The sequence below is a fragment of the Mesoplodon bidens genome (genome assembly GCF_964165515.1).
Source record: "Mesoplodon bidens genome assembly, chromosome: 13".
Classification (NCBI taxonomy): domain Eukaryota; kingdom Metazoa; phylum Chordata; class Mammalia; order Artiodactyla; family Ziphiidae; genus Mesoplodon; species Mesoplodon bidens.
Genome location: NC_138169.1, coordinates 74047773 through 74191951, shown reverse-complemented (window position 1 = coordinate 74191951; position 144179 = coordinate 74047773). Strand labels below are relative to the sequence as shown.

Here is a 144179-nt window from a genome sequence, read left to right as displayed (position 1 = left end):
ACTCGGCCACGTGGGTTCAAGTCCCAGTCTGGGTTTTGGCCAAGACTCGAACCTGGCCAAAACCCACAGTATTCCAACTGAGATCACACACCTGGTTTTAGGACCTGGTTAAGAGCAGGGGTGGCAATATTCACCCTATATGCACTTGGGAGTGACCCAGGGGGTGCATCTGAAGCCTTGGCTTGGCCATTCTATGGCTTTGTGACCTTGGAAAAGTCACTTAACCATCCAAAAACTCAGTTTCACAATCTGCATAACACTTAGAGCCTCACTCGGCCCCATTCATTCGCAAAGTAGGTTTAGAAAAAAACAGCAAACCGGGCTTCCCTGGTGGCGCAATGGTTAAGAATCCGCCTGCCAATGCAGGGGACACGGGTTCGAGCCCTGGTCCGGGAAGATCCCACATGCCGCGGAGCAACTAAGCCCGAGTGCCACAAGTACTGAGCCTGCGTGCCTAGAGCCCATGCTCTGCAACAAGAGAAGCCACCGCCGTGAGAAGCCCGCGCACCGCAACGAAGAGGAGCCCCCGCTCCCTGCAACTAGAGAAAGGCCACGTGCAGCAATGAAGACCCAACACAGCCAAAAATAAAATAAAACAAAAAATAAATTAATTAAACAAAAAAACAGCAAACCATTTTGGCCTCTGCACCGAAGGCACCCAGTGCATGACTTTAGAGTTTTTCCCTTAGATCTATATAGACAGGATTGCAGGGGTACAGTGAGAAAAATACATGCGGAAACCTCGTGACCTGTATTGTTCATCCCCTTCTCTGTGTTCCCACTCCCCTCTCCCAGGCTCTGCAAACACGCGCCAGTGCCTCATTAAAGGCTGAACACCGTCCCATTAGGTCCAAATGCATGGAAACATATTCATGATTATTCAAATGATTCCCTCGTAAGATCATCAGCGCCACCTTCATAAATATTCATTTCTCTGTGCTAATCACGATGTCATCTCACAAGAGGGTGTGCCTCTGTAATCCTCTTCCCTTTTGCCCTCTTCTCCACCCTCTTTTTGTCTGACAGTCTTTTCTCTACTCCTAAACCTCCTAAGGTCTTCCTAGGTCTTCACTATCTCATTCAAGGTAAAGATATTTCTAGTTCTGATTTAAAGCTATCTTTATTTATCTCTGTCTGAAGATTATTCTACCAGGTTATCCTTTTTCTATAAAGTATGTCTGACCAAGTCCCAACAGCTCTAGATTCTCAGGCATAGATACATGGGCAAAGTTAGGAAATCAGCATGAATTAAGCAAGGTGGAGCATGTGAAAGATCCCTTTAAGACTGAGGAGTCTGTGGAAGTTAATCCTTTAAATGAAGCCCCCAAGGAGCTTGTTTCCGGTCACTAGGACTTGGCACAGTGGCAGGGAAGAGAATTCACACAAAGAAAGGCATATCCGTACATAAGCCCACAGGGTGGGTCCCATCACAGCCCTTTTTGGGTAGTACCCAGAATAGGGCCCAGTATAGTCTATTTGTGCATTTGATGGTAAGGAAATGTCTACGTTATTTATATCCTTTGATGGAAAAAGACACAAGAGAAGAGGACTCTTTATAGTTAAGGATTTTGGAAATTCTAGAATGGAAATAGAAATAACAAAATTAAAGGGAAGAAAAAAAAGGATAAGAGCCGGTAACACAACCTCTAGGCCCAGAGGTTGTTAAATGTGTAAGTATTCTATATTGTATGCTACTCTGTTATAGGGAAATCTCTCTGTTGTCTCTAGCTTTACATGAGAACCATTTTACATTTCAAGCCTCTTAGGCTATAGGGAACACCCACTGTTGCTTATGCTTTAAATAAGAAACATTTTTCTTTTCAAATGAGAAGCAAATTGCTCCTAAATACAAAAAATGTACAGGATGAAAATGAATTGAAAATAGTTTCCAAAGCAATACTTTCAGTAATTTCATTTGTCTTCTTAAAGACATGAAAATAAGATAGCTTGTTAAAGAAAGCCTTCTGTTTCTGGAAAGGGAAACACAAAGAACACTACCACAGTAGAAAAAGGATGCTTGGTGACAAAAACCATTATCAATTTTTCATGGTTGATTTATTAGTGGTTTCAGGGAGATAAATAATATTACTTTCTAATCCAAAGAGGTCTCACACCTGAGATTTGCAACATCATTTCTAAATTCAACATAGCTTTCTCTTCCTAGGATTTGTCATAAAGACTGGGAGTCCCCAGTTTGATTTAATGAGATTTACACAAAGGGAGTTGTCAGTAACCACAGAAACAGGGCAGGGTTTTCCTAGTGATTGTGCTTGAATTGTATTCCAGAATGAAAAGAGCCTTTTTAATTATAGGGTTTTGGGGGCGAGGGGAGCAGGGTGTGGGAGAATGGGAGGGGCTCGGGGGAGAAATGGATGTAGTTTTTCACGGTGGCAGACTGAAAAGTCTTTTATCTATTTAAAAGGATAGCAGGTGGCCTCCACTAACAAGTCTTAACCCCAGGACCTGACTTAACCCTGGAGAAAATATTTTTCATTTTCAACCCCATGTGTTTGTTTCACTTCTTTACACTATTGTTTTTATTATTGAAGTATAGTTGATTTACAATATTGTGTTCGTTTCAGGTGTACAGCAAAGTTCCATATATTTTTTCTCTTTTTTTTTTCATTATTTTCCATTATAGGTTATTACAAGATATTGAATATAGTTCCCTGTGCTATACAGTAAATCCTTGTTGATTATCTATTTTGCATGTGGTAGTGTGTATCTGTTAATCCCATACTCCTAATTTATTCCTCCCAGCCTCTTCACTTCTTTAAATTGCAAGCTCTTCAGATAGAGCTTAGCAGGCCTTGTGGAGTGGAGGAAAGTTCAGCTTAAGACAGTTCAGAAGGTTTCAGATACTTCTGCATAGCAGACTTCCCGGAGGTCTCAACTTAATTCTGGGGGCAGCCAGGTCCAGAATCAGCAGCTCCCGGGCAATGTGACCTGAGGGGCTCTGAAGCCTGAGACTGGGCCTTCCAGTTTAACAGAGGGGAGCTTGGAATTTTGACAGTGTTAGGTCATTCCAGCCCATCTGCATTTGTCTAGTTCAATTTCTCATCTCAAGCCTGAATTCATTCTAGCAAGTGGAACTATTCTAGCAAGGATCACCATTTAGTTAATAAATGTGCGGCACAGGATTAAATCCCAACACAAAAGGTTAGGGCCCAGAAGCCCTCTCCACATGTGAGTCATGCTTGGAGGTCCAGGTCAGCTCAGCATCCCCTTGGGTTCCTGTCTTCTCAGGATCCACCCCTCCTCTGCCATTCTTTTTATTTTTTTAATTAGGTTTATGGAGGTATAATTTATATACAGTTTAACTCTGGAAACATATGGAGTAGAATTTCAGTGGATTAGCAAAATAGAAGTTTATTTCTCACTCTCATTGCAGCCTGTGCTGGTCAGATGGCTCTCCCAGCACTGACTGTGGGATTCTGGCTGTTCCCAGCTTGTGGTTCTGCCATCTTGACAAAAAAAGATACCCAAATGGTGAATAAGCACATGAAAAAGTCCTCACCACCATGAGTCATCAGGGAAATGCAAATTAAAATCACAATAAGAGGGCTTCCCTGGTGGCGCAGTGGTTGAGAGTCCACCTGCCAATGCAGGGGACACGGGTTTGTGCCCCAGTCCAGGAGGATCCCACATGCCACGGAGCAGCTGGGCCCGTGAGCCATGGCCGCTGAGCCTGCGCGTCCGGAGCCTGTGCTCCGCAACGGGAGAGGCCACAGCAGTGAGAGGCTCGCGTGCTGCAAAAAAAAAAAAAAAGAAGGAAATGTGGATGATGGGGGCCTAACCAAAGGAGAAGAGAGATGGAGGTTTGGTCTAGGATGGGAGCAGCGAAAAGAAATGGGCTGATTCCAGTAACAACTTCAAACAGGTCTTGGGAAGGGAAAAAATTTAGCTGTCCCACGTTTCCATCCATCTTCCTAGGGGAGGTGCTGTTGATGTCTCACCCATAACCCTCAGCACCTCAGAGGTCACCTACAGGTTTGAGAGAGAGTTCCCTCTACACACAGAGGGCTTCTTGCCTCAAGCACCTGTGTCTTCCTTCCTGAGGGCCTTCCTGGGCAGTAGACGTGTGCTCGGCCAGCATGCACACAGTTGGAAATGCTGGGGAATTAGAGCCCCCAGGAGCAACCTTGAGTCAACACCTGCTGGAGCTGGTGGATAAATACCCCAGCTTCCTTTCCTTTCAGTGGGACAATTCTGAGTGTCCGCTACCATCTCTCAGAGGGTACCCAACAGAATCAAACTCCAGTTGCCTAGAGGGATGACCCATTCATTCACACGCGCTGTGTGCTTCATTGCTTTCCCTGTCTCGCTTCCCTGTTGGCTCACAGGACTTCTTGGAATCACCTTCCAAAGAGACCACTAGCACCTGGGAGAACCCGTAACTAAGACACTTTCCAATAAGTCACCCAAATAAATATAAACCTAAACAACTTTAATACTTGCCACGCAAAGAGAGCTCAAAATGAGCTTTCCCTTACCCTCTCATCCTATACAGAGATTCTGGAGTTGCCAGTGTTAGGATCTGGTAAAAGCTTGCACAGCGAGGGGATGGGAGGTTGAGAGAGAAGGAGGAGGCAAAGATGATATCTAGGTTTTGGATTTGCAAGTTGGAAGGAAAGCGGTATCTTCCACTGAGCATGGAAGGTTCAGTCCAGGGTCAAGATCATGAGTGGGCTATAGTGCTTGGAGAGCCTAACACCGTGCCCTTCCTCCATCACTGAATGTTTGCTGCTTGGTTAAGCTATAGCCAGGACTGGCTATATAATTTGTGGGACCCAAAGCAAGATGAAAATGCAGGACCTTGTTCAGAAGGGATTAAGAATTTCAAGATGGCAACTGTAGAGCATCAAACCAAGCATGGGACCCTCTGAGTGCTGGGACCCTATGCAATTAACTGCCCAGGTCACACACTAGTGGAGCTAGGGCTCTGGGCAGACAACAAGGGAGAGGATAAAGTCTGGTTCTCACAAAGCTTATAAGCTGTGGTGGTCAGAGAGACGTAAACGGGTGGTTATAAAAATTATCCTTATCTTTAAGAGCTCCATGCTCAAATATTTGCAGAGGGAATGATGTGATATCTGGGCTTTGCTTTAAAATAATCCTGGGGGAAGGGGGAAGTGGGTGGAGGGTATTTTCAAAGCACAATTGCTATGAGTTAATAATTGTTGAGGCTGATGATGGCTACTTGGGGTTCAATATAACATTCTTTGTAGCTTGGTACATGTCTAATATTTTCTATAATTCAAAAAAAATTTTAAGAAAAAACAAGTAGTAACAATACCATATGAAAAATGCTGTTATAGCAGCTGGAATTTGGAGATTATTTACATACCATATCCGGTTCAGCCTTGTTCCAGATCAAAAGTATTTTTGGAATTTATATATTCCAATTTGGAATTTGTATGTTTATATGTACAGTGTCAAAAAAAAGCAGAACGAGCTTTTTCTCCAGCTCTTTTGGGGTATAATTAACATATACTACTGCGTAAGCTGAAGGTTGTACAATGTGATGATTGGATACCTGTATACTTCGCAGTGATTACCACAAAAAGTTTAGATAATAGCTCCATCACCTCACATAGTTACTACCGTTTTGCTGTGGTGGAGTGGTGGTGAGAACATTTAAGATTTAACTTTCTGGGACTTCCCTGGTGGTCCACTGGGTAAGACTCCACGCTCCCAATGCAGGGTGCCCGGGTTCGATCCCTGGTCGGGGAACTAGATCCCACATGCCGCAGAGCAACTAAGAGCCCGCATGCCACAACTAAAAGATCCTGCTTGCCACAACTGAGACCCGGTGCAGCCAAAATAAATAAATAAAATATTTTAAAAAAAAGATGGAACTTTCTGAGCAGCTTTCGAGTATACAGCACGATACTGTTAACCATAGTCACAATGCTGTACATTAGGTCCTCAGAACTCACTCATCTAATCATTGGAGGTTGGTCCCCTTTGACCAACCTCTCCCCACCTACTGCCCTCATACCATCCCCCCTAAAACCACAGTCCACTCTTGTTTTTATGACTTCAACTTTTTTAGTTTCCACAGATGAGTGAGATCTAGAATGGATTTCTAAAAGAGACATTTCATTTCTGTTCTCTCTGGTATGAAACAACCCCCAAACTCAGTGGCTTAAAATAACAATTTATTACTCCTTCTGATTCTGTGGGTCACCTGGACAGTTCTGCTGGTTGTGCCTGGCTCCCTCACACAGCTGTTGGATCAGCAGGGGCTGGACCATCTATGATGGCCCCTGGGCTGGCCTGGCTGGAATGGCTGAGGGGGGACCAGGCCCCTCTCTCCATGTGATCTTTCATCTCAGGTTTCTTCACAGCACTGGGGGCGGTGGGGGGGAGACTCAGGGTTCTAAGAGGGCAAGAGCCAGAGCTGCCAGGCTCAGAAGTCACACAATGTTACTTCCAGTGCATTCTATTGGTTAAAGCAAGTTATAAGGCTCCATCTCTTGATAGGGTGGCCTGCAGAGGTCTTGTAGCTGTGTTTAGTCTACATGTTTGGATAATGACATTGACATTATAAAACACTAGTTGCCTGCCCAGGCCTAAAATTACTGGTGAGACTGTGGGGAAGTCACCCCAGCTCAGATGGGGCTGTCCTGAGGTTGCTGACCTGCCATTGCAGCCCAGAAGGTCATTCCAGAAAGACCCATGATGGATGCATGGTAGCAAATTTTCACAATGTCTGGTTTGCTTTTTTCCTCAATGATTACTACAGACTGAATGTTTGTGTCCCTCCAAAATTCATATGTTGAAGCCTAACTCCCAGTGTGATAGTGTTTGGGGGTGGGGCCTTTGGGAGGTGATTAGGTCACGCGAGTGGAACCCTCCCGAATGAGATTAGTGCCCTTAGAAGAAGAGACCCCAGAGAGATTATCACCCTCTCTCTGCCACGTGAGGACACAAGGAGAAGGCAGCTGTCTTCAAGCCAGGTAGAGGGCTCTCACCAGGCACCGAGTCTGCTGGCACCTTGATCCTGGGCTTCTAGGCTCCAGATCTGTGGCTGTTTAAGCCACCGGTTCTACAGTGTTTGTTACAGCAACCCAGGTTAAGACAATGATCATTTTAATTGACTTTGAAGAACAAGTCTATTGTTTGGATGCTTCTGTGTTTAGACTCTTGGAAAAAACAAGGCTTACTATGGTTAGTGAGGCTGAGGTGTAGGGTCTCTATAAGGATCAGGGGGGTGGGGAATAAGCCTGGAGGAAGATTGTAGTGCCTCATTTTGTTGGGGACTCTCTCCCCTTCCCCTTGTGGTTCTAATGGGGACTGCTTCTCAAGGTACCTTGGATGCCTGGTCTGCCTGGATTTCTCCAATAACTGCTAAGGGGAGAGAGTCCCTTTCAGTCTGTGGTGGAGGCGGGGGTGGTTAGTCGGGGTGGGGCAGTGATTAGCTGGGAAATGGGACCCAGAGCTCTGGTGCCCACAGCTGAGGCCTCTGCTTCTCCCAATATGTAGACATTCAGCTCTGAACCAGTTTACATGAATAGCCCATAGACACCCCACCCCCATTTAAGTGCTCAGAACAAGGGTCCTCTAAACTGAAGAAACTGGAGTCCAGCCTGCAGGCTTCATTAGCACACAGTTTAAGTGCAAAGTTAATATCTTTATTTAATGTACTGTCCCTGAACTCCTTTCTCTCTCTGTCTCTTGCTAGCAGGAATTGCTATTGGGGACGTCTTTTTCCTGGGGAGCCATCCACCACTGTTGACTGGTTCATGCCAGGAAGGGCTCTCTTTACAGGGTCCTCACCCATGCTGGGCCAGAGAGAGGGGTGCTACAGAGACATCAAAGCCAGCCCCTGAGCGCAGTGCCAGTGGAGATTTATTGAGGGTTTTTTAAGGGGCCAGACGCTCTGCTAAGCACTGGTCCTTCAAAACTAATTGAAAATCCTGGAGGGATTCAAATCCACCAGAGGGAATGAACAGTGGCTACAATCCTCTCTACTCTAAAGGCGTTCAGAATTCTCTCCCCTTAATAAAGATGAACATCACATGGTTTGGTGATGGTTTACCTGGGATGTTCCCTGATTTAGCACTGAAAATTCCACATCCTGGGTAACCCCTCAGTCCCAGGCAAATGGGGACAGTTGGGCACCCTACCCTAGAGAGCTGCCTACGCCAATGACAGCTTGATTCAGAGATCCAGGAATAAAATGGAACTAGGAGGCTTCCTGCCGAGCTCAACTGATGCTTCCCATGGAAAAACGTTTCTTCAGTACTTGAGTTTATTTTTAGAGCCTTATGGCCACAAGGGTAAGTAAGTCTTTGCTCAGAATTGAGTTCCCCTCCTCCCTGAGACTCCAAAGAGATCTGAGGGGGCAGTGGGTGAAACTGACTTGTCTCCTCCAGCTGTTTCCAGGGCTCACATCCATGAGGTCCTCCCCTGGGGCAGAGCCAGGTCTTGTGGGGCCTGGAGCTTAAACCATTTGCAGACCTCCTCTAGGAAAAGAATAGATAGAGCTATGGGAACATGTCACTAGGGTCCCTCTCAGGTTCCGGAAGGGTCCAGACAATCAAAGGCACTGAAGCTTAAGCTTCAACACCTTCATAGTAAATCCTCTCTTCTTCCCCAGGCTTTTTTTTTTTTTTTTTTTTTTGGATTTAAAAAAATTGAGGTCAAATGTACATGACATAAAATTAATCTTTTTTTTTTTTTTTTTTGGCAGTACACGGGCCTCTCACTGTTGTGGCCTCTCCCGTTGCGGAGCACAGGCTCCGGACGCGCAGGCTCAGCGCCCACGGCTCACGGGCCTAGCCGCTCCGCGGCATGTGGGATCCTCCCGGACCGGGGCACGAACCCGTGTCCCCTACATCGGCAGGCGGACTCTCAACCACTGCGCCACCAGGGAAGCCCAAAGTTAACCGTTTTAAAGCATACAATTCAGTGGCATTTAGTGCATTTGCGATGTTGTGCAACCACCAGGTTTATCAAGTTCCAAGATATTTTTATCACGCCAGAGGAATACCCTGTACCCATTAAGCAGTTGCTCCCCGTCTCCCACTCCCTCTGGTCCCTGGCAACCACCATTCTGCTTTCTGTCTCTGTGGACTAACATATTCTGGACACTAAACATAAATGGAATCACGTAATACATACCCTTTCACGTCTGGCTTCTTTCACTTAGTATACCTTTTCAAGTTTCATCCATACTGTAACATGTATCAGTACTTCATTCCTTTTTATGGGCAAATTATATTCCGTTGTATGGATATACCACGATTTGTTTATCCAGTCAACAGTGGATGGACATTTGGGGCATTTGGACCTTCCTTTTGGCTACTGTGAATAATGCCTCTGTGAACATTCATGCGCCAGTATTTGTTTGAGTCCCTTTTTTCAATTCTTTTGGGTATTTATGAGGAGTGGAATTGCTGAGTCATATGATAATTCTATGTTTAACTTTTTAAGGAGATGCCACAGTGTTTTCCACAATGGCTACACTATTTTATATTCCCACCAGAAAAGTGTGAGGGCTACAATTTCTTCATATCCTCACCAACACTTATTTATTTTCCATTAAAAAAAATTATAGTTATCCTAGTGGGTATAAAGTGATGTCTGACTGTGGTTTCCCTCATGCTTTTTTTTGCTTTCCATTCAGTTTGACATTTTTCTGACTTTCAGTAACATCCTGAATACAACCATTTATGTAAAAACCTTTTTTTCCCTGATGAATAATAGTCAATAACAAAGAATTTGGGCTTCCCTGACGGTGCAGTGGTTAAGAATCCTCCTGCCAATGCAGGGGACACGGGTTCGAGCCCTGGTCCGGGAAGATCCCACATGCCACGGAGCAACTAAGCCCACGCGCCACAACTACAGAGCCTGTGCTCTGTAACAAGAGAAGCCACTGCAATGAGAAGCCCGCGCACCGCAACGAAGAGTAGCCCCTGCTCTCCACAACTAGAGAAAGCCTGCACGCAGCAACAAAGACCCAATGCAGCCAAACTTAAATTTTAAAAAACTTTAATTAAAACAGTAATAACAGAGCGTTAACTTGGGTCCATGTCTACTCAGAGCAGTGCTATCAGCCTCCAAACATCTAAATGATAGGATATGAACTTGGGCTGATGGAAGGTCTGTCTTCTCAGGGGTAAACTAGGAGCTGGGAATTGTGGACACTGTGAGGATGTGGACTGGACTGCTGGAAAGATCCTGAACTGGAAGTTGACATGCTTGGGCCTCCATCTTCTCTCTGACACTGAGAGAATTATTTAGTCCCTGTTTGCTAAGGTTGCCAAAATACCACTGACTGGGTGGCTTAAACAACAGAAATGAATTTTCTCTCAGTTCTGGAGGCTGGAAGTCTAAGATCAAGGTGTTGGCAGGTTTGGTTTCTCCTGAGGCCTCTCTCCTTAGCTTGCAGGTGGTCACCTTCTCTCTGTGCCTTCACATGGCCTGTCGTCTGTGTGCATGCATTCCTGGTATCTCCTACTCTTCTTGTAAGGACACCAGTCATAATGGTTGTGTCCCACCCATATGACCTTATTTAGCCTTAGTTATCTCTTTGAAGTTCCTGTCTCTAAATACAGTCACATTGAGAGTTAGGGCTTCAACATATGAATTTATGGGGGACACAATTCAGACCCTCTGAACTTTGATCTTATCATTATTGCAAAGAGAATTGAAATCAACTTGAGAAATCTATAGGAAACTAAAAAGTAATGTCTCAGCCCTCTACCATGCCATTAATTGGATCGGGTGAGTAAGACCAGATGGTGAGATATGACAAAAAAGCTGTGACCTCAGGGCCAGGAGAGGATGGCTTTCTGCTTAGAGTTCACCACCAAAGTCCTTTTATTTCACTGGCCCAGGAGTTTATTATGAGGATCAAAAAAGAAAATACAGCGGACTTCTCTGGTGGTCCAGTGGGTAAGACTCAGCGCTTCCAATGCAGGGGGACAAGGTTTGATTCCTGGTTGGGGAACTAGATCCCATATGCATGCCGCAAATAAGAGTCTGCATGCTGAAACTAAAAAAAGAAACAAAATTTATTTTGGCACAGCCAAAATAAATAAATAAACAAATAAGAAAATACATTTGAAAATGGTTTCAATTATAAAGCACTAAAAGAAGCAAGCCATTATTTTTACTCTATTTCTTGTTCATAGGATGCAATCTCAGCTCAGCTATATAGTTATCAATTTTGGCACTAAACTCCACCTCCTTGAGCGCTTCACTTAGAGCCTTTGCCACTGAATTAGTAATGATTTGGCCTAGCAGTGAGTGACAGAAAACCCCAATAACAGTTGCTTAACAAGATACACCAATTGAAGAAGTAAGCAATCTGCTCCAAGAAGTCTTCAGGGACCAACCGTTATGTCCAACACGGTGGCACTAGCATTCCAAACACCAGGATGCAAGAAGGGATGATAAAGAAGAAAGAAGAAAAGGATTGTGAGTCAACACAACCTCTGCATCCGTCCATCCCATTGGCCAGAACTTCGTCACATGGCCACACTGGGCAGCAAGGGAGGTCAGCAAATGTAATCTTTTTTTTTTTTTTTTTTTTTTTTTTTGCGGTACACAGGCCTCTCACTGTTGTGGCCTCTCCCGTTGCGGAGCACAGGCTCCAGACGCGCAGGCTCAGCAGCCATGGCTCACGGGCCCAGCCACTCCGTGGCATGTGGGATCTTCCCGGACTGGGGCACGAACCCACGTTCCCTGCATCGGCAGGCAGACTCTCAACCACTGCGCCACCAGGGAAGCCCAGCAAATGTAATCTTTACTTTTTTTTTTTTTGTGGGTGGTCATGTCCTTTGATAAAATTTTTATTACTAGGAAAGATGAGAAAAGCAGATATCACAGAAAACTAGGAGTCTCTGTCTTATAATGTGCTCCTCCAATTCTCTGGACTTCAGCAGTTACATAAATCAATCAAAAAGAAGCTGTTAAATAAGCCAAGACATGTAGTAGGTAACACTTTGGTGGGTGTAGTTTTGTATTAAAACACTGATTTTAATACCTTGCTTCAGAATCCACAGGCTCTGAGGTGAGCTGAAACAGATAAACTATGAAAATAGTACTATGACACCATAAAAAAAAAAAGAGTTTTGGAAGGCATTGATTCAGTTCTGCAGGAAGCCTCCTAAATCAATTCCTCCCTGAATCAAGTCAGGGTGCTAGTGTTTTAAAATTTGTGCCTGTTTCTCCAAAAAAGATATGCAGATTGCCAACAAACACATGAAAAGATGCTCAACATCACTAATCACTAGAGAAATGCAAATCAAAACCACAACGAGGTATCACCTCACACCAGTCAGAATGGGCATCATCAGAAAATCTACAAACAACAAATGCTGGAGAGGGTGTGGAGAAAAGAGAACCCTCTTGCACTGTTGGTGGGAATGTAAATTGATACAGCCACTATGGAGAACAGTATGGAGGTTCCTTAAAAAACGAAAAATAGAACCACCATATGACCCAGCAATCCCACTACTGGGCATATACCCTGAGAAAACCATAATTCAAAAAGACACATCACCCCAATGTTCACTGCAGCACTATTTACAATAGCCAGGTCATGGAAGCAACCTAAGTGTCCATCCACAGATGAATGGATAAAGAAGATGTGGCACATACATACAATGGAATATTACTCGCCATAAAAAAGAAACGAAACTGAGTTATTTGTAATGAGGTGGATGGACCTAGAGTCTGTCATACAGAGTGAAGTAAGTCAGAAAGAGAAAGACAAATACCGTATGCTAACACATATATATGGAATCTAAAAAAAAAAAAAAAGGTTCTGAAGAACCTAGGGGCAGGACAGGAATAAAGACGCAGACGTAGAGAATGGACTTGAGGATACAGGGAGGGGGAAGGGTAAGCTGTGACAAAGTAAGAGAGTGCCATGGACATATATACACTAGCAAATGTAAAATAGCTAGCTAGTGGGAAGCAGCTGCATAGTACAGGGAGATCAGCTCAGTGGTTTGTGACCACCTAGAGGGGTGGGATAGGGAGGGTGGGAAGGAGATGCAAGAGGGAGGGAATATGGGGATATATGTATACATATAGCTGATTCACTTTGTTATAAAGCAGAAACTAACACACCATTGTAAAGCAATTATACTCCAATAAAGATGTTAATTTTTTTTAAAATAAATAAAATAAAAACTAAAATTTGTGCCTGCAGAATTTTAATTTATGGAGGTAACTGATTGATCACAGGGAGAGGCCAATGCCATTGAAAGAAGATTTTTATTACTTACATTTCCTAAGAGAAGAGGGCATGCCATGCCATGTAAGGCCACAGGGGAAGCACCAGATTTTGGTCAGAAGAAGCAGAAAGCTGAGGCCAGTGTCTTCATGGTGTTTTCTGTGGAAAAGGCATGGCAGGGCAGAGTATACAGCTTTGGAATGGCTACTCTGAATAATTCCAGGGGGCTTTGGGCTATAAAGGAGGTTTTTAGTTGCCTGGTACCTGGCCCTGGGATGACTTAGGGGATATATTGACTTGATGTATGAGAGTTAGATAAAGAGGTCACTGGGGTTATGGACTTGAGATTGTTCGGTTTGCACATGAAAAGTGCTCTCCTAAGTAGGTTGTTACTATCTTTAGGACTTAGCTTGCCCTGGTAAGGGCAGTCTCTCCCTGAATCTCTAAGGCCCCTCCAAGATGTCAAAACATCATAAGATACAAAAAAAAATTAAAAACATGATTAACACAGAGCTAGAACAGATAGAATTTCCATCACCAGCAATAGTGCTTCGCCATCAAGCAACAAAGATTAGGGGCTGCTCTGTCTGCAACAGTGATTTGCAAGATTTCTCCCAGTCAGGAGACAACATCATATGACTTTAAGGGAGCAGCTGCTGGAGTCAGGCCCACGTTTAGTTCTGCTTGTAGCCATGTGACTCGGAGAATTTGAAACACGGTCTCTAAAGCTCAATCACTTTATGTACAGAATGAGTAGACTAATATCTACACAGAGCTGTAGTCAGAATCAAGTGAGATCATGTGTATGAAGTCTTAGCTCAGTATCTGGTTGATAGTAAGTGGCCAATGTTCCTTAGCTGTGTTCAAAGAGAAACTGAGGCATATTAAAAATGTTAAGAGTTTATTTGAGCAAAAATTGCTTCAAATAGGGCAATGCCAAGTTGGAAGTGGTTAGGAGGACTCTACGGACAGGAGCTTGGGGAGACTTTTATAGAGAAAAGGTGGAAGCAAAGCAAGGAAATGATTGATTGGCTACAGCTTAAAGCCAAGTTGGCTGTTTGTAACTTTAGTTTGTCGTCCTTAGATTTCAGTTTCGTAACCTTGAGGCATTTACAGGCTTAGCTTTTGGTTTGCTGACATAGGCTGCCCTGGCCTTAGAGCCACCTCTGCCTAATGGGCTTTTTGTTAAAGTACACAGTTGTTATTGTTGACATTATTATTAGCAACAGTTTGTTTACACTATAATCTAGAAGTACATGAAAAAATAAGTTGTTTCAGCACGGACTCTGTGGTAGCCACTATTTTAGGCCCCCGAAATATCTAAGTGACCAAGCAGGTTCCTGCTGGCCTGGAGTTCACATTCTAGTGGGGGACAGACAATAAACACGTGGATGAGTAAAATGCAGGCAGGACATAGGAGAAGGGTCATGGGAAAAGCTCTTATTTTCTCGCTGTGTGACAGGCACTGTGCTAAAGTCTTTCCATTCGTTATCCTGTTTAACCCCCAGAACAACCCTATGAGGCATGTTATTATATCCCCATTTTATAGATGAGGAAACCGAGAAATTATGGTGCCAGTAAAGGCAGAAACAAGACTCTAACTTCTTCGTGGGTATGTTGTGCTGCCTGCCTTTTTTAAAAAAAGATATTTATTTATTTTATTTATTTATTTGGTTGAGCTGGGTCTTAGTAGTGGCATGCGGGCTCCTTAGTTGTGGCATGCGAACTCTACTCTTAGCTGAGGCATGCATGTGGGATCTAGTTCCCTGACCAGGGGCTGAATCCAGGCCCCCTGCATTGGGCGTGCAGAGACTTTAACCACTGTGCCACCAGGGAAGTCCCTGCCTGCCTTTTTTCTGTTGTGTTTTTTGTGTTTTGTTTGTTTGTTTGTTTTTGTGGGGGTTTTTGTTTGTTTGTTTGTTTTTGCTGTTATTTTAAAATACAGCCTCCGGCTGATAGGAGTAAAATCATATAAATCAAGGAATCTTTAAAACACAGCTCTTTGTAGTAATTTAGTGTGCTCACTCTCTTAAACAAAGAATATTCCTGAAAGATCACTGTATCTAAATTAAGCCTATTCTGGGAAAACTACTTCATCAGCTTCTGTGTCCATGAAGTGAAAAGCGCTGAGTCAGCCTACGCTAATGACGGGTTTAATCAGAGGTCTGTTTAGTTTATATTTCTCCTGAGCTGAGGTTCTTTGGCAGAGGACTTGGGAAATCTCATACCTCACGGGATGGGAACTTCTAAGCTAGGAGCTGGCAAATATAAAGAATCATAACTAACCACTGAGAATTTACGAGAATACATCCAGAGACTTGCATAAAGCTACAAATGTGCATACCTCCACTCCAGCAAAACATTTCCCCATAAAATGTAATTATGCATTGGATGGTGTGCCATTTAACAACATGGTGGACGAGGCCATGCCACGTGTAATCTGATCCTTCACTGAATTTTACTTTATTGCTTAACCCAAATTCCCCCCTACCTTTTATTTTTCACTAAGAATCATTACTTTCTTAAACATCCCCAGTTTCTCTTCACTTCCAGGACAAGCACTTGGCTTTTTTTTTTTTTTTTCTTTTTCAGGGCTATGAGCGTTTAATCTCTGTACATGAGAGATGGCACATCCAATTACAAGTGGGAGCTACCAATACTGACTGAGCCCTAGAGGCTGGGAGGCTCCTTTACCAGCCACAGACGCACACACCCACCCTCACTCAGCAAGGTTCAATCAAATCTGTGACTCAGCAAAGTCAGGGAGAACTACATGACGTTTACATTTGAGCCACCAATGAAAAGTTGACACTATTAATGCCACAGTGCTGAGGACACATAAGTTAATCATCTTTTGCTGCGTAAGAAATGACTCAAAATGTAGTAGCTTAAAACAAAACCAAAGTCATTTATTATCTCTCTTGGTTTCTGTGGGTTAGGAACTCACACAGGGCACAGCAGGGATAATCTCTGTTCCACAATGTCTGGGTCTCAGCTGGAAGACTTGAAAGTCTGCGGGCTTATATCATCTTTTGGCTTGTTTGCTCCCATGTCTGGGAGTTCACCATGATGCTTGGCTGGGGGGCGAGGGTTGTTGGTCAGAACATCCACACATGGTCTCTCCACGTAGCCTGGGCTTCCTCACAAAATGGTGGTTGGGTTCTAAGGGCAAGCATTGTATGTGTGGGTGTATGTGTGTGTGTGTGTGTGTGTGTGTGAGAGAGAGAGAGAGAGAGAGAGAGAGAGAGAGAGCGAGAGCGCCATGGTGGATGCTGTAACTTTCTACTACCTGGGCTCCAAAGTCACATAGCAACACTTCTGCTGTGCTCCATTGATAGGGCAGTTACCACCAGATACAACAGATGGGGGAACCTGTTTCCTCTCAGTGGAAGGGTTGTCTGTCCATTGTAGAAAGAGCATGTGACATAGGATAAATATGTAGGTCTTTGGAAAATATAATCTGCCACAGATGGAACTCGACAAATGCTAATTGGGAATTCCCTGGCAGTCCAGTGGTTAGGACTCGGCACTTTCACTGCCATGGCCTGGGTTCAATTCCTGGTGGGGGAACTAAGATCCTGCAAGCCTCATGGCACAGCCAAAACAAACAAAACAAACAAAAATACTTATTGAGTAAATACCCTCTCTCAAAGAAGTTGCAATCTGATGAAATAAAACAGAATCATAGAACACCTTTGCTAAATTGCACCTAAGATCAGGGGTTGTATGATTCTTAGTTGTTCTTTGTATATCACCAGTGGTATCCAGAGGTAGTCTAGATAGGTCATGGGACTTTTTTTGACACATAATAAGCATTTGTATCCCCTGGATACTGTGCTTGGGCAAGTAGGCTTAGTTTCAAGCCCCAGCTCGATTTCTCACTACTTGTGTGATCTTGGACAAGTTAGCTAATCTCGCCAGACTCATGTTTCTTCAAAAAATGAGGTGATTGACCCAGTCAAGAAAAATTATCCAAAAACTTTGAAGTAAGGTAAAAGGATGACTGCATGTCCTTTCAAAATCATATGGGAGCATTGACTAGCCCAAGGCCCACCCAAAGTTTGTTTAATTCCCTAGGAGATGTACTTTTGTTTTTCTTTCTATTTACTCATGACTAAGACCCAGATTCCCTGAATTTACATGTTACCTTGTAGATTTCCAAGACTAGTGAAGATAACTCCAAAGGTTATAGTTTTATGGACTTATACGACAGTAACCAGTTTTGTCTGCAATTTATAAAACTTATTAAACTTATTTTAGGATGCCTTTCCTATCACTACACAGACCTCCGTTCATTTAATTCTTTTGAATCAGCTTTACCATCCTCCTGGCACCCTCATTTGTTACATAAATAATTGACAAGCATTCATTCTATATTTGTCTGAGAGTCAGGTTTTTAACTCTTTGAAAATTATTCTTTGATAGCCCGAAGTTCTAGGCACCATAGAAAAAAAAGTAACAGTGTCATCACAGTTCACTAGAGAAAGAGATCTGAAGAGGTTCAGGAAGACTTTCTAGAAAATGCTTTTTATAGGAAGACTTTCAAGAAAAGACCTTGATAGATGTGGATAGTTATAGAACAGAGGGAGGGCCTCTGCACAGAAGAAGGGCCAAATAAGTGGGGAGTCAACTGAACAAACCAGAAAGCCACAGTCTGGAGAGGGTAAGAAAATAAAAATTTGAAGCTAACCACATGAAAGGCTATTGATAACTCAGTACTTCACCCACTGTAAATTATGAAGATGGAAACCAGCCGTTGTTACAGGTTTAAATTGTATTCATTTTTGTTTGGCTTTTCTTTTTGTTTTGCTTTTTCAGTGTGAAGGAGGCAGAAATATGGTTGCTTCAGTGTACAGTTGTCTTGTTTTGTCTGCACAAGCCTGCCTGGGTGGCCTTTCATGGGGTTAGTTTAGAAAGGAAATGATATAGTGCTCTTGGTCATAAAGTTTTAATTTTTTTCCCTGGGCTCTGCAGAGCAATCCAGTAACTAAAGCCCTTGACAATGCAGGGGGTTCGGCTTACCAGCTAGATTTGCAACATATGTAAAAAAGAAGTTATTTGCTGGCATTGAAATTTGTCTTTAGAACTCATGAATTTCTTTATTCTGTAAATTAAAGAATGATTAAGTGCAACAGTTGGAACCAGCCAAACTAATCCATCGCAGAAAGCCATGGAAAAGGGAGCATGTTTAGAAATAGTCTATAATATCACCTCCTTTTTTACCCTTGTTACTTGTGCTGTTGACATCTCTACTCTCAGACACTGCTTTTTTCTTTCTTCAAATTGTAGTAAGCTATACATAACATAACATTGACTATTTTAACCATTTTGAAGCTGTACACAGTCAGTGACAGTAAGTACATTCACACCATTGTATAACTATCACCGCCCTCTATCTCCAAAACTCTTCGCACCTTGCAAAACTGAAACTCTGTACCCATTAAACAACTCCCCATTCCCCCTCCTCCTAGAGCCTGGCAACCATCATTCTACTTTCTGTCTCTATGAATGACTACTTTAGGTACTTCATGTAAGTGGAATTGTACAACATTTGTCCTTTTGTGACTGACTTATTTCATTTAGTATAATTTCCTCAAGGTTCATCCAGGTTCTGGCATGTGTCAGAATTTCCTTCCTTTTAAAGGCTTTTTTATTGTATGCATATAGCACACTGTGTTTATCCATTCATCCATCCATGGATGCTTTGAGTTGCTTCCAGCTTTTTAGCAATTGTGAATACTGTTGCTGTGAATATTGGCGCACTGATAGGGCACACAGCTTTTTAACCACCCACTTTTTAAAAAATGATAGGCATTGTCCAGGAGACTGAAACATGTCCAATACCCCCTCAGTCTCATGAGGGGCTTTTTGGAAAACCTTTTGTCCAGTCCTAAGTCTAATCAGCCTTCTACCTATTTTCATGAAGAGCGAAGTCATAAACTGTGATAGCATCTCAATGTAGCCTTTCTGTTTACCCCAGATCAAATATTCATGGGCATCAATTACTGGGTTTTTGGTGGGAGATACTGAAGTCCTTCTGGCATATTTCCTAACTACCCACACCCTTTTCTGGGATCAGACCCAGCTGTGCCTGACCACAGGAGGGGGACAGGTGATGAAGCCAAACCAATCAGGTTATTTTGCCTGGGAATTTGAAAAAACTATCTGACGATAAGATCTTCAACAGAAGCTCATTATGAGCCTCTGCCACTATGCTTCCAGATCTGTCCTGGTTCCTGCTTTCACTGCTGTGAGCTGCCCAGCATCATTCAAATAACCCCCTCCTTTTTGCCTTATGAGTTCCTGGGCCAATTTCTATTGCTTTCCATCAGAGAACCTCAACTGATAAACTATTCAAAGGCTGATGCTTGAATTTCTTCGAGAAATACAGGAATACCATAAAACTCATTTGACAGGAAAATGACCTCTTTTATTGTGGTCCATTTCTCTCAGCAGGTCCTGAGAGCTACTTTTAAAACACGTCATAACAGAAAGAAAATCTGTCTCCAGGACTTCCCTGGTGGCACAGTGGTTAAGAATCCGCCTGCCAATGCAGGGGACATGGGTTCGAGCCCTGGTCCGGGAAGATCCCACATGCCGTGGAACAACAAAGCCCATGCACCACAACTACTGAGCCTGTGCACTAGAGCCCGTGAGCCACAACTACTGGCCCACGTGTCACAACTACTGAAACCCGTGCGCCTAGAGCCCCTGCTCTGCAAAAAGAGAAGACACCGCAATGAGAAGCCCGCGCACCACAAGGAAGAGTAGCCCCTGCCCGCGCAACTAGAGAAAGCCCACACGCAGCAACGAAGACCCAGCACAGCCCAAAATAAATAAATTAGATAAATAAATTTATTTAAAAAAAAAAGAAAATCTGTCTCTGTTTCCCTCTGTATCTCCATGTCTCTGTCTTTGTCTCTGACTCTCTCTGTGTTTGTCTGTCTGTCTTTCTCTCTCAGAGGGGGAGGAGGAGAAAGGAGGAGTAAAGAAGGAAGCAGAAGAGATGAACATTACAGAGCAGGAACTTCAATCGTATAAAAATGTGGAAACTTCCAGAATGGTGTCTGTTTCTTGCTCTTGGAATGCACACCTTTGTCCGAGAAGAGACTGTTTCTAATTCAGTGCTTGATTTACTGCCTGCAGCTTCTGGCATAGCCTCAAAGTAAAGATTCCCTTCGGTTGGAAAGTTAGTCCCATCAGGGTGAGAACAATTGTGTCTGCATTTTCCATTATTCGCTTTTGTGTTTTCTTATATGACAGAATTCCTCCTGAGTCAGAAATTCTCCAAGTGCTCGAAAGACTCCTCTCATTTGAGCTGTAGCTCTGTCTGCGGGCTCTTTCTTCTAAAGAACCGCTTCTGGATGCTCTTCTACAAAGCGTTTTAAAATGTGGCATTGGTCTCTTTTTTTCTGAACCACATCAAAGAACACATATTGTTTCCTTTCTGAGAACAGAACTCTTTAATGCCAAGAAAGAACGAGAGACGGAGCGGCCAACCATCCCTATCAGAAAAGATCCTGGTTACCCTAACTGTGACAAAGGAGCTCTTCTCCAGTTCCTAGTCACTTTTGGAAATGTAAGCCCAAGCACGGTAATTATGTCCTGGCATATATGTCTTTAAAATGCAATCACACTTTTCCACTTTAAACACTCTTTGTGAACCGGAATTAAAAATTAATCCTCACAGGGCAGTGTGGTAACACCTATCAAGTATTCAGCATGAAATATTTAGCAAAATCACAAAGATTCTTGTTCTTTGATTCAGAAATGTCACTTGTAGGACTTTATACTACATATGTCTATATATAATATATAGTTTATGTGTGTGCATATGTGCAAACTGACAGGTATAAAAGGTCATTTGTTGCAGCACTATTTTTTTTTTTTTTGTATTTAACATGGCAGCATTTCTGGGTAGCACTGTTTTAAGAACAAAATATTGGAACCTACCTGAGGCTCAAATATGGCCTTCATGTTCCATCTATCCGGTGGAAAATTATGCAGCTGTTTTTTTTTTTGCGGTACGCTGGCCTCTCCCATTGCGGAGCACAGGCCCCGGACGCGCAGGCTCAGCGGCCATGGCTCACGGGCCCAGCCGCTCCACGGCATGTGGGATCTTCCCGGACCGGGGCACGAACCCGTGTCCCCTGTATGGGCAGGCGGACTCCCAACCACTGCGCCACCAGGGAAGCTCCTATGCAGCTGTTTTTTAAAAAGGGCATTTTCATACATTGGTATGGAAGGACCTTTGAAGACATATTGTTAGGTAAAAAAAAAAAAATCAGGCTTCAGAGCAAAGCATATGCAATGCTTCTTGACTCTGGATGCACAATGGAATCACCTGAGGAATGTTTTAAGTGCTGATGGCTGGGTCTCCCCCTCCACCCCAGAGTCTGATTTACGTGTTCTGGAAGGTTCACCCGAATAATTCCACTGTATAGCCAAGGTGAAGAGAAGCTGATCTATAATATGCTTCCATTTGCTTGAAGAAAAAGAAAAAAAAAATATGGATTTGCTTTTATAAGCTAAAACTATCTCTAGAAGGATACCCAAGAAAGTAGTGTTCATGGCTACACCAAGGGGGGGAACTGGGTATAACTTTTCATCTGTATACTTTTCAACCATTTGGATTTCTTTTTTTTAAAAATAACTATTTATTTATTTATTTATGGCTGCGTTGGGTCTTTGTTGCTGTGCACGGGCTTTCTCTTGTTGCAGCAAGCAGGGGCTACTCTTCGTTGCGGTGGCTTCTCTTGTTGCAGAGCAGGGGCTCTAGGTGCGCGGGCTTCAGTAGTTGTGGCACGTGGGCTCAGTAGCTGTGGCTCACGGGCTCTAGCGCGCAGGCTTAGTAGTTTTGGCGCACAGGCTTAGTTGCTCCATGGCATGTGGGATCTTCCCAGACCAGGGCTTGAACCCTTGTCCCCTGCATTGGCAGGTGGATTCTTAACCACTGCACCACCAGGGAAGCCCACAATGCTCCTCCTCTTAAGGAGCTGAGTCAGGCTGGGGAGAAAGAAATTTTAACCAATCATAACCATAATTCAAAGTGATGAGGGCTCCAACAGAGATATGCACAGCATATTTTGCTTTGTTAAATATTTGCAATTCTCCAGCACCTGATGAAGACATAAAAGTAGGAAAATTCATGGATAGGGATTTTTCAAGTTTACTGACACCACGTGTTTTCCTACTCAGGACAAGTACCAAGGGGGTTGGTATGTATGGGAGGGGGCATGCCCATCATAGGCAAGGAGCATGGGTTTTATTTCTGCCTCAGAATATCTCCCCAATTCATCAATTGGCCTCTCAGTGCTGACAGGATCTCCATGTTCATAAGTATGAATTAGATTCAGTTTATCACTGACTCCAACACAATTTCCTCTTCTCTCCTTTTTTTCTGGTAAGTCCAAATTCAGATGATTACTCTGTAATGCATTCTCAACAATTCATTTCTATTTAGCTACCAGTTACTGAGTGTCTTTTTATTTGAGGCCCTGTGCTGGACACTGGGGAAGGAAACTAAATAGGACATTGTCTTGTAGCAGGAGAGACGGGCAGTTAAGCACAATTCAATGCGCTGCATACGACACTCTAATTGTTCATTCTGACCACGCCCTCCTTCTGAGCAAACAGGCAGCTCTTAATGCAGGGGTCATCCAAGGTACCAACAAACACGTCAGATGTCCTGAGGAGGGAGTGATTACTTTAGGGTAGAGAAGGAGTTTGGGGTAGAGGTTAGCGTGGGATCAACCAAGGTGGTATTTGAATTTGGATTGAGGAGTGTGCAATTTCATAAAGACATGCTACAAAGAGTGAAACATATTCGTGAGAACTCGAAAGTATGCCTGTACAGGGAGTCTTGGAGTCATGGTAAATGACTACTGAATATCATGTAAGGGTTTGGGGGACAGAGAGTTGGAGATGAGGTAAGCTGGAAAAATAGGTTGGGACCAGATTGTGAGGTACATTTGGATGGATTCTATTGCAGTGAGGAGTCATCAATGCTTCGTAGGCTTCAGACGACATTATGGATACACTCTTCCCTCGGTATGGGGGTGGGGGGGGTACCAGGACCGGCGGCAGATACTCAGATCCGCGGAGGCTCAAGTCCTGCCGTCGGCCTTCCTTCCATATCCTCAGTTCGTATTCACGGTTCCAATCCGCAGATTCAACCAACCGCGGATGTACTAGGTTTACAGTCCCAGGTTGGTTGAATCTGCGGACATCGAACCTGTGGCTACAGAGTGCCGACTGTATGTTATTGGTTTTTTTTTTTTTTTTTTTGCGGTACGCTGGCCTCTCCCATTGCGGAGCACAGGCTCCGGACGCGCAGGCTCAGCGGCCATGGCTCACGGGCCCAGCCGCTCCATGGCATGTGGGATCTTCCCGGACCGGGGCACGAACCCGTGTCCCCTGCATCGGTAGGCGGACTCTCAACCACTGCGCCCCCAGGGAAGCCCGCGACTGTATGTTTTTGAAAGAAAAGTCTAGTCCCAGTAAGAAGGAAGGCATGTAGTTTGTAGCTATGAGGTACAGGAGGCAAGATTAAAGGCTGGACAACCCGATGAGCTATTGTAGCAGTTTTGAGGGCCTGGCCTGGAGTTTCGTAAATGGGAAGAGATCAAGATAATCAACTGGACCTCGGACAACTGTGAGGGACCAGTGTTCACTTTTGTGGCGTTGTGATGACCGACCACAAAGACGACGGAGCTGGGGAGCACTGCAGAAGTAAGCTTGAAGGGGGAAAGTCATTATTTTGGTTTTGATGGTGTTGAGTCTGAAATGTTTGTGAAACACCCAGGAGAGGGCTGTTAAGTATATGAGCGTACAGAGCGGCATGGAAGACCCCCTCTGTATAAGGAGACTGGTAACTCTTACATTGCACCTAATTGGAACGCACTTGCTTCTCTGCTTTCTCCGCTCACAGTAGATTTCAAAAATAAAACAACAAATTTGAAAGGAAATGCCTATCTGATGGAAGCAGGAAACTAGGGAGGAGACAGAGGAAAACTGGAAAAACAGACAAAAGCAATAGACAGCCAAGTAGGTGACTACATTTAGTAACTTACTGAACCAATTTGGGGCTGGTAACTTTAGAGGTCTGGCTGCACTTCATTCGAGCAGATGATGTCGACCTGAGCTCAGGAGATGTTTAGGTTATGACTGGTATGCTCTGTTTAAGAAAACAGGGCTGTGTGTCAATATGTTGGAGAAAGTTTCCATTAAAAACAAATATGGGGCTTCCCTGGTGGCGCAGTGGTTGAGAATCTGCCTGCTAATGCAGGGGACATGGGTTCGAGCCCTGGTCTGGGAGGATCCCACATGCCACAGAGCAACTAGGCCCGTGAGCCACAACTACTGAGCCTGCGCGTCTGGAGCCTGTGCTCTGCAACAAGAGAGGCCGCGATAGTGAGAGGCCCACGCACCGCGATGAAGAGTGGCCCCCGCTTGCCACAACTAGAGAAAGCCCTCGCACAGAAACGAAGACCCAACACAGCAAAAGTAAATAAATTAATTAATAAACTCCTACCCCCAACATCTTCAACAAAACAAAACAAAATAAAACAAATATGTTCAAGGTTTGGCACTTAAAGGGATAGAGCAAAAATTTTTTAAATTAATTATTTTATTGCAGTAAGTAAAATATAACATTTACCACTTTTACCGTTTTAAGTGTACAATTCAGTGGCATTAGGTACATTCACAGTGCTGAATTACCATCACCACTGTTTCCAGAACTTTTTCATCATCCCAAAGAAAAACTTTGTACCTATTAAACAATTACTTTCCATTTCCTCTCTCCCAATCCCCATTTTGTTTTCTGTGTCTATGAACTAGACTCCTCTAGATAGCTCATATAAATGGAATCATACAATATTTGTCTTTTTTGTGATTGGCTTATTCACTTAGCATAATGTCCTCAAGCTTCATCCATGTCATAGAATGTGTCAGAATTTCCTTCCTGAATTATAACTCTTTCTCTTTCTCTCTCTCTCTCTATATATATAGGATATATAATATACATAATAATCCTATATAAATATATATATATCACATCGATGGACACTTGGGTCGCTTCCACTTTTTTGGCTATTGTGAACGGTGCTGGTATGAACATTGGTGCACACATATCTGAGTCTCTGCTTTCAGTTCTTTTGGATATGTAACCAGAAGTGAGATCGCTGGATATATGATAATTCTATTTTTAATTTTTTGCAGAATTGCCATACTGGCTAAAATAATCCCTTTGATCTTTTTCTGTACTGATCCCCATCCTTCAAGGTCCTCACTGAGTTCTGTCTATTCCAGGAGGTCCTCAATGGTCTCCTCCACTCCTTCTACTTGTATATTTTGTGCCACACAATTTGGTATCTGACTAAATACTCCCCTGTGTTATCTGGTCTTGCTCCCCCTGTGTTTTTTTTTTTTTTTTTTTTTTTTGGTACGTGGGCTTCTCACTGTTGTGGACTCTCCTGTTGCGGAGCACGGGCTCCAGACGTGCAGGCTCAGCGGCCATGGCTCACGGGTCCAACCTCTCTGCGGCATATGGGATCTTCCCGGACCGGGGCACGAACCCGTGTCCCCTGCATCGGCAGGCGGATTCTCAACCAGTGCGCCACCAGGGAAGCCCTCCCCCCGTGTTAATTGTATATTCCAGTTTAGATAGTAAAGTCCCCATTTTCAATCATGTCGTGTTCAGAACTGTCCTCCTTCCCCATTGCATGTAGCCCAGAGAAGAAGATATGGTAAATACTCAGGAAAAACCACTGACTGATTGCTTGAAGTACCTTTAGAAGGAAGCACAATACCATAAATCTTCATCTCTCATATTTTAGGGGATTTGCTGGACAGCAAAGCTGTTTTGGAAGAGAACCCAGGAGAAGCTCCCACACGAACTGGGAGGTATCAATGGCAGGGGCTGAGACAAACAGATTGGGGTTGGGTTGACATTGGCATTGCGTATTAATGAAACAAAGCTTGTTGCCTAGTAGTGTGGCTTTGTGGCCTTGGACAAATCATTAAGTTCTCTGAGTCTTAGTTGCCCATCAGCAAAATGAGGTGGACATAGTATTACTTGATAAACCTTGATGAAGCTGGTCTGGACAATGTCCAAAGTAGGAAAACGCTGGTCGCCTGACCTTCTGCACAGATTCCCCTTTCTCTCTCTGTTTTCTGGGTTGAAGTGGTAGTCATGGGTTTTAGTGTTTCTTCTCTTGCCTGCTTGCTCCCTGGGAGTGTGTCTGAGAGCAGTGTTGGTGTTTTAAAAAGTGTAGCCTTTGTTGTTATTCAGGGGTGATGAGACCAAACGATGGGCAGACGACTGCCATAGACGTGAGAGTTCAGCACTCCACTTCCCTCAGAGCAGAAGGCACGTGACGCCATGCAGGGCCACACAGGGAAGCACCAGGGTTGCTCAGGAGGGACAAGGAGCGAGGCGCAAGCATGGCCGAGAGCCTTTACTGTGGTTTTCCTGGGAAGGGATGGTGGATGCAGGGTAAGCAGGACAGGCAGCTTCTGGCCTAGCTGATCTGAACAATTTCCATGGGTTCTGTAATACAGGGGTTGTCTCTGGTCTTTTGGTACCCGACCCTGGGAGGATTAGGGCAGAGGAATATCGCCTCCTGGAGGGTAAGAGCTACTTGGAGCAGGTGCTTTGATGTATAGGCTCTGGGTTGGTTAGTTTGCATACGAAAGGACCCCTCCCAGTTGAGTAGTTTGCTGTCTCTAAGTAGTGGCTAGCCCTGGGAGGGGCCATCTTTGCCCAGTCAGCAAAGCCTCAGATGCTAGAGCATCAAGAATACAGAAATTAGGGCTTCCCTGGTGGCGCAGTGGTTAAGAATCCTCCTGCCGGGGCTTCCCTGGTGGTGCAGTGGTTGAGAGTCCGCCTGCTGATGCAGGGGACACAGGTTCGTGCCCCGGTCCGGGAAGATCCCACATGCCGCAGAGCGGCTAGGGCCGTGAGCCATGGCCGCTGAGCCTGCGCGTCCGGAGGCTGTGCTCCACAACGGGAGAGGCCACAACAGGGAGAGGCCTGCGTAGCGCAAAAAAAAAAAAAAAAAAGAATCCTCCTGCCAATGCAGGGGACACGAGTTTGAGCCCTGGTCCGGGAAGATCCCACATGCCGCAGAGCAACTAAGCCCGTGCGCCACAACTGCTGAGCCCCCGTGCTGCAACTACTGAAGCCCATGCGCCTAGAGTCCAAGCTCTGCAACAAGAGAAGCCACTGCAATGAAAAGCCTGCACACCACAATGAAGAGTAGCCCCTGCTCTCCACAACTAGAGAAAGCCTGCGCGCAGCAACGAAGACCCAATGCAGCCAAAAATTAAAAAAAAAAAAAAAGAATACAGAAAATTAGAAAATATACTACATTTGGTGTGTGAGGAATGCAGACTGGCTCTCAAATACAGAGGTCATGATTCCTATGCTCCCAGGACCCTTGGCCCAAACCTGCCCCTATGGCTAAGGAACCACTCAATCTACTGGCCTGAGAATAATAGTCATTAGAAAAATAGCCTTTCTCTCCCCCAAATCCCCAAGGATTCTGACTTTCCTAGCCCCTATCAGCTGTCTTCTCTAAGCTCCCTTTACACAGAAAGGTTTTAAAGTCTTAAAGATAAATATCTCTGAGCGGTTAAGAAAATGACCTCAATGGGAAGAAGTGAAATCCTCCCTGGAAAATTTCACGGCGGGAGCAGGATGGCTCTTTTCCAAAGAGGAAACCCGAAAAAAAATGAACAAGAATACTCATAAACATCATACTATTTTCAAATGAGGGTTGCGACTCAGCTGTAAGACTTCACTGAAGTCTAATCTTGAAAAAAGACTTTGAAATAATAAACCTCGCTCCAAATTAGGAACGCCTGCAAATGTAGTAATTTCTACCTAAGAGGCTTTGTGTCCAAACATGTCATTTGAGAGCCCAGGCAGACAAAGGAGAATGGCCTTGGAAACAAGGCCGCCATTCAGCCCAGCAGCCCCAGGGCATTGGATTTCCTCCCTGGGCTCCATAACATTTTCAGCCACATTAGGCACCAGCTTCAAACCTGGTGGGAAGCAAATTTAAGTGTCTCTTTTAGTGAAAAACAATGAGAATGCTGTATTTCACAAAAGAAAGGAATCCTATCACTCTGGGATTGGCAGATCTGGACTCCTAACAATTAAATTTGACAGTAGCTTGGACTCCTAGATGTTGAATTTTAAAGCCGCCTTTGGGCTGGCAAAACTTACCCCAAGGGGGAAATACCCCAGATCCTCTACTGAGCACAGGTTCTTCAACAACCTAGGGGAAAACGTTTATCCTGTTCATATTTATCTTTGTATTTCTAAGGATACGTGAACAAATGAAGGATCCTATAACCAGAAGGCAGCCTTGTGGTACTGATACTAAGGAATAATAGGAGATTAGAAAAGCATAGGTGACTCAAATTCACCAGTGTATTCTTTCGCTCACTCCTGCATTCAAGTAACAGGTATATGCTGAATGCTACCGGGTGCCAGGCGCCTGAGGTACAGAATTAGACCTGTGGTGAGCAATAGAAATAGTGGCATCTGGGGTGGAGAGTGGGAGACTCTCAAGCCTGCAGGTGGAGGAGAAAAAGGACTTTCAGGAGCTGCAGAAGAGACGAGAAGGGAGGGAGGGAGCCATGGGCACAGATTAAAGAACACAACGGGTAAAAGGATATCAGATCAGGGGGCAGTGAGATTTCTGGTCACAAAAAGAAAAGATTGAGAAACTAAGGGTTGAGGGGAATTCCCTGGTGGTCCAGTGGTTAGGACTCTGCGCTTTCACTGCCGAGGGCACGGGTTCGATTCCTAGTCGGGGAACTAAAATCCTGCAAGCCGTGCAGCATGGCCAAAATAAAACAAACAAACAAAGGGTTGAGAAGTGAATGGAAAAGTTTTACTGTCAAGCAAGGACCCCAATCCAGCCCAGGTCTAAGCTCTAGGGGATGAGGTTTGGGGAGGAGAAATAAGCATCTTTTAAAGCTGAAAGATCATGAACCGTCTTGGTCTCAGTTTAGGAGAGCAAAGTCTCTGAGTGTGGCTGATGAGCTTGTCAGTTGTATAAGCCCTAGACTTGCTAGAAGTGATCAGCTGTGGGTGTTGGGGACATTCAGTTCCCTCTGCCGTGTATGTGAGGTGCCCAAATTGGGATCATGCTGCCCAGTTAGGTCTACATAGTTGTCAGCAGGTCAGGAGGCCAGGTCAGCATTTGTCATGCTTAGGATGGGGGCAGAAACTGCATGGGTGGAGATCCTACCTCCAACAGTTCTTTCTCTTTTCTGTATTCTGAGACCCTTGTGGTAGGAGGAATCATAAAATGCCCCCTTCCCCCTGCCCCCCACCAAGATTTCCTGTCCTAATCCCAGGGTCTGGGAATATGATGCAACACCATGCCCTAATTGTGTTACATTACATGGCAAAAAGGGAGTTTGCAAATGTCATTAAGGTTACTAATCAGTTGACTTAGAGTTAACACGGAGATTATCTGGGTGGGCCTGAGTCACATTAGCCCACTGAAAGCAGAGAGTTTTATCTGGCTGAGAGCAAGAGGGGAAGTCAGAGAGACTGACAGTGTAAGAAGGAGTTGATGCACTTTGCTAGCTTGAAGATGGAGGGGGTCCCATGCAAGGACCAAAGAGCAGCCTCTAGGAGCAATTAGTGACCCCTAACTGACAGCCAACAAGGTAACAGGCACTTTAGTCTTACAGCTGCAAGGAGCTGAGTTTTGCCAACAATCTGAATGAACTTGGAAGTGACTTCTTCCCCAGAGCCCAGGAGAGCTGACATCTTGTTATCAGCCTTGTGATAACCCAGAGCAGAGAACTCAGTTGAGCCTATCCTACAGAACTGTGAGTTAATATATAGGTGCTGTTCTAAGTGGCTACGTGTGTGGCATTTGTTACACAGCAATGGAAACTAGTACAGCCTTGTCAGTGCTGGACGTAGGGCTGCATGATATAGAGACACTGTCGCTGCCTTCAGAACCTTTCATCTTGTGGGGACAACAAATGCGGGCTGGTGCAGAGAAATGCAGGATTAAATTGGGGCATGGAAAAATCACTGAAAAATCACTACTGAGATGTTCCGAGAAGAGAGGGGGCTATGGGCTGTGATGATGAGGCATGGGATCAGGGGTGAGGTGGGTGGCTCCAGCTATAACATAAACCCCAACATTTAGGTGGTCCTGGGGCCCCAAAGGTGCTCTGGGAAGGGATGGCTACGCATATGGGAGCAATTTCCCTCTCTTTTTTTGCTGTCAAAATCAATGGGAAAAGAATCAAGAAGTGAGAATTTAGTTAAGGAAAGGATATAAGGACAAAAATGCCACTTGTTGCTAAAAATAAATGGGTTATCCCCTACAGTGTTTATCACAGATACTATTAATAGACTGTCTCTATTTGCTGTAAAGGATGATGCTACTATCCAATTATCCAAAATTCTGTTTCTTTTCCGCAGTACTTTATAAAAAGTTAGTACATTAAAATAAAAGGAATGTTCAGGAACCCAGGGGAGATTAAGCTGTCAGCCAGCTGAGGCAGATCCTCTCTTGGGGAGAGATTAATTCCTCCTCTTTTAATCTCTGCAGGCTCTTCCCCAGGACCCCATTGGATGAGGATGTCAGTGAAGAAAATGCACCTCCTGCAGATTTCTCCCTCTCTGAAGGGTGGGAGGTAGGCGGTGGTGTGGGCAGTGGCAGATGGGAGGGGGAAGGGAAACAATGCTTATTAATGCGTGGCCTGAGAGGCCCCCAGAAACAACACTCTCCGAGGGGGTCATTTGCATCCTTCCAATTAGAGTCTCCAAAGACCTTGCTACATGAATGGAAAAACATCCATTGGCTTTTGCCTTGCAATGTTGCCACATTGACAGCCTGCCTTTTTTTTTTTTTTTTTTTTTTGGCCATGCCATGTGGCTTATGGGATTTTAGCTCCCTGACCACAGATTGAACCCTGCCCCTCGGTGGTGAGTGCACGGAGTCCTAATCACCTAACAGTTTCCCTTGCCATGACTATGTATCTCCTTCAGATTCATTGAACGTTTCCCCTTTTCCTTCCCAGCCGAAGAGGTGAAGGATAGGAGACTCAGACCACGGAGAAATAATCCAGTGACAGAAAATATTTACGACTGCACAAATCCATTTCTTGGCTTTCATTCACTTGAGTATTGCTATGGGCTGAATGTTTGTGTCCCCCACCCCCAGATTCATACGTTGAAATCCTAACCCCCAAGATGATGGTGTCAGGACGTGGGGCTTTGGGATGACGAGGTCATGAAGGTGCAGCCCTCGCAAGTAGGCTTCTGTGGTGGCGCAGTGGTTGAGAGTCTGCCTGCCGATGCAGGGGATGCGGGTTCGTGCCCCGGTCCGGGAAGATCCCCGCTGAGCCTGCGCGTCCAGAGCCTGTGCTCCTCAACAGGAGAGGCCACAACATTGAGAGGCCCACATACCACAAAAAAATACTAGAGGAGACCTGAAATCGCTTCCTTGTCCCTTCTGCCATGTGAGGACACAGCGAAAAGATGACTATCTGTGACACTGAATCTTCTGGGGCCTTGTTCTTTGACTTTCCAGCCTCCAGAACTGTGAAAAATAAATGTCTGTTGTTTATAAGCCACCTAGTCTGTGGTATTTTGCTATAGCAGCCTGAACACACTAAGACAAGTACCATGGAACCTATCTTGGGGTTTGGACATGGGTGGGAAATTGAGGATGGACCTGGTGCTGATTCAATCACTGCGGTATGATTATCTCCTTGAAGGTGCCCTTGCCTTCCCCTGAAGGCATCCTGTGAGTACTTTTGTGCAGGATGTGTGCTCAGCCTTGCTGCAATGGCTTGCTCATTTGCTACCTGCAGGGAAGTTTCTACATCGTGGCCTGCCATGACTTGCTCCCGGCCACCTGTCTGGTTTCATATTTGGAATTCTTCTCTCCATACTGATAGCTGCAGCCACTCTGGGCTGTTTTCTGCTTCCTAGATACCCTGGGCTCTCTCTTCTCCTTTGTTAGAGCATTCTCTCCATCTAGAAGCTTCTGGACACCTCCTCCTCTCTCTTCTAGGCAACCTCCTTATTCTTCAAGTCTCAGTGCAAACCCCAGCTCTATTACACTTTCCGTGATGCTCTCAAACACGCAGGAACTGGTTTCTCCATGCTCCCACCAAGCCTTGACTGGCATGTGGTACTGTAATTGTCTGTTTGCCTGAAAGGCTCTCCACTGGACTCAACTACTTGAGATAGAGATTGTTTTGTTTTGCATATTTTCATATTTGTATCACTAACATTATCTTAATTGCATAATAAATATTCGCTGACTGAATGACTATAGAGCTTACGGAGTGTTGTGTAGGTGTAAAGCGCCCTGTGGAATAGCAAGCTCATCCACCACAGGTGTTCATTCAGCGTTGGGCATCTTGTGGGAAAGGAGTGGTCAGACTGGGAAAAATGCAGAATGCTTTAGAGTAAAACCTCCTGAAATGCCAGCATACCTGGGGGGAGGGTTTATTTGAGGTGGAAGGAAAACAATAAGACTTTGGAAAGTACTTGTGAGATATTCAACTTTTGAGAATTTTCAGTTGATGATCCATTAGGGAAGAAAAAAATCAGATACCAGTTTCCTGTTGGCGCTGGGACTCAGCTGCAGTCTTATTGATTTCAAATGCTGTCTATCTTTGGCCGGGCAAGCAGTTACTTCTGTAGCTCCTTTTCCAGCATCTGCACATGAGCCTTCATGCACCCAGGAATGTTAGGTCTGTTTGCTTACTAAATCACAGCTCCTACGCTCATCAGTGATGAGCAAATAATTAGTGTGATAGAGTGTCTCTCTTTTTTTTTTTAACTTAACAGAAAGAGTGGGAGATTTGGAGCCAGAAGACTCCCAAAGTCCCAGCCTTGACTCTGTCACTCTTTGCTTGTGTGAGCTTGTGTGATCTTAAGCTCTTTTTATTTAATTTTTTGGCTGTGCCCAGACCAGGCCTCTGCAGCGAAAGTGGCAAATCCTAACCACTAGGCCACCAGGGAACTCCTGATCTTAAGCTCTTAGTTCCTCAGTGACGTCATCCTCAAAGTGGGGTATAACAATGACAGTAGTGATGGGCCTACAGGGTTACAGTGACTGTCAAATGAGGTGCCTTAGACTTCGCTAAAAGACCCTTTTTTTAAGTGGTAAAATTATGACTTTCATACAACTATGAAATAGACAAGGGTCAAAGATTTTATTTAACTCATTGGTTAACGTGTACACTAGTAAGATGTTCAAACTGGCTCAAATGAGAATTTGACTTACAGAGATTTTTATTCTCCTCAGGACATAATTCCTTTGCATTGCCGTGAACAGAAAAAAAAAATTGTGTTGTCAGTTTTCTGCAACTTAACTTCTATCCCTATAGAGTTGTTAAGTAGCTTAGTCCATCAAAAACCAAGGTGCACACTAAATGGAGTCAGATAATCCCTGGAGAGTCTGCTAGAAACCCCCCAGCACTCTACTGCAAGGACACCAGGATTCTCTTTTGCCCATTCCTAAGTCTAGCAATTTTTCCTGACACCCAGTAGCTGGGTTTTCCTGCCCCTGGATAATCCTATCTAGTTCTTTTTTTTTTTTTTTTTTTTTTGCAGTACGCGGGCCTCTCACTGTTGTGGCCTCTCCCGTTGCGGAGCACAGGCTCCGGACGCGCAGGCTCAGCGGCCATGGCTCACGGGCCCAGCCGCTCCGCGGCATGTGGGATCTTCCCGGACCGGGGCACGAACCCGTGTCCCCTGCATCGGCAGGCGGACTCTCAACCACTGCGCCACCAGGGAAGCCCTAGTCCTTTCTTTCTCCTTGACAACATCACACCTGATCCCACCCCTCTCACCCCACCCTCTTCTCCACTGGACCAGATCTTTAGAGAAAAGCCTGGCCCCTCTCCTCCAAGACCATTCTCCCTTAATTAACGTCCCTCTCTTGTTTTTTCATTGGTTCCCCTACTCCTCCGTCTTGGTTCCTACTCCGTGGCTTAGAAACAGCTTTAAATCCCTCTTAACTGAAAAACAAACAGAAAACAAAACAACTGCCCCTCTGTTTGTGCAGTTATGCTATGTAAAAACAACAACAACAACAAAAAACCTTGACATTTTGATGGCTTACAGCAGAGAGCAACAAACTTTTTCCTTAAAGGGTCAGGTAGTAAATATTTGAAGCTTTGTGGACCACATATAGTTTTCTGTTCCTATTCACTTTGTTTTTCTTTACAACTCCTAAAAAAAGTAAAAGCCATTCTTAGCTTGCAGACAGTACAAAAAGAGGCTGGATTTGCTTTTGAGAAACCAGTGTTTCTTTTTCACTCATGTCTCTGAGGCAGAATATCTGTCCCTCCTCCCCACGGGGAGGGGGTGTGGGTGTGGCCAAGTGCTGGCATGGCCAATGGAATGTCAGCAAAATGCGGCCTGAGGAGAACATACCTTGAGTACCTGCTGGTCTAAGAAAGATGAAAGACATGTGGAGCAGACCTGGACCCAGATGCCAGCTTGGAACCATGCCAGCTTGGATTAGCCAAACCTCAGCCAACCTGTGATGGTCAGTGTGGATGACTGACTATTTCAGTGTGAACAAGTTGGGGAATTTGGTAGTTGTAGTTATTTCTGTTTTGCTGGTGAAAATCTTAGACTAGTGTTCCTGAAAGTGTGATCAGAACACCTGGGATACTTGTAAGTATCAGTTTCCTAGGGCCTCTCCTTGGAGGGATTCATTTGGAATATCTGGGGGGAAGACTTAATAACATGCATTATTACTAACCTCCCTGGGGAGTTTGAGAACGGCTGTCTCAGACTTCATGAGTTCTTTGGTTCATCTTGGTAATAACTGCTTTCACCGGGTACCGACTATGCACCAGATGCTTTGCATACATGCGTGATCTTAGTTTTAAATCTTGCCACAACTTTAAGAGGTAGGTATGACTATCCCCATTTTACAGCTGAGGAAACTGAGGCTTGGAGAGGTTAAATAACCAACCTAAGATCACATGTCTATCAGGAGCAGGGTCAGACTTACCCTGTGATTCTTCTACTATGCCTGCTGCCCACCGGCGTAAGTTAATTTGGTTTCCAGCTTTAGTCTTACTTGACATAATGTCATTATGCACATCACCCTGTGCTGTCCCGTTCTTCCAGCCAAAGACGAGTGCAGTGAAACAGAAGAGAAGACTAGAGCAAGGGGAAGAGGGGGATAATGGTGCTGGGAAGCTCTGCCTGTGGACTGTCTGTCAAGGGAAGGGGCACGGCCAGGGCTACTCGGTCAGGGTTGATGGGCTGTTTCTGGTTCCCGAGGACCTAGAGAAAGGACGGAGGGAGGGGAGAAGGGCCCGCCGGGGCCGAGGGGTGGAGTGGTCCCACCTGAGATGGCTCACAGTGGAGCCAGAACCTTTAAAGAGAGCCGACATCCACACAGGTGGATTCCATTCCCTTAGAATTGCCTGGAGAGGGTGTTTAAAATGCTGGTTTTCAGGCTACACCCCTCCCCCGGCCCCATTCTGACCTGATAGGTCTGAATTACACCCAGGGATCTTCCTTTTCAGCAGGCTTTCTGAGTCTGATGTTGGTGTTTTTAGATCACATTTTGAAAAACACTGAACTAAAGAAATGATTCACAAACATTAGATTTCCCGCTTTGAAAAAAATGAAGGAACATGAATAGTGTAAGTAAATTATAAAATGCAGAAAAATAAAAGGACAAAAATCATTTGAAATTCTACCAGTAAAAGATACTACTACCAACATTTTGATGTGTAGTCGCCCACATTTTCCCTGTGTGCGTAGATAGATGGGGCCATACACTATATATTACTCTGTAGCTTGTTTTCTTGCCTTTAACCATATATGTTAACACACCCTTGAAGTCAATAAATATACATGTACATCATATTTATGGTAGATTTTCAGGTATCAGTGGAGATGCTTGTCTTGGGGGACTGGTCTGGGACCTTTCACCTCCTCTTCAACTTGCACTATCGAGCAAACACTACCCTTGGGTAAGGCCAGAGCTTGGGGTTCATCTCTGAACCCCAGTGCCCTTCATTCAGCTGCACTTTATAGAGTCCTGCCTGGGCTGGGCGGGGAGGAGCTCTTGGTTGGTTCTGGGCAAGGGGCATCCTTTACCGGCATTGTGGACAAACGCTCCTGGGTTCCTGCAAGCAATCCGGGGATTTTTCAGCCTCTGAGGGTTTTCCGGCTCTGAAGCCACGGTGGGTCCACAAGGCTGACAGCTTTGGGTTAAAGGAGTGTCCGTCCCGACCCCACCCCTTACCTCCCACCCACGGGAGCCCCTCAGGGATGGAGTTCAAGACTGACTCAAGGATTGAAACTATAAACCAAGCGAAGCGTTGCCTGAGCGGCTGCCTTTGAACTGCAGAGATGGCCTCCCCCAGGCTCTCCCCTCCCCGTGCAGCCCCCTACCGGAGGCCCCAGCAACAATGCAAAGTTCAAATCTATGGCTACATGGAAGCGCATTTGGGAACAATCAGGGGGCCCCTGACCTCTGACATGTGACCCCAGGGCCGCCCTCCCTGCCTCAGAGACCGGGCTTGAGTCCTTGGAGCCAAAGAAAAAAATGTGCTGTAGAGTCCCATTTTTGAGAAGAAATGAACTTAGAATACAATCACTAGTAAGCTTTTTTTTAAAAAAAGTAATTGGTATAATTGGCTTCAGTCTGCGAGATAAACAAACAACACAGCAAATCCTTTAACCTCCTGTTCAGGGCTGTAAAGGGGCCTGTATTTGTATTTTCCTGGTGCTTTTATGACCTAGGGCCTGGCCTCTCTCCCCTCTGGACTGGGGCCGGCACAAAGCCGGGCTAATCCCAGAGCAGTTTCGGAAATGAGGGTCTAGAATGGAATTTCCTCCACACGCCCTCCAGGCCACAGCCTCTTCACTGCGCTTCCCGCCCCCCCCCGTGGCTCCGAGCCCCACTCTGGGAAACAAAGGGACTGTTTCCGAGTTTTCCTTGGAGCCCAGCGAGCCTCGCGTGGTACAAAAATTCAGTGAAAGCAGCTCTTATGTTCCCTTCCCAGTGGTAGGGCTGTCGGAGGAAAGGAAATCAAGTGCTGCACATTTATGAGGTTTACTATGTATAAATCTCTGGGGGGGAATACAAAAATGTATCTTGTAGCTAGGAGCCTTGCCCTCAAAGAGCTTACCGTTTAGTTGGAATATCATAACTAATCAGAGTACAGGGGGAAAGTCAACTCACAATTCAAGACGGCAATCCAAGCGATCCTTTGACAGGTGAATGTTCCAGGCCTTAAGAGTTCAGGAAATGTGAAATATTTGTTGAGCATCTCCTCTACTGGATAAGATAAGGGGTCGCAAAGACCCTTCAGTGGTAACTTGTTTCAAAAGGTGGTTCCCATCCATTTTTTCCTTCTGTGCACAGGCCACTCCCTCTTGGAGAGGTGGAGTCTATTTCTTCACTTCCTTGAATCCGGGCTGGCCTAGTACTGCTTTGACAAGAAGATGATCGTGGAAGTTATGCTGCGCTAGTTAGTTCCAGGCCTGGCCTTTAAGAAGACTGGCAATTTCTGCTTTTCTCTTAGAACCCAGCAGACATGCTGTGAGGAAGTCCAAGAAGCCACATAGAAAGTCCAAATGGAGGCCAATTCAGGCTCCAGGACCATTGTCCCAGCTGAGTTTCTGACAATGGCACCCACTTGCTAGGTATGTGGTGAGCCATCTTGGCAGTAGACCCTTCAGCCTGATTGGTCCACCTCAGCTGACAAGTACTTGGAGCCGATAGGCGCTGCTTTGCAGAGTTGTGTCCAGGTGCCATGCTGTGAGCAGATCAATGACAGTCGTGGCATTCATGCGTCAGCTTTGCTCTCAAAAAAACAATCCTATAAAGCAGATATTATTAGTATTACTCCCACTTTGTGGATGAGGGGCAGAGATGAAAGAGGTAGGCAAATTATCCAAGATTACACAGCTAGTAAGTGGAGAAGGCATGAGAACACGGACTGTGTCCTGGGGTTGGTGCACATACCAATTGGAGTCAGGTATATTAATCAGGAAGTTGTGTGATATAAAACAGGAAGATGGATGGGTTGGGACTGAGTAAAGGAGGGACCCACATGCCAAGATAAAAAGTTAGCACATTTAATAATGGCCCTTTAAAAGTGGTCATTGAAGGCTTCTGAGTAGAAGTGACAGGACAAAAAGAACTTATATAAGTGATTGACATTGGGTGGTTTGAAGGGACAAGGGGCCATAAGCAGGTCAGCAGAGGGATAGAATTGTTCAGGAGGGAAGTGATGGGGATGCTGCCTAGGGTAGCAGCAGTGGGAATGGAAAGACACATGCCAAGACTTGAAAAGAAAACCAGTGTTAGGATCCAGTGACCAGTGGTTCCAAAAATTTGCATCTGAGTGTCCCAAAGGAGAATGGTTTAGGTGATACCACTAAAGGTGAGTGGAGGCTGCTCTTTGTTGCAGTGCGTGGGCTTCTCATTGCGGTGGCTTCTGTTGCGGAGCACGGGCTCTAGGTGCGTGGGCTCAGTAGTTGTGGCTCGCGGGCTCTAGAGCACAAGCTCAGTAGTTGTGGCACAGGCTTAGCTGCTCCGTGGCATGTGGGATCTTCCTGGACCAGGGCTCGAATCCGTGTCCCCTGCATTGGCAGACGGATTCTTAACCACTGCGCCACCAGGGAAGTCCCCAGTTTTGGTGATTTTAAGTAACACTAACATGAAAGTCTCTGTAAAAAAATTTTTGCATGCATCTGATCATTCTTTGAAGAGCGATCCCTAGAAATGGAATAGTGGGCTGAAAGGTGAACATTTAAAAATATTCTTGATACTCATTGCCAAGCAGCCTGCTAAAAAAAATTGCCCACTCACACTTTGTCCAGCCGTGTCTAAGAAGCCCATGCCACCTTTCAGGTTACGAAGGAATAAAAAAGAAGGCATAAAACTGTATACTCTGTCTGACCTTTTTGTAAATTAAATATGTGAAAACAGATGAAAAGATAACCCCAAATGTTAACAGTGTGTAACTCTGGATACTGAGGGTTTATGGGTGATCTAATGTTCTTTATCCCTTTCTCTATAAATTTCCTAAATAGTATGTGTATTACGTTCAAAAAACATTTTTTTTTAAGCAGAAGAAGGAATATGACAGAACACTGTGCTCAAGTCAAAGGAACTGTGTTGTCCAAGGTCTCCTGCTGGCAGTGTCCGCTCGGACATGCCAGGCAGCCCTGCTGAGTTTCCGCTGGCTCATGTCCAACACCCGCCAGTGGTTCTCAGCCCAGAGAAGCATTAAAATCACCTGAACACTTAAAAAATACCTTCCCTGGGACTTCCCTGGCGGTCCCGTGGTTAAGACTCCGCGCTTCCAACTGCAGGGGTCACGGGTCCCATCCCTGGTCCTGGTCGGGGAACTAAGATCCCGCATGCCTCACAAGGCAGCCAAAAAAACCCAAAAAAAACCTTCCCTGAGTCCCACCCCAGACTCACTGAATCTGAATTTGCAGGGGTGGGGGGAGAGCGGGGGCGGACATGGACATTTTGAAAAAGTGACTCACGTCCCCCCATGAGCAGCTGCGGGGCAAGCAGCCCCCAGCAAAGGCTCTAAGGAGGGCCTCGCAGGCCCGTCCGCCATTCCTCCCCGCAGAGCTGCGCTCGCACCTGGGGAGCAGGGGCGCTTGCCCTGACGGAGGCCCACCGTTTGGGTGCATTTGCCGCGCCTCAGCTGCAGGTGGAAGGTGCCCTGACTCACATGCAGGCACGTTTCCAGTGAGTCAGGACCAAACAAAAGCGCGTCTCTCACTGAGGCAGCCAGTTCCTCCCTCATTCCAGGCGCCCGAGAGGCCAGAGGGGTGAAGCCGGGAAGCCCCCGACCCATCGCGCGCGAGGGGCAGAAGCGGCGGTCTCGCCTCCGGGGGATTGTGGTCCAGGAGGGGCCGCGGAGGTGGGGCGGAAGGGAGCGCGGGACGAGGCTGCGTGCGGCCTCCTGCTGCCTCCGCGCCAATGGGGAGCCGCCACGTCACGCGGGCCGGGCCCGCGGCCTCCTCTGAAGCCGGCCGATTAAGGGCGCTTTAATCCTTTGCTCTCCTCCTCGGGCTCCGTCGGCGGGGAAGGGGGCTGGGCCGGCTGCCGGTTCCCCCAGCAACGGGGCCTGGCCCGGGTCCATTGTGCGGAGGGCCCCCGCTGGGAAGGGCCGTGGGCCAGGAAGCGGGGAGCGGCCTTGCCCGGGCCTTCCCTTCGCATCCGCGGTGGAGCTGTGGACCCCCGGGCGCGTGCCGCCAGAAGGCGGTGGGACGCCCTCGGGGTCCTCGGACCCGCCCTGGGCGGGGACGGCCGCGGAGGGGCCTGCGGGCCTAGCGGGGCTCACTGTTGACGCGCCGACACAAGGCTGCAGGCCGACTTGGCAGCGCGCAGCGGGAGGAGGCGTTCGGGAGCGTTCGCGGGCGGGCGAGCTTTCCCTCGGATGCAGAGGAGGCGGCCGCTCCCCGACGGCCCTGCTTGGCGGCCGCTCCTGGCCTTCAGCCCCGAGAGCCCACACTTGGCATTTTCTGACCAGCCGGTCAAAACGACCTCTTAGCATTTCTATTTTCGGAGCTTCTTAATGGCTTCTCCCACGACGGCCCCTTCTACCGCGGGGATTCGCAATCCTCCGCCCTCCGACTGCGCCATCTTCTATCCGCGTTTTACTGTGGTCCTTTCTCCCCCCACCACCCTGCGCCTCATTCATCTCTCCCCACATTCCTTCTTCCCATTTATCTTTTATTTCCTTCACGCACGCACCCATTGCTAAAACAAAGGAAAACCTCCCATCCTCTTTCTAGTCTCAGTTTTCTGTTGGATAGTAAAAGTTCAGATGGCCTTGAGGGGGATCAGTAAGACCATCCAGGGCTAAAGACATTAGCACACTTTGTGAACCAGATATGCCCTCCGCTTTAGAGAGCTTCTGTCGCTAGTAATGTTCGGATTCTTGGTACTTAAGGGTGGGAGCTTCCAGATCTAGAAACATAGCTGCTACAAAAGTGACCATTTTTCCCGACCACACCCAAGGAGGAAGAAGCTCGTGTATTTCACAAACGCGATTTACGTCCCTTAGAAATAAAATAAATGTCTTCTGGAGACACGACCTGGTGTTTTTAATAATTCCCACAATGCCGTTTCCTTACGGACCGTTGTTTCAGCCTGGAAGACGTCATGGTATATAAAGTGTCACGATGAGGAGACTCACCCATTCGTGAGGTGCCTTTTTACTGTTGGAGCATCACTGACAGTACCCAGGGCCCAGGAGCACAGAGCATGCGAGCCCACATTGAACCTACCCCCCCCCCCAACCTGCCCACGAGTGAAAAGATCCGGGTTCATTTTTCACAGGGAGGAATGGGACCCTTAGACCAGCATCCTTCTTACACTTGCCAGCACCACGGTCCTCAGACAGTTCAGTAGCCCACAAAACCCTTCACTTCCAACTCCTGCAGGTAGGGTTGTTATGAGGATTAAGATAATTCATGTGTGTTGAACATGGCGCATAGGGCCCAGTGCTCAGTAAGAATTAGTAATACTGCCTTTGACCTTCTAGCCTTGGGAATGCGCCTCTGTTATCTCCATGGCTCACCATAAGCTAGTGCACCAGGATTACTAACCTCGATTCACAGACAGATGGAACCTCAGGCGGTTCAGTCATGTGCCCAGGGTCACCCAGCAGTTAGATGGTGCCATCTGGATTTGAACTCAAAACACTCAGCAACATACAGGCTCTCTCCCAAGCATCCGCGGTCTCTCCTGCATCATGACAGTATTATAAATGGTCTGCCTAGCCTGAGTCCCCAGAGCTTTGTTCTATGGAGACAAGTCCATTATGTCAATGCATTTGAAATCAGCTGGAGGCAGTCCTTCAGTGCACGGCTTTTAATGCCTATTAAGCAGGTGGAGAAAGATCAGTGAACAGGGGTGTTTTTGCAGCTCCACTAGGGCTCGCCGTCCTGACTATACTGCCCAGGTTCTCTGGCAAGGCTGGAGTTTTAAAGCCTCCAAGGAGAACTACTTGAAACAAAGACGGAGGAGATGGCTGTTCCCATGCTCGTGTAATTCTAGGGGAAAAGGAAGATTCCCTGCAGCGTATCCTCTAGATCCAGATGGTCTGACATGAAATGTATCCGAAGAGCCATCATTAAGAATGATTCTCCTGAGGTCTTTATACTCTGTTCAGAGTTCTCTTTTCAAAGGAAGATGCCTACAAGCAGGAAGTCAGCAGGATGATGGGACCATCTTCTTGCAAAGCAATGAAGCATCGCCATCAGGAGCTGGGGAGGCATGGGGGCGGGGGCACGGAAAGGGGATGGGGTAACAAAGGCGAGAGGCACGGACGGCACCTCGGTGTTCTTCCCGAGGCGTCCTGGGGAATATCTTTTGATTCGATATTGGTTTCATGATCTTGCTGGGTTTTCTTGCTCCTCTGCTCTTTTCTGACCAAGAATGGGAAACAGGGGTGATGGAGGGGTGTGGGTAGATGGTGGAAGTCAAGGGAGGGGCTGGCTACCTGGCTGAGTGGAGGTGAGTGGATGAGAGGGAAGTTGTTTCTCACCCCAACACACGTGTGTGCATATATGCCACACACACACACTAACCCCTCCCAACAGCAGCATTTTTAAGAGAATAACAGTGCCCCCTGGTGGCCATTTACATGCAAGACTCCTCTAAACTTTCACTGAAGAATAACACAAGTTGTGTTATTCCGTAATTATTTACTCTGGTTTCCCACAGTCGAAAGTCCCCCTTGTCCCTCTTATCCTTTTCTTGGAAAATGAGCCAAGACATAAAGGTACTTCTGAGAAGTGCTTTGCAGCATTCCCGGTGGTACTCGGTGTGAGAGAGACAATACCCAGAAAACAGCTCCCAAACAGAAGGCCATGTCCTTAGCGTCTTAAGGCCCTGGCCTTGTGCTTATTTGGGAAAGAAGCAGCAGGCTTGAGGAGCAGGGATCAGTGAAGAAAGTCTTGATTTCAGGAATTGATTCCAGCCACTGTGCATTTTTTTAATCTGTAAATTACCAGAAGAGCAGAGAACCCTGTATTATCAATATCATCAATTTCTGCTTCTCTGACCTAAGCTTGGTCTCTCCGGTAATGGCTCATTTCACTTTGCTATAATTAAAAGAAATGCCATCCATTTGCCTCACCGAGTTCCTACCCTGTACCAGGCACTGTGCACAGGAGCTGGTGACATCAGCGTGGATGTAAACATACCTGTGGGACTTTATTTTCCTCCCAGGAACTCAGACAGCCCAGGTCACAGGAGGTCTTGATCTCCCTAAATCAACGAGATCGTGTGTACAGTGAGCTTAACTCACTGCCTGGTACCTCCTAAGTGTAACAGCGGCTCTGAATATACCTGATATGGATGGAACTACATGTATGTATAGAACTAAAAGCTATTTCTAGGGAGCAACATGAATTTTTAAGTGCTTTGGGATTTTTTTTTTTAATTTTTTGCTTTATAACAAATTTAATCAGTTATACATATACATATGTTTCCATATCCCCTCCCTTTTGCGTCTAGTGCTTTGGGATTTTATGAGGACTCATTAAAAGGCATCAGGATTTCCAGCTGTGAGATTTTGTTTATGTAGGAGTTCAGAGAGTTCTTTCCAAATGCTAACTCATGAATCTTCGCAAAATCCCCTGGAAATGGCTGGCCAGAAAAGGGAACACGGACGAACCATTAATCTGAGTAATATGGCATTAGAGTCAGGACAGGGAACAAGCAGTTCTTCGATGTGCGCCCCCCTCCCGCAAGTCTGGAGCAGTAAAACTCCCCTGTAAAAAACCTGGTTTTGCACTGTAAGTTCTAGGTAAGGGAGACTCCTTCTTTACCCCAAGGCGGGGAAGGAATAAAGCTCTGAAAAATAGTTCCGGATGAGCCTGCAGCAGGATAACGGGGAGGAGAGTGGAGGGTCATGTTGTCCCTTCTCCTCCCCAACATTTGAATACGGGTGAATCAGGTGAAAGTGAGTATCAAGAAAGCCTCCGGGGCTTCCCTGGTGGCACAGTGGTTGAGAGTCTGCCTGCCGATGCAGGGGACACGGGTTCGTGCCCTGGTCCAGGAAGATCCCACATGCTGCGGAGAAGCTGGGCCCGTGAGCCATGGCCGCTGAGCCTGCGCGTCCGGAGCCTGTGCTCCTCAACGGGAGAGGCCACAACAGTGAGAGGCCTGCGTACCACAAAGAAAAAAAAAATAAAAAGAATTCTCAGTGGAGAAAGCTGGTTTCAGAACACCTTCAAGAAATCCCCCAGTCAGCGCCATTCAAAAGGAGTGGCGCCACACCTCGCCCAGAAAGTAAGACAATGAGTTGGCATCCATGTGGCCCAGAACCTCCCAGATGGGCACAAGTCTTCTGTCCTGTTGTCAGATCATGTGGTAGCTTCTAGGACTTGATCTGGCCTTGGAGCACGCAGGTGCCTCTGACCCTCCCTGCACCACGCTGAACACACGGCCCTGAGCACAGCAGACTGACTGCCGCCTTTATCTCTCAGTTTTGAGGCTTTGGAGTCCCCACTGGGAGGCTCTCCACAAACCATAGTCTCTTGTGTTGCTGCTGAGGTTACGATGACCATCACTCCCCCAGCCCTGCTGGCCAATCCTCCATTCCTGCTATCCTTTCCCTTCCAAGGGGTTAGCCCCAACTACAAAGTTTTGGACAGCCCCAAGTTTAGGATAAGCACACTTTCCCTCTTCCAAGCTCTTACTGTTTACAGAGCTCTTTCAATCCTTTGATTGTATCAGGAAGAACAATCTTAATGAGCGATGTATCAGATAGGAATTGGTTAAGTTGCAAAACATGGCAGACTCGACTAACACTGGATCAGACAATCAGGGCAGTTTGAGGGTTTCTCAGCCTCAGTGCTATTGCCATCTGGAGCCAGATAATTCTTTGTTGGAGGGCCGTCCTGTGTGTTGTAGGATGTTTTACGGTGTCTTTAGCTTCTAACCACTAGATCAGCGATTCTCAGTTGGGGAGGGGGCAATTTCGCCCCCAGAGGACGTTTGGCAATGTCTGGTTGTCACCACTGTGGAGGTAACTGGAGGGTGGTCTACTGGCATCCAGGGGGCTGTGGTCAGGGATGCTGCTAAATATTCCACAGTTCACAGCTCCCGACCACAAAGAATTATCTAGCCCCAAGTTTCAATAGTGCCATGACTGAGAAACCCTGGTTTAAAGAAACAGAAATGGATGTTTAAGTTGATCCAACAGGATGGGGAGAGAAAATCCCAAGAGAAATCTCCCCTCCCCCAGTAGGATTCTTATCCTATTCTCTCTGCTGATAAAGCCAGAAATAGTTCGTGTTAGCTGATAATTCCTGGGATGAAATACCTCATGGGAGGCACTTTCTGGCAAGAGACTCGGAGGGGACCTGGAGCAGGAGAGAGGGTGCTTGTTTCATTTTAAGGATGGCTGAGGAAGCGTGGGAGAGAGTTAATAGACGCATGCACCACTGATTGGGAAAAGGGACTGCAAAAATTCTAAAAGCCACCGAATGCAGCTGCGTTTTGCAATAGGAGCACTGACAATACGTGGAAGAACAAAACGACAAATATTGAAAGGATCAGTTGCAGACACAGCCCACAGAAGACAGCAGGCAGGGCTCTTATCGTTTAGGATTATTTTTTTTTAGTACCCAGTATCTGTTGAAATACTTACATCTCAAAGTGCATTCAAACATCACCTACTTGTACCTACACATGAAAGCAGGCCTCCATTACAAAAGATAATGAACAGATAACAAAGGGAAAATGGAAAAAGTGTGTTCATAAATGCCTTGGCTACAAATCAATCAACCCCTGGGCACTGAAGGCTGTATATTTTTTGTTCTGTGAGTGTAGCTAGGTGATAATAAATAGACGTAGGTTGTCACCAATTAGAGTAGCTGCTGGGTCCCTCTCCCCATGACAATGAAGTGGGTACAGGTTGAGAGGGAAGGTCAGATGCGCAGCCAAAGGAAGGAGAGGTTAATTAAACTCACGGTGTGCTCAGCTGCCTGGTGCACGTGAATATTATTCTCAAACCTTTTTTTCCCCACCTACCACTAGCTTGAGATATGAGTGAAAATACATTCCAAAAAACCAAGTACAGGCAAATAGAAAACCATTCGATATTTCTTTTTTAAAAAAAATTAGTTTCTGCTTTACAACAAAGTGAATCAGTCATACATATACATCTGTTCCCATATCCCTTCCCTCTTGCGTCTCCCTCCCTCCCACCCTCCCTATCCCACCCCTCTAGGTGGTCACAAAGCACCGAGCTGATCTCCCTGTGCTATGCGGCTGCTTCCCACTAGCTATCTACCTTACGTTTGGTAGTGTATATATGTCCATGCCTCTCTCTCGCTTTGTCACAGCTTACCCTTCCCCCTCCCCATATCCTCAAGTCCATTCTCAAGTAGGTCTGTGTCTTTATTCGATATTTCTTGTTCTACTTTTTCTTTCGGCTCTTTCAGATCAAGGGATAACACAACTTCCTGGCCAGGTGCTCTCAGGTTCAAATCTCTTAAAGAGCCGGCAGCAAAGCCAAGGATGAAGGGGAACAAGGGACAGGCCGGGGCAGGTTTTCCTGCTGAAGTGTTAAAACATTCTGGACGTTCTCAGGTCCTTTGGCGACATTTGTTTTTTCTTTTTGCACTAAGACCAAAACTGAGGGCATGTGGTGGAAGGAGGGGGTGTGGCTGACGAGCATGTGTGTGAACGCCCCCGTTAAAGTTTTTATGTGAAAATTCACCAATTAAAATGGAAAGATTTAGGGCAATTCTAGCTCATCAGGACTGGTGACTCCGACATTGTTCAAAGATGGGGAACTCACCCTTCCACCCACTCCTGGGTTCCCTGGGGCTGGGAACTCCCACAGTCTGTCACTGCACCCCGGCCCCAGCATGTCAGGCAAAGGCATGGTCATTAGGCCACGACCTGGAGCTAGTCTGCAGGGTCCAAATCCAGGCTCCACCATTTCCTTCCTCTGTGACCTTGAGCAAGTCAGCTAGCCCTGGGGGCTTCAGTTTCCTCCTCTGTAAAATGGGCACAACACACAGCACCTCCATCACAAAAGCCTGAATGAGAAAAGTAGTTGGCATCGTGCCAGGCTCATAGGATCTGTACTAGCCGTTATTATTATTAGGGGTTCAAGTTCTGTTTTGCTCAGCTTTGTAGCTTATCAAAGGCCAAATATCTGAATGCATTTTATTGCTTAAAATGTTCTGGGTCACAATTACTCATCCCTTCCCACTGACATTCCATTTACATGCTGTACAGATTATTTTCAAAGCGATGTTTGAGAGGATTTTGAATAACCTTTGGTCCTGTTTCTGAATGTGGGCAGGGATCCCTTTGGGGGTGCTCTCTACCACTTCTAGATGGGCTGCAGATTCTGTCCGACCAATGTCTGGGGAAGGCCTGGGGCAGATATGATTGAGATGGACAGGATACCTGCACCCAGCCCCTCGGGGCAGAGGGGTCTGGAAACTTTGTGGGTGCATAATAGCCTGAGAAAACTCTCAGGCCCACCTTGGAATTCCTTCTGTATTTTTCTCAGCAAAATCATTCTCCAGGTCCCTGCCTTTTCTTTGAGGTTCACTGTATTTGTGCCTCGGGTTCTATATATGAAAAATCACAGTTGAACTCTAGAGTGGGAACAGTATGCATGCCCTTAACCGTACTGAAGTGTACATTTAAAATGGTTAAGATGGTAAATTTTAGGTTTAGGTATATTTGACCACAGTTACAAATAATTAAAAAAAAAAAAAGAACAGACTGGACTGGGAGGGATCTGAGGGCCTTCATTCATGATCTGACACCCAGTTCCATGAGGCTCAAGTCCAGGGTGGCGGCTTCTGGGGCGTCTTCGGCAATCCTGTCGTTTTCCCTCGCTGTGTGGGTAGGACTCAGAGGGCAGCTGGGACTTTTAAGTCCTGTGGCTCCTGTGCCCTGACCCGTCCCCAGAGGGGCCCTTGTTGACTGTTCCTCATAGCAGGTGCCTCCCTCAGAGGAGGCCCAGTGTCCGAGGCCCTACCCAGGAGCAGTGCTTCTTACCGTTTCTCTGGGCTTTTGGGCACCAGGGTCATGGGGTGAGAGGTCAGGAGAGGAGGGGGCAGTGGTTACTTACAAGGCCTCATCATGGCTTCAGGCAGCCTTTCCCGAGGCTCCCGGCCTTCTCTGTGCCCTGGGCTGGAGGGGGAGGCCCAGAGGGTGTGCAAGCTCTCAGGCTGTAAAAAAAAAGCCCAGACCCAGAGCCAAGGACAAATGAGCCTCCACTGCCCTCTGCTGGGAATCCCAGCTCATGACCACCAGGACTGGAGAAAAGGAAACACAGGGCAAGGCCTGGCCCAGAGACCCAGGCAGGCCCAGGAGGCCTCTGCGGACCTGCAGTCCTGAAATGGGGGCCTCGAATTTCCCCAGGACCCCAGTTTCTCACCGAGCCTGCTGTGAGGGTGCATCACCACCAGCAAGCCAGCTCCAGGTGAGCAGGACTGGGCGCTCTCCCCTCCGGGCCAGGTGAGCTTCAGCTTTCCCCTCCAGCACCCGCCCAGGGGACGGGCTCTGGCTCCTAATCCCCTGAGGGGTGGGCCTCTCCCTGCTGCTCCTCTAGGGTGTGTCCTGTCCTCGGCTAGCCTTTGTCATTGCTGTTCCCCCATTTCCTTTCCAAAACAGAGTTCTAGATGCGCTGCCCAGTCCCCCCTTGTTGCAAGAGTCTCTGAAAAGCTTGCCTGCCCTCGGCCACTCCCGCCTGACCCTGCAGCCAGACTGAATTTCCAGAATGTTGTTAAGCTGATGCCGTCATGCCCTTGTGTGACCTCCTTCAAAGCCTGCCAATTGCCAAGAGGGTGATTACAAAACAGCATGAAATACAACGCCCATCGTGATCGGGTTCCTGGCCTTCCTTTCCGGGTTTCACACCAACATTACCTCCTCTGGAAGCTGGCATCTTCTTTTCATTCAAACAAGGGGCAGCATAGTCTCTGCTGCCAAACAGCCCGGATTCCGAGACCAGCTGCTCTATGTGCTAGCTGACCTTGGGCCGTTACCACTCTGCCTCAACTTCCTCCTCTATAAAATGGGGATGATAATAGTAATAGTACGCTTCGTAGGGTTGTCGTTAACGTGGATGATAGAATCCATGTAAAGCACATAGTAGGCACCTTATAAGTGTTGCTTATTATTATTTTTTTAAAGATTTTTTTTATGTGGACCATTTTTAAAGTTTTTATTGAATTTGTTACAATATTGCTTCTGTTTTATGTTTTGGTTTTTTTTTATTATGAATTTATTTATTTTATTTATTTATTTTTGGCTGCATTGGGTCTTCGTTGCTGCTCGGGGGCTTTTTCTAGTTGTGGTGAGCAGGGGCTACTCTTCATTGCGGTGCACGGGCTTCTCATTGCGGTGGCTTCTCTTGTTGCAGAGCACAGGGCTCTAGGCGCATGGGCTTCAGTAGTTGTGGCTTGCGGGCTCAGTAGCTGTTACTTACAGGCTCTAGAGCACAGGCTCAGTAGCTGTGACACACGGGCTTAGTTGCTCTGTGGCATGTGGGATCTTCCCGGACCAGGGCTCGAACCGGTGCCCACTGCATTGGCAGGCAGATTCTTAACCACTGCACCACCAGGGAAGCCCACGGTTTGTTTGTTTGGTTTTTTTTTGGCTGTGAGGCATGTGGGATCTTAGCTCCCTGACCAGGGATTGAACCTGCACCTCCTGTATTGGAAGGCAAAGTCTTAACCACTGGACTGCCAGGGAAGTCCCGGTGTTGGTTATTATTATTTGTTGAAAATCTTGACAAAGCTGTCCCTTTGACTCCAACTCCTATTATCTCTCTGATTGCCTGAATATTCATCTGAGCAAATTATCCAGCAACCTCAGACCAGTTCCTTGATTCCCCAACTCCAGTGACCGTCACTTCCAACTTACCTAAGCCACCCACGCTCATGACTACCCCCTGAAGTTGTCAGCACGTAGAACTATCCGGAGCTGCCTCTGAAATCTTCAACGTTAGCATTTCACTTCCTGACAGCATCCAGCTGTCTTTCCAGCTCTCTCACTCTGCTCTGCCCTTATATTTGCTTATCTCCAGGTCATCCAGTTCTTTGGTCCTTCTTTTTTTCTCAGCCCATCAGCTCTTTCTAGCTTTTTTTTTTTTTTTTTAACATTTCTCTAATGAATTTATACATTACTGATCACTTGAACTCTTATCAAGATCTTGAATTCTCCTGTCATGAAATCATAGCATTTCAGCTCTGATATGGAAAAACCCTGCCTAAGAATTCTGTCTCTATGACCATGGCAACTCTTACACCCTTGACATTGGCACAGATTGTGAAAGGTGGTTGGATCCATATGATCATTTCCAGACCATTTTAACATTGTCTGGAGCTGAAACAAAGTACTGAGACTAGAATTGTATCCATCCTTTGCTCTTGTTTAGAAGTTTGGAACACTTCCCCATCCTCCTATCCTGCCCCCAATAGAATGCTAAAACGTGGCAACAGATTTCTTTCTTAAAAAAAAAAATATATATATATATATATATTAAAATATTTATTTATTTGGCTGCGTTGGGTCTTGGTTGTGGCATGTGGGATCTTCGTTGTGGCATGCGGGATCTTTAGTTGCGGCATGCAAAGTCTTAGTTGCAGCATGTGGGATCTAGTTCCCTGACCAGGGATTGAACCCGGGCCCCATGCATTGGGAGTGTGGAGTCTTAGCCACTGGACCACTAGGGAAGTCCTGGCAACAGATTTCTTAGCAGAGATAGTGGACATCAGAGATTCCACCTACAACTTGGTATTTTGAAATTGTGCCATTTGGAAGAAGTATTTGAAGTAGAGTGTTTCTCTGGTTCAGGAACTCTGTTTTCACCAGCTTTATTTAAAAAGAAAGATTTTGAATTCTCTTGCATACTTATTCACGTATTCACTCAGTACACATCCACTAAGCGCCCTCTATGTGCCAGGCACTGTGTCAGGCATCGGGCACACACAGTCCCTGACCTCAAAGCTTAGGGTCTAGAAGAAAAAGATAAAAAGTAGGTTGACAATTCTACATTTACAAACTGAAGAAAGTGCGAGGAACATAATCAAGGGGGCGGTAGGATAGAGAATGAAGAGGACCTACTTAGGGGGCGTCTCCAGGGCTGACAACACGAAAGTATTCACTGAATTTGACCAAATAGAAACCATTGGTAACTTTGACAACGACAGTTTCAGGTATAAAGAGTTGGGATTTGAGCACTTAAGAGTTAAGGAGGGGGCTTCCCTGGTGGCGCAGTGGTTGAGAGTCCGCCTGCCGATGCAGGGGACACGGATTCGTGCCCCGGTCCGGGAAGATCCCACATGCTGCGGAGCGGCTGGGCCCGTGAGCCATGGCCACTGACTGTGCGTCCGGAGCCTGTGCTCCACAACGGGAGAGGCCACAACAGTGAGAGGCCCGCGTACCGCCAAAAAAAAAAAAATAAATAAAATAAAAATTCTTTTTTAGGAACATATTTCTTTTCTCTCTCTCTTTTTTTTTTTTTGGCTGCACCACACAGCTTGTGCGATCTCAGTTCCCGATCAGGGATTGAACCCGGGCCATGGCAGTGAAAACGGTGAATCCTAACCACTAGACCACCAGGGAGCCCCCAGGGAGCCCCCTAGAAACATGTTTCTGTTTTACATTTTGAGATTCCCTCTGCCCTCCCCTTTCATCTGAGATAGCAAATAGCTGGGAGTGGAGGGGGCACACTTCTGTCTTTGGGCCAGGAGGGGGCGCAAGAGGCTGCAATAGAAGTGTGGAGTCTAAGGGCAAACAGGGAAGTGACTGCGCTCAGGACAGGCTCTGCCCCCTCTCCCATCAGTGTCCTTCCCAAGGCGGCTGGGGCCTGAGTCTGCCTGAGGCTCGGTTCAGCTATGAGCTGCCATCCTGTAGTAGTTTCCTAGGGCCGTCATAACCAATTTTCACTGGCTTGGCAACTTAAAATAACAGAAATGTATTGTCTCACAGTTCTGGAGGCCAGCAATACAAAATTAGTATTACTGGGCAGAAATTAAGGTCTTGGCAGGGCCAGTCTCCCTTGGAAGATTCTAGGGGAGACTGCTTCTTTGTCTCTTCAGCTCGTGGAGGCTCCAGGTATTCACCCTTGGCTTGTGGCTGTGTCAGTGCTGTCCCCACCTCCATCCTCACATGGTCTTCTCTGTGCCCCTGTCTTCTCTTCTGTCTCTTATAGACATTTGCCATTGGAGTAGGGACCACCCTCATCCAGGAGGCTCTCGTGTCTAGATCCTTAATTACATCCGCTAAGACCCTATTTCCAAATAAGGTCACAGTCACAGGTTCTGGGGGTTTAGGAGGTAGAGATATCTTTTTTGGGGGGGCCACTGTTCAACCCATGACACCTTTCTTTTCTGTACAGTTTAATAACACAATGGGTGACCCACATTTTATTTCGGTGAAACTGTTAGTAAGAGTTACTGAGTTTTTTACTATATGCCTGCCCACACTAAAGGGTAGGTGACGTTATTTAATGGTAACAAGTAGATAGTACCGGCAGATAGTACTGTTTACATATGAGAAAATTGAGGCTTAAGAGGGGACTTCCCTGGTGGCATAGTGGTTAAGAATCTGCCTGCCAATTCAGGGGGACGTGGGTTCGATCCTTGGTCTGGGAAGATCCCACATGCCGCAGAGCAACTAAGCCTGCGAGCCACAACTACTGAGCCCACATGCCACAACTACTGAAGCCCGTGCACCTAGAGCCTGAGCTCCACAACAAGAGAAGCCACCGCAATGAGAAGCCTGAGCACCGCAACGAAGAGTAGCCCCTGCTCACCGCAACTAGAGAAAGCCCGTGTGCAGCAATGAAGACCCAAAACATCCAAAAAAAAAAATTAATTAAAAAAAAAAGTGTGCCCTGTTTTCAATTATTAAAAAAAAAAAAAAAAAGAGGTGAGTAGGCTGGGACTTCCCTGGTGGTCCAGTGGTTAAGACTTCTCCTTCCAGTGCAGGGGGTGTGGGTTCGATCCCTGGTCAGGGAACTAAGACCCCACATGCCTTGTGGCCTAAAAACCAAAACATAAAACAGAAGCAATATTGTAACAAATTCAATAAAGACTTAAAAAATGGTCCACATCAAAAAAATCTTAAAAAAAAAAAAGAGAGGTGAGTAAGCTGCAGAGCTGGGCTTCAGACCCAGGGGAGCTGCCCTTTTAATCCCCCGCCTCTTCACTTTATGCTACCTCTTCTTGGTAGGATCACGTTTCTACCAGGAAGATTCCTGCAGTTAGAAGAATCTGAGTGGCTAAGGAAACCTGCAGTTTTGTACTACAGTGTAGAGAAAAGTGGGACGGTAGCTTCCCAGCTTAAACACTGTAACCCTGGAGCGTGACATGGCACCAGCACCCAGTACAGAGAGTGACAGAGAATGCAAAACGCGGGAACCAGTACTCATTTGTCCTGCGGAACTGCCTTCCCCCTACGAGGTGCCTGGTATCCTGGGTGTCAAGATGCGTCTGTGCCAGCGTGGAGATGATACTTCAGGGCAGAAGGCAGCCAACCAGATCCACGGTTGCCAGCAGAGCACACCTGCGCTCATCGGCTTGCAACAGGGTGGTGTGCAGGTGTACCCGGCGGGCCATGGGCAGCTCGTGTTCATGAACAAGTACCACAGGCAGGAGCTGTGGGTGCAGAGCTTCGGGGAGGTGCCTTTCTGGTTCTGCCACAGCAGGCGGCACCTGCGCTGTGCGCCCGGGGGCCCTTTGCTTAGGAAGCTGGCTGAGCTCAGGCAGTGTTGGAGCGGCAGGGGTCCCCCCGCTTCTACTCCGGCTCCCGGCTGGTCATCCATGAGGGCAAGGCGTAGCCTGAGGTGGCCCTGGACGCGATGCTGAGGACGTGGAGGACCCATCAGGGGAGTAAGCCGAGCCTGCTGGCGGCTGTGCTTCAAGCATAGGGTCTCTCTGATGTCCTCCCTTTGGGGGCTGTGTAACCAATTCCTAAAGGGGATCCTGGAGACCCCCAGTCTTCCCACTTAAGTACCCCGGGCATCATAGCTTCCGCAGACTCAGGAGGCAGCACTGACCTCGGGCACGTTTGCATACTCTTTGGACCAGATGTGAAGCTTGGAGGAGTAGGTCCTGCAGTGTCCCTTCTGTGCCCTCACAGCCCTGCTGTCCTCACTCAGATTGCATTGCTGGGGATAGATCTAGGGAGCGGGGCTCTGGTGACCCCAGGCCTAAGGCATCTGGTCAGAGAGCTCCCATGCAGTGTGGGCCGACCCTAATCGTGTCCCTTTAAAGAGGCATTTTGGAAGCCAGCTGCCCGTGCGGCCCTGCCGGAAACAGACCTCCCTTCCCCCGTGGCTCACCAGTGGGGACTGGTCAGCCTCCTTCCCCTCTCTCACTGCATTATTTGGTGACATTCTGTTCAGTCTATGGACAAATCAGTGCTATCTTACTACAGTTTCTGCAGCCACCGGCCCTCTCTGCTGGCCAGCCCCGACATGGGCCTTGGTCACCCACATTGGTCACATCTGCCAACAAGGGTCCAGGGCATGAAAATGAGGGAAAAGGTAGTCCTGAGAGTCGCACCAAGACATCGACACTTCATGAGTCAGACCTGAGATGTGTGAAGTCAGTGGGTGTGGCTAGAATGGCTCCCAGACCAGCAAGGAGAGTTTCAAGCTGACTGGGTGTACCTACTGCTAAAGAAGATCCTCTGTCAGAAGGGGGCGTTGGTAGCAGACGCAGGTACTGCTGGGACAGGGACTCTCACTGTTGTGGCCTCTCCCGTTGCAGAGCACAGGCTCCGGATGCGCAGGCTCAGCGGCCATGGCTCACGGGCCCAGCCGCTCCGCGGCATGTGGGATCTTCCCAGACCGGGGCACAAACCCGTGTCCCCTGCATCGGCAGGCGGACTCTCAACCACTGCGCCACCAGGGAAGCCCTGGGACAGGGACTCTTGAAGCATCCAGGCTCATTGGAAAGGTTGGCTAATGAGCTGGGTGTTTGGGTCAGCTCAGCCTGGCGTCCTTAACCACCGGATTCTTTACAGTGCCTCCCTTGGTTCCTATCATGTTTACAAAACGCTTTGCCCTTTCTACACAGGTGTGCTTCCAGGGAGGGCGCGTACGGGCATGCTGACACTGGCGTGTCGCCCACCTGGCCTCCCCCAACAAGCACACTTTGCCCTGCTGGTGGGAATGCCACTGCATGCTCTGAAACCGTGAAGTTCCTGGGATCACAACAAGGTCAGGTGACTCCAAAGTATAAAATCCGGTATTAAGAAACAATACCTAGTTAGCAATAACTGATTCCAGTGGGAAGGTTATCAGATGGTGTCTTGCCTTGTTAATAACACCTACTAGGAAGCCACATCTTGAAAGACAAAGTTGATTTCAGGGCCAAGTTTTGTGCTGTTTGCCAAAACTGCCAGTCAATACCTGCTCCTCTGGCCTTTACCTGTCATCAGCAGCTCAAACTGACTGCCCGCTGAACTCCTCCCCTTAACGGGGAGGCTGGAAGCCCTTGCAGCTCAGTGGGATTTTTTTCTTCCTTCTTTCTCAGCTCTGTAGTCTGCCTCAGGTCACCTAGCTAATGCGGGGCGGGGGGTCACCTAGCTGTGTGTGAGGGGAGGATCCCCCAGCAGTGGGGGATCTAGTGAGCAGAGACTAGATCCATTGTTTTTGGCTGAGAAACTTTTTATGCAAACCAAAGCTTACCTGGAAAGGCAGCATGTAAAACAGATAAAAGCAGAGCTGCTCCAGATGAAACAGAGGTGGGGAGCCCCAATGCCACCCTTCCAGGGAGAAGCTACTCTGAATAGTTTGAAAGGCAATGGACTCAGATGTGACATCCACTATTAAGGCAGGTCGTTGGGAAGAGAGACAAAGCCACTTACCCAAGCTGAGCACAGGACAGAGGATCCCGAGGTCAGAGAGTGATGTTGGAACCCAAGTGTGGCAGCAAATGGGATAGGTATTCGTAGAAGATGTATATTATAAAAATGATTGGTCTTTGGGGAAGACACTAAATCTTCATAATAGAAAAATGACCATTCTACACAAAGTCGAATGTGGTCAGACTAAAACTAATGCGGCTTCCCTGGTGGCGCAGTGGTTGAGAGTCCGCCTGCTGATGCAGGGGACACGGGTTCGTGCCCCGGTCCAGGAGGATCCCACATGCCGCGGAGCGGCTGAGCCCGTGAGCCATGGCCGCTGAGCCTGCGCATCCGGAGCCTGCGCGTCCGGAGCCTGTGCTCCGCAATGGGAGAGACCACAGCAGTGAGAGGCCCGCGTACTGCAAAAACAAACAAACAAAAAAACTAAAGCTAATGAAAATACTTTAAACACATATTCTTTTTAACACCTTTCCCTGTCAGACTTTGTTGAGCATAATACAGCAACATTTCTGAATTTAGGTCAACTCCTTAGGAAAGTTTTGGAATGTGACCTGTGACTTTCACACAGAGATGGTAAATTACCTTCTCTTTTAAGAATAATGTGTCAATATTTAGAAATTACTTTTCATGTTCTTAGAAGAGTGAAATATTAAGCCACTCTATTAACACACATGTCATCAAAAATCATACTTGGCTCTTTCTCTGCTGTGTTAGAAAAACACCAAGATCAAGGTATAAGATTCAAGATGCCATTCCTTCTGTTTTCCAAGTAGGGTGGTTTCTTGCAAGCTTCATTCAATCAAGGATTTGTATCTTTTAGACACGCTATTTAATACTCCATCAAATATGACCATTTAATGTCCTTTAACGTTAGCCCACTTTTGCATTGATTCCGCATTTATTATTCAACAAGGATTGTGTATCTCTTCATTATTGGGTAATAAGCAGCGGCCTAGTGGAGAAAACAGTGGGCTCTGTTCTGGGTCTGAGTCATCCTGCCCTTGCCACTTGCCACTTGGGCTCTCCAGGCGAATTGAGAGATCTTGGGTCAACCTGACAATTTGTTTCCTCATCTATAAACTGCAAAGATGTTGAGAGTTAAATGAGACGCTGTGTGTAAAACATTTGTACCCAGCACACAGAAAGTGGCACGTCCCACCCCAGACTTATTTGCTTTCCTTTGCATAAATATTTATGCTCCCATGTCTTCATTCAATAATACTGATGAACCACTTATTCTACTAAAATAGTAGATGCAAATTGCCTTTTAAAAAGTCAGTTTTGGGGTGGGATAGTGAATAGGAAGGGAAATAGTTTGCTCAGAAAGGTGTGAATTTTGAAACTGAGGGTTAGATCCATTACACTTGTAACCGGCCTTCACTAATCAAGCTTGCTTTAGTGCTTGCTACGAAAACTTGTATGTCCTCCAAACAGCACGTAGCATAAACAATAAGATGTTTTCCAGGAACTTGGAGTCAGCTGGGTCTAGTTGGAGCTGAGCTGGTTAAGACTGGTTAGGACCACCCACCCTCCAACTGGGCATGCGCGAGTGGCCGCTCACTGACCTTTTGACGTCAGAGGGCCGAAAACTCCGCCCTCAGATCGTGCGAAGAGCCTCCATTCCTGAACGTGGAGAGAACGGCTGCCTTACCTTTTTCTTTTTTCCAGCCACCTTTCTCCACCCTCCCCGTGCCGGAGACCGCCCTGCTTCGATCTCACAAATACCCTGAGCCCCTGGCCTCCGGCGTGGAAGCTCTGAGGTTTGTTCCGCGGTCTCCTCGCTAGGCTGCCTCACGGAGAAACCGTCTTTTCCACAGACTTTGGGGTCTGGGCGTTTTGGCTGCTTGGGCTTTGGGCAAGGGAATTGGGTTCAGTAGCAAAAGCGGAGCAGTGACAAGGGACAGACTCCCCGTTGTACTGAGTTTTATCCTCCCGACAGACTTTACTTTCACCCCAGAAACAAGCGTAGCCTCCGGAAGAAAGCCAGCCTCTCTGTGCCTGTCCTGTGGCTAGAACCTCACTGTACGCCTCTCTGTTCCTCACTCTCAGCCTCGCTCTCAGCCACACCCCGCAGCCAGGTGACGGAGCTTTGCTGTTGGGACTTCATAGCAGGCTGCGGGGGAGGAGGGCCCGTGGGGAAGCCTGGGGAAAAGTGGGCTGCTGTAGTGGGTTGAAAGGCGTCCCCCAAGTTCATATGCACCTGGAACCTCAGAACGTGAGAGGAGTTAGGTTCCTTGCCGATGTCATGAGTGGAGGTCCAAAGACAAAGATTCTTTTCTGGGGACACCCTGATTCCAGACTCTGGCCTCCAGAACTAAGGGAATGTGTGTTCTGTTAAGTTAACCAGTTTGTAGTAATTTCCGAAGTCCTAGGAAAAAGCCCTAGTTGCCAACGGTGTGTACAGGGAATTACCAGAAAAAATACTTGTCTCTCCACTTCTGCCTCAGTCTTCTTCCAAAGCATCTCGGGACTGGGGGGAGGGGGGTGCCTTGGGGATGAGATGCGGATGGTGATTAGAGTTGTACGGAGGAAAGCAAACAGATAAACAGCTGTTTGGCTTTAGTTTCATTTAAGCAGGGCAGTAATCTTTAAAGTCAGGCTTTGAGTTTTCGAAGTTCCTTTCTTCTTTGAGTCTTACCTGCACAATCAGAAATCGGCAGTGTGTGAGGGTGTGGACGAGGGGACCCGGCCCTCAGATGCCGGGACAAAAGGGCCGACGGAGTCGGGGCTCATGGGGGCACGTAATCCCAGCTCGAGTTCTCCTAACCTCGGGGTTGGGTTAGAACAAACCGAGGGAAAGAAACCGTGAGGCCGGGAGCTGTTTCCCTGCTTCCCTTCTGGGACACGGGGCCTAGCCAGTCCCCACCCACCTACCAGAGGCTGCTTAGTGAGAGAGAACTGTTCTCCACTCATCCCCCAAACCGCTACATGACGGGCAGCTTCTGAGGCAGACGTGATCAGTGCCAGAGAAAAAGCATGAAGGGAATGCGTTTGCTCACGCGTACAAGAAGTCCTCTGTGTGAGTCTTCACCACAAGTACAAATACCAGCTCAGCATGTTGTTGCCTTCTTAGTTCCAAATCGGTGAGTCCTAGTCCTTTCTTGTTTTTAAAGTCTTTCCCCCAATACCTTCAGCCTTCCAGAAGCTTCTTTGTGAACCATTCTTTTTCTGTCTACAAGGGGAAAGTTGATTTCTGACGGCTCCATCAAAAGAGGCTCCTGAATTTCTAATCTGCACCTGCCCCTCCCCATGCCCCCCTTGCCTCTGACTGCCTTCATCTTTAAAGTACAGGTGTTTAAACTTAACCCTTTGGTTGCATGTTGTAAATTCACAACCCTGTCCCCCCACCTTCAGTGCCTGGTGCCCACGGTACAACGACGCTGATGTCTTCTTTGGGGTTTGTATTGGGAACCTCATTTGCTCATAGATAAAACAAGAGGCACTTCTTCTCAAAAGAGGACAGGTGGCTTCCATTTCAATCTAAAGATTGAGGCCAACAGCACCAAGTCATTAGCGGTGAAGAAGAGTTAGTTTAGTGGCAAGGACACATTAAGCAAAGCACAGGACCTCGGGCAGGGTAGCGGGTAGATCAGTGTCTCGATAGAGTTAGACGAGAGCCAGACTCTGAGGGGATGGACAAACCCTCCCTGCTTCTGCCGGAAAAGGGACACGGGACCAAGAACAGACTGGTTAGATGTCCACTCCTTTGACCTATTTTTGAGCACCTACTGTGTGCCTTGCACCACTATGAGTAAGACTAACCCTGTCCTCCCCTCATGGATCTCACTGTCCAGGGAACTTTGTGTCTCCTGTTGAAGAAGCTGTCTGTGAATCTAATCGGGTAACTGTTACAGCCGGCTGGGTAACTGTGCCCTCCTGGAACTGTACTCTCTCGAGCCGCTTAAGACTGGTTAGGGCCACTGACCCTCCAGTTGCGCGTGTGTGAATGTCCTCTTGGTGACCTTTTGACATCAGAGAGCCGAGAACTCTACCCTCTGATCGTGCTGGTGCTACCATTTTCTCAACACTCTTCCTGTGAAGAAGCCTAGTTGCACCTGCACAGAATGACGACTACCTCACCTTTTTCTTGACTCAGATCACCTTTCCCCACTCTCCCTCAGTTTTATCCCAAAAAGCCCCTTGCCTTCCAGGAGGCAGATTTGAGATTAGTTCTCCCGTCTCCTTGCTTGGCTGCCTTGTGAAGAAACCCTTTCTCTGCTGCAGACCTTGGTGTTTCAGGGTTGACTTGCTGTGCTTTGAGCAACGAACCCTGGTTTGGTAATAGTTTCTTGCAATATATGCAAACTCATCCAAAAGTATTTTTGAATATGTGATTAGTTTTAAAAATTACTTGCAAATGTTCACTTAGCCATGATGGAATGCTAAGGCCTGGAGGTACTGTCCCATCTTAAACAACCAGAATACCAGACAAAATACAAGTAACAGTAGTTTTTAGATACTGGACAAGGAGCACAGGACGGTGATCCCTGAGGGAAGGGAGACAAACAAGATAAGCCTTCGGTTCCTGGCGGTCAGGCCACAGCAGAGGGAGGTTCTGGAATCCTAAGTGTCATCTTGACAGTGTGTTACCAAGAATTTTCTTTTTAGGCAATACACACCTAAGTATTTACGTAGGGGCTAAAGGGTTACTTTCGAACAGCTCAGGAAAAAATGTCATACATATATGTATATAGATATACATACAAACATATACATTTGAGAAAAAATGATACAATATGGGAAAATGTTAGTATTTAAAGAATCAGGGTGATGGAAATATGGGAATTCTTTATTAGTTTTGCAACTTTTCTCTTGAGTTTGGAAACATCTCAATTTTAAAATTTAAAACACCTATGTATGAATTACTCATGACATCAAAAACCACATGAGAGAACTTCCCTGGTGGCACAGTGGTTAAGAATCTGCCTGCCAATGCAGGGGACACAGGTTCGAGCCCTGGTCCGGGAAGATTCCACACGCTGCACAGCAACTAAGCCCGTGTGCCACAACTACTGAAACCCGAGCACTTAGAGCCTGTGCTCTGCAACAAGAGAAGCCACAGCAATGAGAAGCCTGCGCACGCACCCCAACAAAGAGTAGCCCCTGCTCGCTGCAACTAGAGAAAGCCCGTGTGCAGTAACGAAGACCCAATGCAGTGAAAACTAAATAAACTTACCAAAAAAAACCCTAGATGAGACCCTTTGCATTTTTAAACTTGATTGCATTTATGAAAAATTGTGTTCAAAAACATTTATTGATGCTCAATATATTATTATATTAAACAATATATTTTATTTTTTTTGTGGTACGCAGGCCTCTCACCACTGTGGCCTCTCCCGTTGCGGAGCACAGGCTCCAGATGCGCAGGCTCAGCGGCCATGGCTCACGGGCCCAGCCGCTCAGCGGCATGTGGGATCTTCCTGGACCAGGGCATGAACCCGCGTCCCCTGCATCGGCAGGCGGACTCTCAACCACTGCACCACCAGGGAAGCCCCCTAAACAATATATTTTAAAACTATAGTTGTTCTCTGTATAAAAACTGGAAAATACAGGTAAGCAAAGACAATCCCACCAATTAGAAGCACTGCTAATCAAATTGTTTTTGTGTGTAAAGCACTTTATGTAACATTAACGGCTGGGGACGTTCAATTTCCATACTTTTTGAAAAGTGAATTTGGAGTGAACAAAATTCAGTTGCAACTTACTTTAGAAGCCAACATGCATTGCCAGTACTATGAAAAGTGCATTGTAGGAAGTACCTTAATAACAAATACTACGCCCTGTGTAGGGACTGGTATGATTTTGAGAATGCCAGATTTGGAGAATGATGATCCTTTTCAAAAAGCTGGCACTTTACAGGAATTTCTTGAGTATTGCCAACCCTGTAAAGTATTATAAGCCCTATGATATTATATCATCATCCCTGTTTTACAGATAAAGAAATAGAAAAAGCATACCACAAGATCAATAACACACTTTAAGTCACACCACTTGGAGCGGACTCAGACTTTAGTAAAGCCAAACTTTGTGTCTGCTGAAATATTTTTAATGCTGTCGAACAGAAAAAAAATTACATTTATACAAACATTATTTCTGGGTATATTTTTCTTTACTAACAGCTTATCAATATGAGAAATATGTCATATAATTCAAGGGCAAGTATTGAAAACTTATTGTGGTTGGGCCTGGATGAAATTCACAATGTTAAGCTAGAAAAACAGGTTGAAATACATGAAAGTAATGTGTAAATCCTGAGTTTTTAGCAACAATTGGTAGTTGAAAGCAACAGCATACAAATACCAGGGGAACGTTTAAACAACAGGAAACAACTTAAAATTTATTGGGCCTTAAAAAAAAAATCAGATCTCATCCTGACACTGAACTTGTGCAGATCTATGTGTCAATATATCAGTTATCTGAGCTATGGATACATAATTGAATTTCTTGAGTTTGACGAGTTGAAAAAAATTGTGATTACTGAGACCACTTCATTGTTGCTTCATGTGCAAGTTAGATTTGGAGATCAAGGAAAAACAAAAGGTCTAAATGCCCCTTTTCAGTATTCTTTAAAGACTTTCTTTCCTAAGGCTATACCTCTATTTACCTGTTCACCTCTGGATGAACAACACTTTAATGTTTTACAAATGATCCCATGTATTGAGGTTTGATTTTTCTTTTATTAGAAAACATGTAACTTATAATTTTCATAATTTTTAAAGTTACTTTCCAGAAAATACCTTCTTCAGAATCAAGTACTAGCTTTGGATTTAGTGAGACTTTACTCTCCTAATCTCTTCCTTACATTGTTATTGGTATGGATGGGTTACCTTTCCTAAATTCCACTGATGTATATAAAAAAAATCCTATGCTAAGATTACAAAGCAATTGGTGTGAGAGATTCAAGTAAAATAAAAGCATGGCTGATGGAAAAAATGAAAAAAATGCACCATTCTTATTTTTTTAATGTTTTAAAATTATAAATACATGCTTGGTTTAAAAATTCAAATATACAGAAAAATATAAAGTGAAAGGCAAAAAGTCCCTTTACCCTACCTAACTTCTAGCCCTATTCTCTACAGCTGTGCAGTTGAATATGGAAGCCCCTAACTATATGTAGCTATTTAAATTAAAACCAAAATTAAAAAAAAGTTCCTCACACCAGCTACATTGCAACTCCTCAGTGACCACATGGGACTAGAAGGTATCATATTGGAGAGTGAAGATATACAAGATTTCCATCATTACAGAAAGTCCATTGGTTACTGCTCCACAGAAACCATAATTAAGGACTAGCATATAAAAGGCTCATTATGAGTTATGGTTTCTTTATATATTCCAGATACAAACCCCTTATCAGATGTGATTTTCAAAAATTTTCTCTCATTCTGTGGGTTGTCTTTTTCCTTTCTTGATGGTGTCCTTTAAAGCACAAAAGTTCATTTTGATTAAGTTCAATTTATTTTTTTCCCCTTGTTTGTACTTTTGGTGCTGTATCTAAGAAGCTGTTGGTTAGCCCAAGGTCACAAAGATTTACTTCTATGTTTTCCTGTAAGAGTTTTATAGTTTTAGCTCTTATTTAGGTGTATGATCCATTTTGAGTTAAAATTTGTGTATGGAATAAGGAAGGGATAGCCTTCCTTATACCATAAGTGGCTATCCAGGGATAGCCACTGGATAGCATGTGGCTATCCAGTTGTCCTTGGATCATTTGTTGAAAAGACTACTCTTCCTCACTGAATGGTATTGGCACCCATACCAAATATCAATTGATCATAAAATGTATGGGTTTATTTCTGGACTGTTATATTTTATATTCCTTTGTAATATCTATCCTGTTTTGATTACTATAGCTTTGTAATAAGTTTTAAAATTGGTTAAGTGTGAATCTTCCCACTTTGTTCTCTTTCAAGATTATTTTGGGTATTGTGGGTTTCTTGCATTTCCATGTGAATTTTATCAGCTTATCAATTTCTGTAAAAAAGCCAGCTGGAATTTTAATGGGAATTGCATTGAATCTGTAGACCAATTTGGGGAGCATTGCCATCTAAACAGTGTTAAGTCTTCCAATCCACCAACAAAGATGTCTTTCCATTTATTTACATCTTCTTTAATTTCTTTCAACAGTGTTCTGTAGTTTTTATTCATCTAATGCTATTATAAACAGGAGTAAAAAAAAATCTCAATTTTAGAATGTCCATTGCTAGTATAGAAATAAAACTGATTTTTGTATGGTGGTCTTTGTATCTATCCTGCAAGCTGTTGAACTCCTTCGTTTTGAAATGAATTCCTTACAATTTTCTATAGACAACAAGGTCATGTCACCTCTGAATACATGTAGTCTTACTTCTTTTCCAATATGGTTGCCCTTTCTTTTTCTTACCTAATTTCCCTGGCTACTGCCGCAAGTACAGTGTTGAAGAGAAGTGGTGAGAATGAAAATCCTTATTTCTGATCTGAGGGGGAAAGCAGTCAGTATTCAGTCTGTCGCCATTAAGTATGATGTTTAAGTAGGTGTGGTTTTTTGGTAGATGCCCTTTATCATCCTGAGGACATTCCCCTTTTACTTCTAGTTTCTTGAGTATTTTTATCATGAAAGGGTGCTGAATTTTATCAAATGCTTTTTCTGTATACATTAAGACAATGTGGTAATTTAGATCTTTAGGGACATGATCCTCATTCATAATTCTGTGTTTGTAAATTTGCCAATTTACTTATTTAAAATTTATTTATAACCCTAAAGTCAATACTTGCAGCACTTTTATGACCATTCATGGACATGTGCAGACTGGTGAAAAAAACTGAGTTCCTTGAGGTGCAAGTTCTCAGCTGAGGTCAAACAAGGCAATGCTTTGCCTTTTTGTTTCAGCTCTCCTGCAGAGATGACCAGAGGATGGAGAAGGCATGGGGAAAGGCAGTATAGTGCAAGAAGCTCTGGCTCTGGGGCCAGTTGGATGGGTCTGAATCCCAAGTCTGGCCCATTAGTTGGGTGGCCTCAGGCAAGTCACTTAATACTTCTGAACCTCATTTTGTCTCTTATAAAATAAATAGACTCTACTAGGATAAATTGTTTTTAGGATTTAAGGTTACAGTCTATTTGAGATACGTATATGTGTAAAACACACACATTTCCCCTAGGAGCAATGGCTCTGTATTCGCTAATTCAGTATTCATAGTGACATTATAGAATATAACTATTGTGAATAACAAGATAATTTACACATTATGTTTAATTTTGGATGTTAAACCCACCTTGCATTCCTGGGATAAATTTCACGGGGTCATGGTGTATGACCCTTTTTATATTTTGCTAGTATTTTGTTGATGATTTTTTGTGTCTATAGTCATAATAGTTATTGCTCTGTAGTTTTCTTGCAATGTCTCTGGTTTTGTATTAGGGTAATACTGGACTCAAAAGATTGAGTTGGGAAGTGTTCTCCTATTTTTGGAAAAAGTTTGCAAAGGATTGGTGCTACTTCTTTAAAAAATGTCTGGTAGAATATAGCAGTGAAGACATCTGGGCCTGGGATTTTCTTTGTGGGATGTTTTAAAATTACTAATTCAACCTTTTTATTGCCAGCTGCTTTTTTTTTTGTTTGTTTTTGTTTTTGTTTTGTTTGCGGTACGCAGGCCTCTCACTGCTGTGGCCTCTCCCGTTGCGGAGCACAGGCTCCGGACGCGCAGGCTCAGCGGCCGTGGCTCACGGGCCCAGCCACTCCATGGCATGTGGGATCTTCTCGGACCAGGGCACGAACCCGTGTCCCCTGCATCAGCAGGCGGACTCCCAACCACTGCGCCACCAGGGAAGCCCTGCCAGCTGCTTTTTAAACTTGCTTTTAGGTAGAACCAAAGGTGACTGTCTCCTAAGGCCAGTAAAATGAGAAAATACACCTTATTAAGGAAGACATGTCCAATATTTGTAAGATTCAGGTAAACAGCTACCAAGGTCATCCAGTAGCAAAATTATCCTGCTGTCTAGGGCTTTAACATAGACAAACATCTTGTCACTTCTCACGTGCTTTCATGACCTTAAGAAATTTCAGCCTGTTATACATAAGATTTATATACAAACCTCTTAACTGGCATTTGCAGCAAAGTCCTATAATCACAAACTAAAGTTCATACATTTCTAGATTATATACAGATATCCATATTTATATATCTTTAAATCTATCTACCAAAATACTACCTGTCTCAGAACCTGTCAGGAAGGCAGTGTGTAGTGGAATAAACACTGGAATAGAAGCCTGGAGGTCTCAGCTCTAACTTAAACAAGATGCCTCAATCTGTTTCTCCCACTGTTAAAATTAGGTTAAGCCTGATGATCACCAAGGTACATTTTCTGGCTCTAAAAATACAACGACTTATTCCACAGTAATGCCATTCCCACTGTTCTTACTTCAGAGTGGTCAAAATGAAAACATTTTTGTTATACACACATAAACATATACACATCCGTACTTCATACTTACAGAACAAATCAACCAATTCACAGAATCTTAAAAGAGGAAGTCCGTAGTTAAATAATATAATTCCAGCATCTCAAAGTCCTGAGTTTACCATGAAACAGCTGTTACTAATTTTTTCTTTCCACATGTATATATATTTGCTTTTCCCCAATATCTCACTTTATGTTAAGTACTGTTGGATGAGACATCTATTAATTATGATAACTTTCAAAAACAAAAAGGTCACTTTTCAGAAATTCTGAGCCCATCAGAGAAACCGAATGGTATTTCATCAGTTGTCTCTACTGGCACATTGCTTCTGCCAAACTGACATGAATAATGGTGGGTATGATGACTTGAAATAAATGCATCTGCAGTCCGGCTGCAATGACAACTATCTGACGGCATCACATTACTTGAGTTACTAAGATGTGAATGGTAAACACCACAGAATGAGTCTTGAGATGAACGATAATGGCCAGCTCCCACGGACACGGCTGTTGAGCTCTGGTAAGGGCTGTTACACATAACACAAGTTTGGAAGCAAGTCTTCCTTCCGGAGCCTCGGTGAATGTCTAGTTTAGCAATGAGAGGTTTTCCGACATTCACTTCCTGCTTTTCCTCTACAGTATCTTCCAATCCTGAGTACTGATATGATAAACACACTGTGAAGACTAGATGTTCCTGAAAAGGAAAAGAAAAGGTTTGTTATCTTCATCAACCCTGAAAGTATATCAATCTTAGACTCGCATTCACACACATACATACAGACAAAACCAAACAACAACAACAAAAACCCAGTCTCACTCCTGTTTCCCAGGTTCCAGACCCTCAAGGTATCCGTTACATCTTCCCTATACTAAGAAAGGCCGGCTAGAATTAGCTTCCTTTTCCCTCATTCAATACTTTGAATTAGTATAGTCAAAATCATAGAGATCTGGTATTGTATTCCTGATGAACAGGGGAAAGGTATTTTCCAAGCAGTGGGGCTTGGGAAACTATCTTTCCCTATTACTGGAGATGGGGAATGATCTTTTAATGAAACAATAACTGGCTTTGCATCTAGGTCAAAATTTTGTTTAGCTGTTTTAAAAATACTACAGAATAATCACAATCATAGGTGGAGAAGTATAATTGAATCAGATAATGGACAGAAGTTCAAAGATACAAGGAGAGTGTAAGTAGATTAGCCATGAACGGGGACGACAGCAGGTTTATGACTGTCCTCCCATGACTGTCAATAGTGCTCACTTCACTCCCCAAGTTTTGGCTATAAATAAAAACTCAGGTTGGCAAGAATTTGGTTCTATTAGAAAGCTCAACCCTATAGACCATGTACCATGTAGTTTCTGATTTAAGGTCAATGAGAGATGAAAAGAGATCAAAATAAATTCCAATTCTAATTTGTTACGTTTTGTAGAAAGTCAGAAATAGGAAATGCTTAACTGAAAATGCTAAGATATTTATATTTAGTAGACTATGCTTTTTGTCTCTAACTTTTTAACACCGTGGAGGGTAATTACTTGCATTCTCACACACAAATCCTCAGGCCATTATCAGGGACAGAATACAGCATGCAGAAGGTCACTGAGACTTGCTGCACAGCCACCCGTTCACTCTACTTCAACTTAATACGCAAAGCAGCAGCACATCTATGGACCAATTCAAGGTTCACAGGCAAAAATGCATTTTCACTTTCATAAAGTTTTCCCTTAGTAGTTATAGACAGGAAAAGTAATAACCTTTAATTTTTGCAGTGAGCTGAGTCTAGTATAGAGGCAATGCTTGGGGAGATCCTTTGATACTAAATAGCTCCCAGTTTCTTCGGGCGTCCCTTTATTTGCATCTTTTGGATCAATATCTAGGTCCTGTGAAAATCAGCAAATGTTGTTAATGAAATCAATGGAAGTCACAACATCATCTGACCATAAAACATCTTAACAGGTACTGCTCTCTGATGAACTGTGGTCAGGGTAGGTAATCCCTTACCTAGGGCTAGAGATACAATGAAAATAACATTCTAGAGTAAATTCTAAATTCCTCACCGATACACTTAAGAAGTTAGCTCTGAAAGGACAGTTACTTTCAAACTATTCCTACAAACACTTCTAAGTGTCCTCAAGTTTCCTTTTAAGTTCGAGCCCCATTAGTGTTTGATTCCTGGATTCTCTCCTTCCTTATTCATCACTTTTGGGAAGGTGCAGGGGGATTTATGTGATTTGTATGTTTAAGAGGAATAAGTAGACATGCCAAAGGCAGCTTTTCCCTTTTTTCTTTTAGAGGCAACGGCTGTCGAGAGCAGGGGATCTACTCTGTGACTCTATAGAGAGCAGCCCGCAGGCTCTGCCTGCCCAGTGCCCGGGGGGCCAACCCTGGTCCAGAGCTGCCGGGACTGGTGCACAGACCCGTCTAATTCTGGGGGTCACACTGAGCAAATGTCCTCCATGAAGGCTTTATCAGAAGCAGATTGTTTGCCTTACTCCGTGCTTACGTCTCAATTTACTACAACTATGTAGGAAAGAGGGATATTGTTTAGTGGCTTCCTTAGGCCAATACGAAATAAATGTTTTGGAAAGAACTAGGTTTCTATTCTTCCAATATACTACTATAGCTTGACAAATACGACTTACACTGTTGTAGTAACTTTTTTGGAAACGTTTTTGGAAACGTTTTTAAAAGGAAGTTATTCTGGACATATGTATAGCACATTTTATTCCTTCATATTTGATATCCTATTTAGGGTAAGGGAAATTAAAGCCTTCTTTTCTGGGTGAACTTCAGACATTCCTAAACTTAACATATTTAAGGTATTTTGGCAATTTTAAAATATTACGACTATCATGATGCGAATATTTTTTAAGTGTAATATATATATATATTGCCTTTACATTTATCAACTTTTAAGTTTTCAAAAACTTAGTTGTAAGGATATATCATTATATTTTAAATAGAAGAAAAAGACTTACAAGTGGAAAATCGGTAACATAGGCATCGCACATTAGTATATCAGGTGGTTTGTGGACTATACTTGTATAGATTATCATGACGTTGGAAAACTCAGCTGCAAATCCTAATTGAATCTGAACACCACATTGAAATTTGAGACACATACTTTCTGGAAGTTCTGAAAAAACAATTTATAAATATTTAAAGAATGCTTCGTAAGTTTTCTGATGTTAAGTGGCAAACAAATATTCTTTATGAGGCAAAATACAATTAGAGCTATTTCTGCTGCTTAAAAATGTTATACAACTAACATTGTTTAAAGACACACACACACACACTTAAAAAAAGAGTGCAATATTCTACTGGTCAAGCAAGTATCTTTTGTTTTCTGTTTTCTTACAGCTCTTGTCCCTCTGCATACATAATTTTTATAGTGGTAATCAAAAGTATACATACAATTGTAGATATATTTTCACTGTTTCCTTACTCTTCATGAAAATACTTTTAAATAAACTACTCAGTGACATTATGCTTCATCTTTAACAATTCTGCTTTTTTTTTTTTAATGAATTTACTTATTTATTTTTGGCTGCATTGGGTCTTTGTTGCTGAGCATGGGCTTTCTCTAGTTGCACCGAGTGGGGTTACTCTTCGTTGCGGTGCGCGGGCTTCTCGTTGCAGTGGCTTCTCTTTGTTGCAGAGCACGGGCTCTAGGTGCGCGGGCTTCAGTAGTTGTGGCACACGGGCTCAGTAGTTGTGGCACACGAGCTTAGTTGCTCCGCGGCATGTGGGATCTTCCCAGACCAGGGCTCAAACCCGTGTCCCCTGCATTGGCAGGAGGATTCTTAACCACTGCGCCACCAGGGAAGTCCCTATTTGACCTTTTAATTTCATTTTATGGAAGGTTTTGTTTACGGTTGCTCTTAACTGATTTTTGTTGTTGTTTTAGAGCTTTTTTAAAGAAAAAGAATTTTAACTACTTATCCAATTATCTGGAATGCCAAGATAATATATTTATGGCATTTTGCATTTTAATGTGCTTCAATGTGTTAATTTACCAAAAATATATCTTAGAGAACAGACTGTTACGAAAAAAAGACATTATATAGGAGTTCAACAAATACAAATACAGTTAATTTTCAGTTATCACTTAATAATGTATCCACAGCATAGATATTTGGGATTCATAGAAGATTCAACCAACCATTATTTCAGCCAATAATTTAAACTTACTTTTTCACTAAATCACATAGAATTACCAGAGGTGATTAAGTTGCAGATGATTTCTGCCTCACCTTCTTTCTCTTGCTCACCCACCCACGGATTCAAATGTCCAGGAGACAATGCTCAGTTATGCTCAGTAATATTTATAAGCATTCAGTATTTGCTGACCATCACGTTTGTGTCTTTACATGTGATTTCATTCAATATCAACAACCCTATCAAGTAAGCACTACTTCTTGTCCCCATTTTACAGATAACATGTTTATCAAGTAGGGGACTGTCTGATTTTTGAAATGGCACATTTCAACATCTCACAATATAGGAGAATCTAAGGGATTGTATGTTAGACAAATTGAAAATAGTTGTGTTTTTTTTTTGCAGTACGCGGGCCTCTCACTGTTGTGGCCTCTCCCGTTGTGGAGCACAGGCTCCGGACGCGCAGGCTCAGCGGCCATGGCTCACGGGCCCAGCCGCTCTGCGGCATGTGGGATCTTCCCAGACTGGGGCACGAACCTGTGTCCCCTGCATCAGCAGGCGGACTCTCAACCACTGCGCCACCAGGGAAGCCCTTGAAAATAGTTTTAAAAATAGAATTTAAGAATGATCATTTTAATTTTATCAAAGGTGAAAATAATGGGTTAATTTAATATTTCCAACATCAAATAAATCAGTGTAATATCTATAACTGAAACCTTTGCTTAGTCTTGGGTTTACTCACTAGACTAAAATATTTTCCTTACAAAATTCGGAGGAAAGCTGTATATTCAGAAGGAAAAACACTTTACGATTTTATATAAACATATTATAGAAACAGCTCATAGGAAATAGACTTTACTGTACCATGTGCCTTGGCCCACTGGAGATTCCGCACCAGAGATTCTGCTGAATGTGCTGTTCCCTGTATTGGGTCAGTAAGTGCTCTCTTTTCAGATAAGCTACTTCGAATCTCTAGAGCCTGTTTGCCTTTGGTAAGGTGACATTTACCCATATCTAAAAGATAAGAAGTGAATGTAACTTTTAAGACCACATCCTTTCATTTAGACCAAGAACTCTCCTACAAATCACGCTATATCCTCAATATCACTTACTCACTCAACAGATATTTACCAAGCACCTACTATGTGCCAGGCATGGTTCTAGGTGCTAGGGATATAGCAGTGAGCAAACAGGTAAAAATACTGGACCAGCTCACTTCTAAAGGCCCCTTTCTAGCTTTTATCTTCTATAATTCTATTACTGAATCCCCAATATTTTAAGCCTTGAAATTCACAAAGAGCTGAAAGTATAGTTCTTTACTGTGTGGGGAGTCATAATTTTATGCCTATTCTCTGTTGAGAAATCCATTCTCAACATGATAAACAAATACATTCTCTTAATAAATGATGACACAGCTATAAGCAACTTAAAATACCATGCTGTCTTTACCTAAGATTTATTTTTAAAAAAGGAAATAATGTGTTAAAACTACCAATATGTTGGGGCACCATCACTGTCCTCCCCCAACTCAAAGTAGCCAAAGGACTCTGTATCTTCTTATGCATCGTTTAATTTTCACTCATGTAGATGTTGGTAAACAGTACGTGCGAACGTTTTAGATTTTGTGCTTAACAAAAATGTTACACACATATTTTTGTAATGCTATTTTCATTCAACATAATTTAGAGACTTAGGAATAGGAACAAATCTCTTTAAATTTATAAAACCAGATATTCTTTTATATGAATACATTACAGTAAATGTATCCCATTTCTGTATACATTAATAAAAATAAATTAATATCTGTCTTGGGAAAGTAGTGAGTTATCTGGGAAAAACAGACATAAAACTCTAAGACTTTATCCCTTTTGCTCACAAAGAGATTCCAAATGTTTTTCTTTCACCAATAGTAAGGTCAGAGAGAGAGAGAGACAGAGTGTGATTTTATATATATGATTATTATATAAACACACACACACACACACACACACACACACACAGAATGGGAGGGAGGAATATATCAAACAATTGAGAACTAAGTTATATCAACATATTGGGGGTTGGGGGGGAGCCTAAGGGTCGTGAGCATATATAAAATTATATTGTTGTAGGAGAGAAGACATAGAAATCAGTTTTTTAAAAGATGAAAAAGGAAGAATGAGCCAAATAAATTAAATGGTTAAAACAGGTATGAAAAGCCTACGGTAAATGTAGTTGAACTAAATTTTCTAGTTGAAGGAAAAAGATTATCACGTTGGATTTAAATTCATTGATTCTAAATGTGAAAATATTAGAAGCATTCCGTTTAAAATCAGAAATGAGGCAAGAATGTCTACCACTACTACTTTTATTCAACAGTGTCTCAGAGGTCCTAGCTAGTGTGACATCAAGAACGTATCAGAATTCCTCTAAATCAGTAAGAAAAGCAAAAACACTACAATAGAAAAATGGACCAAGGACACGAGCAGATTTTCATAAGAAGACATACGTATTGCCATTAAAAACATGTTCAATATCACTAACGATCAGGGAAACCCAAACCAAAACCACAACGAGATAGTATTTAACACATCTGATTGGCAAAAATAAAAAAGTCTGACATATGAAGTGATGAAGAGAGTGCGAATTTACACGACCTCTTGTACATTACGGGGAAGAGGGTAAGTGTAGATTGGTGCAACCGCTTTGCAAAACGGTTTGGCATTATTTCTTAAAATTGAATACTGACATACCCCACGATCCAGTAATTCCAAATACTAGATTTGTACCCCAAAGAAACTCTTGCATACATACTCCAGGAGACATATAAGAGATTGTTACAACGGTATTGTTCACGATAGTGAAAACTGGGATGTAACTCAAATGCTCAACAGGAGAGCAGCTGAAAAAACTAGTGTGTTTGCACAGTAGAATATTATAATACAGTCAAAATGAATGAACCACAGTCATGCAACAATATGGATTGCTCTTAGCAATATAACATTAACTGAAAAACTTCAAGTCCCAAATACACAGCATAATATCTTTTGATAAAATTAAAAACAACTAAAATTAAAATATACATACTTCTTGCAGACATAAACTCAATTAAAACTATGTAAGAAGCAAATCAAGAGAATGATAAACAAGATTTAGAATGATGGTTACCATGTAAGGGGGGCAAGGAAAGAGAGAGAGGGAACATATAATTGGATGTAGATTACTGTCAAGGTCTGAGATTCATGTTGAACAACTAATTTCACAAAAACTGTCAGAAGTATGTTCTAAGGGACTTACATCATTAAAAATGAAATACTAATTAAATAATTTTTTCTAGCAGGTCTTGGAGTTTTATATAGTAAGATGGTTTTTGGGTCCCTTAAATGCCATACTGCCAAAACTAGATAGGAAAGAATTTATTTTGCAAGTTCAAGCAACTTAACAATAATGCTGTCTGGAGTACAAAAATCAAAATCTGGGGTCACAGATTAACAACTGGAGCTTTGTAACAGCAATCAGCTTATTTCATATTTTGTTTCATTTGTTTCACACAATTGAAAGTGGAAAGGTAGTTTTTCTGCCTTAACTATTTGGTCTATGATTTTGAATACTTACTTTTTTTCCTGAATATTTTTAAGTTATCCAGAAGATCCAATATTCAAATATATAATAAAATTAAAATATAATCCAGAAGTTCAAATATAAACTCACAGCACATACTGGGATGCCATTCATTGCCATAACAACAAAGTATATATCATATGTGGGTGAACTGGTGCTTTTTACTAAGTGTTAAGATAGTTAATATATCTTAAAGACTAAAATTAGAATAAAACATTTTAGAGTCTCTGAAGCACCTTCACAGATCTCACTTTGAAAATAACTGACATACTCCAAAGGCTTTAATTTTTTTTTTTTTAAGCACCAGAACTTTGTCTTCAAATGAGAACTTAAATAGAAGCCCACACAATATGTAAAACAGATAAAAGCAGAACTTCTTTGGTTGAAGAAGGAGGGCCAAAGCTCTGACTGTCTACATTAAAGGGGAAAGTAGTTAAGTGATCCAGCTAAGGGATCTACACCGACGAAAACATGAAAATAAACGAATGTGACTAACAGAAGGTCGTGAAACACTCAGATACCATACACTCAAGCTGCCATCTTTGGAACATCCATGAAACTCCATTTGCTAGTGAGCCAGTTTGTAAAAGAACTGCCTTCTTTTTGATATGACTTGTAAAATGGCATTTCAAAAAACACATGTCAATCTACAGCTGTAACGTGATTATTCAACACCTGACACGAGCACAGCATTATGCCAGGCAGGGAAGGAAGGAATAGAAGGGAATGGAAGACATGGTGTTAGACCTCTAGGATCCTGTCCTTAAAGCAGAATTTTAAAACTACTAAGTTCATCAAGAAAAAAAAAAAAAGAACCCAGCTTTTCCCCATAGGGTCTCAGCATTTCTGTGAAGTTTATCTGTCTGATCCTGAAAGAGGATGCTCATTAGACAGTTTTTTTTTTTTTTTTTGCAAATAAGCAGACTGGGCAGCATCAGGCACTAAGCATAGAAACAAGGTGAAGAGCTCTGAGGATTAAACTTCATTTATTTCACAACCATGTCTGGGGTCAGACTTGTACTTCAAGTAATACTGCACAGATGCATGTAGCTTAGCCAATAGGGGAGGAAGGAGGGAAACCTGAGTGTTGTGAACATTACATAAAAAAACTGTCTTATAAGATAAATACGAATTCCAAATCTGCATACTAACAATAGGAATAAAATAATGACCCAACAGAGAACCCTGAGTAGCTTTCTCTTTAGTTTTTATTTTACCTTCTGCAACTTCATCCAGTAACACAGTTATTTTCTTTTCTTCTAATAATCTATCTTTTAAAAATTTCATGAAGATTCCATTTGCCAACCCAGAATGCTGTATCTCAAAGGCTTCTGCTCCTTGACACCTGAAAAAAGACATTTTTTAAAAAAGCAAACACTTGCCGCATGAGGCTTCTGCAAAAACTGATGAGCCTCATGTACTCCCCTGCCTATCTCATGGCATCCCAATTAAAGAGTTAATCTTTAAGCAAGAACTAAATGCTTTGGTGCTTAGTAAAAAGAAGATGCCAAGCTATGAAGTGCTGAAGTCAGTTATTTAAAAATTTCTATCAAGAATATCGAGGCAAATTTATGCCTAGATGGCTATGGATATTTCTAGGATTCTAATTTACAATACAAAAGAAGTCATCAAAGAATGAAGGAATCCTCAACATGAACATAAAAGTTTCTTACGTGGCATATCCAAACACAATATTGGCAGTGACTTTTAGTGCGTCCAAGATTGGGATGGTATCATCGTAGTCATTTCTATTTAAAAGGTAGGAGAGGAGGACAGGTATAAATATGAGAAGTTAAAACAGCATTCTTAAAAGAACATAAATAATAAACATGATACTATCCTATTACACATAACTTAAAATTATAGGTTCAGGGCTTCCCTGGTGGTGCAGTGGTTGAGAGTCCGCCTGCCGATGCAGGGAACATGGGTTTGTGCCCTTGTCCGGGAAGATCCCACATGCCGCGGAGCAGCTAGGCCCGTGAGCCATGGCCGCTGAGCCTGCGCATCCAGAGCCCGTGCTCCGCAACGGGAGAGGCTACCGCAAAAAAAAAAAAAAAAAAAAAAAAAAAAAAAAATATATATATATATATATATATATATATACATATATAGGTTCAAATTCCTTTATCTTATTAGCTACATATTTACCAAAAGTAATCCAGGGCTCCTAAACTATTGAGACAGAAGAGACTCACCTTTTTTCTTGTTAGCTTTAAAACTGGACTTACGTTTGAATTCGGCCATTGGATTTTGATTGGTAAAAGCTGAGCAAGCAAAACACTAAATCTGAGTAGAATCATCATTGGCTCCACTCCTTAGTAACACAATGGCAGACAAATGGGATCCAAATCTTCAAACATCTGCTTCAGCTAAACTTTCTCTGTCTGCAATACCATGACTAACTAGAGGCCCTCACTCCATGCATGGTGTCTCTGCTAACTCCTGGAGGAACAGCTGCAGGGATTGTTAGAAACGTTCTAAAGGCAGGCTGAAGAGCTGTATGTTTTCTTTCTTATTTTTAAATTTAAATTTTAATTTATATTATTTATTTTTGGCTGCGTTGGGACTTCGTTGCTGCACTCAGGCTTTCTCTAGTTGGTGGCGAGCGGGAGCTACTCTTCGTTGTGGTGTGTGGGCTTCTCATTTCAGTGGCTTCTCTTGTTGCGGAGCATGGGCTCTAGTCGTGCGAGCTTCAGTAGTTATGGCACACAGGCTCGGTAGTTGTGGCTCACGGGCTCTAGAGCGCAGGCTCAGTAGTTGTGGCGCACGGGCTTAGGTGCTCCGTGGCATGTGGGATCTTCTCGGACCAGGGCTGGAAACCGTGTCCCCTGCACTGGCAGGTGGATTCTTAACCACTGCGCCACCAGGGAAGTCCCTGTATCTTTTCTTTTATGAGAAAATACCCATGCCCTTTTGTTCTTCACTTTTGTTCTAGAGCAGACAGGAAAAAGTAAAACACACACAGAAAATATATTTTCCTCTAGTTTTCTTCTTCATCAGTTTCAGTCTATAACCTAAAATTCACAAACTTAAGTGATTCCTACCATGCAGAGGTTTGCCTTCAGATTTAACTTGTCAAGGTTGATATTTAACTGACCAACGAGCTTCAGTATATAAAGAACGGACAGTTTACCTTTTCCTGCACATGTCTAACAGGAACACATTGAGTCCGGTTTCCTTTTCTTGCATCAATTTCAGTATATTTTGTACACACAGGCAATTTTCAGACCTATATGGATTTGGAGCATCAACAGGGACCATAAAGCTGTTCCCGAAGTTTTCATAACCATGTCCTGCATAATATAATAGTCCTGAAAAGCAAGAAAAAAGAGCAATTGCACTCTGAACATGTAGCACTCTTTAAGAAAAAAAAGACGTTGATGCATGCTTATTTAAGAGATGTGCAACTATAAACACAACTCAGTGTTAACTGAATTTGTATTAAATTATTTTGACAACCATCTTCATTTAAGTACTGAATTTTCAACCAACATTAAGATGCTATCCAGAAGTGTATTTTAATTCATAAAGGTAATATATTTGTAACCAATGGTATCATATGGAATGCAGTTTTATCTCATGATGTTAAAATACAAAAAAAGGCTAAGGACTTCTTTGCTGACTCATGTCTCCTCTGTGAAACCAGAAACTTCTTCAGGGCAGGGCAGTCTTACATTTATCTGTGCATTCCTGGCACACAGCAGGAGTATAGTATTTATTGGATGAAGGAATAAACACAACTCAGACGAACAGCCACTGCAGTGTCAAGTATATGAAATTCCATAGCATTTCCTTACAATATTAGTAAGGGTTATAAAAATATAAATGTAGCTTTTTCTAAGCAGAGAAAGCTCATTTTATGGATTGTTATTTATTTTCATTATGAGATATAAATATCATTAATGTTCCACCTATGGTCTGTTGAATTAATGATCTAAAATTTGGGTTAGTTTTAGTGATCAATAGATGAGTCATGGGACTTCCCTGGCAGTCCAGTGGTTAAGACTGCGCTTCCACTGCAGGGGGCGTGGCTTCAGATTGGGGAACTAAGATCCCACAAGCTGCGCAGTGAGGCACCCTCCACCCGCCGCCCCCCCCAAAAAAGATGAGTCATTTTCTTTTTACTGAGAAATGGTACGCTAAAAACTGTATCAAACAACTTTAAACACATTCTTGAAGAGAAGTTTGTTTTGGTTGTAAAAACAAAACCAAACCAAAAACAGCAACAACAAAAATATCAGTATGTGGTTCCTTAGTGAACAGTAAAAAGGCATTTAGATAGCTTTTTTCTTTGGTTCCCTCTTTTTTTAAAAAAATTTTATTTATTTATTTATTTATTTTTGGCTGTGTTGGGTCTTTGTGCGCACGGAGCTTTCTCTAGTTGTGGTGAGCGGGGGCTACTCTTCATTGCGGTGCGCAGGCTTCTCACTGCGGTGGCTTCTCTCATTGTGGAGCACGGGCTCTAGGTGCGCGGGCTTCAGTAGTTGCAGCATGTGGACTCAGCAGTTGTGGCTCGCGGGCTCTAGAGCACAGGCTCAGTAGTTGTGGTCCACAGTCTTAGTTGCTCCGCGGCATGTGGGATCTTCCCAGACCAGGGATCGAACCCGTGTCCCCTGCACTGGCAGGCGGATTCTCAACCACTGCACCACCAGGGAGGCCCCCCTAACTCTTTGTAATTACAGCCCTAACCCCTACCAAGAATGTGGCTTTAAACGGCCAAGAACACTTGCTTCCTTTGGCCCTAGAGGGCAGGATCCAGGTTGCCTACTTTTCTTGAACTCCTATTTAAATGAGAAAAATGGGTCTTTCATATGTATCACTTTGGGTAAAAAATGACAAAAGGGGCACGCCCATATATTCAGTGTGGGTTTATTCTACCTCAGGTGAGCCCTGAATATTATCATGTAGGCAGTGAGGACAATGAAAAAGAAATAAAGACAGAGTTCCTGGCCCTGAGGGTCTTGCAATTCATTCAGGCATGCTCATGTTATTAGTTAAAGAAAAGCCGGCATCTAATTAAATACCACATATCATGTGATGAGGGCAACCCTGTATGAAATGAATAAAGTGCAGAGAGGAATATCAGTGTAAGGTGAAGCAATAACGGACGGTCTTGAGAGAAAGGGTACGATTTGGAAAGGCAGAGAGAAAGCAAGGTGCGTTACAGGCAGGATGCACAGAAACAAAGCTTGGGCCTGGAATGACAGCTAATGGAAAGGAGACTAGCCTGGCAAGGAATTAAATGATCACTGGAAATGAAAGTAAGAGTGCACAGATAGCATTTTGAAAATCACGACAAAGGGAGTGGGTTTAATTCGCTAAGCCATGAAGATCAAGTAAGTGAAAAGACAACCCACAGAATGGGAGAAAATACTTATCTGTCTATAAGGACATATATATTTGTAAGGATGAATCCTATATCTATAAGGACACTTTGTATCCAAAATATATAAAGAACTCTTCAATTCAACAACAAAAAGACAATCCAATTTTAAAACGGGCAAAGGATTTGAATAAACATTTCTCCAAAGACAATATACAAATGGCAAATAAGCACATGAAAAGATGCCCAACATCATTAACCAGGCAAAACAAAATAATGAGATACCATTTCACACTTATTAGCATGGCTATAATCAAAAAGGCAGTAACAAATGCTGACAAGGATGTAGAGAAATTGGAAACCTCGTTTATTTCCAGCAGGAATATACAAATAGTGCAGGCACTTTGGAGTTAGGCAGTTCTTCAAAAAACAAAACTCAGAATTATATGACCCAGCAATTCCACTCCAAGGGAAATATCCAGGAAAACTGAAAACAAGTGTCCACAGAAGAATATGCACACAAATGTTCATAGCAGTGCTATTCATAATATCTCAAAACTGGAAAATGCCTAAGTGTCAATCCGCTGATGAATGGATAAATAAAATGTTCTATATGCACACAATGGACGACTCATTAGCCATAAAAGTAACGCTACCACAGATGAACCTTAACTACACTGTGCTAAGTGAAAGAAGCCAGACACAAAAGGACGCACATGGAGCGATTCCATTTATATGAAATGTCCTCAATAGACAAATCCAGAGACAGAAAGTGATTTGTTGTTGCCAGGAGTTTGGGGTATGGAGGACTGAGGGGTGACCGCTAATGGATATGGGTTTTCTTTGGGGGGGGTGATGAAAATGTTCTGGAATTAGGTGACTGCATAACTTTGTGCATATACTAAAAACCACTGTATACTTTAAAAGAATTGTATACTTTATTTATTTATTTATTTATTTATTTAGGTACGCGGGCCTCTCACTGTTGTGGTCTCTCCTGTTGCAGAGCACAGGCTCCTGACGCGCAGGCTCAGTGGCCATTCCACGGCATGTGGGATCTTCCTGGACTGGGGCATGAACCCTCATCCCCTGCATTGGCAGGCGGACTCTCAACCACTGCGCCACTAGGGAAGCCCAAGAATTGTATGCTTTAAAAGAGTAAAATTTATACTCTGTCAAGTGTTCAAAATCTGACTCTGCTCTCTCTTTCCTGCTTCCAGAGCAAGACATGCTTATCTGTAACCTCCATGACCCTGCTCAGGTCACGATCTCCTTTCCATCTGCCCAAATCTGCCCCAAGGCTCCAGGCTTATCTCAGGTTCAGAGCCCTCGGCAACTTATCACCTGGTCTCTAGTTTTCTAACACACTTCAGCCTCACCCTGCTGGGAAATCCTACAGCAGCACTCTTGACACTTAAAGTCATACACAGTATTTGCTTTATTGACATTTTACGGTTCTACGTAGATATAGTTTCTCTGATAAAAGTGATCGTAATAAAATCAGGAATTTTATATTTGCATAGCATTTTCATGGTTTTCAAAGCATCTTCATATACGTGATCTGATTTTAACCCATATAACAATCTTTAAATGACCTATTTAATAGGTGAGGAAATCAAACTTTAAAAGATTAAACAATTTGTTTAAAATCATGTAGCTAATAGGTGTTTGGATTCCATTTACAGTCTTCTCCCCCTCCCATTATATTAAGGGACTTATAATTTTCTTTCCTTTTTTTGGTCGGGCCACGCAGCATGTGGGATCTCAGTTCTCCCACCAGGGATCAAACCCACACCCCCCCAGTGGAAGCTCGGAGTCTTAACCACTGGACCACCAGGGAAGTCCCGTAATTTTCTTGGAGTATAGATCATGTTCTTTATTTTCTGTATCTCCCTCAACACCCAGAATACTCCTTATCTGGGCTAGGGACATAACAGGAACTCAGTAATTACTTCTTGACTGCATTAAATTAACAATGCAAACTGGTCAGGGCAGAGGTAGATCTGGAGACCTTTCTAGAGTCTGACTTTCAGTAGAAATGGTACCATTTCTACAACTGGTATCATTAAGAGACAGCCAACCAGAAAGCATGGGTATTGCTCCCAATGTATCACTTAACACATTCTGGCTCAAGCAAGACTTGGCTTGGGAGAAGAAGCAACCTCAAGGGAAGGTTTAGCCTCCATCATCCAGGAAAAGCTAAGTGTGTGGTCCAATGTTTCAGTGCTGTATGCCCAGCTCTGCAATCATGGAGATTAAGGCACTGACAACAAAATACCTTTTCTCCACTGCAGAATAATTCATGAGAAGTGTAATAAGAATTTTGTATCAAAGTCTACATACAAATTATACTGCAGGAGATTAAGCATTTTTATGTTAAATAACTAGACAAAATCACTGTATTTTAAAAATTCCATCTCTAGTACCACTTGTATGTTTAATTAACCACCCTCATTACTCAAGGATAGAAGGACAAAACAGATCTCTTTTAAAATGTCAAAGAATTCAGTGTGGTTAAAAATACAATCTAATAAGATCTTTTGGGAATTTTATTTCTTGGGAATATGATTTCTAAGAATATAGTCTGTCACAGATATTTATTTTTGCCTACAGAGAAAATAATTGTTTATATGGAAGATTTTCCCACTTGAGTTGAGCTGCAGTGCACCTGCCTGGCACAGGGCTCTGATTAGAACATGCACCACCATGACCACCACCGCTGCCGCCATTAACCTACATAGCTCTTACTACACGCCAGGCACTGTTGGAAGAAAACCGTTTACTTTTATTATCTCATAATCCTCACAACACATATCTCATAATAAGGTAGGCAATGTTATCATCCCCCTCTTACAGATGTAAAAGCTGAGACACCGGGAGGTTTAATAGCTCACCCACATTCACATGACTAATAAGTGATAGACCCGGAAATGGGATGACAGCCAGAGTAACTGCTGCGCTGTGTTATACTGTCTCTTTATAATCTACTGCTGGCTTTCTAGTTAACTTTACTCTCAGAAAATATAAAATGTTGGTGTGCTGGTTTTCATCACTTCACCACACTATCACTTTAAAAACCCCTTCTTTTTTTTCAAATGAAATCTTAGACTGAACTGAACACATAACAGATGAAAGCTGGGTTTCTCTATTGAGGCCTGAAGTGGAATGTTGTCCAAATCCCCCATCTATCGGTGAAGGAAAATCTGAATTCAGAAAATTATGACAACAATAGCTACAGTATTTTGAGCGCTTTTAGTGTGCCAGACACAGGGATGATTATTTTATCTTACTTATTCTGGAACAACTTCATTAATTTAGTCTATCCATTTTATAAGTCCTTTTTGGCTTAGAAAAGTGAAATAACTTGGTCATAGTCACACAGCTAGGAAGCAGAAAAGCCAGAGCGCTGAGCCTGGGGTTGGTTACTCTCAGGTCCGTTACTTAACCACTGAGCTACACTGACGTGAATGATTCCTCTAGAGTGAATGAGGCTTTGGCCTTATTCTGACCAGATTCCTTTAATCTTTTTTTTCTTTCTTTTCAGGTTTGACATTAGCATTGTATTTTATTTATTTATTTTTAAAAACATCTTTATTGGAGTATAATTGCTTTACAGTGGTGTGTTAGTTTCTGCTTTATAACAAAGTGAATCAGCTATACATATACATATATCCCCATTATCTCTTCCCTCTTGCATCTCCCTCCCTCCCACCTTCCCTATCCCGCCCCTCTAGGTGGTCACAAAGCACCGAGCTGATCTCCCTGTGCTATGCGGCTGCTTCCCACTAGCTATCTGTTTTACATTTGGTAGTGTATATATGTCCATGCCACTCTCTCACTTCGTCCCAGCTTACCCTTCCCCCTCCCCGTATCCTCAGGTCCATTCTCTAGTAGGTCTGCGTCTTTATTCCTGTCCTGCCCCTAGGTTCTTCATGACCCCCTTTTTTTTTTTTTTTTAGATTCCCTACATATGTGTTAGCATACGGTGTTTGTTCTTCTCTCTCTGACTTACTTCACTCTGTATGACAGACTCTAGGGGACTCCTTTAACCTTGTTTTCTATCAAAGCACATCTAAGCTGCAGCAAGTGATGAATGTAAAAAGGTGTTAGGTAGGGTGGATATCAAGCCAAATATGTAGTTATTCTCCATCCTAGTTTATCTATACAACTGAAATCTGTATCCTTATTTATCTTCAAGGACATGTAGTATTTAAGTCAGTTATTCCTGTTCTTAGATTGTGTTTTTAACATTTATATATGTTTAAAAATTGAGTTACTTATTTTCTGTTAATTTTTATTTCTCTCACAAACCCAAGGGCACTATAATACAAAAGGGCATAAACTTGAATGCCTGTGTTTCCCACATCTAATGTGAAATTCCTATGACTCTGCCTTGGCCTCCCCTACCCCTGAAGTACTCCTGGCCCCCCGGGGCTGTCAGCTGGACACAGGGCACAGTCCAGGGGAAACGCCTATGCCCTCAGGCCTCTACCACACTTACATTGAAAGTAGATGTGTCTGATGTTTGGGATATTCACAATACTTCAAAATATAATGCGGCCACCCTGTTAAGACATGAATCAGTAGTATTTAAACATCTTTTCTAGCTTTCTTAAGCTGTCATTTTGCTTTAATATACCTATTTATTCCATATTCCAAGTTGAGGTTTTCATACTCGGGCAAAGCTTCAGCATAAGCTGAACTCTTCTTGCCAAAACTTTAAATATTTCTGGTTCTCAAGCTTGCAGGGGCAATTAAAAGTTTTGATTTAAAAAGCCAAACAAAGGACTTAAAGCCAAGGTGATAATGTCAATAAGGAATGAGAATAAATAATCAAGTACATAATTCTTCATATAATTCCCTCACTCTTAAAATACTTCACCAACCCCAAAACCTAAATCGGTAAATATTTTTCCCTTCTACCTCCTTACTTTTGGGGAAGTTTTAGAAGCCTTTTCCTGTTTAAGCCATCTATGCACTTAAAAACGGAGATAAATTATGTAACATAAAAATAATCAACCAACCACCTTATTAGAGACTAAAAATATAAACCAACTACCACAAAGGCACATTAGTATCATATATTCTACCATATTTTCATAAGAAAAATGAATGGATTCACCCAGATTCATCACTTTATATGCTCATAAACAAGATATGTTATTAAAATGTCAGCATAATAGTTGAAAGCCCAAATCTGAGAGGTTTAATTTGTTGATTCACTTGCCTAACAACTGTAATCCTTATTACTTAAGAAGAAACTCATTTAAAACTTATTTAGTATGATTTTAAGACTTTCCCTCATCCCACATACAGTAATGTGTTACATCTTGAAATATTTTTTTTCTTCCATTAAAAATTCTACTTTGAGAGCCTTTAGCAATTGTACCAAGCTTGCCTCATCATATGACTCTAATTAGAAGTAAAAAGGCTAAATTTAGAAATGATTGAAGTAAAATAATTGGAAAGATATAGAAGCCAAATCGACGCTTTATCGGTGGCATCCTGACAACAGGCCTGGAAATGTCACTTTCCTGGAAGTTGAATGTTATTACACAACATCGTGGTGAGTACAACTCTGAGAAACATGGCTCATAGCACAACATTTGGCTGTTCCATGCTTGTGGTTATGCCCACTAAAAGAAAGAAATTACCAAAGAAATTGCTTATTACTGACAGCATATTCTCTCTTTAAAGAATCACTGACATATATGTAGTGTTCTTAACGTATTTAAAAGAATGAGAAAAACCATTAAAAATTTACTGTTAGAATTTTTGTGGAGGTCCATCTTTAACTGTATCTGCATAAAACTTTAGTTTACTGATTGTTTTCATATGTCTCACTCACCAACATTTTCTTGTTAAATTCTATTGTAGTTCCCACTAAAAGACCTGAAAATACTATGCAATAGTTAGAAAAAGGAAACAAATGTGAAATGTTCATTCGGTTACAGCATTTTGTACTCTAAACACACACACACACACACAGTAATATTTTACATATATGAATATACAATTTGCTATTTGGTCATTGAACTTCACTATACTGTAGCTCTCGTAGTCAATAAAACAAAATCACGTAAGATAGGTAAGAATTCTAATAAGAACATCATTGTTTTGACACATGAAAGTAAAGACATCAAGCTAATTAGTCATATGGAACTATGGAATGAAGATCAAAATCCATCTTTTATTACAAGAATAAAACTTTTCAACAATCCGTTTACCATGCCTTTCTGTTTTTTTAACTCTTAACCTAAACTTATACAAGAAAAATAGTGGATAATTATAAAAGCAAAGATGATAAACATCTTACCATAGACTCCTTTGTCTAAAAGCAGTAAAAATTCATCCACGGCATTACGCATCTCGTATTCAGTAAGATCCAGCAGTGAAACGACTTTGAAATCTAGCTGTCTTAACAAGTTGGTCAATTCATACACATCCACCAAAGGAGCTTTAAGCTTGGGGTGCTCCCAGTAATTCATATTTCCTATCAAAAGAGCAACCTTGTCCTTTGCTATTTAAAAAAAAAGGGGGGGGGAGGGGGAGAAATTTAAAGGAGGATATAAAAATTAAAGTAAAACCTAATAAAATGCTTTACAAATAAGATTTCATTATTTAATTTCATTTTAGAGTGATCACTTTACATAGCAGACCAATAAACTCTACTGAGGAATACAGAGGCTGATGAATCAAACAACTGAAATTAATTGATGCTTTTGAGAACCAGGCAAAGGATATTAGCTGTATATGAAGCATAACGGTAACTAATATTAAAGTAATACTTTTACTGATTTACAACAGAAGGAAAGAATATTCAATATAGACTTTCAGAGCAAATTTAAACAAAGAATGTTTGGAATTGGGTTCCCATCAAATTAGGTTCTGTTTTGCTGACAATGGAACAGGCTAGAAACAAAAGAAATGCCAAAAAGAGGGAAAGGAAGAATTCCCATCAGAGCAGGTAAGGGGAAATACCAAAGAGGAGGGAAAAGCAGGAGTTTAACAAATACTGTATTTTTAAATTTTCAGTTGATGTACTGTCTCCCGTTAGCTTCTTTAAAAAAAATTCCCTGTTTGGGTGAGATGCGGTTACCTCAGGACTGCATGCAGACTTTTTGTATGAATGTCTTAGTGGTTCAATCTGTGACCTTAGTGAACTGAGGCTTTGCTCAAGGACGTGGTCTCACACCAAAAGCTGTCCTGTTTGTAAGAGGCAAGAAGATCCACACCTGTGCCTTTAAAAGTACCAGATGGCTTAATCTGGTATATAGCTTGTCCAAAAGAGTTGTGGAAGGCTGAGCATTGCTTAGTGCATAAGAGGTCTTCAGAATTGTACTTTTGCTAGTCGCGGGTGGGGTTAAAGGTTAAAGACTTGAGACTGTGCCATGACAATAGGAACCTGTCATGATGTTTTTCTCAAGGGCTGGCAGTGGGGTGTGTGCAGCACATTATGGTCTAAATCCATGACGGAGACACCAGAGAGCAGCAGAGAAGGTGTAACAGGAGCACATGGCAGTCCCAGCCTGACACTGGCCAGGACTTGGTGACCAGCCTTTGTCACAAAGTGCTGCTAAGTAGCTTTTCTGTTTGTTTGTTTTGCGGTACGCGGGCCTCTCACTGCTGTGGCCTCTCCCCTTGCAGAGCACAGGCTCCGGACACGCAGGCTCAGCGGCCATGGCTCACGGGCCCAGCCGCTCCGCGGCATGTGGGATCTTCCCGGACCGGGGCACGAACCCACGTCCCCTGCATCGGCTGGCAGACTCTCAACCACTGCACCACCAGGGAAGCCCAAAGTAGCTTATTTATAAATTAATATGGATACCACTCCTATGCAACTGAAACAGGCACAAATAATCACATTGCTGACTTGATGGCTACAATATGTAATCTAATTTCAGATGCTTCAAATCGTTAAGATGATTAAATGTCACCAAAAATCTCTGGTGGAATTTCTTCTCTTTCCACAGAGCATTTAAGTCTAGGGTTAAACAAGGTCTGGAGAAAAACTAGCACCAACTAAAAGAATGTGACCCTCTCAAAGTGGCAGAATACCCCACTTTGTGAAAATCCTCAATACTTCTGTCATGGTATCTTTTTTTTGTTTCTTTGGCCTCGCTGCACGGCTTGTGCAACAAGGGATTGAACCCGGGCCCTCAGCAGTGAAAGCACCGAGTCCTAACTGCTGGACGGCCAGGGAATTCCCCTTGTCATGGTATCTTTATTCTACACTGACATTTTCAGAGATTTCTTGCTAATTGCCTATTCTTATGAGTATACACATTTTTGAAAAAAATGAAATGATACTTAAGCCACATTTCTAACTCAATAAAAGTCACTTCAAGTCCTGTACAAATGATAATCTCTTCTTCTATTCCACAGAAAAGGCCAATTTTCAAGACTATTTAATAAATAAGTAAATTGAGACATCAAGCCTCTACTAAACTGCCTTTAGTTTTAAAACTCAATAAAAAAAGTTGAGAATACTCAGGATGGATTTCAATTAGGAGGCAGTATAAAACATGATCACTTGTATTTCCTTTTTTTTTTTTTAAGTTTCTTCTTAAATAAACTAGAAAGGTACTCTTACAGCAATTTACCCACTATATAGGAACACTTCAGCTGGCTAATCCACAGAAAAATTTCAGAGCATTTTTTTCTGAGCCCATCAACCCTATCAGAGTTCAGAGCCAATCTCAATACACTGATGGACTCAGTTCAATCTGCTCCTAAGTGAGAGGAGGTGGAGGATGTGTGGTCACTGGCTGACATCATTACAGTCCAAATCATGGGGTTCCCAATGTGATTCAAGTAGTAAAATGTCTGCAAAGCATCGTGGGTTTCGTGGTGGGATATTATGATAGTTTAGGATATATAATAGATTTAAATTTTCTGTTGGCAGAAACCAATTATAAGGTATGTAATAGAAAAAAATCACTGGGGTTTTTGTTTGGGGGAACAGTTGTCAAACTAACCATACAGGCTGTTTCTGCTAAGATCAATTATTTACTCACTAGTTTTGTTATCTGTTTGGAAGGAACACTTGGTATTATTTATAGAATGCAAGGGTTCAGGGCTTCCCTGGTGGCGCAGTGGTTAAGAATTCGCCTGCCAATACAAGGGACACGGGTTCGAGCCCTGGTCCGGGAAGATCCCACATGCCGCGGAGCAACTAAGCCCATGCGCCACAACTACTGAGCCTGAGCTCAAGAGCCCCCAAGCCACAACTGCTGAAGCCTGCGTGCCTAGAGCCTGTGCTCCGCAACAAGAGAAGCCATGACAATGAGAAGCCCGCGCACCGCAACGAAGAGTAGCCCCTGCTCGCCACAACTAGAGAAAAGCCCGCGTACAGCAACGAAGACCCAACACAGCCAAAAATAAATAAATAAATAAATAAATAAATTAAAAAGAAAAGGAAAAGAATGCAAGGGTTCAGCAATTTGAGAACTATGGGGCTTAAAATGTGTGTATCAATAATTGACCATAAGTCTTCAAAAACTTTTCCCCAAGGATAATTTTTAACAGCTAGTTCCTAAACCGTCTTGGAGCATTTTGAGCTTGATGGTAATAAAGACGATGGGTAGGGAACTTACCTTGCCCACTCTACTTGCAAAACAGTTCCTGAACGATAGGTGAACTGGGGTGGACTTAGAATAGAGAAGCAGACTGCAGTGGTCGAAATGAGAGATGACAAAAGTCTCATTCCAGGAATTGGTTGTAGAAAGGGAAAGGAAAAGTCAGACTTTAGAGCTATGACAGAGAAAGAAACAGGAAAATTTGAAGTTGAGAAGATAAGAGTGAGGAATCAAAGAAAACTTCGAAATAGCAACTATATAAGCGACTTATGATGGTTTTCAAGTGATAAAATAAATGGAAGATATTTTCTGTAGAAAAACATTTACTGTAAGAGCCACCCACAACTTCTTGAACACAAACCATTCACTGGAAAAAGGAAACACAAACACCAGTTGATTAAGCAACAGGATAAAACAACTTCAGAAAGAGATTTTAACTACATGATCCTAGACGTCTTCCAAAGTTTAATGAAATGTATTCTTTAAAAACTGGTACAAGTTACATCATTAATTTTATGTCTGATTATTCTAATAGTGTATTACTCATCTCATCCAAAATGAGTTAATATTCATAAGCAACTGGAAAAGGACCTGGTACATATTAAGTGCTACATAAGTGTTTAAATAAAAAAACCTTTGGCCATCTATCAGTGATTGAGTATTAACATCAACTTTGACTGGGTGAATATACAGTCCTTGTTGGTCTCATGCATCAGATCTTTTAATTTCTATGTCCTACAAAATAAAGTCCAAGTTCCTTAGACAAAACCATTCATATTCTAATCCAGGCTGCCTTTCCAGCTGTGGTAAGAGGCAGCCCCTGCGGAGCCATGGCTTCCTTGTCTTTAAGCAGTGTGGTCACTCTCACCCTGGCCCCAGCCCCTGGCTCCAAATCTGGGCTGCCCTGTGGTTCTCTCTGAGCATAATGTAGTGTGACACTCTGCCAGTTCTGGGTCTCAACCTTAAGTCCAGAGAGTTTCTGGTTTGGGGATTCAGCCACCATGTAAAGAAATTTAACTACCTGGTGAGACCATGTGGGGAAGGAGGGGAGGAGAGAGAGGGAGAGAGTGAAGTAGACTGAGAATATTACATGACAGGAAAACAGGGGCACATGCCCTTTTACAGGGACAGCCACTATTTAAGCACAACTGACAGCTCTCACTCAAAATCTACCATTTTCAGGAAAATCTAGAAACCTGAATTTATATATGCTATCTGATCAGTGACAACTGATTCTAATTGTTAAACACGGTGTGGGCCACCCTCCTTCCCCAGTCAGTGCCCTTTTCTCCACGGGCTGAGCAATCCCATGTTATGCTACCATTCACAGTGTCAGCCTCCACCTCTATGCTGATGATGCTCAGGACTGTCTCTCCGAGCCTGGCCTGTCCTTAGAGTTCCAGATCCACGTGCACAATTGCCTGCTGTGTATCTCTGCCTACACGTGACACAGATACCTCAAACCGGTTAGGTCCCAAAATGAGGGTCATCTATCCTTTGAATCTTGCTTTTGATTCTGTATTCTCTAACTCAGTGGGCTGTATCACCACCTGCCTAGTGGTCCAGCAAGAATCTGAGCAGGCATGGTGATTCCTCTGTACTTTTTATACCCTATAGTGAGGTGATGAAAACAGCTTACTGATTCCATCACCTCAAGGTCTTCTGAATTTGTTCTGTCTTCTCCTGCATGGTCTTGGTACTACCCTGGTTTAGATTCTCATTATTTCTTATCTAGACCATTGCAACAGTCTCAATTGTTCTCCTAACCTAAACAATGTCTCCCTCCAGTTTATTTTCTACACCGATACTAGACTGGCCTTTCAGAGGGACAAATCTCACCCCTCTATCAAGTTTCCTTCCAATAGCTTGTCTGAGAAATGGGGCTCCTCAAGACCTGGTCTCATCCTGCTTCTCTAGGCTCCTTCTCTTCACGTTCTAGAGGATCGTTTGTTACCTGCAACTCCCCAAATACAACAGGCACCCTGTATTCTTTCTCTACGAAGTTTACTTAGGATTTCACTTTCCCTCTATCTGGAAGGCCCTTCTCCTATTCAACATGTAGAGCTGCTATTGCAGCCTCTCTGGTGCTTGCCTAACCTCTAACTCCACCAAGATATAGTATTACTCACTTTTATGTGACCTATACATGTTTCTTATTGTTTATATGTATATTTGTTTGCACATTGACAAAACACAGCAATCACTCCACAGAAGCTGATCTGGTCCCTGAAACTGAATTCATAATCTTTTAAAGTCTCCTATTCTATAATTTCTTTTATAAATATCCAAAATAAAACATTTGGCTTCGATGTTATTCAAATATTTTTAAAAGCTGTCAATTTAAAAAGTCTCAAATCCCTTCATGATCCCCATAAAAGAGTTACATGCTACAATTATGTTTTGATTAAGCATTTTAAAGCTCTACTCACCCAAAGGTTGGTCAACTGTTTGCTCTTTATTATCTATAGAAAGGTAAAAATGCAAAAAGATAAGGAGCTGTTATCCATGATACATCTTTGGGGTTAGAGAGATACAGAAACAATGAACAATCACATCAGCAGCACTGAGGGCAGAATGTGGTTTCTAACAGCTAATTTATGATTTTTAAGGTTTTCAGGTTCTTGATTAAAAACATGTACCTAGATGGACAAGAGTCGGAATCGGGCAGGAGAAGGTCTCTGGTAACTGATTACCACAGCTGGGGTGATACTCTTTAACATGTTAGGTAGAGATTACAATCTGAAAACGGTTGGTGCTGGAATTTAACATCTACTGAACGATGGCATGGGACTGTTGTACGTGCTGTAAATACAACGGATTTAAATAATCTCAATTTATGAGGTATGTACTATTATTACCTCCATTATACAAATAAGGAATCTGAGGCAGAGAAAGACTGAGTCACTTGCCCAATGTTTTCAAGCTAGGAAATCTCATTCCATGGTCACGCTCTTTGCCATTAACTATACATAAAATGAAATACCTCCCACTCTCAAGGACCATGCAGGAAGAGATGCAGGGAAAGATGGAGTTCAGTCAGTAATGTGTCTTTTACTATAGACAGGGTGTTTGCATTTTTAATAATATATATGCTATGAGAGTCCACTAAAAATATATTAAATTCTTTTAAACTAAACTTTTTGGTGTTTCTAATTCTTGAGGAGTAACGATATAATGAAAAAGGAGGTCAGGAAAATTTTAGAAGCTTAGTGGTGCTGGTTTGCAAAAGTTTTCCTGAGATAGCTTTTCATAATGTCCATCGAAGGGCATGAAATAACAGACAAATTTAGGAAAAGGGGATTTCTAACCAGATCAAGAGAAGCAACTAGCCACATGACGAGGGTGGTTCTCCAACACCACTTAGTTTTGGGTGCTTGAAGCAAGTCTCACAGGGGCTTCCCAGAGCTCGAGGCTGGAACAGCAGGAATGATATGCGGGTAACAGTGGCATTCTGGTTTGTCTCACTGGCTTATGTGTAATCAGCACAGCCCAATCATCACTCACAATAACAGATGTTTATTAACAAAATATGGGCAGAAAACTAAGCAAACTAGTCATGGTGCTAAAACTATGAGAAATAACATGTCAAGAAATAAGAGGGATCTCTACATATATTAACTGATACATATAACTACCTTCTTATTGTACTCCTGTGTGAGGTTTTATTTTCAGATATAGTCACAGGTTCCATCAGTGCCTTTCAGAATGCTCACAGCCTGGACTGATGTCCTCGGTCTTCATGGAGTCCTCACTATTACCACGCCTTTCATCTCAGGTAAGGCTTCCCTTTAGCTTAACTTGTTCAGAAATCTGTTCTGATTAAAACTGGCCAAAGAATGAAAATTACTCCTGCCAACTGTCAGTCTCTTAATGGTCAATGACTAACTACTCATCTGTGTAGCACTAACAATAATTTTACTTCAGTTACAGACACCCACCCAACTAGCTCAGATGTGTTCAATGACTGGGCAGTTTTGAACAAGGACCCAGGGGTCTGGTGAGTTCAGAGATGTTACTCCTGTCCCTCTTTCAAAGGCTGCTTCTTGTCTTTCAAATTAAAGAGCGTGCACTTCCCCATTTAACTGCCTTTTTATGACACAGAGTTATTCACAATGATAGAGAATATCTATAGTATCTTTAAGTTACTGTATTCAATAACTAAATATCTAAAGCTAATGTTTTAATGTTTGTATTACTCACCGGGATGCCCGAGATTATTTAATTCATCTAAAATAAAATAAGAGAAAATAGATTAAATAATCTTTAAATAATTTAAATAGATTTAAATAACCTTTAAATAAGCTGCCAATTTAGCACAGATAGTAAGACTGACAAAAGAAGTTGATTTTTGCACTGTTGAATTGCGTTATAATGTCTTATCAGGTTAGGACTTTTAAAATGCCATAAAGGAGAAGTCATGCAAATTGTGAAGAGGAGAGAATGTGGTTGTGGACATCAGTTAGGACTCCTGAGCCAGTACTACTTTCATTAAATGACAAAAAGCTAAATAGACTCATTCTTAATTTGATCAAAGTTTTAGATATTCTGGCCAATTATTGGATGAAAACAATCAAGAGACAGGTTTGTCTATGGCCTCAACTATACACTTCATGAAACTAATTAAAAACCTCAAATGATATTTTTGAGAATAAACTTTCAATTTTAGAACAGTTCAAGATTTACAGAACTATCGTGAAGATACTACAGAGAGTTTCTACATACACCCATACCTAGTTTCCCTATTTTTAACATCTGTTGTTAGTAAGGCGTATTTGTCACAATTAATGAACCATTAATGTTCTTTTATGTTCCAGGACCCCATTCGGGACACCACATCACATTTACTTGTGTCTCCTTGGGCTCCTCTTTGTTGTGACAGTTTCTCAGACTTTCCTTGTTTTTAATAACACTGACAGTTTTCAGGATTATCGGTGAGGTATTTTGTAGGATGTCTGTAAATCGGGATATGTCTGATGTTTTTCTCCTGGTTACACTGGTGGAATGTGTTTTTGGAGGTATAGTGGTTTCAGAATTGTTAGCCTGTAGAGCCTGGCTAACAGAAAGAAAATCATCTAAGCAAATACCTATGACATTATAGCCATCTATTTTTCCTTTACAAATTGTGTGAAGATAAAAATTAACATTCACAATAAATTATAAATGCTATACTATTCATAAAATATTATGCAGTAACTTCTATGAGATATAAAATCAACTACAGAGTGGTATCAGCTAGAGTACAGGGTTCTGTACGATTTCTTCTGCCTTCTGTGTTCACTCATTCCCAGGTACTTAGGTTAGCACCTGTTCTTCCATCCCATAATCAGTGAGGTTGCCTCATACACTTGCAATAGGTTTAGATTCTTTGGTCATATTCTGTGTTCCATCCTGGGATCCCCCTCCTCTGACCTCCTAAACGATTTAAAACCTGCATATATGTATTTACCACTACAGCTGCCATATAGAATATTTTCACTGCCCTAAAAAAATCCCGAGCTCCACCTATTCAACCCCCTACCCCGTCTCCTGATCAAGTATCTTTAACAAAGCACATAAAATAGATCACATCATGTTCTACAGGTAAGAAAAAGATATGGTATGTTGGGACATTGTTAGCATGTGCCACTCCACCAACTATAAAATGCCTCAACTTTGCAGACTTTTTTAGAAAGAAGAGTTGGATCTAATTTTTCCATCTGAAAATTTTCGAGTAGTTTCATAGTTGGGTTTTCATCTGTGTTTGGAACAGATTTATCTGAAAGTTACTACTTAATAGTGTGTGCCACTGCAAAAATTATAGGAAGAATCTTTCAGGTAAAGAAGCAGCAAGGTGGTAATACACATGCATTACCCAGAAGCTGAACAGCAATGCTAGTTTATGTTTATTCTTAGAGGTCTCCAACGTTAGGAGGTTTTAAAAATCATGCAATTAGGTGAAAAAGGAGAAGGAAGAAGAGTTTGGTTAGGATTTCTTTACATAGATTCCCTCATGTAGGGCCCACAGGTCACAGGATTAGAACTGCTTTATGCTAGAGAATTCCTGTCCTCAACTATGACTGGGATGAAAACAGTAATTATAGTATTTCAAAGTGACACCATAGCAGTATGAAGGACAGGAAAACCAGGAAACATAAGATTTAACATTATTTTTTTACTTTGCTCAAGTAGAGCCTAAGGGTTTATAATAAAGAGGCAGAAATTGAAAAAATACTTTGCTATCCACAAACCTAATTTTGCAAAACAATGTGACATCACACTAGGGGAAGGTAATTTAAGTTTTAAAATTTACTCATTACAACTTATGTGCAAGGCTTTGGTTAATTAAAACAAGATAAAAGTTTATGTTAAAATAACTTTCAGTTCTCTTTAATCTACCATGTCACTTTTACCATAATATATAATCTTCAGCCTTGTAGCTTCAAAAAATGGATCTTATAAATTTTATATTAAAACAGGATATTTAATATTTGCTAAAGCATGCGTTAAACAATAAATCTCCTGTCCTGAAACTGTTATAGAAATTACATTTGCATTTGAGAGGCATCTTACCATGGCTAAAGGATAGATAAAATAATCTAAACAACTATCCATGACAGTATAGCCATGTATTTTTACAAATTTTATGAAGATAATTAACATTAAGAATTAATTGCAACTGTTCACTATTCATAAGGTGTTGTACAGGAGCTTTATTTTTTTAATTTTTTGGCCACACCATGCGGCACATGGCATCTTAGTTCCCCCACCATGGATCGCACCTACACCCCCTGCAGTGGAAGCGCAGAGTCTTAACCACTGGACCGTCAGGGAAGTCCCAGGAACTTTATTTTTATATGCAACAGAAAATCAATTAAAAATTAGTTGTTTTAATTAATGTCAGTTTAATAGTGTCTCTGGTAATTTATTAACCCTCAAAGACTAAGATACAGTATCCTTCTATCAAAATTTTTTCTTATAGCTAGTATTTTTTCCATCACTGCACTCAATAAACCAGGGCACTCCACCAATCCCAAGAGGAACCAGCATGCGGGATATTTGGTTTCAAACCAAAGGATTACACTACCTTCAGTGCACTCCACTGCCTCATCTGTTCTTCCTTGTTTCAGAGAAAACAAATGTGAATATGTTGTAATTCATGATCTTAGGAAGGGCAGCCATCAAGCAGAGATAAATAGCAGAGAAATATGTTGACAAACCAACATATGCATCAATATCTCCTCCTACTGACAACATAACCAAATGCACTAAGCTTAACCAGAACACACCCCCAAATTATGCACTTCATAGAGGGATTGTTGATTAATAATCATTCTTTTCTTTATATGCCTGTGATTTTTTTTGAAAAAATGGTTTATTAAAAATCTTTTTCCCCTAAATCAAGGTTTTTTTTTTTTTTTTTAGCTAAAGCTTTAAGGAATACATTTTTGCCATAAATGTTTAACATACAAACTATAAAAGTAAAAAAATTATGAAAAAGATCTCAATAAAATAGCCTTTTTTTACAGTTCTTTCTGCTCTTTGTATGTGAATCCTGATTAGTTTAGTATGTATGCTCTCAAATTTCTACTTAAGCATCAGCAGATATTTTGTTTAACATACCATTAAATTCAATGGGTGAACAGAATTTCCACTGTTCAAACACTTCATTTTATATGGCTCCATTTGTCAGAATACTGAGCGATACTGCTTACCTACGATGACTTCTGCCTTCTTGCTGTTTTGACTGTCTCGATCATTATATACACGACACCAATAGGTTCCTTGATGTTCCAAATCCACATAAGGCACCTGTATCAATATTAAAACATTCTCACATTTCCTCAATTTTAATTTAAGTGGCTTGGAGAAAGTTATTTTGAGTTTTTTTTTTTAAACCTACAAATCCTAACATTTCAGACATTCCTAGATTATTTCCATTCATTAGGTCAAATATTAGCAAGCAAATAATAACAGTGAATCTAACAGTGGTGAGTCTGATGCAATACTGTCTGACATTTTTCATACAAGCACTTACATGTGGGCCGGTGTTCTAGCCCTTTTGCAAATATAAGAATCAATTAATATTAGATAATAAAGAACTTGAAAAAATACTGAAAACATTAAAACACCCCAAAGAATATGAATTTTAATATTCACTGTAATTTTCAATTATACTATTTATTTTACATATTAACCCCCCAAATATCCCCAAGGCCAACTTCCTACCATGTATAGCTTTTTTGTCTCATGTGTTAATGGTGATTCATTTTTGAACCACTGGTAGTGAGGAATAGGGCTTCCAACAGCAACACACTGTAGGATCAACGTGCTGCCAGGCATCAGCTTTTGGGACTTTGGTTCAATACAGATTTGCAACTTAGAGTCAGAGACGCCATCCAAACTTCCTTAAATTAAAAGAAAAATATCACGGAACATAAATAAAATCTCTAGGTTAAAAAAATTTTTTTAATTAAAAAAATGTTTTCAAGTTCATCCATCTTTTTTTTTTTTTTTTTACAGTCTTCAATAGCATCTCCCAAATGATGTTTCATAAAACTGTAGCACATCTAGAAATATTAAGAGATGTTCTGTGGATAAAAGGATGCTGCAGACAAATAAGTTTAGAACATTCTGGGTTAAACAAAGTTAAACAGATGTCTTTACTGCAGGACTTCTCAGTTTTCCAAGTGTTAGTATGCATTGTGTATTTAAGAGGGGAAAATAGTTTAAGTGGTTTCTAAATGTGTTTGGCCACAGAGTCTTTTCGGTGGGAGCAAAGGACATAAGCATCTTGAGTGATGTTTCTGTTCAAAACAGAAAGCTCTACGTTCTGCTGTTTCATTTAACTTGCCTTCTTAAAATTAGGAGTTTTGTTATCAGCACTGAATAAATATGGATGGGTTAAGCGTTATCTATTGAACGCTCATCTGTTACTCTCTAAGGGCCGTGAGGACAGAAGGCTTGTCAATGTGATCCAGTAACAATGAAACTCAGTGTCTAGCACATTGCAGGTGATCAATAATATTTGTTGAATGAATAAGATACCATTTATAAACATATTAAAGTTAATTACATGCACAGAAATATTCTAGGAAAACATAAATCACTCAATTAATCATGACTATTTCTAGAGACGTTATTCAGGTATAGGAAAAGCTAAATTGAGAGAAGAATGGAAGACAGACAAATTGGCAACAAAAAGTCTGTTTCCCTCATTCCTTTTGTCTAGCAAAAATGAAAGATATGGTTCTTGACTGTTTGTGTGAAAAAATAATACCTGATGGCTACTCTTTAGAGTACCCTGGGTTTTTTCCTTGATCAATACTAGTTATTGGACTAAAAAGATGGATGGCAAAAGTAGAAAACCAGTTGGATGAAATGATTCACTGCAGCAAATGATGTACTATATGCCCTGTCATGCCTACATCAACTCTATAGATAGTCTTTATTCCACAACACAATTTTTTAGAAGTAATACAATAGTTTGGGAGAAAAAGTATAGAAAGGAACTGAAAAGTGAGCAAGACGGCATTAGATTTCTCTTCTCCTCCACAACCAGAGACCACAACATTTAGACCCATGAAAGGTGGCAAGTTTGAATAGGTCAGCAGCAGGGCCAGACTGAGAAAGGTCATGTCAGCCCAAGACATCTGCATGTCCGTCTTGTCTGTCTATCTATACATCACATGGGGTATGGGATAAAATACTATCGACTGGTGACATTATATTGGGTGAAGTACATATGTGAGTACTATCTTTGATACTTTGAAATTATTTATTTAAAAGTAAACATTTAAAATAAAATTTAAAAAAGGAAATTCCCATCCCAGCATTCAAGTTACTTTATCACTTACTCTGGAAGCTTTCTGTTACTTCTGTGACATCACAAACATCCAGCTGTGACCACTGGCTAAATTCGAAGGTGAAATTATTATTAACTCGACAGACATAAAAGCCTGCATCTTTTATATGCACTGTGTTAAAAATAAGTTCTGATGCATTTCCGTTCGGAATCTGTGAAAGAGTCAATGAGAGGATAAAAATGAATAACTCATCAAAACATACCTTATAAAAATGTGCTGTGCAAAATGTATGATGCTCTTGGAACTTTGAAAAGTATATCTTTTTCTCCCCCAAGTTCTAAAATATCTGTTACTTAAAAAACAACAACATTTTGAGTAACTTGGGACTGAAGTCTTAGAAAATCAGTCTTCTACAAATCTGTTAACAAGAGAGTTAAGCTCTCTCCCTTGTATCTTCCCAAAACTCACTAACAGAAAAGTATCTGTCATTTAAAATTGTTTGATCATTAGTATCTAAAGGATCTAGAATTGTAACATTTATGAGCTAAGTAGTCATACAACATGACCAACCCGTGATGGAGTGAAGGGATCACAGAAAGTTAGGCCTGGCTGTTTATTTCTGTTCTGATTAAATTAGCTGTCAGTATATGAGCAAGTTATTTTACCCCAAGACCCCGTTTTCTCATCTGAAAAATTCTATCAGAGGATAGATGCCGTGACCAATATGCTTCTTTCAAGGTCTGGGTGGAGAAGGGCTATGGGAAGCCTATCAGTGATGGGAAGGAAGGTCCATGCCAGGGTTTCCCAAGCTTTTACTCCTGGGCTCTGGTCACCACGTTAAGTTTTCTTTCACCTTAGCCGCTCCCATCAATTTATCAGCACCACCCAACTCTGGCATATTGTCAAAGGGCTTTGTCAACTGCCTCGTTATATATTGGCTCCCTTGCAAAGTACTTTAACAAGCTCTCCCTCTCCAAACTCCAGCCAATTGAATTCAGCTCTCTCTCCTCTCAGAACCTGCACCAGAGAGAGAGCATTTTGCTGAAGATCTGACAACTGGGATGGAGGCTGCCTTAGCACTGCCGGACCATCCTACCACGTGAACCTACTAAGTTTGCTTTCCTACTAGGCTATTCCTGTGTACTTTCTCTCTCCTCTAACCTCCTGCATTCCCACTTCTCTCAGCCATTGACTTTAGTCTGTGCTTATTTGTAACTCTCTTCCCTCCTGTTAAAATGGAAAGCGTGTCTTCCTAACAAAGGTTACTTGGGCTTGGGTTGCATGGGGATCCTAACCACTCAGAACCCCAAAGCTGGTATGCAAATTAGTTCAAGCTGAAGATGTTTAGGATTCAGCAGATGCAGAAAGAAGCCTTATCAGAGCTTTCCTTATCTGACTAAAAGCAGAAACTTCTGGGAAACGAGGCTGCCATAAATTCCCTCTTCAGGGTGGCTTTTATTCCTAGGAAGGAGACCCAGAGGAAACCTACCAAAGTCCCCTCTCCAGGGAAGTTTTAAGAGCCATGAAGAAGACGGAAAGACCGCTTGTACTTGCGTGCATAAATAGTGCCACAAACTTTCGCATCTCCTGTTTATTCTCCTAGAAACCCCTTTGTATATATTTCCTAAAGAAACACATTTGTTCTTCCCAGAGAGGCTTTTTCTCCTTCCTCCCTTTTTCCTCTAACCGTAACCAATCACAGGACTACTTCTTTCGTAATTTCCCATATGAATAAACTTCTCTTGTTAATCTGTATTTTTCCAGTTAATTCACAGGCCCCCAGGGACTGAGCATGAGAGGGTGGGAGAAAGGTTTTTTCCTCTCCAACAATCCCGTCATCCTCTCTGACTTTGCTCCTGCAATTTTCTCTCTGCTTTAGCATCTATTTCTCTCTTTTATTGTATCACTTCCCAAAACATACTCTAGTACCTTTATATCTTAAACAAAACAATCCCAAGTATACCCCCCGCTTGACCCACATACCTCTCAGCAGCACTGAAAATGCTGACCACCCCTTTCTTCTTGAAATACTTTCCCAAGGGCTTCATACCATTCTCTCCTGGTTTTCATCTTATCTTGCAAATTCTTCTTAGCCTCTCTACTGGTTCCTCCTCCACTACACAAACTTTCTTCTTTTTCTTTTTTTTTTTTAAACACATTTATCTATGTATTTATTTATTTTGGCTGTGCTGCACAGCATGTGGGATCTTAGTTCCCTGACCAGGGATCAAACCTGTGCCCCCTGCAGCGGAAGCGTGGAGTCCTAACCACTAGACTGCCAGGGAAGTCCCAACAAACTTTCAATGTTGTCTCCCGAGGTATCCAAGCTGACTTAGATGCATTTAGACATCCAATAGGCACTTCAAACTTAACATGTCTAAAACCAAACTCTTGAGTTTTTGCCCTTAATCTCTTCCTCTCCCAGTCTCTTAATACCTCAGTAAATAACAGGTCCCCAGATGCTTAAGTAGAAAATCTAGGGTTATCCTTGAGCTCTCTTCCTTTTCCCTCAGGCTCCACATTTAATCTGTCGGGTTTGATGAACTCTACCTCTAAAATAAAGTGACTTACCCACTTTGATCCATCTCCACTGCCATGTCCTAATCCACAGTACCATTATTTCTAGTCCAGTGTAGGCATTAGATAACTGGGCTTCTTGCTTTGCTCTTGCTTCCCTTCAAGCAGCAAGTTGGTGTTTTAAAAACAAAAATTCTAACATGTTACTTCTCCTACTTAAGACCTTTAGTGGCTTCTCCCTTTGTATCACCCTGTTTATTTTCTCAGAGCTCTTAACTCACAGAGTTATCTTATTTGCTCACTGTCTTTCCCCAGTGGAGCTAGCAGGGCCCCTGTGTGTCGGTGCTTCACCATCCTGGCCTTAGAACCCGGCCTGGCACAAAACAGGTGTCCAACAAGTAGTCGTTAAACGAATATCTCCTGAAATAGACTATGAACCTAAGTGTGGTTTGACAAAACTCGACTGATAAGGGCTTTAAAATCCATTGCAACTCTTCACATCTACGATGCACTGCTCACCCTCTACATTCCTTCCCTTCTCAAGTCAGGACATAGTTCAGAAATGATATACTTAATAGAGTAAGTTTTGTCCATGATTTCTTCCTCAAAAGGCGTTTATTAAAATGAAAGCCACTTTGCAATTGAGAAAATACGGTAAAAGTAACTTTAGTGACCATCTCTCGGGAGCCTTGGCACATAAACTATCCCATCAATTAAGTTCTCTCAACCCCTGACGATAGGAATTCGAGTCGCTACTAACAGTCAAGGATCCAACACAGGCCTAGACAGTGCCAGTGCAGTCCTGTTACTGCAGTTCACGTCTGCCTTACCTCACCTGTGTGTGAGGGACGGAAATGAAAAATTGTACAAATCCACACGTTTCTTCTAAGGCACAGGGTGATCCCATCAAAGGAAAGATGGTCATCTTGGAACAGCTCTTGAACTTAGTTTCAGATTTGCAAATGGAGTCTTAATGTTGAGTTGGAAAGAAAGTTTAGTTATGTGACTAACAAGCTGAAAAGAATAATGGAGTTTCAAGGTACCATCTAGGAGGGAAGTGAGCGAGGGGAGATGAATGAGGGAGAAGAGAGAAGCCCACCGGAGTGGGACACAACGTGGCCAGACCACTGAGAAATCCCCAGCAGCAGAGTGCTCAAAGAATGTTTAAGACAAGAGGATTCCAATATGCAATTTTAAATTATGTGTTGGGTGGCACGGGGATACAATCCTTCCACAAAAGGAATAAATGCCCCTTTCTACCGACCTGAATTTTACTTCAGAATCTACCACAAGAGCCTAAATCTTTTGATATAATACAGTTATGGTGAATGCTTAAAATAATATTGCCTTCCATGTTGCTTTGAAAATCTTCTAAAGATTAAGACTGGAACATAATCTGTTGTAAAGAATTTTGTATAGATATTTTAGAATGTACTGGTGATGTTTCATGTTTGTTAACATTGTTGCCCCAAGTACTCCTGATTTTCCACAAGTTTCAGAATAGAGAACTGATTTTATTACTGCTTACCAAAGTAATGATTACTGAATAAACACTTCAGTAATAACACAGATTCTTTAACAAGGACCTATCATATCCCTCTAACAAAATTCCTAAAAACACACTGAAGAAAGCAGGCTAATTAATTTTCTATCTTTCTCTCTTCTCATGACAGAGGAATTAAAAGACATTTAAAAGACATTAAAAAATTACCTCTTTATTCATTTTGAACCATTGATATTGTACAAAAGGATGCCCAGTTGCCCGGCAACACAGCTTCACAAACTGTCCAGCTAAGACTGCCTTGGATTCTGGGTTTACAGTGATCTTTATTCCTTAAAAAAAAAAAAAAAAAAAAAGTTATATAAAGTCAGAGAAGAGGGGTTTTCCTTGTTTATGTTTCTGAAACCAAAAGAAGAAATATTTTGGAAATAACCTGCATATTCATCCTGGTTATAAATCACACATTCACATCTTCTCCATCAGATGATGAGTTTGTGAGTTCCAGGCTCTGTAAAACCTGGAGGAAAGGAACTCACCTGCAGAAGACTTTGATCTACTGTACTTCCCCACGACTGGGGGAAAAAATTGTTTGCCATATTTCTTCAATTCTGAGAAACATTTTTTCCACATTCTAACACCTCTGAAATCAGGATGAGCCTTATCATAGCTGTCTGCATACAGCAGTCACGATGCTTTCTCTGTGCCAGCTCTAGGAATACTTAGTCATAAAGGCTTATCTGGTCAGCACTTCAACTGAGTTAGGTGCGCCGTTAGTAAGACAAGTGTGAGTTTAAATACCACTTAAATGTCTTCAAAAGACATATGAGGGACTTCCCTGGTGGCCCAGTGGGTGAGACTCTGTGCTCCCAATGCAGGGGGCCTGGGTTCGATCCCTGGTCAGGGAACTAGATCCTGCCTGCCACAACTAAGAGCCTGCGTGTGGTAATTAAGACCTGGTGCATGGGGCTTCCCTGGTGGCGCAGTGGTTAAGAATCCGCCTGCCAATGCAGGGGACACGGGTTCGAGTCCTGGTCAGGGAAGATCCCACATGCCGCAGAGCAACTAAGCCTGTGTGCCACAACTGCTGAGCCTGCGCTCTAGAGCCCGCGAGCCACAACTACTGAGCCCACGTGCCACAACTACTGAAGCCTGTGCGCCCAGAGCCCGTGCTCCACAACAAGAAAAGGCACGACAATGAGAAGCCTGCGCACCGCAACAAAGAGTAGCCCCTGCTCGCCGCAAGTAGAGAAAGCCCGTGCGCAGCAGTGAAGACCCAACACAGCCAAAAATAAAAACAAAAGAAATAAACAAGACCTGGCACAGCCTAAATAAATAAATATTAAAAAAGAAAGGGCATATGAATGTCAATGCTGTGATTTGGCATTAAAATAAAACTGTTCTGTAAGCAGAAAGGTACAGAAACAGAAGAGCAGGATGTAAATTTGATACATGGGATGCAAACAGTTCTCATCTGAGAAATGACTACCAGCATCAGAACTTGGAAAACTTTTGACAGGAGCTTCCTGTCAAAGATCCTGGAGTCAATAATGGAATCCCTGCCCCCTCCCTCCTCCCTCTCTCTCAATCACTCCCTCTGTCATGGGGACGCTTGGGCAGCTCTGCAGAGAGGCCCAAGCAGTAAGGAAAGCAACTTGGGCCTCCTGCCAACAGCCGTGTGCATGAACCATCTGAGAAGAGGATTTCCCAGCCCCACTCAGACCTTCAGATGGCCGCAGCCCTGGCCGGCAGCTGGGCTGCCACCTCGTGAGGGACCCTGAGCCCAAACCACGCAGCTCCACCCCTCCTGGATGCCTAGCCTCGGAAACTCTGAGCTAATAAACAGATGCTGTGTTTTAAATTTTTGGTTTTGGGATAATCTGTTATGCAGCAATAGATAACTGACACAAAAGGAAACAAAGCTAGGAAATTTTACATTTGCCAAGGTTTTAATACATAAACCTGGGTTAGTTGGCTTTCAGAAAGGAGAAAGCATCATTAACACTTATAAAACTTAATTTCCCCTGCCTATTTTTATTTTGTTCCTCATGTATCCTGAACACGACCTCGTATCTTTTTCTTCTACAACCCATCAATCCAAAGGAACACAAGATTACCACTGAAGAGGAGACAGTCTAAATAACAACAACCTTAATACCTGAAAGGTACTAAACTTTCTAGGGACAAAATAGTACGTAAGGTAAAATAGGCATGTGAAATCCATGCAGGAAAGATACCAAATAAAACCCAAATCCAAAATGAGTAAATATTCATTGCATACTTATTACATTTGAAGGTCTGGAGAAACCCTGGAAAATCTTTAGTAAATATAGTAGAGCCTCTCAAAAAAGAATTTAAAAATCTTGCCAAGGAAAAGCTTTCATATCCATTCATCCTTTATGTGGATGCCAAGTGAGCAAAGGATGGCTGAAGTAACAGTTTTTCTGAATTCTGTAATCCATGTTGGTCAGAAAGTACATGTTGAAGTCAGAAAATGGGGTGACACTCTTACTTAAGCCAGAAAATTCACAGCACTGTATTTTAATGCCCTCATATACCATTCATCTGCCAGGAGAGACGTACATCACAACTTTAAGGTACAAAGATTCTGATTTTCAAAGTTTAGTTGTGATAAGAGAGGAAAAAAAGCTGCAACAACAACAGAAGGGAACAAGTATAAATCTGAAAAATACAGGCGCTGTGGTATATTGGCTTTAAAATTGGACGTCTTAAAGCCATCTGAAATGTAACGTCCCCAATCCCTCCTCTCCTCCGCGAGATCCCCCAGTCTCGTCCATCTCAGGGACGATAAACCAGGCTCCGGCCTCGCCCCAAGCATCCAGTTACTCAGGACGGAAACTTAGCAGCCCCCCCAAACCCCTCCTGCCCACATCCTCCTTCCCCACGTGTAATTCAGCTGCAAGGCCTGTCGCTTAAGCTTTTCCACGTCTCACCATCTTCAACGCCATGAGCTGAATCCAAGCCGCCATCCCCTCCTGAACTGACCTATTGTCACAGCCTGCGAACTTTCTTTCCTTACTTCCAACCAGCAGCCCAATGTCTTTTTAAAACATAATTAATCCATATCACTCCTCTGACAAAACCCTTTACTGACCTCCCACTGGATTTAGAATAAAACCCAAGCTCCTTACACGGCCCACGAGGCCCTCGTGCCCACCAGGCTCCAGCCGCCGAGGGCCTCTTTCCTCCGGAAGACGAGCTCTTTCCTGCCTTTCCACCACCTGCTGGTCCTCTGCTGGATTCCCCCCTAACCCCCACTGTTTCATGACAGACTCTCTCATCATCCAGGTCTCCAGCTGGTCCAGGAAACATGAGCTACCTCCCCGCTCCCACCCAGCATTATACTCGTCCCACTTTGTGGGCTTCACTGCACTCATCACCCGAAGTCCCGTTTCTTATTATCTGTCTCACCTACTAAAACAGAAGCTCTTGTCTTAGCCACCAGTTTACCAGACGCCAGAATAGTGCCTGGCATATGTGAAACGGTGGGTGTTCCACACATATTTGTTGAACGAATGTGTATAATAATAACAAAAATGACTATAATGGCAATTTACTGGCTGCTTTACATATGCCCAGCACTTTGATCTCTAACTTTCAAAATAATCATGTGAGTTAGATATTAACTAGATCTATGTTACAATGAGGAAAATGAACTTACATCATTTGCAGAAAGTCATCCAAATTACCCTGTGTAAATTATTAACTTCTCTGAGATCCCTTTTTTTTCTCATTGTAAAATAGCAGAACCAGGATGCAAAGCTAAGTTTGCTTGGGCTTTAAAACCCTTTTAAGCCTTGGGTTATCCCAGTGATTTTTTTTTTTCCTCCCACCTTTACTGAGGTATAAGTGACAAATAAAAACTGCATACATTTAAGGGTGCACAACATGATGATTCAGTATAGGTATACGTTTGTGAAATGGTTCTCACAATCAAGTTAATTAACACATCCATCACCTCACACAGTTATCATTTTCTGATGGTTCTTAATGCATCTCCCATGCTAATCCCATCTTCTGCCACAGGCAGCCTCTCTTACTGGAAGGAGGGTGACAGGCACAGTGCAGTGTCTTGTGCCATGGCAGTGCTTAAAAATTTACTGTGGCAAAGATTCTCTGCTATTACACAAAGAGACAAGAGATGAGAATGAAGGAAACGGAAAGGCTTTCTCTCTAGAGGGTCTTACAAAGAAATGAATGACTTCAGAGGAAGGCGCCCATGTGACCAGGATGTTCTAAAAGCTTCCTTTGTGGGAGACAAGACTAAATGATTTTTTTTTTTTTTTTTTGCGGTACACGGGCCTCTCACTGCTGTGGCCTCTCCCATTGCGGAGCACAGGCTCCGGACGCCCAGGCTCAGCGGCCATGGCTCACGGGCCCAGCCGCTCCGCGGCACGTGGGATCTTCCCGGACCGGGGCACGAACCCGCGTCCCCTGCATCGGCAGGCAGACTCTCCACCACTGCGCCACCAGGGAAGCCCAAGACTAAATGATTTTTTTTTTTTTTTGCGGTACGTGGGCCTCTCACTGTTGTGGCCTCTCCCGTTGAGGAGCACAGGCTCCGGACGCGCAGGCTCAGCGGCCATGGCTCACGGGCCCAGCCGCTCCGCGGCATGTGGGATCCTCCCGGACCGGGGCACGAACCCGCGTCCCCTGCATCGGCAGGCGGACTCTCAGCCACTGCGCCACCAGGGAAGCCCTGGACTAAATGATTTATAACAGCCATTCAAACTCACAGTAGATACATCTGTCCTGTACCAACAATTTTAGTAGTCTAAGTCTTCAAGAAGCAAGCAAACACACGTCTTTATTATTTACTGCTTCAGAGACGGAGAATTGAAAGGCACAGTGTGATTTGGAACCCGCCCTGGTGAGTAGCACAGAGGAAAGTCACAACACCTCCCATGTTTTAACCACACATATTTCTTTCCACCCTGTCTCGTGTGCGACAGGGAACCACGGTCACCTCTAACCACCCTCGCGCAGCGCCCACTAGTCAGAACGTGCTGAACAAAGTAAGGAGGGAAGATGACACAGAGCTCTGGACGGTGTACCAAGGCAGACGAAAGTTCTATTTTAAAGGGTGAATGTACAGCTTCCTGGCAAACAAGCCTATTTTCAGATAACATCTGCAAAGAAGTCAAAGAGGTTACTTGATTTCCTGTAAGCCGGAGAGAATCTGACTGGGTCTGATGGAACATGGGGATTGTGCTTTCAACACGTGTACACCTGTGTAGAGCAACCGGCTCAAGATATTACACAATAAAACTAAAACCCCTGCTGGACTCACTAAACAGATAAATTAGGGTGATTCTTGACCTGACAAAAGGATTCATCATAGGTTCCCTTTGAGTTGTTCTCTCTTACAATGCAGTTACTATCGAAGTAATTCACAGCTTTTCCAGGAACAGATCTATTGTGGATGTTACAGCGCGTCTATTTTCAGAGGCCATGAACCAAAAAACTTTTTCTATCATCTTCCATCTAAAACTCTGCCTCAACGTTCGTTATTTTGAATATTTCAAAACTATTACTGAAGAGCACCCCAGAGAGTCCCAGAATAAATACCATTCCTCTTCCTCTAACAACTTCCCCCCATTACACAACCAGTATACTGGTTGTGTACTTTCCTCTTACAGGTCAATTTACATTTGCATCTACTGTGGCTAAACCTGGTCTCCTACATCACACCTCTCACCCTTCTACATCATCGACAACTCCCTTTAACACTTTGGCGTGGAAACCCATCCTTCCAGCCCTCACCACCACTCCCTTTCTAGCTCTCTTCTTCTTCTTTAATCTTATTCCCATTTATACGATCTTTGCCTCTTTTCACTTCTTAATACTTTGCTTTCAGGAATTTCTGTTGTTCATGGAACAAGATGAGTCCCTTATAAGTAAGATCTAGTAGTTGAGTACTTTTTAATTTGGCAAGAAGAAAAAAATTGAAGTCTGTGGGTCAAAGAGAGAATTGAGGTAATAATCCATAGCCAAGTCTCCCAAACAATCCAGAAACTTCCTAGTATTATGGAAATGACATTGAGTTCAGGTCAGGGTCAGGAGACCCGGGTTCTAATACTACTTTTGTCAATAACCAACTGTGATTTTGGCCAAATGATAACTTCTGGTAATCTCTTTTTCCACATAAATGTGTGCTCACATTTAAAATTTAAATGTACAGAACATGGAAGCAACCTAAGTGTCCATCGACAGATGAATGGATAAAGAAGATGTGGCACATATATATATAATGGAATATTACTCAACCATAAAAAGAAACGAAATTGAGTTATTTGTAGTGAGGTGGATGGACCTAGAGACTGTCATACAGAGTGAAGTAAGTCAGAAAGAGAAAAACAAACACCGTATGTTAACACATATATATGGAAGCTAAAAAAAAAAAAAACCCAAAAAACCTAGGGGCAGGACAGGAATAAAGACTCAGACGTAGAGAATGAACTTGAGGACACAGGGAGGGGGAAGGGTAAGCTGTGACAAAGTGAGAGAGTGGCATGGACATATATACACTACCGAATGTAAAACAGATAGCTAGTGGGAAGCAGCTGCATAGCACAGGGAGATCGGCTCGGTGCTTTGTGACCACCTAGAGGGGTGGGATAGGGAGGGTGGGAGGGAGACGCAAGAGGGAGGAGATATGGGGATATATGTATATGTATAACTGATTCACTTTGTTATACAGCAGAAACTAACACACCATTGTAAAGCAATTATATTCCAATAAAGAGGTTAAAAAAAATAAAAATAAAATAAAAAATAAAATAAAATTTAAATGTTCCTAATAGTACTGTTCTGGGCTTTCACAGAATTGCGAAGACAAAATGTGAAGTAAAGGTATCCTGGAAACGAAAGAATAATATTCAACTATCTTTGCTCTTGTCTTAGAGACAATAAAAGTAATAAAAAATTGGTACCAGAAACGTAACAATGAGTATTGTACAAGGAATTAAAGAAGAAAAATGAATTGATATGAAAAAGGGGTGGGGAAAAATGGAAAATATGTCAGTGAAATCACACGACTCTGCCAGCACTTCTGAAATGTATGTGCAGGAAAGTTCCTTTCACACAAGGATGAAATAAAACGGCAGCACCACAAAACTGGAGCAGAAAGAACCGTGGGATCCATCGAACGAAACCCACGTGTAACGTGTTAATTCCCTCTAAACATCCCCCACTGTCTAGCTCTGCTTAGCCAATTCCAGGTCAGAGCACGGCTTCCTTGGCAACCAATCTCGTGATGTGCAGGACTCTAGCTGATAGAGCCTACTAGTCAGCACTCAAATGGTTTCTCTTGAACAAAACTCTAATTGATGGCGCTTATACATCTGCACTCAAATGGTTTCACTCAAAACAAAAACATCTCAAATGGCACATCTAAGTTTATCTGTATTTGCCAAGGTTACAGATGCCAATTTTGGTTGCTTTGAGATCAGAGTCTTTGACCCTTAAATAAAAAAATAAATAAAGGTCTAAAAAAATCATTACAGACCTCTGGTTCAAAACAATTTCAGCAAATTCATTTAACACCCCGCCCCTCTTCAGTTCCCACTGAAATGACCAAAGGAATAAAAATAGGGAAACAATGAGTCAGAGCTGGAAAATGCAGATGGACACCATCCATACATAAAAATTATAAGCCATTTCTCTAACAAAGGGCAGGCAAGACCAGTCTGAGAGGCAAGCTGGCCAACCCATGTGCTATGGAAAAGCCCAATCGGAGGGAAAGCAGAAGAGAGTAAACCACAACCTTTTGAAAAATATATTAGGTGTCAGAGCCCATGGAGCACAAGAATTTGGGGGTGAGTTACCCTTGGCTTAGACCTCATGCTAAGTGAGGGACCACTGAAGTTGGCTCCTAATCAAGGCAGGTATTCCAGTTAGAGATGGGGGAACCCTCCCCAGCTACCTCTGAGCCACCAAAGCAAAGACATCCAAGAAACTCGGTACCGCAGCCATCTTCTATGGCCATCTCTGGCTGTCATCCCACAAACAACTGGGATGGAATATGACAAAATCAGACTAAAATAAACCTGAAGTTTCCCCTTCTCCTTGTATTTAGGCCTGAAAGACCTGTTCAGAGGTTCACAGCATCTTAGTCACCCAAAACCAGAGCTCTCTACAATGACAATCAGATAAAAGTCATCAGGCTCTTTGTGGAATAAGAACTAATGTCTTCTTATGAAACTGCACTACCAAAAAAAAAAAAGAGAGAAAACGTTAGATTATTCCTACTTTGTATTTTTACCAAGATTCAGGAACACACTGAAAAGGAAAAACTGGAGATTTAATATATACTTGTTTTTATGATTGTACTGGATGTGATGAGTTACATGTTTGTCTCCCCTACTAGACGATGAATTTTGAACATGCAAGAACTATTGTTTTAATTCATAGTACCAAGCACAATGCCTGGAATAGCAGAAGTATTAGAATACAGTAATATTGACTGAAGGAGCAAAATCCCAGATTAAGTTGATTCTATCAGAGCTGGCATTCTTAATATAATTACAATAGTTTTTATCCTCAATGTCTTTATTGAAATATAAAAATTATTCTCAAATTCTTATATTTCTATATTCTAATGTATGTAAATACAGTAAGTTTTAGATTATCCAAGTAAGATTCAGGTAGAAAGCTAACTGTAAATTACTGAGTTTTATTAGATCCCCAAATATTTCCTCTTAAATCAATAATTAACATTCAAGTAACAACTGATTTCTAATGAATACTATATAGTTAATGAATACTATATGGCTAATATGACATAAAACTTGACAGAAATAGTGCATAAGTGGTCATGTAGAAACTGCTGTCTTTTTCCTATTCTCCCCTCAAATATGAAAGAGTCCCAGGGGATAAATGAAAAAGATATCAGAATGATCTGCACAGGGGAACACTGATGGTAAAGCGCTGATCCTACTATTTGTAGAGAAACACAAAGAGCAGAAACAGATTTTCCAAAGAAGATGACTGATGTTTATTAGGATGGCACTGTATTCGCTGCTGGCCTATCAGATCAAAACAGAAAGTGCTGCTAAAAATTTCAGGCACATCATTCCACACAAACATGTGACTCAATTTCAGTCAAGCTCAGTTTCATACATGGGAAACTTTGAAAACATGGAAACCTTTGATCTCAGGCCAGTGATCACACCACAGATCATGAGATGTGTGTGCAGCCTCCACGGTCACCTAGATGCAACTCAACACAGCATCATCTCAGCAGCTCCTCCGAGTCTGAGAGGTAGAGAACACTGACTCTCACTTTACAGACTTGGCAACAACGGTGGAGTAATTAAGTGCAATTATTGAAAAACATAATGAGATATTAAAGTTATAGTTAATTCCCAAAGAGGTTCCTTGAGTTTTCAGAGGCCCCGGTAAGTCTATAAAGTCTGAGGACTTAGTGGCTGAGTGCCCTAGACTGGCAGATTTCAATTGCCACAACTCCTGGGTACTTTTGAGACATTGGGGACACAAAAATTAATAAATGTCACCTGAAGAAATAATTTACTGTTTGGTGACAGAAAGCAATTGCATCTAGATGGGATCTGCATTATTACCCCAGGCCTCTTGTATGAAGAGGCACTGAGAAACATTTGTCAAGCATCAGATACAGTGGGTAACACAAGAGAGGCGTTTATAGAGGACCTATTTCATCATCTGCACTAGGCCTGGTAAAGCCAGGGATGACCTGAGAGTCCGGGTTTCCTGGCTCACAATCCAGGGTCCCTTCCATTTGTAGCAGACTTTTCAGTTGCTCCCCCCCACACGCCCAGCATCCAATTTTGTTTGGCGATCCATGAGGTTTCTGGAAAGCTAACTGAACCCACTCCGCTCCTGGCTCTAAGCCAGGGGAACTGGCACATTCCAACTCCCTGGCTGGTGACAGGTACAGGGATAGGCACGTGGCCAAAATTAGTTAGTTTATTAGGGAATCCTACAATTTTTGCTGGGACAAAGATTAATGCAAGGAACAGCTAGTAGACATCCTATGACTAGGTAGAAAGTCAGCCTTGGGAGGAAGCCAATGACAAGAAAGGAAGAGCAAAGACAAAATCCAACTCCTTGGAAATAGGGCTGCCCCCTGCCTTCCTCGAAGCCCAACCTGCTTCAAGACTTTTCTGTTGGAACCAGCATGCTCCCTTTATTACACCAACTTGAGTTGGGGTTTCTGCTACGTGTACTTGTCAGTACACCACTACAACACGTGTCTCTAATTCCCCAAGCCCCCAAGAAAGAAGGTCTGCAGCGCCGCTGCCATCACGTGACTTGGATGACATGGTCCCTCCTGCTGACGTCATGGTAACTGACCAACTCCATCCACAGCTATGGAAAGGAGGGGCTGTTTCCTATTCCTCAAATCTGACCTTAGGGGGGCTTCCCTGGTGGTGCAGTGGTTGAGAATCTGCCTGCCAATGCAGGGAACACGGGTTCGAGCCCTGGTCTGGGAGGATCCCACGTGCTGTGGGGCGGCTGGCCCCGTGAGCCACAATTACTGAGCCTGCGCGTCTGGAGCCTGTGCTCCGCAACAAGAGAGGCCGTGATAGTGAGAGGCCCGCGCACCGCGATGAGGAGTGGCCTCCACTTGCCGCAACTAGCCCTAGCACAGAAACGAAGACCCAACACAGCCATAAATAAACAAATAAAAATTAAAAAAAAAAATCTGACCTTGGAAGTGAGCAACCTCACTCAATGTTGGTATACTCAGGAAAAAAAAATCATGTGGTTGAGTTACTCAACATTTCAAAAGCACCATGTTGGCAAAAAACTTCAACAATAAACATTTGTTACACTTTCTCTCATTCACATACAGACATATAAATAAATGTGTGTATTTACTTTCTTGGCTGCACTATTTTAACGTAAGTTATAGAAACCTTTCCCCTCAACACTTTCACATGCACCTCCTTGGAATAAAGACATTCTTCTATAGAAGTACAGCACCATCGTCACATGGTAATTCCCTAATGTCTAATATGCAGGTTATACTCAAGTTATTCCAATTGTCCCGAAAATGACTTCTATAGCTGTTTTTTTGGAAAAACAATCCAACAAATGTTTATGCACTGTATTTGCTTTTTATGTGTTCTTTAGTCTCAACCTGGGGGGGAAAATGAGGCTCCATATATTTACATGTTTCAAAAATATTTAACACAATTCATTTGGTCAAATGAGATATCTTCCTCTGAGTCTGTCTCCATGAACCCCTGGAGAACGTGCCCCCGGGAAGCACGTACCTGGGGGGCTGAGGAGCTGAAGGACCTCAGTGTGCTCCATACTCTGCAGGAAGTCGCTCAGCTCCACGACCGTACAGCCTTTCTCACCCAGCAGCTTCAGTAAACACAGGCTCGGGCTGCCTTCAGGCTCCAGGACCTTAAGACAACACTGCTCCAAGTCTAGACAACTGCAAACAACAAATTTAATTCAAGTCAACACATTTTCTTCACTATGATCTGCCTGCTGTATGTTTGGCCCCATCATGGGTGTTGTAGAGGATACACAGCAAGTTGCTGCGTGGTGGGGAAAACGGTTTACGTTACAAATGCTGCTGTTCCTTTAGACACGGTCTCCTAATGGTGCTCACCTTGGATAGCAGAAGTTGGCAAACTTTTCCTGTCAAGTGCCAGAGAGTAAATGTTTTAGGCTTCGTACGGGCCACAGAGTCTCTGCTGCATATTCTTTTCTTGATTTTTGTTTTGTTTTACAATTTTTAAAATATAAAAAACATCCTTAGCTATACAAAAACAGGCAGTGGCCTCAATATGGCCCATAGGCTGTTGTTTGCAGACTCCTGTTCTATATGTTTCGACACAATTTTGTCTTAAAATCATGAGCTTTTCTTTCACAAGCATGTCTTCTTTACCCAACTAGATAACAGTACTCCTTACAAGCAGACACCCTATCATATATATATATTTATCTTTTTAAAATCCCTCAATACCTAAAATTTCGTCTTGCCCATATGAATTATTCATAACTGAAATGCCTGGAAGCCTGGATGGAAGGGGTCAAACATAATGGTACCACAGCTGTGGCAGAGCCAAGATTAGTTAGCAAGCTTTCATATGTCTTAAAATGTTCTTAGTCCACATTCATTTTGATCAGTTTTAGTAAAAGGCTGCCACAGCATGTATATAATGGTCACCCAAGATTTATAATTCTGTAATAAAGTTGGTTATTTCATGAAGAAGAAAATGGATCCAACCAAAATAACTTCAATACTAATATTCTATCTCACAGGATTGTGAGAATTAAATTAGACGATCCATGTAAAAAGTACTTAGCACAGTGTGCGGGAAATAATAAGCACTCAATAAAAACTAGCCCTTATTATGCAATAAAAATATGGGAATATTAAAAGGAGACTAAGGCTAATTTCGCTCATTTCTAAAACTGTTGTAGCTTTTCCTTAAAAACTGTTTTTGACCCTGGACGCCAGCCTCTGCCTCTGGACCCGGAAGGCCGAGAAGGAGCCGCGGTCCGCAACCCCGAGCGCCAACCATGGGCCCGCGCCGCCGGATCCGCAGGCCCGAAGCCCCAAGGAGGCGCGCCGCGAGCCCGGCTCCCGCCGCCCCCCGGCCGGGCCCATCCTTAGGCACTTCCTCCCGTCAACTTGCTCGCCGGAGGCATCGGGTTCTGAAGGCGATCCGAACTCTTCAGAAGAGCACACACCTGTTGCGAAGGAAGAACCCCTTCTGCCGCCTGGCAAGAGAAATATGTGTTAAATTCACTCGTGGTGTGGACTTCAGTCGGCCAGCCCAGGCCCTGCTGGCCCTCCAAGACGCAGCAGAAGCGTTTCTAGTTCATGTCTTTGAGGATGCCGCTCTCCTCTCCTTACATGCCGGCCGTGTCACTCTTCTCCAAGGATGTGCCGCTGGCCAGGAGGATCCCAGGCATCCAGAAAGGGCTCGGCTGAGCTCCTGCCGCCCGTGACTCTGGCTGATACCAGGGACTCTGCCCGTCACTGGGGCCAGATCCACGGAGTAGAAGGTGCTGCCTGGACTTGCTGTCTCTGAGCAGAGCGTGTGCGTTGCTTTTGTAATTAGGTTTTTTTTTAAGAAGACGACGACTGCATGGCTTTCCTCTGTAACAGAGGTAATTTTACGCATGACAGAATCAACACATTCCAAAAGTCCTGAGAATCATTTTCTGATGAAGAGACTCCAAGTTTGACTTCACTTTGCAAATTATTCATACGCCTGATGATTTGGAAGACACCAGATTTTCTAGGTTATGAGAGAAAAGGGTATTTACTGATTATTTTAGATCTTTCTGTACCATTTAAATTTTTTACCCTATGTATATTTACTTTTGTTTAAAACCTAAGGGAAAAAATAAGAGAAGACCACTTCAACCAGTTGCATGGAAGAGCCTGGCGCGTCCAGCATACAAATCTCTGTCCTTCAGATTGATTTCAATCATTCGTGCCAGCAGCAAGTTCCTGTGTGGACTGTGCCTGTCACCAGATTATACAGCTTTTCAAAAGCTCAATGGGGATGAAAACAGGAAATCGTTGAGGATTGATGGTCTGGCTCCTTTGGTAAATTCCTATCAAAATCATTCAGAAATTCTAGCATGTAGAATTTATTTCATTCTTATTTGCAAGTCATAGACAATGTATCATAATTTATACTTGAGAATTTTTCATTCCAGGACTTTGAAGAGCCTTTTCAATGTTTTTACAGGTATTTTTTGTAACTCCCTTGTGGAGCGATACTAAAAATAATTCTTTAATGAGAAAAAGTTGAAGCGAAGTCCCTATTACACACAGATTATACTGTGTCCTTTGTGTGTTAGCATTAAGTTCTTCATTTGGATGCTTTGCCAACAGCCACAACGTAAACAAGAGAATTCAGGGATGTGTTTTTGTCTCTGGTAGAGTAGAGTGTGAGCAGATAAAAACCTTGCCCATCTCTTGTAACTGAAAGCAGTTTAAGAGATTTCCAGAGAAATGGGAAGTGCCACCCGAAGACTTTTAGATATTGTGTGTGGTGAAATGATTAGTGAGGGCGGACACTAATAATGATGTGTCGGCCAACGGAACTGAGAGACAAACTAAAGGGAAAAGGACCAAGTTCTGTTGTGTGATAGACTTTAACCCTTTGGAAAGACCGTTTCCTGTTTGACATCAACTCATTTTTATGTAGACATTGGAATAAAGCTTACCTATCTATGACTAAAACAAACAAACAGACAAACAAACAAAAACTGTTTTTGAGAGACTTCCCTGGTGGCGCAGTGGTTAAGGATCCGCCTGCCAGTGCAGGGGACACGGGTTCGAGCCCTGGTCCAGGAAGATCCCACATGCCATGGAGCAACTAAGCCTGTGCGCCGCAACTACTGAGCCTGCGAGCCACAACTACTGAGCCCATGTGCCACAACTACTGAAGCCCACACGCCTAGAGCCCATGCTCCGCAACGAGAAGCCACCACAATGAGAAGCCCACACCCCGCAATGAGGAGTAGCCCCCGCGCACCGCACCGAAGACCCAATGCAGCCAAAAATAAATTAAATAAATTAAAAAAAAATAATTGTTTTTCAGTAATTACTGTTTTGGTAACCAGATAGTGTCCTCCAAAGCCTCCAGCCACTAGGTATTCTTTTCTAGGTATTCTAGCTAAATTTGTATATTCAATACTCTATACTTGTTAAATGTCAATAATCATATTACAGATCAACCATTCCCAATTCTGGGCTGTACACTCTGGCAGCACAATCTGAAGTCCATGGCAAATTGATAAAGGTAAGGACAATAAGACTGTCTTTTACTCTAAGATTATCTTTCCTATTTTTAAAAGTGTTAAAGTGTCCTTTCTTTTATGAAATAATGGTGATTGCGATGGTAGCAAAAACAAAAGCTGAAGGTGCTGCTACAATATTTTGTAAAATTTTCTTTTACTAGTCCGTGGAATGTCCAAGGAGGTATTAGACACAATATAAGGATTACCCATTTTTCAAATAATTATAATATGAAATTTATAAAAACAAGGATGCTGTATGCTAGTTTTTTATGATTCAGAAAGGTTATCAAGACCTGATACATGAAATTAAGATGCCATCTTGTCAAATGCAACCAAATGGTGCTTTAATCTTTATATTAATATGGAGAAAACTAAAAACAATTTTACCTTCCCCCCACCAAATGAAGAAAGATCAAATTGAAATAGACAACGACTTCTCTTCCAATACAAGAGGCACTGGAGAAAAACAAGGTGCTCTCTTCTTTCCTCTTACTGATTTTCCACATGGGCACCGGCTTTCGGCTAAGATGATGTTTATACATACCCAAATTTCTTTCTTTCCTTTTTTAGTTACATTCCTGTCAGGCTGTGCTTTGAAGTGGTTTCTACCAGCTCTAATTTGAAATTTCTGATTTAATTAAAAAGACTACTTTCTTACTGAAACAAACAGACTTTGCTTAAAAAACCCTATATTTATCTTTACTTTTAAAAATGTATAATCAAATAGAACATATTGATATTATACACCTTCTAGGGTACAAACCATGGCACTGCTTTTAGATTCTTTTGTTTCTCTTGGTACATTTACACTTCAGAATCCTTATTCATTAATTCAACAACTACTTATTAATCACCTAAAATAGGACAACCATTTTTTCTAGGTATTTTTCTAGCTGCAAACAAAATCGCCCATCCTCCTAGATTTTTCTACAGGAGAGGGACAGATATGTATACACACACAGAGATCTGTGCATCCATCCATCCAACTGTCCTAAGTGCTTTGGAGAAAAACAAAGCAAAGCAGGGGGATAGGTCAGGCTGGAGCAGATGTAGGGGGGTGATTTTAAATAGTGTGATCAGAGAAGAACTCACTGAGAAGGTGACTTTTTTAAAAAAGATGTAATCAATGTTGTTTATTTTTAAAATTTTTATTGAAATATAGTTGATTTACAGTGCTGTGCTAGTTTCAAATGTAGAGCAAAGTGATTCAATTATACATAAATATACAAAGATATTCCTTTTTTACATTCTCCTCCATTATAGGTTATTACAAGATATTGAGTATTGTTCCCTCTGCTATATAGTAGGTCCTTGTTGGTTACTTTTTTTTTTTTTTTTGCGGTACGCGGGCCTCTCACTGTTGTGGCCTCTCCCGTTGCGGAGCACAGGCTCCGGACGCACAGGCTCAGCGGCCATGGCTCACGGGCCCAGCCGCTCCTCGGCATGTGGGATCTTCCCGGACCGGGGCACGAACCCGTGTCCCCTGCGTCGGCAGGCGGACTCTCAACCACTGCGCCACCAGGGAAGCCCCGGTTACCTATTTTATATACAGTAGTGTGTATATTTTAATCCCAAACTCCTAATTTATCACTCCCTCCTTTCTCCTTTGGTAACCATAAGTCTGTTTTCTACATCTGTGAGTCTATTTCTGTTTTGTAAATAACTTCCTTTGTATCATTCTTTTAGATCCTACATATAAGCAATATCATATGATATTTGCCATTCTCTGTGAGAAGGTGACTTTTAAGCAAACACCTGAAGAGGTAGGTAAAGGAGCCAGTCTTTTTTTTTTTTTTTTTTTTTTTTTATTTGCTGTACGCGGGCCTCTCACTGCTGTGGCCTCTCCCGTTGCGGAGCACAGGCTCCGGACACACACACAGGCTCCGCGGCCATGGCTCGCGGGCCCAGCCGCTCCGCGGCATGTGGGATCTTCCGGGATCGGGGCACGAACCCGTGTCCCCTGCATCGGCAGGCGGACTCTCAACCACTGCGCCACCAGGGAAGCCCAAGGAGCCAGTCTTGTGGTTCATCCGTGGAAAACATCTCAGGCTGAGCAAACAGCAAGTCCAAAGGCCCTACTGTCTTCAAGGAAGGGCAAGAAAGCATGTGTGACTAGAGCTGAGAGAGGGAGGGAGACACTAACAGGATATCAGGTCCAAGAGCTCACTGGTAGCTAACTGGTGTTTTTACTCTGAGATGGAGAAACAATGGGAGGGTTTTGAACAGAGGGAGGATAAGACCCGATTTAATGTTTTAAAAGAACGATTCTTACTGCTATATTGAGAATAGACTGGGATGGGAGCAAAGCAGGAGGCGGAGAAGTTAGGCGGCCACTGGAACAATGCAGGTGAGAGATAATGGTGGCCTGGGCCAGGGTGGTCGCAGTGGACGTAGGATTCTAGACACATACTGGAGGTACGGCAGAAGGGATTTGCTGATGCAGTGGATGCGGTATATAAAAGCGGAGTCAGGAATGACTCTGAAGTTTCTGGCCTCAGCACCTGGATGGATGTAGCCACCCTTCACTGAGATGCAGAAGACTGCGAGAGAAAGAGGTTATGGCGGAAGACGTGTTAAGTTTTGGACGTGCTGCATTTAAGATGTCTGTTAGTCATTCAACAGGAGATCTACACGAATGAATCCAGGAGTTCAAAGCAAAGACACACGGGCTGAAGGTATGAACTGAGAGTAATCAACCTAAATATGTGTAAAGCTAGGAGGACTTAAGGATAACACCAAGCTGGGGATTAGGTGAAGAAGTCTAGACAAAGAGATACAAGGCCTAAGCCCTAAGGCATTCCAAAATCCAAAGATGAAGAGGTAGAGACTGAAGAGATAGGGACAGGAGGAAACCTTCCTATCATAAGGTGCTCGAGGGCAGGATTCCGTAGCTAAAAGAGCACCTCCTACACAGCAAGTATGCAGTGGCTGACTGTTTTCCCTGGTCCCAAAGCCCCATCTCTCAGCTCCCTCCTTCATGGAATTTACACACTATTAGAGCCTCCTGAAAGCTCTGCCATCTTTGGGGCTCGAATGTTCCTTCGAATGCCTCTGCAGAATTCACACTGCTTGGGCAAGACACTCAGAACCTGTGCTTATCTACACTGACAGCAAAGGGCGTTCAATATTCAGGCAGTTTGGAATGGAACTAGGCTGAGTTTGTTTAGGGCACTCCCACATGTTCATGTTTTGGGAAGCTAAACTATATGCAAGGATTTATCCTGAATCACCAATAACCACCTGGAAACACTCCTTATCCCTGATGGGACAGTTCAGAAGGAACTCCTGTGGCTTATTTATTAAATTCTTACCTAGTCTGAGGAAAGTTGTATAGAGTGAGGAAAAAAAGTGAAAAGAAACAGAATAGGCAACCTTCTGGGATTTTAGGGCTGTGAATCCAGTGACTGCAGAAAGCAATGCACTTCCTCGTGGGAACTGTCATCCATTTGGACTAGATTCACTATAATTCCTGCGTTTGATTGACACTAGAGAAAAATGCCTTTCGGACCTTTTACTATTGTAGATGCTCTTTTGCCATCAGTATGAAAATCACTGTTTTAGTCTTAAAGAGAAAAAGCACCGCCAGCTTACCTTGCCCCCTCAGTTGTCACTCCCCAGCCTCCAAGTTCCCAGGGCTAACCTTTTGTTAGGTCAGTTTAATTCTTCTGATCTCAACAGGTACGTGAGCTTAATGTTCTCCAGTTCTCCAACCTTCAGGGTGGCCTCCACTTTCCCCAGCACAACTAACCTACTCTGAGCTAAACTTCACCATCCTGGAAGGCTGGCCAAACTCATCTGTCTCCAGTAAACTTCCCACCCTGAAATCCCCAGCTTCCACAACTTCGTGCCCTTTGTTGCTTGTCTCCTCTTGCTGGGCAACTGCCCTCTCTCCATACTACCTTCACCAGAGAAGTGGTCTCAAGCTTTTCCATTAGTTCCTCAAACAAAGCTAATAGCATTCTATAGCCTTTAACAAAACTTAACTGAAGGCTTAGGGAGGAAAACTGAACAGCTGATGTCAGGTATCCACTACTTTTAGATTCCATCAGCCATGCCTCTTCAGTGGCAGGGCCTTACTGAAGTTCTCCCTCCTTCATGGCCAAATAGGAGTGCTCACTTCAAGAGAAACTTCTTCAGGAAAGGCCAGAGCCTTCCCTAACTAGAGTAGTAGTTAATTTCACAAATTAACCAATCACAGATCTGGTGATCTGACCCCGCCCCCTGCCCACAAAGAAGACAACTGTTTATGTTATTGTAAGTCTAGAAATTCAGAAATCTATGGACCTAGAATAACAGTATGTATCTTGGATTTTCTTTGCACAGCCAAAAGCACAATGTATTCTTCCTAAAACAGAAAAAAAAAGGGGGGGGGCTTCCCTGGCAGTCCAGTGGTTAAGCCTCTGTGCTTCCAATGCAGGGGACATGGGTTCGATCCCTGGTTGGGGAACTAAGATCCCACGTGCCATGCAGAGTAGCAAAAAATTAAAAAGAAAAAGAAAAAAGAAAGAAAAAAGTATGCCATCTGCTCAACTTTGCAAATTTACCACTTCTTGATTCCATCTTCACATCATTACTCCACCGAACAGCCAAATAATCCCAAATCATCATTATTCTGGTTTAACCTCAAACTCTTTGAAACTCAAGGCTGTGGTGAGAGTTAGATACTTAATACATTGTCTGGTATATGTTTAATAAATGATAAGTGTTTAATAAATGATAAAAACCCACTGTTATTATTATTCACACCCAACATAGCATCTAACATATTATTTGTGATTGTCTCAGAATAACAGTCTATTACTGCATAAGCCCTTATAAGTAGGAGCTAAATATTTGACATCTTTTTATCTTCTGAAACATTTGCAAAAATCGGGCACTCAAAAAACTTAATTTTGAATGAATGGTTCCCCTCTCAATTCAAAATTATTTATAGAGTGTCTAAGATAGGTTCTATGCATAACATATAGGATCTTAAATCTTCCTGTTCTCGAGGAATTTATAAAGACATGTACAAATAATTATAGTACAAGACAAAGTTTGGTTATATGAAAAGTTAAAAAAACTGCTAAGGGGTTCAAAGGCAGACCCAAATCATAACAATGATCTAGAGCAGTGGTTCTACGTGTGGTCTGGGAAGCCCTACTGCAGTTCCTGAGACCCTTTTCACAGGATCCCCAAGGTCAAAATGACTTTTCATAATAATACTAAGATGTTATTTATTTTTTTCATTCATTCTCTCAAGAATGGACATTGGCATATCCAGTGTTACCTGACCTGTGACAGTGCCACAGACTGAGTGCAGAAGGACATAAAAGATGCTGGTTCTCTGGGATTAAGCCAAGACATTAAAGAGATTTTCAAAATGCAAAACAATGCCACTTTTCTAACTAAATTTTTTGTTTTGGAAAAGTTTGTTTTTCCACAAAAACACGTCATTTCTGTTAACATGTAATGAATTATTCTCTTTAAATATTAAAAAATTCTTAATTTTCATTTCTAATATGGTAAATATCAGTATATGTTGTATGTATGTAACATATAGAACCCACATTAAAAACTCTCGAGCGGGGGGGGGGGGCGGGTTTCCCTGACGGCACAGTGGTTAAGAATCCGCCTGCCTATGCAGGGGACACGGGTTCGAGCCCTGGTCCAGGAAGATCCCACATGCTGCGGAACAACTAAGCCCGTGCGCCACAACTACTGAGTCTGCGCTCTGGAGCCCGTGAGCCACAACTACTGAAGCCCTCACGCCACAACTACTGAAGCCTGCGTGCCTAGAGCCCGTGCTCCGCAATGAGAAGCTCACGCACCACAACGAGTAGCCCCCCACTCGCCGCAACTAGAGAAAGCCCGCGCGCAGCAACGAAGACCCAACATAGCCCCAAGTAAATAAATAAAACCCCAAAACTCTCTGGGGTCCTCAATAATTCTTAAGAGTGTAAAGGAGTCCTGAGAGTTTTAAGCCCAGTTCCAAGCCTGGTAATAGGAAAATGGTTTAATGTTCATGGTGAAATCAGGAAGAAAACCTGGCAAGTTGGTTTGATGGAGGAAGACGGCGAGTTTAGTTTCTTTCTTTCCCACTATCCTTCTCTCTCTACATCTACATTAAAACCTTCATGAATTCCTGCACCTCAAACCCTTCACCTTCATTATCTCTCTACCTGCACGTCCCCTTCCTAACCTCCCTTAGGTCTTCTAGGTCTGGGTATTTTTTAATCTTTTGGAATTACCTCCCTAACGTAATTGTCTCCAGATAGCTTTCTTTATATTCTCCTTGGTCAACCTCGATTTCTCTCTTTCAGCTAAAGGGGAGGAGGGTAGGAAAATGGTGTGGACTGCCGGAGTCCAACCTCGAATCTCTGCATTCCCAGGACTTTCCTGGGTTCAGGCGCTCTGTCTGGAAGGTTACTGAAGTTCTCCCACCTCCTTCCCTCCGCCCTCCTTACCCCCAGCGGCCCCTGCACCATCTCAAGTGGCCCCGATGTTTTCCAACCTCACCGATCGCCGCGTCCGCCCTCCCTCTCCCGTGCCCACTTCACTCTCCCCGCGCGCCCCCCGCCCAAGTTCGCCCCCACGTGACCCCGCCCCGCCCTTACACCCCACCCCACCCCACCCCGGGCCCCGGTGCCGCACCTGAGCCGGAGGCGTCCCCGACTCCCCGCCACCTCGGCCAGCCTCCTCCATCCCCGGCCCTCGGGCGCTTGGTCCAAGCTTCGGCCAAGCCTCCGCAGCAGCGGCTCCGGAAGGCGGTTGAGGGTCGCGCCGGCTGCTGCGGGGAGCGGCGGCCCCGAGGGCGCGGCCGCCGGCGGCTGTGAGGCCAGGGGCGGCGGGGCCTGCAGCAGCTCCCCGCACAGAGACATGTCCCGCGCCGGCGACCCCGCGACAGCCGCTGCTCCTGCCGGCCGCATCGCGCACTTTCCGCTCGCCCCCTCGCTCGCCGCGGCGCCGCGGAGGCAGGGGCGGAAGGACTAATTGGACGGCGCTGCACCGAGCTCTGAGGAGGAAGCGCCGCTTCCCGCCCCGCAGAGCCAGGTTTGCCTGGGTGAGTCGGGCCGGCTGGCCGCGCTAGCGGCTCCGGGGGCGGGGCCTCGGGCGGGGGTGGGGCTGCCCACTACGCGCGTGCGCGCGGCCGCGCACCTTCCCCCGCCCTCCGCGCCGCCTCTTCTGGGCCACGGCGAGGCGCGCGCTTCAAACCCGCGTGGGAGGTGGAGTCGTTGCTGAGCAGGAAGGGCCGAGTGGTGGCAGCTGGAGGAGGAAGCGGTGGAGGAACTACGCTCGGGCGGCACCACTATGGCGAGGAAGCCTGTGGCGTCGGGGCTTCCCGAGGCTGTGGGAGGAGGATTGCCTCACGCCAAGGAGGGGAGCACGTGGCTTTCCATCGCCGGCGGGTCCGCTCCTCCAGAGGCGCGCTCTGCTGACTCAGTGACTTGCGTGTGCCCGGCGACGCCACCAGCACCCGCGTTGGGCAGCCTCAGCGGAGGCTTCCTCGTTGTAGGATTAGATGTGTATGGCATTGCTAAGGGAAGTGGTGCTAGAGATCCAGATACTCAGTGGAAATTGCCTGAAATCTGTGCCTAGACTTCAACAACAACAACACAACTGGGCTAGGGTGTATTTAAACCTAATTAGACCTTGGAAATGGTTGTTTTTAGCAGGAATCACCTGGTTTCCTCCGAGTCAGACTGCCATCCAGAATCTTCATAAATCACAGCAGACAGCTTTATAGAGGATGCCCTTCCCTGGAAGGATGCAGAATAGATGAAATAACAATGCAGACGCGCCTGAGCTCACTCTCCCACTCTTAGCGATATTCGAGGCCATTGCCCCATTGAAAACTAGAGGGGTAGTTTGGGACAAAAGCGAGCAAGTAACTTATAAAGTGTGACTAGCCAGGTAGCCCCCAGACAGAAGGCTTCCTGGTCCACTTTCTGGTGGCATTAACTTTTTCATCACACGGGGCAGCAGGATTTTCTGTAGCAATAATTTGGACACCCAAATTCTCACTACTTTTTTTCAGGGTGGTAGCTCCACACAGCTTCCATCACATTCTAGCACAGTTAATCACTATCCAGTGATTTTTTTTAATCCAGTATAAGTTCAGAGTTCAGAATGCGGTATAATGGCTAAGTGCACAAACTTTGGATCCAGGAAGATCTGCTGGGTTCTAGTTTTATGACTTTGAATAAGTTACTTAATTCTCTGCCTCATCTATTAAAATGGGACTGAAAATATAGTATATATAGAGTTGTTGCCGGAATTAAAGGAGTTGATGTATGTAAATCACTTAGCTCTGCTTAGCAAGTAGTAGATAATAAATGCCAACTTAGCATTATTCTTACAAGTGCAAATGCTTGTTTCATACTCGGTTTGACCTTGGTAAATCTTTTCCAATTACTTCTAGTGCCCTCCGCTTTTGTCCTCAGTCAGTGAACAAATATTAGTCTGTTACCTTCAGGTACCAAGTATGGAAATCAAGTCTTCTGGTCTTTATTGGTCTGGTCCTTATTCTTCTAGTCTTCTAGTCTGTTCAAATTGAGATCCAAGGGACTTTTTTCTAAGTATATTATACGCAGGTTTTTGCTTGTGCACCTGCTCATTGATTACCCCCTGAGTATCCTTTCCAATTTGACCAGGTGCATCTTAGCCAGTACAGCTCAGCTGGGTACTGATGATGTCAGAACCCTCCCACCCTCCCCTGCTTCTCCTCTCTGCTTCAAGACAAGTGCCTCCATTTCACTAGAGTCAGGGCCCTGTTTTTCACCTAGCAATTTTATATCATGCATTCACCTCACCCGTCACCCTCCAGCCTCTACCTTGGACTAACATTATGTTTTATGACTGGTCTTTTTCTCCTCCCAATCAAATGTTAGTATTTTTTAATGTAATTTCACTCCTGTGGTTTTCTTTTTTTTTTTTTTGCGATACGCGGGCCTCTCACTGTTGTGGCCTCTCACTGTTGCGGCCTCTGCACAGGCTTTGGATGCGCAGGCTTCGGATGCGCAGGCTCAGCGGCCATGGCTCACAGTCCCAGCCGCTCCGCGGCATGTGGGATCTCCCCGGATCGGGGCACGAACCCGTGTCCCCTGCATCGGCAGGCGGACTCTCAACCACTGCGCCACCAGGGAAGCCCTCCTGTGGTTCTCTTACGGGGCCTGATGGTACAGTAGAAAGAATGTGACCATTAGAGTTAGCCCTGAATTTGATGCTGCCAGAGTCATTAATGGTGTGACTTTAGGCAAGTTAACCTCTCACCGTCAGTTTCCACATCTGTAAAGAGTAGAAGATGATAGTACCTGTTTCAAATGATTGTTATGAGAATTAAATGAGAGATAATTTCTATATGTACACATAGAAAGTGTCTGGGAGAAGTAGATGCAGAGTTTATTAGGACTCTCAAAGTTGCCAGGTTAATTTTGGAAAAACATAATAAACAGTAATTCAACATTGTAAATCACCTGTGCTCCAGTAAAATTAAAATATTAAAAAAATAAATAAACAGTAAGTCATGTACCTTTTCTATATCAACCATTACATTTCTATAAAGATAGGAGAAACACAGAGTGGAGATCTGACTTTTAAATGCCCCTGGAAAGTTCATGCATGTCTACGGATAATATACTTGGGAGTTCTTCCTCCTTAGTTGAAAGTGACATAGGGCTTTGTGAATCCAGACAATTTGCAGGAAGGCTGTGGTTTCATTCTATAGAAATCCATTGATGTCATCTTTAAAACACTCACACATCTGGAAACTGACTCATAGCTTTTTTTTCCTTTACGCGTTTTGACTAGAGTTGGTACTCTAACCAAAAATGCCAGAAGGCCATTATTTTATATCTGGACAGATTTTCAAAGGCCCAGTGCAGGAGAACACCCAGAGGTCCTGGGATCTGTATACAACCGAGGGAAAGGAAACAGGAGTCTTGTGACTTAAATGACATTGCTTGTCTCCCACCTTATTCCATGCCCAGCACCCTTTGCCACCTCTGGCTCAGCTTCTGTGTTGAGTCCACGCAAGCCACTTTCTGACACAAGGTTCTCCACTTCCCTTGCTGCCCCTTTTTGCCACCATCTCTCAAAGGATTGGGGGGATTTTCCCATTTCAATTTCAACTTTGGAATAACAGCTAAGCATTGCATTAATATTCCATACCCTTCCTTCATGATGAATCATCCATGGCAGAGATTACATTTACTTGTCTACATTCACTCATTCATTCACAAATATTAATTGGATTCCTACCTTGTGCCAGGCTCTGTGCCAAATACTGTTAAAGGATGATTTTCATTTAGTTTTGTTTTTATTAAGCCTGTATTTTTTTCTAGAGTGGTTTTAGGTTCACAGCAAAATTGAGGGGAAGGTACAGAGATATCTCATGTACCCTCTGCTCTCACTACTTACAGCCTCCCCCATTATCAATATCCACCACCAGAGTGGTACATTTGTTACAACTGATGAACCTACACGGATACATAATAATCACCTTAAGTCCATAATTTACATTAGGGTTCATCCCGGTGTTGTACATGCTGTGGGTTTAGACAAATGTATAATGATATGTATCCACCATTAAGGTATCATACAGAGTATTTTCATTGTCCTAAAAATCCTCTGTGCTCTGCCTAGTCACCTCTCCTCCCTCCCAACCCTTTTCAATCACTGGTCTTTTTACCGTCTCCATATTTTAGCCCTTTTCAGAAAGTGATATAAGTGGAATCATACAGCCTTTTCAGATTGGCTTCTTTCACTTAATAATATGCATCTAAGATTCCTCCATGTCTTTTCATAGCTTGATAGCTCATTTCTTTTTAGTGCTAAATAATATTCTATTGTCTGGATATACCACAGTTTGTTTATCCATTCACCTACTGAAGGACATCTGGGTTGTGTCTAAGTTTTGGCAACTGTGAATAAAGCTGCTGTAAAGATCTGTGTGTAGGTTTTGTGTGGATACACGTTTTCAGCTCCTCTGAGTAAATACCAAGGAGGGTGATTGCTAGATCATAGGGTAAGAGTATGTTTAGTTTTGTAAGAACCCCAAACTGTTTCCCACAGTGTCTGTGTCTTCCTGCATTCCCACCAGCAATGAATGAGAGTTCCTGTTGCCCACAACCTGGCCAACACTTGGTGTTTTTGGTGTTTCAGATTTTGAATAAGATGGTTTTTCAAAAAGAAAGTTAAAATCATGACTCTCAATGAATGTACAGTGAATACAAGTCAAAGATTTTATTTAACACGTTAGTGAATGAGGGAACCAGAAAGGTGTTGTGACCACTTCAAAGGAGAACACAAAGGCGAGATAAATATGTAAGCCCAGCAGGGAGCTGAGAGGAATTAGCTTAATAGATGCAAACCAACTTCTTCCACAGTGGAGGAGGGAAATCCATTGAACCTCCCCCGACAGAATTTATCTATTTGTAATCAAGAATTATTTGCATTAGTATCAGTTTTCTACAACTTCTATCTCTCGGAGTTGCAAGATACCTTAGTCAAAGTCAAAGAAAGGCATAGATAACCCAGATAGATGAGCTAGGTAGGACACCCATTACATTCTACATCTTTGTTAATTCTTTCTTACAGTGCTTAGAGTACAGGGTTGACTAAATCCAATCTCTGCTTATGGCAAAGAAAGGGAGTGGTGAGTACTCTGTTGGCAGCAAGAGGGAAGGCTGAAAACGTGGAGGAGAAAGTACCATGTGGAGCAGAAGGAGAAAAAAAAAAAAGCCAAACTCCTCACATACAAGGGAATTCCCATGAGGCTGTCAGTGGCTAGTTCAGCAGCGCTTTATGAGATGGAAGACATTCCCGTGTACAGCACACTCCTGTATACATTGCCACTTTCTCCTTCCTATTCGAGAAAACTTATCTGAGGAATAATACCAGGTATCATGATAGATACAACATTACGATAGGAAAAGTCTTGAATCAGGTCTAATTTACTATCTAAAATGCCGATCATTTATTATCTACAAAGCAAATCAGAAACTGATACTTAAATGATCAGCACTAGCAAATCACTGGGGACACATTTCAACTGAAGGCAGGAACTGCAGTTGACGTGATATTTCTCATGGCCGTGAGTCACTTTGTTGGGATTTTCAAAAGGGTGCTAACTACGTTAATCCACCCAACAGTCTTTTGACTTCGTGACCCTAACAACTGCATTGGGCTATGATGCAATGTATGAAGAAATTAATCCAATAATATTTACCAACTACCAATCTATACTCTCTTAGGATGTAAGAGGGATGCTGGCCTCGCCAGTGTTCCTCATCCTTGGCTGCACATAAGAATCACATGAGGGTAGCCCAGTTCCTCAAAAAGTTAAACGTAGAATTATCATATGATCCAGAAATCCCACTTCTGGAATATACCCAAAAGAATTTCAAGCAGCAACTCAAACAGATGCCTGTACATCGATATTTGTAGCGGCATTATTCACAGTAACCAAAAGGTGGAAAGAGCCCAAATGTCCAGTAACAGATGAATGGAAAAGCAAAATGTGCTACATACACACAATGGAATATTATGCAGCCTTAAAAAGGAAGGAAATTCTGATGCATGCTGCAACCTGGAAAGCATATGCTTAGTGAAATACACCAGAAACAGAAGGATAAATATTGTATGATTCTGTTTATATAAGGTACCTAGAATGGGCAAATTCATAGAGACAGAAAGTACAATAGAGTGGGGCTGGGGGGCTAGGGGAAATAAGGAGTTATTGTTTAATGGACACAAAGTTTCTGTTCGGGATGATGAAAAAGCTCTGGAAATGGATAGTGATGATGGTTGCATAACATTGTGAATGTACTTAATGCCACTGAATTATATATTTAAAAATGGTTAAAATGGTAAACTTTATGTTGTATATGGTTTACCACATACACACAAAGAAACCTTAAAGCCTGAGAAACCTTAAAAACATACTGATACCTGGCTCACAATCCCCAGAGATCTGATCTTAATTGGTCTGGGGTGTTTTTAGTTTTTCTTTTTTTTTTAATAGTAGCTTTAAAAGTCCCTGAAGTGATTCTAAGGTACAACCAGGTTTCAGAAGGGATGCTTAATCTCCAGGGTGGTGGTGCTCAGCCTTGACTATATATTAGACTCATTTGGGGAGTTTTAAAATACATTGGTGTCTGAGTCTCACACCCAAGATTCTTATGTAATTGGCTCGGGGATGCTGCCTGGTTACTGAGAATTGTTTCTTAGTTTCCCATCTGATTCTAATATGTAACCAAGGTGAGAACCACTGCTCTAGGGAGAGCCCAGGATCTCTGCCTTTCATTCCACCTTTGGAGAGCAAGCACTTCCTTGTCTGTCAATAATGAAACCAAGGGCATAGTGGGAAAGGAACTACTGATGAGAGTCAGAGGCTCAACTTCTCCAAGGCCACTTGATTCTTTCTCTTTCCCTTCACAGTCAGAATGTTAAAAGTGGGAGAAGTGGGCTTCCCTGGTGGCGCAGTGGTTGACAGTCCGCCTGCCGATGCAGGGGACACGGGTTCGTGCCCCGGTCCGGGAAGATCCCACATGCCGCGGAGCGGCTGGGCCCGTGAGCCATGGCCGCTGGGCCTGCACATCCGGAGCCTGTGCTCCGCAACGGGAGAGGCCACAACAGTGAGAGGCCCGCGGACTGCAAAAACAAAAAAACAAACAACAAAAAAAGAGTATCTCGATCAAGGGACCATAGCTCTGGGACTTGCCTGTTGGTCCAGTGGTTAAGACTCTGTGCTTCCAATGCAAGGGGTGCGGGTTCGATCCCTGGTTGGGGGAACTAAGATCCTACATGTTGCATGGTTCGGCCAAAAAAAGCGGGGGGGAACCATAGTGCTGGTGCATGAAAAGTTAGCTAGTTTACCTTTAAAGGATCATCTAGATGGTGGACATACATCATCCCTTGATTGATCCTGACTTACCTTCAGCCAATCTTTTGTCACTTTTATCTTCCTTGGTATTTGTATTTCTGTCCTTCTGTATAAATACTGGCTCAGTCTGCTTATTAGGTCCTGTTGCATCCTGCCATCTTGTTTGTGATCGCCCTGCTCCAGCTCTCAGTCCTTGGAAGCAAGGCCAACTAGACCAGGTCGGGTGGATTTAGACACGCAGCTGAAAAGCAACGTGAGATCAGGGTGGCCCCCGGAAGACAGGACGTATGGAGAGAGCGATGAGGCCAGCTGTACTGTAAGCCTTGAGGTAAAGTAGTGGTTCCCCGTTAGTCTATGCCATTCCATCAAGGTGGAGTCCCACCATGAGGATTTTGGCTGATGACTTACCCAATTATAATGAGAACACATTGCAGGCAATGTCCCCTATATAACATGTCCTTCTTCCATATATATGTCCCTTGGGTAACAAGCAGACATTGGCAAGGAGACTTGGGGTTCCAGATCCTGGCCGTCCGTTCAGACACAGCAGACAAGGGACACAAAATATAAAATAGAACCTATGTTTTCTAGAAGCCTATGATCTAGCTGAGGAGAGAAATTTTATAAACATGAAAAAGTGGCAAAGCAAGATTTTGGACCTTAGGATTTCTACATTGGTGTATGCAGTTTAGAAGTTTTCCAGAGACTTTTATCAAAAGCCCTAGAGATGGGCCAGGAACAAAGAGAAGTAAACTTCCAGGATTAGGGATGGTAGACTCAGAGAGTGAAAGGAGTCTGACCAGTGAAGGCATGATTATTTCCTGGATAATACTGATATAATTTTACTTTTCAAAAAATGTGACACCTATGACTAGTCCCAGTTGAATGACAATATTAGCCTTTGCAGGTGAGCACACTCAGGTGGAAAAGTGAAAATACACTAGTGCTGGCTCCGCCCCGTGCTTCCAAGGGTGACCTGTTCTCAGTTTCTTGGGGGTCACTCATGGAGGGACCTGACTGTGCACATGGTGTTATGTGCCAAGAATTGATTCAAAACTCCTGGCAGCTCGGGCTCTCCATCAGAGCTTGGGACTTCCTAGGTGTGGTACCCTGAGGACATATTTGGTGGCTCAGATCGAGGGTATGGACTAGATGCTTTGTAAGCCCCCTTCAACATTACGGGTCTGAGTGGAAGGGCATGAGGTCTCAGAGGAGAGCACGTGATCAAAGACTAGCCCTGGATGGTGATCACAGCTCTTCCAGTATCCTGGACTACTTCTAGTTAAGCAAATTAACATATAAATAAGATTATTTGTTGGGGGCAGAGGGGGCAATATTTAAATGACTGAAGGTTTAAATTGTAACGTATTAGTTATATGCTCAAATTAGATGTCGAGAACAAACAATGCTGTTTCAGGAGAATGGACACCGTATTAAATTAAAATGCAAGTCATATTTATTGGTTGAGGGAAAGGGGAGAAGAAGGTGCATGTTTAGTCAAGCAACAGTTTAAATCATACTTAAGGCCTTTAAACATTAGTTATTTGCTAATCCTTACATGCTAATCATTCATTTGTTCTGTAAAGCTACGTCAATGAAAACTTTTCTTTGAAACATTTTTTGTAGGAGGCTAGTTGAAATTATGAGTAAAAGGGCATTTATTTAAAATATTCTCTAATTTAAGCTTTTCACTGAGTGACTCATGAATTTAATTTACTGAGGTTTTGCTGTATATAGATCAGAGCACTGAAGCTACTGGAAATTTTTATGGTATCATAATAAAGATAATCAATAATTATTTCATGATAATGAGAATAGCTTGAACAAGTGTGCATGTGGTCACCTGTTTAACATGATATTCATGGAAAGTCAGCCCTAAAGAGCACCTCAGTTGACTTAGGCCGACACCTTCAATTTCAGACGAGAGCTCTGTGGCGTAGAGAGGTTTTCTGTCTCTTCTTAAGCCTCTACCCTAGTAGTTCTCAAAGTGAGGGCCCTGGCCCAACTGCGTCAGCTTTTCGGAAATGCAAATTCTCAGGCCCCCCACCAAACCTACTGAAAAAAACTCCGGGCGTGAGCCCAGGAAGATGTGGCTGAACCAGCCCTCCAGGTGATTCCTATCCACAGCAGTCTGAGAACTGCTCCCCCCAACTCTAGCTTTAAAATATCTTGAGACAATAACTTCTCCAGTGACATAGAGAATTACTTCCTGTTTTATGTCTAAATTTATCTCCCTAAAGCTTTGCAGGGCGTGGCACACAGTCTGTACAAGTGCAGAGACACCTTTTCGGGTAACAGCGCAGAGTGGGGCTCAGCAGAAGGGTGAGATGAAGACAGGGCTGGCGGTGGGCAGGGGCTGGGGAAACAAGGGCTGGTCTTTGGCCCTTCTTATTACTACTAATCGATAATTTCCTAATCTGAGATCCATTCCAAAGAGGGGCGCGGCACAGTTTCATCTGGGGTCTGGGTTTTTAAGACAAACAACACTGAGTCGAGGGAGTGCAGAGTTGGGGTAAAACTTAGGAGCGATGTGGTAGAGACATGGGTGTCTCAGACGCCAACATTGTTCCACAAGTTGTCTGAATAAAGCAACGTAGAATGGAGAAGGGTCTAGCCCTCTGGGAGCTGAGCACAGACAAGCTAAAAAAGGCTCCAGGGCTTCCCTGGTGGCGCAGTGGTTGGGAGTCTGCTTACCAATGCAGGGGACACGGGTTCGTGCCGCGGTCCGGGAAGATCCCACATGCCGCGGAGCGGCTGGGCCCGTGAGCCATGACTGCTGAGCCTGCGCGTCTGGACGCTGTGCTCCGCAACGGGAGAGGCCACAGCAGTGAGAGTCCTGCGCACCGCAAAAAAAAAAAAAAAAGGCTCCAGATGACTGGCTGGGATCCAGGGCAGGATTCTGCCCCTCCCCACCCACTCCTGCCAAACCAGTGTTAGGGGAGAAATCCAGGGATTCAGGGTACCCAAGAGATGGGGGTTCAGGATGCTGAGGGAGCCATGTAGGTGGCCTGACTGTGTTTCTGAGGTCTTTACAGTGCTGTTTGGAAGCCCTGTTCTGTCTGCCTAGAGTGGCACTCTTTTCTCAGAAATATTGCTTTTCAATGCGTGGTTCATTGGGAGGCCCCAGTTTTTTACCAGTCTGCTTCCTCAACCCAGTGATTGGCTGGAGGTAGGCGTGTTGCCCAAGCTTGGCCAGTCCTGGGGATTTCTGACCTTCACCTTGATGAAGAGGATCTCAGGCTATCTCAGGTGGCAAACCTGTGAAGTATGAGCCTGAGCTGGCTGGTGGTCATGTCCGCACCGGCTGTGTGGACTTTTCCCATAGCGGGAGAAAGTGACCGGTACCCTGAGAGAAGCAGAAATGAGAGGTGGAGAAAGTAGTGTTCCATCCCTGGTTGTGGTTACCCCTGAGGCCCAGCTCACTTTTCACCTTTCCTTTACTGCAGTTGGCTGAGCCAACAAATTTGCTTTTTTGCTGTAGGGGAGGGAAAAAAAAAAACGTTTCCTCTACCCTCTTATGTTCAGTACCTGGGTCCTGCGAATTACACTGGTAAGCAACAGATGAGCCAGAGAAAATGTTTATTTCATGTGCACATGGAAACCACCAAAGGAAGTAGATGCCTCCTTAAATGGTTGGCGTTAAAGAATTATACACCTAATTTAGTAGAAGAAGGGGAGGGGAGAGAAAAGGCTTCTTATGGGAAGAACAAAGAGGTTTCTTTTGTTTGTTTGTTTTTGTTTTTTTTGTGTTTTTTTTTGTGTGTGTGTGTGGTACGCGGGCCTCTCACCGTTGCGGCCTCTCCCGTTGCGGAGCACAGGCTCCGGACGCGCCGGCCCAGCGGCCACGGCTCACGGCCTCAGCCGCTCCGCGGCATGTGGGATCTTCCCGGACCGGGGCACGAACCCGTGTTCCCTGCATCGGCAGGCGGACTGTTAACCACTGTGCCACCAGGGAAGCCCAAGAGGTTTCTTTAAGAAAGGCAAATGGGTTTTAGAAAAATAGATGGGAGAGGAGAAAGTGTGTGATAACGTTTGTCTGTACAGGTTTGGGTAGTCTTTCCATCTTCTTCAGGGTCATAACAATCCCCTGGAGAAGGGAATTGGGTTAGGTTTTATTTGTGTTCTTTCTTCTGGGAGTAGATCCACCCTGTAGATCCATAGAGGAATTTATGGCAGCCTTATTTCCCAGAAGTTACTGCTTTTCGTCAAATAAGGGCAGCTCCCAGAGGGCTTTGTGTGTGTGTGTGTGTGTGTGTTTATCTGTTGAATCTCAAATGTCTTCAGCCTAAAATAATCATTATACAAAGTATTTTGGTATATTTTGGAGAGGCATATTCTGAACCCCTTCATTGCCTAAGCCAATTTCGTACCCTTTAGATACTGTGCCTAGCTTCACAACATCTTTCCGTAGATGCTTTAACTAGCAAGACACCCAGTAGGTTTTTTTAAAAAAATATTTTCTAAGTGGATAAGCAATCAATTCATACTAATTATTTTAGACTTAATTATTTTTGTTTTCACAGTAGTGTTAGGTTTACAACAAAATTGAGAGGAAGATACATAGATTTCCCATATGCGCCTGGCACCCACACATATATAGCCTTTCCCGTTATCAACATCACTCACCAAAATGATACATTTCTTACAATTGACAGACCTCCACTGTCGCATCATAATTACCCAGAAGTCCACAGTTTACCTTCAAATTCACTCTTGGTGTTGTTATACCTTCATTCTATGGATTTAGACAAATATACAATGACATATAGCCATCATTATAATACCCAGTATTTCCACTGCCCTAAAAAATCTTCTGCGCTCCCCCTATTAACACCCTCCACCCTCATCCCTGACAACCACTGATAGTTTTACTGTGTTCATAGTGTTTTCTTTTCTGGAATGTCATATAGTTGGAATCATACAGCCTTTCTAGACTGGCTTCTTTCACTTGGTAGTCTGCATTTAAGGTTCCTCCACGTCTTTTCATGGCTTGCTGGCTTATTTCTTTTTAGTGCTAAATAGTATTCCATTGTCTGGATGTACCAGTTTATTTACCCATTCACCTACTGAAGGACATCTGGGTTGCTTCCAAGTTTTGACAGCTGTGAATAAAGCTGCTATAAACATCCGTGTGCAGGTTTTTGTGTGGACATAAGTTTTCAACTCCTTTGTGTAAATACCAAGGAGTGTGATTGCTGGATTGTATAGTATGTTTAGTTTTGTAAGAACCCCAAACTGTTTCCCACAGTGTCTGTGTCCTTCTGCATTCCCACCAGCGATGAATGATAGTTGCCGTTGCCCACAGCCTGGCCAACACTTGGTGTTGTCGAAGTTCCAAATTTTGGTCCTTCTAAACTGTGTGTAGTGGTTATTTTTAAAATTATGCCATCTGCTTTATAAATTCTGCATTGAGTATTCTTGTACCTCTTTAGAATGTGGTGTCTATTTCAGGGGCCTCAGCTGAAAATTTCATTTTACCATCCTGTTACATTTATCTTCCTTAACTTGGTATCTTCCCAAGCTCATGGATATCCATAAACTTGTAGATTTCAAAGTTCACATATCTTCATGATATATAACAACGACTTGAAAGGGCTATTACCCTCCTCTCTTGAGAAGCATTTCCCTTTATTCCTAACCTTCATTTACTGTCATTGAGCCAACACTTGAACCTTTGCACACTCTTTAATATAGTAATGACCATGTGGTTACAAAAATGTGCTTGTGTAGAATTTTGCCAAAGAATTTTATCACTATAAATAATTTACATCCACTTATTTGTACAATTTTAATCAATTATCCTTTCTTTTTTCTGGAAAACATGTTACTATTCACTCAATGGATTGATCGTCCTTGCATTTAGATGCTGCTACATTTTATGATAGATTCCTCTTAGGGTGTCCTCTGGAACAAATATATATTTTTTTGCATGGAAGTAGCATTGGCAGCTTGATAGTCTCCAGCTCAGCAGTTATCTGTAACATCAGTTTTATCAATAGTAACACAGTTTCCTCCGTAGCTGTCTTCAGAGCTCTTCAAAGGATACTGCCTAATTCTGTTAACTTAATATTCAGGTGATTTGCCAAGTGAGTTTTAAATAGCTTCTGTTTAATCGAATGCCTTAGACCTATTTGCTTTAAAAGACATTTGGGAACAAGATTATCCCTAAAAGATCGCATAAAGAAAAGACCAAGGCAGAGAAAGCTTCACTGCTGCAATTGTATCATTCCCGAGTGCACGTTTGCACTGCATTGGTCTGGTACACAACGAAATAAGATGGACTCTAAGTTTTCACTGTAAACTTTTGGTTTCACCTTGTTATGTTTCCTCCCTTTGTGGTTAGCCACTTGGGAGGGGATTTCCGGAGATGCAGGCTATATAGTTTGTTTCCCAAAATATTTTGTATTGTTTGAGGTAAGAGAGTATGTTGCCTACTCTGCAAAACCTAGGTCTCAGAGAGCTAATACGACTTATAGCTGTAATAACATGATCATAATTTGTCTCAGTGGTGAGGGGAGGTGCCTCTATTATGACACATTCTTTCATAAGAAAAGAAAACTTTAAAAAATATATTCCTTTTTTAAGTTGGTAAAATACGCATAACATAAAATTTACCATTTTTTCTTCCAGTTTATATAATTGACATACGGCACTGTATGAATTTCAGGTGTACAGCATAATGATTTGACTTATATACACCACGAAATGATGATCACAATAAGTTCAGTGAACATCCGTCGTCTCATAGAGACGTGAAATTAAAGAAATAGAAAAAAATAGTTTTCCTTGCGATGAGAACTCTTAGGATTTCCTCTCCTAACAACTTTCATGTAAAACACGCAGCAATGCTCATTATATTTACCATATTGTACGTTACATCCCTAGTACTTCTTTATCTTATAACTGGAAGTTTGTGCCTTTTGACTGCTTTCCTCCAATCCCCCCTCCCCCTATTCCACATCTCTGGCATCCACAAATCTGAGGTCTTATTCTATGAGTTTGTTTGCATGTTTGTTTGTTTTTGAAGTATAACTGACCTATAATAATATGTTAATTTCTGTTAGGCAACAGAGTGATTTTTTTCTATACATTCCAAATTTGGTAAAATACACATAAAATTTACCCTTTTAACCAATTTTAATTGTACAATTAAGTGGCATTAAGTTCTCAGCGTTGTGCAACCATCACCACCACATATTCCCAGGACCTTTTCATCATCCCAAACAGACGCTATATCCATTTAACAACAACTCCCCATTTCCCCCTTCCTCCAGCCCCTGGTAACCTCTATTCTACTTTCTGCTTCCGTGAATTTGCCTTTTCTAGGTACCTTGACATAAATGGAATCATACAATATTTGTCCTTTTGTTTCTGGCTTATTTCACCATAATGCTTTCTAGGTCCCCTCCATGTTGTAGCATGTGTCAGAATTTCCTTCCTTTAGAAGGCTGCATCCATTGTATGGCTATAGAACATTTTGTTTATCTGCTCATCTGATGATGCACATGTGGGCTGTTTCCACCTTTTGGCTATCGTGAATAATGCTGCTATGAACATTGGTATATAAGGATCTCTTTGTGTTCCCATTTGTAATTCTTTTGGGTGTAATCTACCTGGGAGTGGAATCCTATGGTAATTTCACTTTCTGAGGAACTGAAGAAAGGAAAACTTTTGAAGTATTGTACTTTTTCTTCACTAACCACAAGTTGGCTCTGCAGTCCCCAAATATGATGTAACAGAATGTCTCAGAATACACTGTTGCCATGTAGAGCCATGAGGTTTGAGGTCATGGGTACACTCCCACAGCCTGTGAAATGCTCTAGAAACTGGTTTGGTATTCCTGATACCTGATACGGGTTGGGGGAAGCAATTCACTTTGGGGTATCTTGTCTGAACCAATGATATCTCTTTACAGAAGAACTCCAGGTCTTTTTCCAAGAGCACCCAGCTTTTCAGGGCAACTCCCAAACTAACAGTGCATCCTTGGATTGATCTAGATTGGGGTCTTTATAGAACTGGACTAAATCCCGGGGTTGCTCCGGGCAAGACTCGAAAACCACCTACCTCTTCCTAAACTGCCAAATCACATTCATCACCAAGTCCTGCCAATTTTAATTTTTCCATATCACTTGATCCTATTTTCTCTCCGTCTTTACTGTCACCCTCCTGGTCCAGGTTACCCTCACATCTCTTGTGAACTCGTGCGATAGCATTTCTCACTGGTCTTCCCTCATGTACCCTTGTTCTCCACACTGTAGCCAGAATGATTTTTGAAATTCAGATCTGATAATGTCAACAACAGGAGTTTGGTGGAGGGAGACCAGACAAGATGATTATAAAGTTCATATGGAAAAATAAACAGGTGACAACCAGGAAGTTTTTGAAAAACAAGAATAATGATAAAAAAGACCAGCTCTAGCAAATATCAAAATAGATTTAAAAAGCCGTAAGTACTAAAATGGTTTTACATCATTGCATGGCTAGACAGATCAGTGGAACAGAATGTAGAGCCATAAAAAAGAGACCCCAAACAGATGAGAACTTAAATTATAATGAAGATGGCATTTCCAGTCACTGGGGAGATTTGATTTTGAATAATTGGGTGTTGAGACAAATGGGAAAGTTGTTTCCTTAATTCATGTATCACACCAAAACAAGTTCCAAATGTATCAGAGATTTAGATAATATTTTAAAAAATTGAAACCACAAACGAATATCTTCCCGCCCAGTATTCACTGAAAAACTCCCACCATCCCCACGAATTTTAAGAATTCGGGGAATTCAAAGTGTCAAAACAAATGAGTGACATACCCGAGTTCAGAGGAGGGAGGTTGAGAAAGGCTGGGATGGGAGCTGCCGGGAGGAGGTGGAAGGACAGATGTCAGCAATGCTACACGGGAGCGATGATAATAGAGTGTGTTTGAGGAAGAGTGAAGAGATGGGCCAGTGGGGGAGGAGCGGAGTTCAGGGAAGCATTTCTCCCTACGGGTCAAGATACTCTGGTCCTGGGAAGGAGCTCTCAGATGGTCCAGGTTCACACCAGTATAAAATATATTCTTGGGGCTTCCCTGGTGGCGCAGCGGTTGAGAGTCCACCTCCCGATGCAGAGGACACGGGTTCGTGCCCCGGTCCGGGAAGATCCCACATGCCGCGGAGCGGCTGGGCCCGTGAGCCATGGCCGCTGAGCCTGCGCGTCCGGAGCCTGTGCTTCACAACGGGAGAGGCCACAACAGTGAGAGGCCCGCGTACCGCAAAAAAAAAAAAAAAAAAAATCTTGAGAAGTTTCTGAAATGCTGATGGCATGTGCCACCGACAGTCTGTGTCATTGATTAAGCTCTGATCCACACGTGTTACCAGTCGACGGAGGTGAAGGTACGGCTGAAACTGACAAGAAAGTTGAGCCTGGGCAGGACGAGTGTTTGAAGACAAGGCTGGCACGCTCCCTACACAAGAGCAGGAATAATTCGGAAACAAGACCTACATTTCCCTCAGAATTTGCTTCTGGGTCGGCTTTCATCACAGGACAAGAGAGGACGCAGGAACGTCAGGCTGAGAGGTTTTCGCTTTATTTCATTAGTGATGGGGAATCATAGGAGATTTGTAAGCAAGGGAGACGTCTGGAGAACAGCAGTGTTTCTAGAAGAGTGGTCAAGTGGCTCTCTGCTGGCAGGCTCAGGTGGCGCTGTGGTGCTGGGAAGTGGTGGTGATGGTGGTCGACCCGGTAAGGGGTGGTGAGTAGGCAGTTGCTGTGGTCCCATCGCTAGGCGGTGCGGGGAGCTGGGGAGAAATGAATGGACTCCAGTGAACACTCATAAAGTAAATGAACGTGGCGAAGTGCTTGTGTAACACACGCAGATGCTAACTGGTTGTTCTACTGTCCCTATCACGTGCAGCCACATCTGCAGGTTGGGATGATATTTTCCTCCCTGGAATAAGGTTCTCTTTTTGTCCTCAGGAAGACAGGTTTGGAAAACTTATGAGAAAGAGGACTGTGAAATGTAAAGAGAAAGAAGGGCCATGTTCTCAAGGGTGTAGTCACAAGCCCTCTCATGGGGGCAGCAAAGACGGGAGTTTGCTGGGCTGGCAAAACTGAGCCCAGAACTCAGACACGGGAATCTTTTATACCAAGAGAGGGATCTAACTGCATGAAGCTTGGACACGACTCTGAAGTTCAAGAAAGGGAGAAAGGCAACCGGGGGTCAGCTGTGCTACAGAAAGCTGTGAGTTGGGGGGAACCTCCTTTGTGAAGTTTTGCTCCAGGTGAGGAACATACACTTTTCCTGCTGATTTATCTGTTAAGTAGAATTAACTGGTCTCTTAACTGACCGTGTAAATATAAAAGTAAATGGTAGGAACAGGAAACAATATTTTGCCCAAACCCCTGATTTAAGATCAGCTTTACTATGCTTTAAAAATGCATGTTATTAATGCAGAATTTTGGGCATCAATGTCTGCAAGGCCACCTGACCAGTGGGTAACACATGGTACAAGAATTCAGGAACTCTGTCCCCTGACTTTTGCAGAGCTCCTTAGGGCACACACAGTTTACATTTGCCTTTCACCTTTACATGTGCTGGAGGACAGGCTCTTGGGCTGTTTTGTTGCATAAGAGGCCAGCATAATGACACTGTCAAATGAGCAAGTATCACACGAGGTGGCTGGTGATAATTCTTGTCTTAGACTTCTGGCCTCTGGATATCTGTCACGAGGACTATCATGTTCAGGAGCTTTTACCTGCTGGGTATCTGCTTCCTGGGCTCATGGGAATTGAAATCCAAAGTAATCACTCAAAGTCACAGGTTTACCAAATAGGTCCTATGGTTTTTGATGTCACTATGAAGGTCAGCTAAAAGGCATCCAGATTGGAAAGGAGAATATAAAATTATCTCTGCCTGCAGATGACATGATGTAGGAAACCCTAAAGACTCCACAAAACAACAGGTAGAATAAATGAATTCAGTGAAGTTGCAGCATACAAAATCAACATACAAAGATCAGTTGAGTTTCTATACACCAAACAATGAAGTATCTGAAAAGGAAATTAAGAAACAATCCCATTTACAATAGCACCAAAGAGAATAAAATACTTAGGAATAAATTTAACCAAGGGGATGAAAGGTTTGTACTAGGAGAACTATAAAACACTGATAAAAGAAATTAAATAAATGGAAAGATATCCTGTATTCATGGATTAGAAGAATTCATATTGTTGAGATGTCCATACTTACCTAAAGCAACCTACAATTTCAATGCAATCTCTATAAAAATCCCAAAGACTTCTTTACACAAACAGAAGAAAATAATCCTAAGATTCATATGGAACCACAGAAGACCTGAATGGCCACAGTGATCTTGAGAAAGAACCAAAAAGCTGGAGGCATTATACTTCCTGATTTCAAACTATATTATAAAGCAATAGTAATCAAAATAGTATCATAATGGCATAAAAACAGAGACCAATGGAACAGAATAGAGAGCCCAGAAATAAACCCATGTATATAGTGTCAACCAGTTTTTGACAAGTAGGTGCCAAGAACACACAATGAGGAAAGGATATTCTTTTCAATAAATAGTGTCTGGAAACTGGATAACCACATGCAAAAGAATGAAACTGGACACTTATCTTTCACCATACACAAAAAGTAACTCAAAATGGACTAAAGATTTGAATGTAACATCTAAAACCATAAAACTCCTAGAAGAAAACATGGGGGAAAAACTTCTTGACATTGATCTTGACAATGATTTCTTGAATATGACACCAAAATCACAGGCAACAAAAGCAAAAATACACAAGTGAGACTATGTCAAACTAAAAAGCTTTTGCATAGCAAAGGAAACAATCAACGGGGAAAAGGCAACCTGCAGGATGGGAGAAAATATTTGCAAACCGTATACAAATTATACCTCAAAAAACCTGGAAAGAACATAAAGTACAAATTAAAAAATTTTTAAAGGATAGGCGAGGGATCCATTAACTGTTCTTATTATACATTTTTAAAAGCTTTACTGAAATACAATTTACATAAAATAAAATGCTCCAAATGTTAGTGTATGATTCAACAATGTTGAATATATTTATAGTTGTGCAACCATTACCACAATCCAGTTTTAGAGCATTTCATCATCCCCCCAAATTCCATCATGTCCCAGTCCGTGGTGTGTAATGATGTCTTTTGAAGCAGAAGAATTTTTAATTTTGATAAAACTCAATTTCCTAATTTTTATTTTTATGGATCATGGTTTTGGCATCATATAGAAGAACTCTTTGCATACCTCAAAGTCACAATTTTCTCCTATGTGTTTCTCTAGAAGTTTATCATTGTAGCACTTACATTTAGTTCTATGATCCATTTTGATTTAATTTTTGTGTATGGTATGAGGTAAGTTTCAAAGTTTGGATTTTTTGCATATGGATATCCAATTGTCCCAGCATCATGTATTGAAAAGACAATCCTGGACTTCCCTGGTGGCTCAGTGGTTAAGAATCCACTGGCCAGTGCAGGGGACACGGGTTCTATCCCTGGCCAGGGAAGATCCCACATGCTGCGGAGCAACTA

The 144179-nt window shown here is 43.1% G+C and overlaps 1 protein-coding gene and 1 pseudogene across 3 annotated transcripts; one reads left to right on the top strand and one right to left on the bottom strand.

Moving 5' to 3' along the window:
- Positions 1 to 63389: 63389 nt before the first annotated feature.
- On the bottom strand, positions 63390 to 124932 carry MALT1 (MALT1 paracaspase). Of its 2 annotated transcripts, XM_081253139.1 has the most exons (17): positions 124389 to 124931; positions 114251 to 114417; positions 103185 to 103306; positions 99008 to 99167; positions 97380 to 97558; positions 96866 to 96962; positions 96238 to 96270; positions 93375 to 93401; positions 91604 to 91636; positions 85913 to 86116; positions 77407 to 77584; positions 75947 to 76021; positions 75491 to 75618; positions 71538 to 71687; positions 69494 to 69651; positions 68270 to 68395; positions 63390 to 67211 (listed from the first exon to the last, which is right to left on the bottom strand). In XM_081253139.1, exons 1-17 carry the CDS (start codon positions 124661 to 124663, stop codon positions 66771 to 66773), a joined length of 2553 nt encoding a protein of 850 aa, XP_081109265.1. In that variant the 5' UTR covers positions 124664 to 124931; the 3' UTR covers positions 63390 to 66770. The 2 variants fall into 2 exon arrangements, with proteins under 2 accessions (XP_081109265.1, XP_081109266.1); XM_081253140.1 differs by lacking the exon at positions 96238 to 96270 and having other exon boundaries at positions 124389 to 124932.
- LOC308627256 (histone H3-like centromeric protein A) lies at positions 115104 to 116235 on the top strand (annotated as a pseudogene). The gene has a single exon. The product of its transcript is annotated as a histone H3-like centromeric protein A (transcript).
- Positions 124933 to 144179: the final 19247 nt, after the last annotated feature.

What these genes read in the sequence shown, in the direction of transcription:
- MALT1 (XM_081253139.1), bottom strand. Translation starts at nt 124,663, where the DNA reads ATGCGGCCGGCAGGAGCAGCGGCTGTCGCGGGGTCGCCGGCGCGGGAC. An exon ending in AGTAACAGAAAGCTTCCAGA is followed by an intron (nt 97,559 to 99,007) that starts GTAAGTGATAAA and finishes TTTTAATTTAAG; the next exon opens with GAAGTTTGGATGGCGTCTCT. An exon ending in ATTGTGTTTGGATATGCCAC is followed by an intron (nt 75,619 to 75,946) that starts GTAAGAAACTTT and finishes GTCTTTTTTCAG; the next exon opens with GTGTCAAGGAGCAGAAGCCT.